Genomic DNA, 144,179 nt, shown 5'->3' with positions numbered 1-144,179 from the left:
GGTCATCGTATGTGCAATGTTCTGCTACCATCGATTGCTCCGGGCAACCCAAACAGTTACACCTCTATCAGGGAGTTTCCACTGATATACGCTGCTCCAAATTCACAGGGAACCCTGCAGTTTTTTTCTCAGGGGCTTAGTTTCAGGAGATGCTAATGGATAACACTTTATAATCACTGGGACAGCATGGTACAACAATTTACAGTACCAGCAACCACTGTCTGTAAGGAGTTTGTACTTCGTCCCTGTGACTGCATGGGTTTCCTCTGAGTGCTCTGGTATCCCCCCCACAGTCTAAAGATGTACCAGTTCATAGGTTAATTGATCATAAATGGTCCCGTGATGAGGCTAGGGTTGCTGGGAGACGTGCTTGAAGGGCTGGAATGGCCTTTTCCACGCTGTATCTCAATAAATAAGTAAATTGTTGGGTTTGCCTCAGAAGCTGAAGCCTGTCAAAGGAAGCTGTTGTCACTTTAAGCACTTAAAGTGGTTTCATTTACTTTGTAATTTGTAGGTAACCAGATCTGTTTTGTGTGCTGGAATGTGGACCTCCTGCTGAATGGATTAGAATCTGGAATGTGCCAGCAATCGATTAAAAATCTATTCGTCATCCGCTGAACAGACGCTGTTGACAGGACAGAATGAACATCCAGAATATCCAAAAGACTATAGGAGGAAAAAATGGGCCACTCTACAAATCGAGTCTGCTCCTTGTAACCTTATATTCTTTACCAATCAAGAACCTGCCTTTAAACCTGATGACTTGGCCTCCACAGCATTCTATTCATTCTCAGACCCGCAGAGTTTCCTGCAAATGGAAATATCCTCTTCACATCCACCCTATTCAGGCCTTTCAACATCTGGTAGGGTTCAATAGATGCCCCCTTGTCCTTCTGAATGCTATTGAGTATGGCCCAGAGCTAGCAAACACTCCTTGCACGATAAACCTTTTATTCTTGTGATCATTTTTGTGAACCTTTCCTGGACAATTTCCTTAGATATGGGGCCCAAAAGTGCCTTTGATAAACAGGTACATGGGGCTTAATGATGCCACACAGAATGCCAGGGCTGGGTGGTGCCACCGTTCTTGCACTTGGCATTGTGTGGTTTCCCGATGACATTCCTTTATAATTGTCACTGTATCCCAACAAACACTCAAGTTTCCCAGCGATCTATTCAGTCCCCAAGACATGGAGCACACAGGCAGGATGAGTATTTATCACCCATCTGTAATTATCCCTGAGTGGAGTGTCGTACCATTTCAGAGCCAGTCAGATACTAAGGGCCCTGTGTCACATATAGGGGCAAATCTCCTCCGGGATAGACCTCGGTAAACCAGATGAAGTTTTACAATACTCTGGCACTTCCATTATCATTAGTGCTCAATTCCAGAAGTTAAGTCCCACAATGAGATTTGAACCACAGCCATTGGAACAAGCCTTTGGATTCCCAGTCCTGTAACCTGACCTCTGCACCACCACCATACTCTTCTGGAATTGAACCAGTTTCAACTTTGGTGCCATTTTAACGCCCAGTTGACTGCAAATTCCTGTCTGTGAATTCAATAGAACCATGTCTCCACTTTACTTCTATTGTTTGGCTTCCCTATGACTGAGACCTTCAATTTAATTGTTACATCTAGACCTGACTCTTCTAGTTCACAACAAAAGTCAAACTGCTGGATGAACTCAGTGGGTCAGGCAGCATCTTGTGAGGCAGAAAGTTGGATCAAGACCTGCAGCAGAACGAGCGGTTCGCTTCTCGCATCAGATTCAACAGATATGTGTCTCCAGTCTTACAATTCACTTCTCTCTTTCCAATCAAGGTCATCAAGGCATTGGCTGTCTCAGTCCTGACTTGCATCAATCTAATTCGCCATCTCCTCATACATAGCAAATGAAAGCAGACAAGGCCTCAAGCCTGCTCCACCATTCTGTGAGATCTTGTCAGATCCTCTTACCTCAACATCATCTCCTGTATGAACTCCATATCCATTGATCCCCGTGACATCTCAACCTATCCATCACTCCTGGGAATATATTCAGATACTGAGCATCCACAGCTCTCTTGGGTGGACATATCCCACCATTCATTGCCTTCTGGATGAAGAAGTTTCTTCAAACCTCAGTCCTGAAAGTTTGACCCCTTATGTTGAGACAATACTCCTGGATTTGGACACACACCCCATCTGTGGGAAACATTTCCAAACTGTCAAGCTTCACAAGTATTTTCAGTCATCTTTCATTTCTCTAAGCTTGAGAGAGTCCAGGCCCAATCTGTTTTGGCTCTCCCCAAATAACAACCCATCTCAGGAGTCAAGCCACTGAACTAGAGACATAAACTGATTCCTGATTCACACATTCATGTGCTCATATCTTCTTTGTCTCTCCCCTTCCTCTCTACAGCATCTCCACCTTTCCTGCAGAGACATAGAGAGACAGAACACAGAAACTGGCCCTGCAACCCACTGAGGTCATGCTGACCATCAAAACACCCACTAAAACCAACCTTACGTTGGTCCCATTTTTATTTTCTATGCATTCTCACAAATCCCGTCAGATTCTCCCACCCAGGTACTCATTAGAGACAATTCACAGGGGCAAATTAACCTATCAATCTACAGTACATATCTTTGAATGTAGAAGATCACCCACAGGAAAAACCATCATGGCGCAGAGAGAACGTTCAAATGTCACTCTAAGGTCAGGACTGAACCTGGGCCTCTGCCACCGTGAGAAGATGGCTCTACCAGCTGTGCCACTTGCCATCCATAACCCTCTCCGGTGCCGGCTCTTCTGAATCCAGCCCCCTCCCCTACCCATTCAGCTCCAAAGTTAATCACTGCACTACTGACAGACATGCTGCAAACAGGAGAAAATCTGCAGATGCTGGAAATCTGAGCAACACCAGCTTTTACCACAGATGCCTTCAGGTCTGCTGAGATGTGGGATGGTGAGGGAGTGGGTAAACAGATTGTCCAGCAATCAGTGCAGAGATTAAGAAGTAAAGATACAAGTATGCCGTAGATCCCCTTGAGCCTGCTCCACCATTCCCCTACTCCCATACCTGACCTCCACATCACCCATTTCCCTCAGTGTCCAATATTTGGCAATCTCAGCCATGAATATATTCAGCATTCCCAGCCCTATCCGCTACAGAATTCCACAGATTAACAATCCTCTTCATCGTAGTCCGAAATAAATTCCTTATCTGGACGCAGTTCCCCAGTTCCAGATTCGCCAAGCTGGGAAGCAGTTTCAGTTTTCTAATCTCAGTGAGCACGGCCGAGTTTACTCACTCAACTCAGTCATCAATAGAGAACCACTCGTCACAGGAATCAGCTGGCAAAGGAGAAAGGAGTGAAGCAGGACGAGTACGAGAAGTTTGCGTGGGCAGATTACCACTGGAGTGTATAACTGAAGAACATAATTTCTTGGGGATCTTGGGAAGCAAGGTCAATACTTCACTGGAAGTGGCCACACAAGTAGATAGAGAAGCTTGACTTCATTGGCCAGAGCACTGAGTACAAGAGTCGGGTATAAAGGTTGAAACTTGAGTCTTGTGCACAGTTCTGGGCACCCCATTACCGCAAGGATATGGAGGCTTTGGAAGGGGTGGGGAAGAACTTCACCAGGATGCTGTCTGGATTAGAAGGTATGCATTATAAGGAGAGGTTGAACAAACTTGAGTTGCTTTCTCTGGAGCATTGGAGGCTGTGAGGAGATCTGATAGTTTATATAATTATGAAACTCATAGATAGGGTAGACAGCCAGAATCTTTTTTCCCATGGAAGAAATCCTAACAGACATGCACTTAAGGTGAAAGGGGTGAAGGTTAAAGGAGACACGTGGGCAAGTTGTTTTATACAGTGAGTAGCAGAAACTGGGAGGTGATGGAAAGAGATACAATCAGTTGTTATAAAAAGACGTGCATATTCATGGAATGGAGAGATAGGGATCATGTACATGCAGAAGAGATTTTGTTTAATTACATATCACGTTCAACACAGACATTATGGGCCAAAAGGCCTGAACCTGTGTTCTATTGTTATATGTTTGATGACCAGAGTGTTTGCCCATTCCAACAGACTGAATTGGAAAAACAACTTTAGTCTCAACAATAAATCTACTGTATGGACTTAGGTTTGGCTCCCACCATGGCAGCTGGGGAATTTAAAGTAATTTATACTTAAATGACTGGCCACTTGCCTTGTAACAAGTTAGGAATTTCTTCTCATTGAGGGTGGTGAACCTCTGGAATGTTTTAGTCTAGGAGCAGGGTTTTGTAATATTTAAAAGATGTTTATTTTCTGAAAGATTGGGAGAAATGAAGGTTATAGGAAACTGGCAAAGAAGAAGAGATTGAGGCCTGAGATATATCAGCCATGTTGAATGGTGGGATAGGACTGCCGGGCCAAATGGCCTACTCCTGTCCTATTTACTCTTATGTTCTCAGGTTCCAAATAGAGCTGGAGATTAAGACCATGCTGTCAGTGAGGTTACCTGCAAAGCAGTGGCATAGCTGGTAGAGCTGTTATCCCACAGCTCCTGTGACCTGTGTTCAATCTTGACCTTCAGTGCTGTCCACGTAGGGTTTGGTCACATGGAAGTCCCTCCACACGTCCCAAAAATGGGCAGGTTAATAGGTTAATTGGAAATTACTCCGAGTGTGTAAGCAAGTGGTAGAACCTGGAGAGTTGGTGGAAATGAGGGTGAATTTTTTTTTAAGGGATTAATATAAGATGTGTGGCAGATGAGCAGCAGGGATTCATGGGCCAAAGGACCTGTTTCTCTTCTGTATGACTCGATGACCGTGGAGCTACCACTGTCATAAAAGCTTGTAATGGTGTTCAGGAGAAGAAGCCTGCTGTACTTGTCTAATTCCAGACCCGCCAAGACAGTTGACCTTAGATTGCCTTCTTGGTTCAGCAGCAAGTAAGGGTGGACAATAAAGGCTGACACAGCCAGCAGCATTGACATCCAGTGGTTGAATCAATGCTAGGTGAGGTGCTGAGGGCATCGGCCTGGACCAGAAGCAGCAAGGAGCCCGAGTGGCTAGCTCACCAACTTGCAGTAGTACAGACAGAATGAAGAACGTGGTCCAGGCCACTGGATGCTCAATGAAATCACAGGATAGGAATTTTCTAGTCCAATGTTAGTTGCCATTATTAGCTTAAGGAGAGCAAGCTCTGACAATGATCTGCATTTGGAAAGGCAAGGTCAGATTAGGGGTAGTCAATATGGGCTGTACGTATGTGTTGGCAGTGGAGAAGGGTTGGAATCATGTCAAATGAATCCCAGTGGATTTCTTTGAAGAGGTGACCAACAGGATCAATGAGAGCAGAGGTTTATATAATCATGAGGGGTGCAAATAATATTACAGGCTAGGGGAGAAAAAAAAACAGAGGACGTGGGTTAAGGGTGAAGGGGAAAGGTTTAAAGGGAACATGCAGGGGGGCTTCTTCACACAGAGAGTGGTGGGAGTGTGGAATGAGCTGCCAGATGAAGTGGTAAATGCGGGCTCACTTTTAACATTTAAGAACAACTTGGACAGGTACATGGATGAGAGGTGTATGGAGGGGTATGGGCTGGGTGCAGGTCGGTGGGACTAGGCAGAAAAATGGTTTGGCACAGCCAAGAAGGGCCAAAAGGCCTGTTTCTGTGCTGTAACGTTCTATGGCTCTGAATAAAGTGGCTGGTCACAGTCATTTCAGAATCAGAATCAGGTTTATTATCACCAGCATGCGTCATGAAAGTTGTTAACTTAGCAGCAGCATTCAATGGATTACGTAATACAGAAGAAAACATTAATTACTTACAGTATATGTAATTGAATAGATTAAAAATCATGCAGAAACAGAAAAAATATACTGTATATTAAAAAAAAGTGAGATAGTGTTCACAGGTTCAATGTCCATTTAGGAATCAGATGGCCGAGGGGAAGAAGCTGTTCCTGAATCACTGAGTGTGTGCCTTCAGGCTTCTGTATCTCCTACCTGATGGTAACAGTGAGAAAAGGGCATGCCCTGGGTGCTGGGGGTCCTCAATAATGGACACTGCCTTTCTGAGACACCGCTCCCTAAAGATGCCCAGGGTACTACCCAAGATGGAGCCAACTGCAGCTTCTTTCAGTCCTGTGCAGTAGCTCCCCCCCACCACCAGTACCAGACAGTGATGCAGTGGTTTTTGTTGACATACCAAATCTCTTCAAACTCCTAATAAAGAATTTTCCTGAATAAACGAGTCTTAAACCAGAGGCTTAAGGTGAGAGACAAATGATTTAAAGGAGGCCTGAAGACCAAGTTTGTCCACACAGAAGGAGGCAGGTACATGGAATAAGCTGCCAGGGGAGGTGGTAGTGGCAGATACAATTGCAATGTTTTTAAAAAGACATTTGGACAGGATCGTGGACAGGAAATTGTTAAAGGGATATGGGCAAAATGCTGAGGAAGGCATCCTGGTGGACGAGTCAGGCCAAAGGCCTTTTTGCCAGGCCGTTTTACTCTGACTCGGTGACGGTAGAGCTGAGTCATGATATAGCGGCTCTCTGTGCACAGCAGGTAGCAATGTGACAAACACCCGGTGAAAGAGCAGCGCTGAAGCTCGCCCTCAGGACGAGCCTGGACATTTAAGAAACCTTTGGAGGGGTGCTCGACCTAAAGAGCGTCTCCAACTAAAGTGAGCTGTCCGTCAGCTGCTCGGTCAGACGCAGCAGAAATTTAAATGTCCCTTTCCACCCAGCCTCGCTGTCACCTGCTCCATCCCCGACTGCGAATCTCTCCATCTCCATTGCAGGAGAAGGGGAAGAGAGGGCGAAAGAAAGAATAAGAGGGCGAGGAGGAAGAGGGTGAGAATGAGAGAAAGCGAAAGAGGAGAACAAAACACATACAGTACATCCACATACAAACAATCACAGCCTCTTGGGACATCACAAGGTGCTGCAGAGAATAAAGCACTTCTTAACGCGCGGTCACTTCCGTCATGCAGAAACTGCAACAGTTAACTTATGCCAAGCAAGTTCCCACAAACAAGATCCGACGGACCACTTTTCTGACATCCCCGGGGGGCGGAGGGGGGATGAAATTCGTACCAGTCTGCGGTAACTTTCCAACGCCGCCTGGAGATGCGACCTCTCGCTTCCACAAGAGCGGGACAGGCATAGCGTGGAAGAGAGAGGTAAGGAAAAGGCGCTGGTGGGAACGGCCACTGCGACCGGTGATTTAAAACCTGAAGCTTTACAGTGGGCGGTAACTCCCAGGGTGTACGAACCAGTCACTCTCTCACTCAAATACTTTAAATGCCAGGCGCACTGACCTCTGCAGCTTCACACCCCACAAGCATCTGCTCTCGCCAGCTTTGCTCCCTTCCAGGTTCTCGTTCATCTCATTTCATGCGCGCCAGAAGCAGGTAAATCCAACAGCCCCGTCCCCTGCCACATGTCATCAGCGCTTTAAGCGGGAGCGTATACGAAACGCAGCCAGACGTTCAGCGAGGTTAAAGTAAACAGGAACAGGTAGAGAACAAACAGCGTTGCACAGCAACCATGAATCCAAGTAGGCGGTCAGAATGTTTCAAGGATTAGGTCTGAAAGGACATAATTATCGTACAACGGTAGTTGACAGTGTGTGTACCTGACAACTAAAACAGCAGTCTTTGTTCGTCCCTCGCCGGGGGTAATATTGCTGCTTAAACAGATTATCATTCAGCAGCATAATATTCCAGATAAATCCGGAGTCTGAGATTCCCACTGGGATTCAGGAGAAAACCCAGCGGAGCACATGGAATGAGTGAGGGACCCATCAAGATTTTGATGACCAGACATATTATCTTACCCTCAACATTTCAGAGGAACCCACTCCCTAGACTCTCTCTTCACTTTCTAATCCCCTTTCTTACAACACTTTCTTTTGAATCTTAAGTCTTTTCACCTTTTATGTTTTTTTGAAACTGTCCTGGGAGAAAACCAAAATGATCTTTCAGGATGAAGCAGCATAACCGCATTTGATGTTCACCATGTAGTCCCCTCTACTCTGGAGAAACCCTAACACACACCGAGTAATCAATCTGTACAGCACTTGTGTTCAGGATCCCGAGTTACCTCTGGCCTGCCACATTAATGCTCCATCCGACCCTCGTGTAATAAGGCCTGTTATAAAAAGACCGAGTTTGAGGAACAGCACCTTATCTTGTCTGGGCATGTTGCAGTCTTCCAGAATTAGCACTGACCTATAAGACCATAAGACATAGGAGCAGAATTAGGCCTATCGAGTCTGCTCCGCCATTCAATCATGGCTGATCCCTTTTTTTTAACCTCCTCCTCAACCCCTCTCCAATTTCAGATAACTGCTTTCCCTGGTCTCTATCGGAACTGTCCATTTCAAGTGCAAAACATCCATTGTGATAGTAGTTTAGTCTCTTCTCTCCCCATGAGCTCAGCCTGACCTGCAACGTTTTATATTCTCCTGTCTTTGCATTTTCACCCTCTAACTGCTCCCTCAATTCATTCTTTTGGCGATGCTCGCCTCTCCCTCATACAGGTATTTCCTTTGTCCTTTTATTTATTTAGAGATACAGCGCAAAATGGCAGATGGATCCATATAAGTGTGGTGAAAGCAACACACACAAAATGCTGGTGGAACACAGCAGGCCAGGCAGCATCTATAGGGAGAAGCACTGTCAACCTTTTGGGCCAAGACCCTTCGTCAGGACTAACCGAAAGGAAAGATAATAAGAGATTTGAAAGTAGAGGGGGGAGGGGAAAATGCAAAATGATAGGAGAAGACCGGAGGGGGTGGTATGAAGCTAAGAGCTGGAAAGGTGATTGGCGAAAGTGATACGGAGCTGGAGAAGGGAAAGGATCATGGGACGGGAGGCCTCGGGAGAAAGAAAGGGGGAGGGGAGCACCAGAGGGAGATGGAGAACAGGCAGGGTGACGGGCAGAGAGAGAAGTGTGAAGTGGTTCATTTTGATAGGTTTCAACTTGAAGACAGAATATAATATAAATGGTAAGACTCTTGGCAGTGTGGAGGATCTTGGGCCCGTGTTGATAGGACACTCAAAGCTGCTGTGCAGGTTGACAGTATTGTTAAGAAGGCGTATGGTGTGTTGGCCTTCATTGACCATGGGACTGAGTTGAAGAGCTGTGAGGTAACGTCACAGCTATACAAGACCCTGGTCGGACCCCACTTGGAATATTGTGTTCAGTTCTGGTCACCTCACTACAGGAAGGATGTATATACAAAGGCAGAGCGTTCCTATGAAACCTTTCTTAAGCCGAAATAGCGTAAAGCAAAGAACCATTAATTTATATGGGAAAAATTTTCGTAAATGCGAAAATCCTTTTTGGAATGCAAAAACAGATTACTAATGTAGGTCTTTTGTAAAAGTAAAGTGGCATAAAGCGAACATTCGTAAAGTGCACCTGTACTATAGAGAGAGTGCAGAGGAGATATACAAGGATGTTGCCTGGATTGGAGGGTGTACCTTATGAGAGTAGGTTGAGAGTTCTTGGCCTTTTCTCCTTGGAGCGATGGAGAATGAGAGGTGATCTGATAGAGGGGTATAAGATGATGAGGGGCATTGATCGTGTGGATAGCCAGAGGCTTTTTCCCGGGCTGAAATGTCTAACATAAGGGGTCAAAGTTTTAAGGTGCTGGGAATAGGTACCGAGGGGGTGTCAGGGGTAAGTTTTTCCACACAGTGTGGTGGGTGTGTGGTATGTACTGCCAGCAGCGGTGGTGGAAGCGGATACAATAGGGTCTTTTACGAGCCTCTCAGATAGGTACATGGAGCTTAGAAAGATAGAGGGCTACGCGTTAGGGAAATTCTGGGCAGTTTCTAGAGTAGGTTACACGGCTGGCACAATATTGTGGGCCAAAAAGCCTGTAATGTGCTGTGTAAACCTTCTTCCAGATTTAAAACAAAAATGAAGACAACAATCTGTCCTTGTTTGAGTCAAGGACCAGGGGGCAGTCAGAATTTTTTTTTAAAACAGGCCTTTCAGGAGGGAACTGGGAAAACAGCCAGAGGGTAATTAGGAACAATGACAAAAGATGTTAGGTTTATCTGGAATCAAAGGTCAAATATCTTTACTTATTTCACCTGATTACTTTCCCTGCTGATGAAGATGGAGTTTAATTTGACCAAGTGAAAGGATCTTAAAGATCACTAAGACCCTTTAACAGTGTTGAAGCAAAAAGGGATCTTGGGTTTCATGTCCACAGCTCTTTTAATAGGGTGATAAAGGAAATACATATATAGCATTCTTGCCTTTATTAGTCAAGGCATTAAGATTGAGAGTTAGAAAGTTGCAGTTTTATAAAACACTGGTTAGGCTGCATCCAGAAAATTGGATTCATTTCTGTGAAGGCTTTGGACAGGGTGCAGACGTGGTTTACCAGGATGTTGCTTGGATCAGAGGGCACGTGATGCACCATCAATAACTCTCGGAGATGAGAGACGAACGATAGGCTTTTATTAGCTGCAAGAGACCACGATTAGCAGCAAGAGACCACCACACAACATCCTGGAGACTGAGAGAGGAGCAGTGCCTCCAACCACCTTTATACAGGAGTCAGTGGGAGGAGCCTCAGGAGCAGTCAGCAGAGGGGCGTGTCCAGACAGGTATATGTAGTTCACCACAGCACATGCAACACTTGGACAAACTTGTGTTGTTTTCTTGAGTGTCAGAGACTGAGGTTTAAAAGATTGAGAGGTATAGACAGCTGGTAGTTTTTCCCTCAGGGTCAAAATATTAGAGGGCATGAACTTAAAGTGAGGGGAGTAGGTTTAAAAGAGATGTGCGGGAAGTTTTTTTTCTTATGGGTGCCTGGAATGCGCTTCTAGGGAGCTCTTAGAAGCAAATGCAACAGTGGTGTTTCAGAGGATCTTAGATAGGTGCATGACCGTTCACTCTAAGCTGCGTAGGTGGACGGCCACACGGTAGCTGACATACTCCCACGAACTTAGCCTTTGTTGCCGTACAGCTGGACTTTTCTTGGATATAACATTAATATAAAAGTGCCGTCTGGTTTTCAGGCCTTGTAATAATTTCCTACTCAGAGCAATGGCTGGTCTGCGCAGCTAGAGGGAACACTGGTGCAGAGAGTGGAGGGATATGGACATTGTGTGCAGAAGGGAGTAATTTAGTTGGGTGTTTAATTGCTGGTTAGTTCAGTATAATATTGATGAAGGGTCTGTTTAGGTGCTGTACTGATCCCCATTGGTCTTTCACTGTATTACTACTTTGAAGTCTTAAAGGACCAGCTACCTAACATTAACAGAATCATTTATTAATAACGGTGCAAAATCACGTATAATATCTGTAAACATACTTCTTCAATGTCTCACATCCCTTAACAGGATTACATAAGAACATAAGAAATAGGAGCAGGAGTAGGCCATCAGGCCCATCGAGCCTGTCCCACCATTCAATAAGATCATGGCTGATCTGTCCGTAAACTCAGCTCCATCCACCTGCCTTTTCCCCATAACCCTTAATTCCCCCACTATGTAAAAATCTATCTAACTGTTATCTGAAATATATTTAGTAAAGAAGCCTCAACTGCTTCCCTGGGAAGAGAATTCCACAGATTCACCAAACTCTGGGAAAAACCGTGTCTCCTCATCTCCGTCTTAAATCTTCTCCCCTGAATCTTGAGGCAATGTCCCCTAGTTCTAGTCTCACCTACCAATGGAAACAACTTTCCTACTTCTGTCTTAGCTATCCCTTTCAAAATTTTGTATGTTTTTATAAGCTCCCCTCTCATTCTTCTGAATTCCAGAGAGTATAGGCCCAGGCAACTCAATCTCTCCTAAGTTAACTCCTTCATCCCTGGAATCAACCTGGTGAACTTCCTCTGCACTGCCTCCAAATCCAGTATATCCTTCCTCAAGTCTGGAGACCAGAACTTCACACAGTACTCCAGGTGCAGCCTCACCAGTACCCTGTATAGTTGCAGCATGACCTCCCTGCTCTTGAATTCAATCAAGGCCAACATTCCGTTTACCTTCTTAATCACCTGTTGTACCTGCAAGCCAATCTCTTGCAATTCATGAATAAGCACTCCCAAGTCCCTCTGCACAACAGCTTGCTGCAATCTTTCACCATTTAAATAATAATCTGCTCTTCTATTATTCCTTCCAAAGCGGATGATCTCACATTTACCAACGTTGTGTTCCATCTACCAGACCTTGGTCCATTCACTTAACCTATCTATATCCTTGGCATAATTGCAAATGGCATAATTCTCCTCTTATATCTTATGGTCTAACAATCAACCTCTTAGGTGGTTAATGCACAGATGATTGTTTCAATAAGGGCTGATGTTGAATAGCAAGAAAAGCCAAAAGCAGAATATCAGAAACTTGAAATCTTCTGCAACTTTGAAATGCAGCCTACAATCAAAAAGATTTTACACGCTACTTGTCTCACAATGAAGAGGATATCACAAAAATTAATGGAATGGTGATGGTGGTATTATTAAGTTTTGCCAAAAATCAAACAAGTTACATTAGTTTTAAGAATACTGAATGACAGAATTTGATTCATCCAGATATCAAGAAACTGGAGAATAAAGGAATGTGCTTGTGACAGCAGGCAGAGATTGCATGCAGTACATCCATGGAAATAGATTCGTTGTTTGAGGCTGATATAAGTTATCACAAGGTTGATGAACTGGAGGGACCAATTACGAAGACTTGGGACATACCAAAAAAAAAACAAATAGGATTGCAAACAAAAAGGTTCCAAATAAAAAAACACTGAAAAGTTAAATGATAAATTAACAGCCTGAATGGCAAAATATGCAGAGTTGACAGAATAATTCTTCATGTATAAATAGCAGAGAGTTAGAGGTATGTAATCCTACTGTACAAAGACAGGCTACTTAACCCACCAAATCCACACCAACACCATTTCCACTGACCCAGCCTCAATCTTTTCCGGTGCCCATGAGCTCTCCCCAATTCTACCACTCCCCACAGTAGTGCAATGTACGGCAGCCATTTAATCTACCAACACGCACACTTGTGGGATGTGGGAGGGAAACGGAGAGGCCAGAGGGAAACCACACAGTCACAGGGAGAATACACAAAGTCCAAGGACAGACAACAGATTGAGGATTGAACGGGGGTCACAGGAGCTGGGGGTGGGGGGGTCTCATGTTTGCTAACCCAATACCGTCACAGAGGCAGCTACTCTCCCGGGCATGTTTGTCCTGTGGACATCAGACATACAGCTAATTTCAGCTTATCTTTTAAAAGTTATGCTTTGCATTGCTGATTATTTACCACAAGTCGCTCTGAATATGGAACAAAGGGGATCTTCGCCCAGTCTCTGCAGCGCCTTTTCTCTGTGGACATTTGCCATCCAGTGCCACCACCGCTGACTCCAGGATTCTTCAGGCAGCATGCTCCTTCTGGATACTCGAAAGGATCCAGTAGGAAAGATTACTACCACTCCTCAATTACCTCTGAGGAGTACATCTAGTTGCACTGGTAGGGTAGCACACTAGATCATTTCAGAATCAGTGACGAAGTAAGATGCCGAATTGGGAGTCACAGGTAACTCTGAACGGGACGAGAAGGCAGATGACCTTTCCTGGCTCCTGTGGTGAAGATTGAAACGTACATTTCTGCGGTGGTGTTTATCCAGTGTGTGTGGTCACATTGCTAACGTAAAAGAAACAGCAGCTGTTGAGGCACAGCAAAACCCCACAAAAGAGTGAGCAACTACCCTGTGCGATGTTACTAAAAAAACAAAATGCTGGAGCTGCTGAGAAGGTCAGGCAGCAGCTGTTCAGAGGTGGAGAGCTGAAGATCTCCCTCTCAAGACGCAGCTTCGCTGGTGAAGGGGCTTGGCACCTCACTCACTTTCGGTCTACACCGGACACTCAGCTCTCTCCTACGCTCCAAATGGCTGTTTGTATGTGATAGCAGGCACACCCCACTTCGACAGACCAGGTGAGCCTCGCGCCCAAGGAGGCACTATATACCTGTCCTACCATCCAGCAGGCTGGGCAGGTGAGATCCAACGGCCAGGAAGTCCGTTCTGCACCACTTTGTGGAGAGCGAAGGGTGTGTCAAGGCGCAGTAGTCATCATGGTCACCCACTGCAACCAAAGAGCCCAATTGGGATGGCAATCATGCCACTGGACCCAGACTTCTGAGGTCCAGGGAGTGGAACTGTCTTAGTGCAACAGCTCTTCCACTTTAAGGCCTCTCCCACACAGGTTTCCTATCATCAGGTACGATGGACAACCATGCACCGTCAGATTTGTACAGCACAGAAACAATGACACAAATCTTACGTCCTAAGATATCTCTCTGAGCTGGTCCCAATTCCTGCATCTGGCCCATATGCTTCTAAAGTCCTTACCTTCCCTACCCATCTACATGCCAAATGTTTTTTTTTTAATAAGTGTCATAACTTGTAGCCACCTCTACAGCTTCCTCTGGCAGCTCATTCCACATATGCATCACCCTCCAGGTGAAAGAGGTGCTCCCTCAGGTTCCTAATAAATCTTTCCCCTCTCACCTTTTAAGACTATAGCCTCTAGTTTTGGAATCCTCTACCACGGAAAAAAGTTTATACCCATTTTTCTTATCCATACCTTTCAAGATTTTATAAACTTCAGGGGTGGAGTTATCCCTCAGCCTATTATGCTCCAGGGACACAAGTCCCAACCCATTTCACCTTTCCACGTAACTCGAGCCCTCCAGCCCAGGTAATATCTGCATTAATCTTTTCTGAATTCTTTCCAGCTGAATGCTACTCTTACTATTATTGTGACCAGAATTGGACGCAATATCCCAAGTGCGATCTCATCAATAACTTGCAACAAGATATCCTGTACCTGTACTCAGGGTTCTGAGCAATGAGGGCCATGGTGTCAAACGACTTACTCACCTCCCTTTCGATCTCTGAGGGTCTAACCTGGACCCAACATATCAATGCAGCTATAAAAAAAGCCAAGGCAGCAGTTATATTTCGTTAGGAGTTTGAGGAGATTTGATTTGTCACTTAAAACACTCAAAAACACGTACAGATATACCATGGAGGGCACTGTGAAAGGCTGCGTTACTGTCTGATGTGGGGGACGGGGTGGCGAGTGTGCTACTGCGCAGGATCGCATGAAGCTACAGAAAGTTATAAAATTAGTCAGCTGCAAAATGGGTACTAGCTTCTGTAGTATTCAAAAAATCTTCCAAGGAGCGGTGCCTCAGTAAGGCAGCGTCCATTATTAAGGACCCCCACCACCCAGATCACGCCCTTTTCTCACTGATACCACCAGGAAGAAGGCACTGAATCAGAATCAGGTTTATTGTCACCGGCATGTGTCGAGAAATTTGTTCTCTTAGCAGCAGCAGTGCAATGCAATAAATTAGGTAATAAATAATAATAATAAATAAGTAAATCAATTAGTATATGTTAAAAATCGTGCAAAAACAGAAATGATATACTGTATATTAAAGTGTTCATGGGTTCATTGTCCATTTAGGAATCGGATGGCAGAGGGGAAGAAGCTGTTCCTGAATCGCTGAGTGTGTGCCTTCAGGCTTCTGTACCTCCTACCTGATGGTAACAGTGAGAAAAGGGCATACCCTAGGTGCTGGAGGTCCTTAATAATGGACACTGCCTTGAAGATGTCCTGGCTAGTAACTAAGATGGAGGCGACTGAATTTACACCCCTTGCAGCTTCTTTCGATCCTGTGCAGTAGCCCCCCGCCCCCCCCACATACCAGACAGTGATGCAGCCTGTCAGAATGCTCTCCGTGGTACATCTACAGAAGTTTTTGAGTATTTTTGTTGACACGCCAAATCTCTTCAAACTCCTAATGAAGTATAGTTGCTATCTTGCCTTCTTTTTAGCTGCATCGATATGTTGGGACTGGCTTAGGCGCTCAGAGATCTTGAGACCCAGGAACTTGAAACTGCTCACTCTCTCCACTTCTGATCCCTCTATGAGGATTGGTATACATTCCTTCATCTTACCCTTCCTGAAGTCCATAATCAGCTCTTTTGTCATACTGACGTTGAGTGCAGGTTGATGCTGCGGCACCACTCCACTAGTTGGCGTATCTCACTCCTGTACGCCCTCTCGTCACCACCTCAGATTCTACCAACAGTGATTCTATCATCAGCAAACTTATAGATGGTATTTGAGCAATGCTTAGCTATAGTGATGGGAATAGAGCAGAGCAGTGGGCTAAGCACACACCCGAGGTGCACCAGTGTTGATCGTCAGCAAGGAGATATAATCAATCTGCACAGAATGTGGTTTTCCAGTCAGGAAGTTGAAGATTCAATTGCAGAGGGAGGTACAGAAGTCCAGGTTCTGTAACATATCAATCAGGATTGTGGGTATGATGGTGTTAAATGCTGAGCTATGGTCAATGAACAGCACCCTGACATGGGGATTTCAGAAGTCTGAAAACACACTCTCAGTGATTCAAGAACAGCTTCTTCCCCTCTGCCATTCGATTTCTAAATGGACATTGAACCTTTGGATACTACTTAATTCTTTTTTTAATTTTTGCCTTATTTTTAATTTAACTACATAATATACATATATACTTACTGTAATTGACTTATTTTTCTCAATATTTGTCATTGTACTGCTCCCGTTAAAGTAACAAACTTCTCGACACATGGTGGTGATATTAAACCGGATTTTGATCTGTGTCACCATTTTTGGAGTACTGTGTCCCTGAACCCTTGTTCTGAAGAGCCTGCCTTCATTTTCCTCTCGGCTATCTACAGCAAGACCTAAACGCAATGACTTCCAATCCCAAAATGACGAGGACGGCCTGGACCAAGACTGAGATGCCTAATCTTAATAGCTTGTTCTGGCCTTATAATAGTGTCCTTATTAGGTATAAACCCTAATGGTACAGCAAAGCCTTTAGGTACCATTTCCCAGGAGTAATGACACAAACAGTAGTGGATTTTACTGAAATATTCATTTCACTGTAAAAAGAATTAAAACAATAGCAATTGGCACTCAACCTTTTTTGAATGCTTGTTTTATGTCAGACCTACCTGTATGATGTTGCCGTAAGTCAAATTGGTTATAATACATTTGATGGATAGGGTACACTGCATTACACAGGCTACATTATTCTGTTCTAACAATATGACTCACTGCAATTCAAGGTTTTTTTTTAATAAATAACTATTGTGTTATAACAGTACTGATATAATAGTTGCCCAAAATAGAAAGAGCTCAGATTTGTTACCCAGGGACATTTGAGTTAACACTCTGATGTCTGTCCTGCAGAGGTTGTTACAAGCCTGCTCCTGGCTGAAAGTGCCAATACTGAATACCAGCCAATGGAAATCAGCAATTAATCAGAAGCAGGGGAATAATATCGATTCTGCTCTGCCCAACGGTAAGCTGCGCCTCGACACTTTGCAGGAGTGTTATCAGACCACGAGACTGAGCAAGGAGATACCGGGACAGAGAAACGAAAGACCAAAGAGGCAGGTTTGAGAAATTAATTAAAGATGGAGTGGCAGAAAGGTTCAGGAAGGGAAAGGAAGCAGTTAAATTCAGGAATGATCAGGAGAGAATGGAGGCAAACCCATATCGAAGTGTCTGGGCTGGGTACTATTTTACTATTAAAAGCATTTTAAAAATAGAATTTTAAACTGATAATCAAAACGACTCTAGTTCCAATGACAGTCTCTTAAACAGAGTAAATTCTATACCCCTCAACCAGCTTGGAGCTGTTGTTTCAAGTGATGATTGATAGAAAGATTGATAAAGTTAACGGCTGGGATACTTGCTCTTGTTAGTTATCCTGGAGGACCTGTTGCTAACGAGCCTGTAAATGTTCTTCGAGAACAATGCCAGAGAAGCCAAAGGATGCCAGCTGCTAAAAAGTATTGGAACATGGCTGTGGGCCTCAGTACAGGAGGATAGTACTGTCCGGACAACTGACTTCTGCCAAGGCCAATGATTAGGAGTCAATTGGTGAGAACCATTACTATTATTAAAAGAACTTGGCTAACCATTCTTATCCAAATGAACACATCGTATCACCTCTACTGACATATTCCATGCTAACAGATCAAAGCTAATCTTACTTCACCCACACCAGAGTCAGAACAAATCACAGATTCAGGCCCTTCAGCCCAAAAAGTGCATACCAAACATGGCACCCATGCAGCTGGTCCCTATTTCTTGAGCTCAGTCCATACCCTGCTAAGGCACACCATTTTCCATGAACCCTAAGTGCCTCTTCAATGATATTATATTAACCAGGCCCTCTAGTCCCAGCTATATCCTCGTGATTTTTTTTCTGCACTTTCCAGTTTAATCCCATGTTTTCTGTATAAGGAAGGCCAAAACTGTTACAAGTGCAGCCTTACCAGTAACTTGTGCAACTGCAATATAATGTCTCAGCTCCTATACTCAATGCCTTAACTGAAGGCTCTCTCCAATGCCATTTTAAATTAACTATGCACTTGTACTCCTTTTTTCTCTCTGTTGCATTATACTCTCCAGTGTAGCACAAGCTCTACGCTCATTTAACTTTCTAAGATGCCACACTTCACATTTATCTGTATTGAAATCCATTTGCCATTCCTCAGTCTATTTCCCTAGCTGATCAAGGTCCTTTATAATCTGCAATAACCTTCACCATCTAGAACACCCATTTTCTGCACTCAAATCATTTATGTACCTATTGAATACCAAGGGTCCCAACACCAACCCTGCAGGACACCATTAGTCACTGGCTTCTGTTCCAAGAAGCAACCTTCAAACACTCCTCTGCTCCTTCCTTTGAGGCAATTTTGAACCCACGTAACTCGCTCTGCTTGGATTCCATGGGACCAAACGTTCCAGACTTGTCTTGCATGCGGGATCTGGAAGGCCTTGCTAAGCACCAAATAGACAGCATCTACTGCCCTACCCTTATCTACCTTTTTAGTTACTTCTTCAACTAAAATATTCACCAAGCATGATTTCTAGAGTCTAGATCCTGTCCCTTAGAATTCCGTCCAGTAAGCTCCCCACTTCTGATCTCAGGCAGACCAGACTAGTCTCCTGGCTTGTCCTTGCTACCCTTTTTAAACAAAACACCAGCAACCTTCCTGTCTTCAGGAACTTCATAACTGACAGTGGTGGTGATGAAGCAAATGTTTCAAAAAGGACCTCCACAATTCCCTCTCTCTAGCTTTCCTCAAAGTTTGAAATGCATTTGGTCAGGCTATCCACCTTGATGCACTGTAAGATTGCAAATATCTCCTCCCTGTTAATATGAATGCCCTCCACAACATCACTGATTGTTGCTCTCAAGTCTTGAGCAATCAACACCAAGCAGAAATGATGATCTGTGATGCACAGTGATCTTTGTGGATTACTGAACCCCATCAACTACAGGCAAAATCCAGTACAAACATGAGAAGGTCTGCAGATGCTGGAAATCTGAAGCAACACTCACAAAATGCTGGAGGAACTCAGGTCAGGCAGCATCTATGGAAAACAGCAAACAGTCAACATTTTGGACCGAGAACTTTCATCAGGACTGGATCCATTTCCGGAGCTGGACCTTCTCTAGGAGTCATCCAAGTTCTTAGTTTCATTTTGGAATTTGTAGTTCTGCGGAGTACACCAAGATGGAATTAAAACTACTTTAGTTCTGCAGTTTCAAATAGCTTGAAACTGTATTGGTCACATGGTAGGAAATGCTCTTAGTCCAATTACGAGGAACCCAAGCTCCTGGAACCATCCCAGCTTAGGGATCTCCACATCAATCTCATGAAAAGGATTACCTTTCTCCTTGGTGATATTGCCAATTCCCAATTAAACAACTGGAAAATGCCTTCACTAATTTGATGACTTGCATTCTTAATAAAATTTACTTCATGCATACAGAACTGGTCATCCTATACTGATCATGAATCACATTGAGAAATATTACAGAAACTTGATCTGGATGAATAAAAAAAAGGCCCGAAGTGGGAGAAAATTTATTTATTTCAGTAAATCAAATAATTTAAATTTACATGTCTGTTTATTGACAACATAATATTTCAGATCTGTACACACACAAAGAGGAACCACTTGGTCCCTAAACTTGTTCTGAGCACGTTGGTTATTAATGGCAGCTTTCTCTCTGAATACTTGTTCCTGATAAATATATTATCTATCCTGTTGGTCACTCATTCCATAACTTCCCCATTTACTATCTTGGGCCAACCCAAACTATTTGCAGCCTTGCTTTCCTAACCTGAATCTCCCTACCATTCCTGGAATACTGCACAGACCTTTATTATGGTTGAAACCATTCACACCAGGGTTACCTCCAGAATACACCAACACATCCCTTCCCCAACTGCATCCAAAAGTCTGCAGTTTGCAAAGTTCCCATCTATGCCCTACTCATTCCTGTCTGCATTGCTCGGACACTGGGATCAGAGAGCACTTACTGTACTCAACTTGTCCACTCAATTGACCCTTCCACCGACTGGGCATACGGCACTGCTAACAGATGACACAATGGTGACCCAATACGGTTCATCAAGTGTGAGTATTCTATAGTACTGCTCTTAGAGATAACAGAAGCATAATGTCCTTCTAACTGTTGAAGCAACTAACTTGTTCACACCTAAAGATTTTGTTCTACCCATCCCTCCTCCACAACTCAAAAACTAACTTTATTCTAGTTTTGACTAGGTGTCTGAAACCCGAAAAACCCGAAAAATTTTTTCTCTCTCCACAGATGCTGCTTGAACTGAGTGTTTCCAGCACTGTGATTTTATTTCTGGAGTTTGATTTTCATTCAATTCCATGGCTGGCCTCATACCCTTCTCCAATTAGCTATCTCATCCCCTAATTCCCAGATGTCTTTGGATGTTGACTTTGACTATAGTCGTAGAGCCCAACAGCACCAAACCAGGTATCTTCATGCTGACCATCTGTACTAATCCCATTCACCAGCAGATGGACGAAGGCCTTCTATGCCTCAGTGATTCAAGTGCTCATCCAGGTACTTAAACATTGCATATTTAATTAAATCTGCTTCCACCTCTTTTCTCAGGCAGAGTATTTCTGTCTTTTTGGGTAAAAGCTAGGTTCTTGCATCTCCTCCAACCCCTTCCCTTGGCCTAAGACCTTGGGTTTTAGATAACACATTGGGGAAAAGCAACACACACAAAATGCTGGAACTCAAGAGAAATCAATGGAAAAGAGTAAACAGTCCACAGTCGAAACATCTGTCTACTGTCTGACCGGAATGCCTCCAGCATTTTGTGTGTGTTGCTTTAGATTTCCTGCATCTGCAGACTTTCTCAATATTGGGCCAAAGTTTCTCACTATCCACCCTATCTCTGCCTCAACATTGCATACCTTGATCCATGGAAAACCAACCCAACCTATCCAGTATCTCAACTAAAACACTTTGTCAAAGGTACATTTCCAATTATCTCATCTGGTCCCTGAACTCCTCCATCCTGATCAAGAAAGCACAACAGCGCCTTTATTTCCCGAGGAGCATCAAGAAAGCTCACCTCTCTCCCACGACACTGACAGACATTTACCGCTGTACCATTGAGAGCATACTCAGCAGCTGCACCTCAGTGAGGGATGGCAATTGTCCTGTATTGGTCCACAAAGCACTCCATCAGGTGGTGAGAACTGCCCAGAGGATTATCGGCACCCAATTGCTCACCATTGAGAACATCTACCATAAACACTGCCTGGGCAGGGTGAAAAAGCATTATCAAGGATGCATCTCACCCTAACCATGGACTTTTTACTTTCCTCCCATCTGGTAGGCTTCACAGGAGCCTCCACTCCCACACCAGCAGGCTAAGGAAGAGCTTCTTCCCTGAGACTGTGACCCTGCTGAACCTCACATCACAGCATTAAGCAGTATTGCACCCATATTGGACTGTCTCAGTACTTTTATATCTGTATGCTGTAGCACTTACTTTTTATTCGCAGTTATTTTGTAAATAACACTATTCTTTTGCACTTCTGGTTAAATGCTAACTTCATTTCATTGGCTTTGTATCTGTACTCAGCACAATGACAATAAAGTTGAATCTAATCTTGACAAATCTCCTGTGCCCTCTTCAGAGCCATTATCAGCTTCCTTTAGTTCCCATATACTCATGACTGAGTACCCATCCACTACCTTCTGGGGTGAAGAATTGCAAAGACTCATAACCATCCCAATGAATTCCCCACTTCACCTGCAACTTTGATAGCCTCTTCTATATTAGTTCAGGGTTGTATCGCCAGAACAGCCTCTAACCACCTCTGTCAATCAATAAGGAATGCACATATGGGCCGCAGACAGGAAGTGCAGCCAAGACCAACATTAGATCAGTTTTCGTGCTGCAATACGAGGAGGTTCGAGGAAATGACTGCTCTGGTTTAAGCTGCTCTCTGCTGACTAACCAAGCTTATTTGCAAACTCCCTGGATCCTCAATGCTCTTTTCCAGCTAAGTTTTCTTATTAAGCCAGCAAACTTGGATAAACTGAACTCTCCCTTTTCATCTGTCTTAAAACTTGTAAACAACACTAATACATCAGCCCCCAAGTGGACTTTCACTTTCTTTGAGTAGATTAAGACCAGCTGTGCAACATTGGACTCAACAACAAGGCTTTACAAGTCAACATTATATCTCCCAAATACTCTGAAGCAGAAAAAGCATGAATTCTCAGAAAATCACTCCTAACAGGAATGTGGAGTTGCATCGTCAGAATAAAATGGAAGGGGAAGCCTGTGGTAACTGAGGGAAAAGTGTTACCTGAGTCACAGATGGAGATCAGCTGAATGAACGGAAGTGCAGGCCCAGAGTATCAGTCAGGCAGATAGTTCACCCTGTGCACAGCTTGAATTGCAAGCCTCTTCACCTCCATCTACATTCTCTGCTTAGCAGAACATCAAGGAGGCTCCAAAAAGATTTACGTGTTGCGTAAACAAAAATGGCACATGATTTCATTGGACTGGCATCAACTAGGCAACATTAGAAGACACGAGCGTCACTCCTGTTGGCATCAGCATTGTACGGAAGGTGCCTGGATATTTAATACTGTGCCCTGGATTGAGTTCTACATTTCTGCGCTGAACTAGCTCCAGAGTCTAGGTTTTGTGCTCACAATAAGGAACTAAATAATCCATAATGCAGCAGTGCAAGGTTATAAAAGGATAAAAATAGACTAATTCAGAAAGCAGGGATCAGGGTTTCAAAGCCGGTAGATTACGACATAGGGAGGTTGACAAGCGGTGAGCTCCAGAGCTATAAAGTGGATCAGAGACACAGCAAGGAGACTACATTGTAAGGAACTCACAAGAAGCTCGGCCAAAAGCAGCACTGCAATTTTGATACAGTTCAATCCAGTTCTATGCTGGGGGCACAGGGGAATCAACTTCCCACACCTCATATTGTGGACTTGCGGCAAGTCGAGTTAACCATTGAATCATACAGCAAGGTCTTTGGTCCACCACATCCATACTCACCACTGTTAGGTACTTAGCTATACTAATCCCATTTACCAGCACTTGCTTTTTTATTAAAAAAAAGAAAATTTTACCCATAAAAGGAGTTTTACGAAGTGAAGTTGACAGCTCCCCTTGACTCAAGCCCTACTTTGATACTAGTGTTGACCAGCCTCAAGTTACAAAGGCAGCTGTGAAAAAAGGGCCTGAAGGATCATTGGGGACCTGAGTCACCCCAACTACGGTCTATTCCAACTGCTGCCATCTGAGAAAAGGTACCACAGCATAAAAGCCAGGACCAATAGGCTCCGGGACAGCTTCTTCCACCAGGCCGTCAGATGATTAACTCACGCTGATAATGTTGTCAATATAGCGCCAAAATACCCCTACCCCAAAGAAATTGCAAAAAAAAGTTTTATGGTCATTTCCTGCACTTACAGACATACGGAACAATATATCAGAAGTTGGACGGAAACGGAGCATGGGAATGTAAAAAAAAATCTGACATTAAAAAAATGACATCAAAATGAAAAGAATCGGACCCATACCTATCTTATTTTGCTATATTTCACCGTTTCTAACAATGGTAGTGCCATAATTGTGATATAAAATGTGAATGGGAATACCCCGCAGAACTATGAACTATTATTTCATGACGTAACACTATAGATATACTACCAGCACATGGTAGAGATTGCTAGGGCACTTGTTGCGGCCGATCGAATGAGGTCATGGGAGATGCAGCTCAGTGCCATCTCAGCTTGCTTGCTGATATTCGCAGCCATTGGCCATCCAAATTATCTGAAGTCGGCTCGTCTCTATCTCCAGAAGATGCATGCATTGTTGGATGACAACCCTGAGGTCCATCAGAAGTTCCAGTCTGGGTTCCATGTAATCAGATGCAGCAGCCAAAACCGGGCTGGCTTTGGCTCCGAACTTGTTATAGAACAGACACTAATGCGCTCACTAAAAAGCCAAGGGGGCCTAACGCAAGGAAGTGGGATGTCAGAGCACCAGAGAGCAGCTTGGACCATGACTTCCACTGCGTCATCCTCTTACAACCTTGCCGTGCAAGAACAGACCGTGAATAGTTACACAACAGGTGAACAACATAAGGAGTTGTCTGCCTCCAGAGTGAGTAGAGATAAGGCTGACCTTGAAAAAGTTGCAGCAAAACTGGACTGTTTCTCACCATTTTTGGATGATAAATCATTGCGCAACATCATTACAGGGGTTTATGCAAATGAAGATGTTAATGTACATGACCTGCTCATAATAGGAAATGACATAGGAAGATGGAAGGACACTGTTTTCTCGTATTCGCACAGAAGTTCGAAGGTCAAGACACCAGCATCCAGCAGGGCAGTCAAAGTTGCTGAAGACCATACCATAGATCCAGTGTTGTTATTCCAGAGGTTCCTAGTTGTGTCACAGACAGATGATCTCCAGCTAGATGAAGTGATGAGCTATGAACTCTGTCCATATCCGATGACTTTGTCTGAAGCAAAGAATATCTTGCGCTAGCTGGATAAGCCACAACTGGTAGAATCGATAAAGCACTATATCATCTCCAAATCAGACAATGCTGTTGCACACAGTCCCAGTGACAGTTCGCTATGTTCTAGATGGGGGATCACTTCTGCACTGCTTAAAATGGATGGAGGGGTGCACCTGCAGTTCAATTGCAGATGACTATGCCTCATTCACTGTCAAACACTATACCAGAGCCACTGCAGTATTTGATGGTTATGGAAGTGCATAAAGCACTGTACTCATCAGCGAAGTAAAAATTTGAATCCGAACAAGGTGAACATTACAGGAGCAACAAAATTTGTTGGAGAAAAGGAGGACTTCTTGTCGAATGAGACAAAAAAGCAAGTAATTATCCAGATCATCATGGAATGTTTGCGACAGAGAGACTGCAAAGTGATTCAAGCTGAAGGAGATGCCGACATTGAGATTGCAGAAGCAGCCTTCACAACGTCTGCTTTCAAATCTACCACCCTCGTTGGAGAAGACACAGATCTCCTCGTACTCTTGCTCTACCATGTAGTGATAACAGACTGCACCGAACTCTGTTTCCGCTCGGACAAGGCAAAATCAAATTCCTATATCAAGGTTCTAAAGCAGATACTTGGAGAAGCAGCTTGTAATGATCTATAGTTTCTCCATGCCTTTATCGGATATGACTCAATGTCCAGAGCATTTGGGATCGGAAAGAAGTCGGGGTTCCAAAGAATCATCAAGAAAGAAAAGGGAATCAGAGACTGTTCGAAAGCATTCTGCTCACCAAAGCAAAGTCAGGATGTTGTGGAAACCAATGGCTGTAGGGCAATGGTGGCGTTGTTCAATGGAAATCAGAACGACTCCCTGGCATCTAGCAGATACAATATGCTCTGCAAGAAAGTTGCGAGAGCTAAGACTTTCGTCATGCCTGAAAGGCTGCCACCAACCACCTTGGCCTGAAAATTTCACTCCCTGCGGACTTACTACCAGGTTATGGAGTGGATGGGCTGCAGTGATGAAATGGAGCAGTCTGAGTGGGGATGGAGGGTAGAAGGGGAAAAACTCATTCCAGTGATGACAAAGGTAGCATATTATGTGTCATGATGTCAGTATTTAATACCAGAGTTGTCCCTTGATTACATCATTGATGATGTCATGACATCAGTGCAAATGCAGCTTTCATTTCAGGAAACACACACAAAATGCTTGTGGAATGCAGCAGGCCAGGCAGCATCTATAGGAAGAAGCACTGTCGATGTTTCGGGCCGAGACCCATCGTCAGGACTAACTGAAAGAAAAGATAGTACGAGATTTGAAAGTAGGAGGGGGAAATCTGAAATGAAAGAAGACAGGAGGGGGTGCGGTGAAGCTAAGAGCTGAAAAAGTGATTGGCAAACGGGACACAGAGCTGGAGAAGGAAAAGTAGTATCATGGGACGAGAGGCCTAGGGAGAAAAGAGGGAGGGGAGCACCAGAGGGAGATGAAGAACAGGCAAAAAGTGATGGGCAGAGAGAGAAAAAAAAGGGTGGGGGGAATAAATAAATTAGGGATGGGGTTAAGGGGAGAAGGGGCATTAACAGAAGTTAGAGAAATCAATGTTCATGCCATTAGGTTGGAGGCTACCCAGACGGTATATAAGGTGTTGTTCCTCCAACCTGAATGTGGCTTCATCTTGACAGTAGAGGAGGCCATGGATAGACATATCAGAATGGGAATGGGACGTGGAATTAAAGTGTGTGGCCACAGGGAGATCCTGCTTTCTCTGGTGGACAGGAACTACTGTTATTTGGAAAAGCATTGGTGAAAAGAGCATTCATTAAAAGAGCAGGTTTAAAAAACTTGCAATTTGCTGGTTATCAGTCAGACGTTTGATGTTTTTCTGCTGGTGGCCATCTTGTTTTTTGATGTCATTTTTGGAGGCTTTTGCATGTGTCAAAATTGTCCAACGTTTGATATGTTGTTCTCCACATCGAATAGTACAATAAATGATCATAAAACCTTTTTTGCAATATCCTGAGGTTAGTGGTATATTGACCCGCCTATGATTTGAGTGTATTTCTGTTACATTGACAGTTCTATTTATTATGATTATAAAGGTTGCACATTACACATTTAGTCAGACGTAACGTAAAGATTTTTACTCCTCAATGTATGTGAAGGATGTAAGAAATAAAGCCAATTCAATTCCTGGAGCAGTATCAGCAGAGGAACAGGACTCCTTAGCTCATCACGCGGGGCTGAATTATTTAAGATAACAATGCCCAAATTACATGAACCCCTTCCACTAATCAGAGTAGCAACAAGTGACAAAGAGTCAATAGGCTGAGTTTCTTTTACTGAAGCTTTGGCTCAGTTTGCAGAGTGGCACTCACAGCACCATGAACAATACATCACCAGAAAAAAAAAATCAGAATGAATGAATGCAGAAGGGCCAAGGTGGTGGAAAGAGAGGTCATGTTAACTCAAAGCTGGTCAAGCTCTGGAAATCCTGAGACGGAAGGTCAGCAGATTGAATGGAAACCAACACTGGCAGAGTAGAGCCTCAAACTCCATTTGCTTTAGTGCTAACAAATAGATGTCCTTAATAATACTCCACGTAAAGCCTCAGACTTGATAGTGCACAGCAACAGCTCACAAACTCCACTGCAATTCACTGCCAGCTTCTACTCCCATTGCTACACATAATAGTTAATTTAGTCATGGGAAAATTGAAAAGGGAGATCAATGTGGAAATATTTGGCAGCTCAAACATTGAACCTCCTAAGTAGTTAATTAGCAATAAAAACACAAAATTGAGTCACCTCCTTCAATATCATAGTTAAAATTTGCCTACCCAAATAGCATCATAATGCTGTACAGACTCCTTTACGCACAGTGTAGTTGGACCAATGCTGAGTATGTCCTAATTCGCCCAGGCTTCTGTGACAACAGTAGTCATGGTAATAAATCATTCTTGCTAATGAGAAAACAAATCATAATCAAAGGAAGTTTTCGAGAGCTAAACTCCCATTATCTAGGCTACTGAGGGCAAATCTGCTTTGGCTTTAAAGATTACATGCTTATATAAGTTAAATATGGCCCTTGTGGCTAAAGGGATCGGGGGTATGGAGAGAAAGCAGGTACAGGACTCTGAGTTGGATGATCAGCCATGATCATACTGAATGGTGCTGCAGGCTCAAAGGGCCAAATGGCCTACTCTTGCACCTATTTTCTATGTTTCTATGACAGAACACTTCATCACATTCACACCACCACCAGATTTAAAAAGTCTGGCAGTCACAGGGATTTTAACCAGGTATGGGAACCACCTTCACAGAATGCTTGGTAATTTCCCGGTCCTGGGAAGGCCGTTCACAGTAGTTTTGGATGACGCAAGTGCTCATTTAGGGTCAGAGACATGTAGTCTAACAGCACACACACACCTTTGGCCCATCACACCTATGCCAACCATTATCTATACTAATTCCGTGCAGCTGAAATTAGATAAAATATTTTCCTTTGGACTTCTAGCATGCGGCTATTGAACAGATTATGACAATACACATTACTATGCAGAAGTCTTAGGCACCTTGATTTCAATTTTGTTTTAGATGTATTTTATCTTCTGTACTAACATGTCAGTAGAAAAGAGCAAATTTTAGATTTCCAAAAATTAAAATGCTAGAGAAATTTTTGTATTTCTTTACAGAAAATAACATTAATAATAGACCGCTTTTCAAATAAAAGCTTGATTACTTTAATTATGCAGTGGGCTATATACCTAGAAAGATAACAAACAGGTGCTAATGATCAATGACAGAGCCAAGCTGGCTGAACTAAATTGATTAACTGAAATAGATGTAAAGGAAACAAACTGGGTGAAGGGCAACCAAACTAAAAAGGTGAGGGTGTGACAGTTTAATCTCCAAATCATCAATTCTTACACCATGGCAAGAGCAAGCATAGCAAGGCACAAGATGACATCTGGCATCAAGGTCTCTCAGGCCGAAATCTCGTGGCAGACAGGAGATTTCAAGCTCTTTTGAAGCAGTGCAAAGAAACAGGTAAGGTTGAGGACCAGAAGGACAATGGTCAGCCATGGAAACTGAGTGCAGCAGATGAGAGATACATCAAACTGACATCCCTTCAAGTTTGGAAGTTGTCCATCACGGCTATCAGCTCTAATCTCACAGAAACCACTAAGACACCCCTACACCCCTCTACAGTCTGGACAGAAGTCGTCATGGAAAAGCTGCTGCCAAGGTAATTTCTCTGAAGTGGAAGCAAAGCCAAGAGACTCACCTGGGCACAAAAGGCACAAGGACTGGTGTGCTGAACAATGGTAGCAAGTGCTCTGGACTGATGACTCAAAACTTGAAATCTTTAGCTCAACCAGGAGTCAGTTTGCCCATAGAAGAGTTGGAGAACTGTAACACCTGTTGAGCACCGGTCTTATCACGTGTGACTAGTCGCCACACTCTTGAGAAAATCAAATTACACTACGTGCTAATAGGCCATCAGAAGGTTCTGGATAACAGGAGGCAATGAATAGAAACCACACACTTCTGGAAATAAAAGTTTTGTTTATAAGAAAAAAACGTACAAAATATTTACCTGAGCAAGAACAAATCAAATTTCAAACGTTTTGTTCCAAATCTTAGATATCAAAAGTCAAATTTCTGTTTAGTTAGAATCAGTGATATTCATTAGAATAACCTTTGTTACTCTAATTAGATCTAGAGTTATTCCCTTTAAGTTTACAGACTAAACTTTCCTTTTCACTTATCTTAGTTAGTTAGAAAACCAAATATAATTCCAATTCTCAAGTATTATAATTAACTTCAGTTTCAGTTCCAGGCAGTACAAGTTTAAATTCAAAAATAACATATACGGTTTAACTCCTTTCACGACAATTCTCCAACATCACAACTCTTAAAAGCAAATCTCATTTAGTAACTTATCAAAGTCTTTACAAAAATAACCAGTTCTCGCAGAATATCAAATTCAAATTCTTCAAATGAAAATAAACGTCTACATCCAACTATTAAATCCTTTGCGTCATTACACATTTCATCCCCGCACTGGTTTTTCATATTGGGTGGCTTGCTATCTTGTTTTTTGGTTCAAAACTTATCATCCACAGAAAGTCAATTCACAAACTTGTACAAAAACTTGACCAAATGCTTTGGTATGATTTTGCAGAACTGATTCCCGACTACATGATAGGGATTTTGTACACTCGTCTCTGCCAGTATTTTCTCTTTATAGCTGTAGCTTCAATAAAATTTTTTATCACTAATGTCTCTCCTCCGGGGGTTTCACTCAAAGGTTTTCAAGTTAGTAGGGTAAAGACACTCACTAATTCCACTCTTGATGTCTTCAGCTCTTAATTGTTGCTGCGTTTCTCTCCTGTCTGCCCCGGCCTCGCATAGTGTATTTTTCAAGTTATCCTTTTTAAAAACAAATGGATAAAACCTTGTTTTCATCCCTCCATAAATAGAACTTTCTAACATTACATCTTTGTGTTTAATTAACCTGAGTTACAGAACACTATAAGGATGAATGTCTGCAGCCAAACAGTGAAGTATGGCTGAAGATCCCTGAAGGTTTGGGGTTGGATTTCTACAAATGGAGTTGGTGATCTGGTCAGAATTAATGGAATCCTCAAAGAAGGTTCTCATCCAACACACAATGCCACCAGGGAGGCATCTGATTGGTCACAACTTCATTCTGAAGCAGGACAATTACCCCAAACACATGGCCATGGTCATAACGAAATATCTTCAGCAGAAAGAACAAGGAGTTCCTCCCTGCAACAAATGGTAAGGCCTCCACAGAGCCCTGATCTCAACATCAGAGACTGTCTGGGATTACCAGGAGACAGAAGCAAATGAGACAGCCAAAATCTGCAGAAGAACTGTGATGAGTTCTCCAATCAACCAACTTCCTTATAAAACTGCACGACTAACAGAATTGATGCAGTTTTAAAGCAAAGGGTGGTCACACCAAATATAGATTTGATTTAGTTTTTTTCCCCCACTGTTTACTGCTCTATTAGTAAATTATTTCATATTTAGAAAGTTTTCATTTCATTATTCCTCTAAGCATCTTTGTTTTACAGAACTTTTTTTCAGCACATGCCTAAGACTTGGGCACAGCACTGTATTTACCTATCATTCTCCAGGAAGGAATTATAAACATAATTATACTGCTGAAAAATTCACAATAATTTAGGGCCATGATCAACAACAAATCCAAGTTCACTTCATGTCTTGTATCAGTCTGGGATAGTCTTGATTTTCCCCACAAGGTTACAAACCAGGAAGAACATTCACCTGACCCTACTAAAGTGCAGTTGGAGACATGGAACATAGACCAGTGCAGCACAGGAACAAGGCACTTCAGCCATGTCTTTCCAAACGAATTAAACTTGGGATTAGTCAGTCATACAACATGGAAACAAGCCCTTCAACCTATGGACTACCCTACCCTGATTTGTCTTCCCAAAATACCACACCTCACACCCATCCAATTTAAGCCTTATTTGCCATTCCATAGCCCACTCAGGTCAATGACATCACCTATTTTAAGGTGTCATCAGCAAATCATTGATAACATAGCAATGGGTGGGCCCTGCACCAAACCTTGGGGAGCACAATGGGTCACAGGCCTCCATCATCACTCTCTGCTTCCTATATTCAAGCCAATGGGTACCCAATTAAGTCAGCTCTCCCTGGTTCATGTGCAATTTAACTTTTCATAGCAGCCCATTTACTCTAGTCCACATAGAATGCCTATTGCCCTTGCCTCCTCTAATATTCTTGGTTACTGCTTCGAAAATACTCAAATACATGAGATATTATTTCCTACACACATCATGCTATCTCCAATCAACCCCATTTTTTTTTAAAAATGATATGCATCTTATCCCTCAAAGTCCACTCTAGCAACTTACTCGTCTGGAGCTCCCAGGCTTTTCTTTATAGGCCTTCTTTAATAGAAGCACATTAGCCACCTTCCAGTTTTCTGGCACTTCACCTGTTGCTAACAATGATACATCTCAAGCCATGCTCCCACAGTTCCTCTAGTTTCCTACTGTGTTTGGATATACCGGATCAAGCCCTGGATATTTACCTAGTTTCATGCACTAATACATCCAGTACCTCCACTGCTGTAATGCTATCTCAAAACATCCCTGTTAACCAAGTCAAGGTCCCAAGTCTTCACATCCTCCTCCATGGTAAATACAAGAGAAATATTCAGAGGACCTCCCTTCTACCCCTGCACATTCATGAGCCCAAGAGCCTCTTAATCGTCTCTATCACATCCGCCTCCATCATCACCCTGGCATCACATTCTAGGCACCACCATGTAAAAAAATATTGAACTTGCATCCTCTCACTTTAAACACATCTCTTTTACATCAATATTATATCTTGGGGAAAAAGGTACTAGGTGTTAACTCTACGCCTCTCTATTATGTCTCTTCTGAGACTCTGCTGCTCTAGAGAAAACCCAAGCCACTGGAGTCACAACCAAAAATCTCACCACCTGGTAGAGAAAGCTATCTTGTGTCCAAGGTATTGACTGCCTTCCCAAAGGTCCACAAGTATTGACATTTATGGCATTGTTCAAATGCATCTTTTACTGCCATTCTACGTTCAGCATTCAGTGGACATTGTGACCTCACTAAGGTTATTGAATTCCACTTTTGTGTATTTCAAATGAGACAACCCTATTCACTCTGCTGGCTTTTACTACCTGGTATACTGCCAGTTCTCAAATTATATTCTGAATAGCTTGTCAACAGTTCAACATATAACAGGCCTTCCAGCACGAACCACAGGCCAGAGATGGAGGGGATTGGAAACTCCAGAAGCTACTGGCTCCAAAGATTACTTGGAGTTCATGAGGCTTTACAGGAAATTGAGATGCATTGTCCCAGTTACAAGGCTGGTAGCAACTCAACAGCAGCCTGTGGTATCAGTATGAATTTAAGATTCAAAGACTGATGTATCAGAACAGTACAGCACAGGCAGTCCCTTCAGCCCATGTCTCTACCAACCATGACACCAATTTAAATTAATCCCATCTGCCTGCACATGGTCATATCTCTCCACTACCTCAGACTATTCTAGTTCAGTACACTTTTTGATACTAAGAGGAACAAAGGAAAAGGCTGAAGTTAAAGATCAGCTACTTGAGTTTTATATTCAATATTACCCAGTTAAAGAATAAGCATGATGCGATAATTGAATACAGAGGTGTCCTTCCCAGTTGATCAGCTTTGAGCATTGCTCCACTCGACATGAGAAAGGACTGCTTCAGAATAATTTTTATTTACATCCATTCCTTCTCAATCAAGATTCATCTTGCTAGTATGTATAAGCTGGAGGAACTCAGCAGGTCGGACAGCATCCATGGAAACGAGCAGTCAACATTTCGGGCTGAGACCCTTATCAGGACTGAAATGTTGACTCTCGTTTCCACGGATGCTGTCCGAACTGCTGAGTTCCTCCAGCTTGTTGTACGTGTTGCTTTGACCACAGCATCTGCAGTGCACTTTGTATTCATCTTGCTAGACCTGCAAAGTTATGTTTGACCACAGTAAAGTTCAAAGTACATTATCAAAACATGTATATACAATCTTGAGATTTGTCTCCTTAAAGGCAGTCACAGAACAAAAGAAACCCAAAAGAATCATTAAAAACTCTTAAACATCCAATGTGCAGAAAAAAAATAGCAAATCACGCAAACTGTGTTTAGAACTGAAGTTCACAGAAGTGAGTCCACAGCCATGAAGTCAGTAATCACTGCAGCCGGTCCAGGAGCCTGACAGTTGCAAGCCACAGCCTCAGTTCAGCACAGACAAGTAAACTTCGTGGAGTGGGTAGCTGAACAGCAGCCTGTCCCCCTCTTCAGTAGCTCCATCAAACATTTTCAATTACTGTTATAACTTTGCTGTGCCACAGGAACAGTTTGTTAACTGAAGTTACCTGGTGCCTCTCTGAGGTTGCAATCGACCACATTAGGTGAATGCTTTTTGACACTTTGTTCCTGCTCTCTTGCTGTGGTTACCTTATTTCAGGATTCAGCCTATTCAATTATTTTCAATTATACACTCAACTCCGGTAACATCTTTAGAAGGCACTTTTGTTTCATTCTTGCATCTCCTGGAAAAACTTTTAAATCCTTTAAAACTAAATCCAGAACAGCAGTGTTCTAAAATTCCATATTCCATAGAATGTTAAAAACAACAATGGTGTTCCAAGGTTCGAACACCAGAGAAATGTTTTAAAGGCTTGGGGGGTGTGGTGGAGGAGCGAAAAGGAAACGCAAGGTTATTTTCTTTAAAATATTCACGTGCAGAGAGTAATACGAATGAGTTATCAGCAGTGGTAATGGAAACAAGTAGTTCGGTGGAGCTTAAAACTTAGGTAAACATTAAGGAAATCGGGGAATATGGATGATACACAGGAAAATGACATTTAGCATTAAATTTGCATCAAGATTGGTACATCATAGACCAATTTACCTGTTCAGTTTAGTGCTCTACCATGACCTAACTTCATCTCTTCAGCACTTAATGGCCCCATTTAATCAGCATTTGGACTATGTGTACACCTATAGTCGTGGTGCTTTATGAACTCTGCCTGGTCATCAACCACTACGACATTGTTTTAGGGATTGAGGGGAGCAATCTTTAAAATTACGTTCTTTCCCAGGGAACTGGATTATTAGCAGCTGATAAAGACAAAGTACAGAAACAATCTTATAAAGGAGAATCGTGTTTATTCACTATACAAAGGAGAAAACAGCACTATAGCTGTAAATATTGATTTATAGTCAAATATGCATAATTCTGTCAATGACTACATACCTGTAACATACCAACCTGAAAGTAGCTGATCTGAACCAAACTATCCAGAAGAAACCTGAACTATGTACCCCACATCAGGTTAAAATGCAACAGCAGTAGTCATGGATTTGATGACTGGATGCCTGTCCAACCACCCACCCCTTTTGAAATGGCCATGAGTTACTACCACATTACTGGCTGTGGTAACCACTCCAAATAGAAATGTCAGGAAAAAAATGACCTGCAATAGAAACATGGTTGCAGAAATATACAATTGTGAGCTGTGCACCACCAAAACAGTCACAGATTCCTTGGAGTCCATTGTGCACAGACAGTTCCAGATGAATTCTTGATAGCCGTCTGTCATCTAATTGCCAAACTAAAGAGTTTCTGGGTGGAATAAAAATATATTCAGGTGCCTGGGGCAAATTCATTGACCCAAGTGTATCGATATAGTCAATTTTCCTTTAAAAAAATGATTTTATTCCTCTTCACTTTCATTATCTGTGTGCAAGTCCTCTCCAGAATCTTCACTAACTTCTTTATCAATTTGCATTTTTGAGTTGGCCGCACTCTCTTCTTCCTCATCTTCCTCCTCCTCCTCATCCCAGTTTACCTAATTTTAAAAATATTGGATAGAAGTTGTAAAATTTCAAGAAATACAGTTTGTAAACCCAACATTTTTATTTTTCCATGAATGACCTGTATTTTTGCACTTTTTCATCTTGATAAAAGTAACAACATTGGACACATATTGAAAAAGGTATGGCAAAATTGAAATCTTCCAATGAGTCAACTCCTCTTATCTGTTCCCCTCAAGCTCAAACTGTGAGGGTTCTGAATGCCGTAAGAGTACTAAATAGTCTCAGGGCAATCTATAGATTCACTTCATTGGTATCTCAACCTCCTTCTCAAAAAGTTACACTGCACCCAAGAATAAAATGACAGTGATCTTACAAACCTTTTCATATACCTGCCATGTTTGCTACTGAAATACACCCCAGTTATAAATTACTTTATTCCAAGTGATTCACGGTGCAACATAATTGTGGCCCTTTGGATTGCAAGCCATCGTGATGCAACTGTACCTATCAAACTGAAGAGTGGTATAAAACAAGGAAGCATCACTGCCCCACAATGCTACATCTCATCAACATGCTTCACGTAGCAGTGGAAATGATAGATCACTATAGAACAGAAACAGGCCCCTCAGCCTATCTAGTCTCTGCCCAGTCCTACCTACTGACCTGCACCTGGACCAAAGCTCTCCATAGCCCTCCCACCCACGAATTGATCCAACTTTCTCTTAAATGCTGAAATCAAACCCAGATCCATCACATCAGCTGGCAACTCGTTCCACTCACACCCTGAGTGGTTTCCCCCTTGTGTTCCCTTTAAACAGTTGATCTTTCACACTTAACTCATCATGTCTAGATCTAGTCTCATGAAATCTTCTGTGGGAAAAGGCTTGCTTGCATTTACCCTTTCTATACCCAATTTTGTATACCTCTATTAAGTTTCCCCTCATTCTCCTACATCCTAGGGAATAAATTGCTGACCTTTTCAAACTTTCCCTACAACTCAGGTCTGGCAAAATCCTTGTAAATCTTCTTTGTAGTCTTTCAAACTTTTCCCTTAAGAAGGTGATCAGAACTGCACACACAGCTCTAAATTAGCTCTCAACACCACCTTCAACTTCAACATAACACCTAACTCCTGTGCTCAATACTTTGATTTGTGTTAAAAGCTTTCTTTAATGACCCTATCTACTTGAGATAACATTTTCAAGGAATTATGAATCTGCACTCCTCAATCCCTCTGTTCTACCGCCCTCTTCAGTGCCCTATCTCTCACCATGCAAGTCCTACCCTGGTTTGGCCTCCCAATTTAATACCTCACTTGTCTGTATTAAATTCCATCTGCCATTTTTCAACCAGTCCAGATCCTTTGATCATCTTCCTTGCTACCCACTATGCACCCCCCCCCCTAAATTTTCATCTACTATGCATGATTTTTATTGAAGCTAAATCAGCAACTGCTTAAGATTTGAACCAAGAACAGGTACTGTTGACAGTATTCAGGACAAACAGCAGCTACAGAGAATGCATCAACCTGTCCTCAATATCTAGATATTCTGAATGGGCACCAATTCTTAGGGGCATTTCTAGTTTTCCATCTGAGGATTTTGGTGTGCAACGTGCTGTAATGGCTTCTCTGTAATGTTCACTGCTGAGGTAACTGTTTCTCTGTAGCAGCAATTTTTGGGTTGTGGCTGAAGATAATTGGACTGTGGTATGCATGTTAGCCAATCAGGATTTTGTTGCCATGTCGTGAACCTGGAAGGAGTTTTATCACAGGCTTTTGCCGGAGAGAGATGAGGAGAAAAGACTCGAATGGAGAGATGCGGTAGCCCGCCGGATGGGTGGACTTGGAGCGAGGGTCTGAAGGGCAGCGACAATCGGAGGTCAATAGCGAACGATCGGCTTATCTGTTAGCTCCAACTTTGTGCAACAGACTGTTTAATAAGATTGGGCTTTTTTTTTCTTCTTTTATTTCATTTCTCTACTAAGCATATAGTCAAAGTAAGAATTATAAAGCATAATCGCTTAATCGCATATTGTGTACTGTTTGTTATTTCGGGGTACTGATTTCTAACGGGACACATCACAAAGCATCCACCCAAATAAGGTTTAAGTTTGGCCAGGTCGCGGGTTTTCACCCACTATATTAAATCGCTAGCTGAAGGAAGAGTTACAAGTGTTATACTTGACTTGTGGGGCCTTAATGCAAGCTAAAGGCTAGCAACAGTTGTCTAAGGACAGAAATCCATCCTTAATCCAGCAACTGTTGTCTCTAACGATGAATTCAACTTGACGGGAGGTGGACATGGGAAGAGGAAATAAACCCATATGCAATTCCAATTTTGATTTTATGTATGTACCAAATGTAAACTATGCATACTAATAGAACAGTTGAGTAATATACACATGCACTGTGATACAGTTATGTGTCACAGAGTAAAGCACCATAATGACAAGGTTCCTTGCCTCACTCCATGCTTTTAAATAGCATGTGGCTCACATTACCCATTAGAACAGTAGGTATACTTCAGTGTGAAAAGCAGAACGGAAAATAATTAAAGCAAATTACATATATAGTTTTGACAGCAACAGTGAACTAAGAGCCTGAAAGTTGTCGCACACCTTGGTTGCAGCCAGAGCAACCCCATCAGATCACAATGAACTTCTTTGAAGTTTTAATAACCCAGTTAAACTTACATCAGATTCCTGGTCTTCCATCAACTCGACTTCTGAGTTTTCTTCTGAGTTTTCATCTTCCGATGATTCTGCCAGAAGGAAAGATATCAATGGAAGTAGACTGCAAGAGAACCTGTATTATCACATCTCCATGTAGTGCGAGGGAAACATCACATTAGCACGATGTGTTGGCTAGAGGAGTTTTGTGAAAAACACTTAAAGCTTTTGAGGGCAAAGACAACTGGAAGAAGTGTTTTTGGAGAATATTTTAAAGAACAATTACTATTCTTAGGTGTCTGAATGGAACTTCTAAACATGAAGACATAGAAGTCTACTTCAGCAACAGGAAAAGCAATGTTACAGGGGAAACACCAGCGAACAATGACAACATAGATCAGTAAAGCGCAGTACAGGCCGTTGAGTTGACCTTCTGTACCTACATTTCAACTTTTTTCTTACTTAGAGAAATACATTCACCAAGACCAGATTTAGTTATTTAAAAAACAGCAAGGCATTAATGAGTTTGAGCAAGCATGTCTACTTATTTCTGAGGAAGTACACAGCAATATAATGCTTTTGTGTTCTTTTATTCAATCTAACCTGCTACAAGGGAAGCAGGTAGAAAGCGCAAAGAAATTTGATCTTGCATCTCAGTAAATGACCTGCAAAGTTACTGTCCAACTTTAGGCCTGTCAAATGATGCATTTTCAGCCTTTCATTCCTTCCAATAAAATTACTTCAGACTAATCCTTAAGTATAAATAACAGAACACCATTATTCTACAGCAAACCATCTACCTACTCATTTGCAACCATTGGGCTTCCAGCAGTGGCTTTACTTCCACCACTATGGTCCTCTATATTTGAGGATTTATGGTCAGATCCTTCATCTATAGGGACAGAGCCCTGTCAACAAACTCCATTCTGTCACTGGCTTGGAATCAGGCAGTCAGCAACTTTCACTTTGTATATAACGATCCACCTTATATCTAGATTATCATCACCTTGTCTATCTCAGGCCATCCACAGTTAAACAAAACAATGTTAGGCCATAACCAGAGAGTCCTAGCTACCTTTTCGTTTAGCACATCCAGCACAAAGCTGCCTATGCCCACATCAAGTCCCTTATCCCCAAGCACCCGCTTTGTTAGACTGACCTCCCAATTTCCATTTTAAAATTCTCAACATAGTATCCTCCTTGAAACAAACAGCCCCACTCTGTAGGATATGTGCTCCTGCTCAAACTACCTTTGGAAGCCAGGCCTCGAGCCCTTTAAATCCCATATTTGAGTTCTTTCCTTAAACTACCCCAACTATCATATCTCTCACACACACACACACACACACACACACACAGAGAGAGAGAGTAAATGTCCACTGTTCATGCTTACCTTCTGCATAAACAACTTTTGCAGTTTGGTTCACAGAGCTTACATCCTGCATACGCTGGGCTGCTGCAATCTAAGTGATATCAAAACATTTGGAAATGTTGAAATTTAGTTTGGAAATTTACACTTTGACAATTACAAGAAATAACATTTAAGTAGTAAATGATAACCAAGAAGTGCAAAAAAAACAGCAAGATTTGTGTTATTTTCCACAGCCCTTTCCGAAAATGCTTTGATGCTATTCAAGTTCTTCTGAAATGTCATTATTCTAAAGCAGGAACTGCAGAAGCCAACTCGTATAGTGCGGTACCACAAACAGGCCTAAATAATCTGCCTTTGCTTTTGTACTATTAAGGATATTGAGCAGGAAAGGAGGGGGCCACCTTTAATGTTCTTCACAGTAATGCCACAAGATCATTACATCCATCTCTGAGAACAGACCAGTATCACATCTAAAGGAACATGCCTGCCAACAATTTCATTTTTGGCATCAACCTAGACTGTTTCCAAGTCTCTGCAATGGGATTTGAATAGATGAATCTATGGTTCAGGGGGCAAAACGTTCTAAATCAGCCAATCAAGAACGGCCAAACCACTAGTGAGTATTGATATTCGATAATTTCATTTGAAGTAATTTTAGCTCCTCAGTGGAATTCCAGCAGCACATCCTCCTACCATGCCATCCTCGCCAGAAGTTAGCACTACAATAACTGTGGAAGAATCAAGAACAATACTTCAAAACTCTTCAAGTGCAATATAGAGGGAGGTTGAGAAAAAGACACTCTAGAACATTTGACTTTCTTGCAAAATAGAATTTCAAATGGCTTCAAGTCTTTGCTGGACCTCAGCGTAATCCCACCAATACAACACGCCCTCTTATTTCACTGAAATACTGTCACACATCTACTCTGCCTAATTCTCTTACGCTAAAACCATTTATAATAACCAACCAGCACATCTGTGATGAGGAGGTAAATGGAGTATCTGGGGAAAACTCAAGTCACAGGGAGAACATGCAAGTATCACAGACAGCAGTGGAGGACCGGTCAGAACCTGGGTTACTATTCCGAACCAAAGGTTATTGCTAAATGTATGCATGAACCATAAACTACACCAAACCATGATTAAAGATGGCAGATATCTTAACCATAGCACTACCTTGCCTCCTGTGTGGAGCTGTAGGAAATCTGCTACTCAGATTGGCAGGTAAGCCACAAAAGAGGCTCATTAGACAAAGTATGTGGGAATGCATGTAGGAAAGGCAACAAGGAATAGTATGGGATCTTAAAGTACTACTATGAAATCCTGCCACGGGGAGACATAACATCCAAGAAAACAGCTCAATAATTCATCACCCAAGAGACAAGAATAAGTTACACCAGAACTTAAAAATATACAGTCAAGCTACTACAGGACAACAGAATGTTACAAAATGTTATCAGGATTCGAGCATTTTTCTCATGAAGATCAGCCGGACTGAAATTGTTTTCTCCAGGCAACAGGATTTAAGATCTAATAAAAAGTATTAAAAATTTTCAAGAATGTAAGTAGAATGGATAAGGATTTAATTTTCTTTCTTTGGAATAATCATCTGGAGTATCAGATTTAAAATGACTGACATGATTAGAGGGGAGTGAGGAATGGTAGTGGGCATCTGACAGAAAATTCTCAACACATTTTTAAAAAAGTACCTGAATGGGCACCTGGAAAAGGGGTTCCCAACCCGGGTTCTACAGACCCCTCGGTTAATGGTAGCGCTCCATGAAAAAAAAGATTGGGAAACCCTACCCTAAAACAAACTGCAAAGTAATGAGCAGCAAATTGAGATCAGGCTGAACACTATTAATCAGAGGGATGACCAAATCTCATCCCTTTAAATGCTTTATGAATCTAAACATCTTTCATTTCATAAGTCTATTGAATGTAATTAGAATCTCAAATCTTACCTGTGCGCTGAGAAGGAAAAGTTTGCCATGTAGACGAGAGAGCTTAGGCAGGTTTTTCACTCTATTCTCCATCAGCTGGTATAAAGCTCCAAGTTGTGGCACAAGATCAGGCAACTGCAGAGGGAAATCAAACAAAATCAAGCTAAGCGGTAACCATAGCACACTGAAGTTAAAGCATATTAATTAATGCAATTCAAAATTAAAAGTACAAGTAAATTTCTGAAGATTATTTAACCAAACCAATTAAGTAATGCCACAATTTCAGCCATATCTTCCAAAGATTCCTTCAAAATTGATTCAAAGGAACCAATTGATCCAATTGTAAGGCTTAACATGAGTGCTTGAAGTCTCTGGGCCTTTACTTGATGGTTCGGAAGGACAAGAGAGGAACTTACTGAATACTGGAAGGCTCTGGAATTCAAGGGCACAGCTTCTGGACAAAGGGACACTCATTTAGATATGAGAGGAGAAGCAATTTCTTCAGCAAGAAGGTGCTGAAAATGTGAAATATATCGTCTTGGAAGTCAATCCACAAATTGAACATTGAATGAACTCTCCAGATCTGACGAATGGTCATTAACTTTGTTTCTCTGCCTCAAATGCTGCCTGATCTGTAGATTATTTGCAGTTCTTTTTGTTTTTATTTTATTGAAGGTTTCCTGCACCTGTGGTCTTTCACATTTAGATCTCAAATTTATAAATACCCTTTGGCTAGCACACACTTCCTGCAGAACTCAAGATAGTCATGCATGAGTATACATCATGATGATAAGATTTTAAACTGTTTTCTTCTATTCAATCCAACCTGCCACTGGAAGAGCAAGCAGAAAGCGCGAGGAAATTGATCTTGCACCTTTCAGAAGTCAGAAAGCCCCAATCAATGCTCCATGACAGTCAATAGGTGCGTCACTGATTTGCCACCCATTTGTTCCCGAGCTATATGCAAAAGATTTTTTATATCTGCTAAAGTGAGCTTATACATTCCAAATTGCCTACCAACTCTATATTCACTTTTAGTATAAATCAAACTGTGCACCAGGATTGAGCTACAGAATGAACTGTGGGACTTGACAAATTTGGTCGAACAAGGGAGGGGTATCAAACAGCAAGAAAAGTTTAAGAATTGTGTGGCATACCTTTGCTGAGTCAGACAGTGGAAGTCTGCATTTGGTTTTAGCATTCAAGTAGTGACTCATGGGGAAGGAGCTATTTGTAAAGTACTATCAAGTGGATATTTCTAATGTATTTATTACTTTAGGAAGGTGTTACTTCTATAATGCAAAGTCCTTCTATGAAGCTATAGAGTCTGGAGTGAAACAAGGTCCTTGATGTAAATAATATTCATTAACTGTGTAACTAAAGCACTTAATTAATGTTTCAAATTATCCATAGCTGAAAAGAAATTACAAAGAGGAATTCCTGGAACACTGGAATCAGTTCTGGGGAAGGTGAGATGACTCAACGCAAGCAACCCCAGATTTAATGACCCAGCAGGGTGAACACCAGTGCTGTCGGGAAGCAAATGTTAGGAAGGTTTAAACCTGGATGGCAGGGGACAGATAGCTAAATAGGATGACAAAAGAGAGAGGTGGAAATGTAAGAAATAGAATGGCACAGACATCCAGGATGAGAGTCAATAAGGTAATTGTACAATCTTAAGTGAACAAGTCTAAACTTCAGATTTTGCACAAAATACTCAGAATAGGATAAATGAACAAATGGTACAAATAAAGGTGAACAGTTACGAAAGCACAGTCATTACAGAGACAGGTTTCTAGCTTTGAACCCATTGCAATTAACACTTTCAAGCATGTGACCAAAGGATAGACACATTGGAAAGGTGGTTAAATAACACTGTTTTCAAGAGATGAAAAAGTTACAAAGGTTAATCCAAGTTCAGAACATTTGAACTGAAATTAAAAATTAGCAAGTAAGATGCAAGATGTTGTGCACACTGTGAGGGAAAAACGAGTAGGCAGTGCAAACTAAGGAGCTCAATTATTACGGAAGATTTTAATTTCTAATTAGATTAAATCAAACAAGTTGGACTGCTATGATAACAAATTCAGAGTGCATTTGTGGACTCTGAATACATCATGGAGCATACCAGGGAACAGGCCATCTTGGAACTGACAATGTGATTTCCGACAAGTAGGGAATACAACATGAGAAACTTAAATAAAGAAAATTCTCATGGAATGAGGATCAAGCTGATCAAAGTGACAAAAATGCAGGAAGCTAGCAGAGACAGATGAGGAAATTCACAAGACTCAGTAAAAATGTACTACAGTGAAGGTACCTAAAGGACAGACTTACCGAAGACAGAAAGGAGGCGTGTTGGATGAAGACCGCCTTTAGCCACTGGACCATTAAAACAGCACTATGAGTAAAAGGGAGAAGTCATTACATCTTAGCAAAATCCACAATCACAAGTAATGACCAAGATCCATTTGCACTGAAATGAGATGCACTGGCCTCCAATTTGTCAAATACAGGAGAGGTCACAGAATATGCAATTGGCCACACAAAAGGAATACAATTCTAACAATCCAGTCTGAAAATTAAAGCAATTCTTCTCTCAAGGCATCAGATTAGATTACAACCTGTCTGAAGATGTTGGCACTTGGCTGGCAGTTGGATAACCAGAAACAGCATTCTGTCATGATTGTTAAAGATTATAGCCCTGACAAAATCTACATTTACTAGTAATAGTGGATCTTCATATTCCCTGCAGCTTGATCAAATGGTAGCAACTTGATAAGGTCAATTTTAGAACAGACTACTTCAAACTGGAGTATTTTTTTAATCTGCTTGCATCTATCACCATCGATAGCAGATGGCACTCTTGATACCGTGTTATAAAGGTAACGGCACCAAGAACACTCCCATTCCTCAACATAAGGAACTAAGGGTGCATACAGCCACTTCAGAACTGAGCTGCATGCTCGCTGCTAGCAAAATGCCAGTGCTCACGGGCTGTACCGCCAATTAGCAAGCATGCATACATTAGAGAAAACACAGAAGCAGCCGATTGTATGAAAAAATGTGCAAAATTAAAACCTCACCCGTGAGGATGAGCTTGCAATCGTTTGGTGATCTGGAGGGGAAGAAAATAAAATATTATAAAGCTGACAGCGCATAATCAATTACAACTCCAGAGAAAGAGATGCTTGAATCTAATCAGTTATGACCACCTACATGCAACGGTGCAGACTAACAGGGGCAGGACAAGGCGGCAACTCAGCGGGTCTTCTTTTGACATGAGGCAATTTCAGTCACTGGCGACCATGCTGACTCAGTATTCCCTTTCCCCTCATTAAATTAACCCAGCATTCGCTCAATTACCCCAGATTTTAACACTTACCTACATGCTTGGGTCAATTTACAGTGGCCAAATCTACCAATCAATACACCTTTTGGACATGAGGCAACACCAAATTTCAAACCTACAGTGCTGATCACTGAAGGTGGTCAGGCAGCAAGATTGTGCACAGAACCAGGCAATTATGCCTGCAGCAAGCTTCTACAACCTATGTATAAATATCATACGTTACCCCACATTCTCAGAACCCACACCCCCAATATTCTACCACCTACCTAGACACTAGGGTAATTCAGTGGCCAAACAGCCTTTGGATATAGGAGGAAACCAGAGTATTCAATGGAATGCTAACAATCTAGGGAAGAACGTGCAAACTATGCAGAAAACATCCAAGGTTGTGATTCAACATGAATCTCTGACACTACTGGACAGTGGCTCCTCTGTGCTGCCTTGTGCAGCTGAACTATTGTGTGCCACCTTTCAAAACAGAGAGAAAAGAAGAAACATTAGCCCTGCTCCAAGGAGCAGTCAGTGCCACCAACCCCTACACTTTGCTAACTTGTATTGAGCTCAATACGATCCCAAAATGTATAGAAAGGAATACTGAATACAGACAGCTTTACCAGTGCAGGAGCTAAAAAGGAAGAATACCCATTTAATAAATGAATATAATCAGAATTGAAATGCTCAGTGGAATTTCTAACTATTGCAATAAAGTCTCATATTGATTTCCCACAATTCAATATATCAATTATCAGAATTACAAACACAGCATTAACAATATTTAATGCTAACATGGTCATATAGTTTTTACTGAAGCAAGGTGAAAACACCAACTTAAGTCAAGAACTTCAAACTGAATCATACATAACTCCCCAAGCAATCAAGTGTGATCTTAATCAAAAAACAATGAATTATCCCCGTTGAGACATCCCCCACACCCAAATGTTATGACCACAAAGCTATCCAAAACTTGAAATCTCTAAACCATCAGTATTAATGGAAAGTCTGTCACCATTAAGCGTAATACTGCACTTGCAAACTTGTTTTGTGTCTCATGATTAGTTGTGTTGAATTTTGTATGATTATGCTGTCAAGTTCCTTAAAATACCATTTCCACAATAATGTTGGTCTTAAATCCAACAAATTGTCATATAATTCTAAGCACATCTTACCTCCTGAAGCAGTGGAACTATTGCAGTAACAGGTAACCTGGCAATAGTGGGCTTTATCAAGGAATCCTTATTAATCTGGAGCACTTTCTGGACAAAGATAAAGAAAATAAAATTAAAATGGCGTGTAATTTGCCATTATGCCATCATCTAAATTTCTCAAAACAAGTGCAAGAAATTACTTTGAAATGGAGTCAGCTGAAAACACCAAGGTGATTGCAAGTGTGTTAGCCCCTACCATCAAAAATCTTGAAGTGCCGAAGCAGGCAGACAAGGCCTTGAATGTGGGAATTCGAGTGCAATACAAAACAATACTCTCTCTGCAAAGGAGCCTAAATGTCCATAAAACGCTCAAGTCCTCAAATCCACATAGAGTTGGGGAGGATCACAGATTCAGAAATTAACATTATTGCATTGAACACTACTGCCTCCAACTACTTTCATCCCTTTGTAACTGAGGACCTTGACACTTCAGGTTTCTCTGTACCACATGGGTGAAAATGGTGTGAGAGAAGGGAGGTGGTTGTGAAAGTGACAAAGGAGGAAGTTGGGAGATGAATGCAAAGTGCATCTATTCCTCATTGTTACTGTATTGTTAATGAATAGTGAGAATGTCCTCACTATTCTTTTCTCATTTGTTTTCCATTTAATAGTCGTCTCCAATGGTAATCAAAGTTTGCAACCCAAAACTTTTAGTTGTTTCTCCATGGAAACTGCCTGACCTGTTAAGCATTTTCCTGCAGTTTTAGAGATGACAGTAATGCTAGGAATACTAATTCTCTCCTGGCACAATGAATCAGTTCATCCAGAGAAGTATTCCTCTAATTTTTGTGCGCTGAACAAAGAATGTGGTCTTAATAATGCTGCATCATTTCAAATCCCCATCTGATAAACATTCAACTGCAGATTCTGAATGATTCATCTCAGTTGCATATACTTGTGCTGTAATTTTCTCAATTAAAATATTGATTCCAGCAACATTTTCATATTATGTGCATTCACACACATTTGGGAATTACTTGGCTGATTTCTGTATCCTATATCCCAATTTGACTAAAATGGTATTGGTGCCACCTGGTGGCACAATGTCACTGCTTTTAAAATCTGGACACTTAAGGAAGACTGCTAGTGTAATTGAACAGAACTTGAACATTCATTGTACAGAAATTTTATGGATTTAAAAACAAACAGCTGAATAAGGAGCATTGTATCAATTTGAAACAATTGATAAAGGGTAATCACATATTTCAGACTATCAAATTGTTCTTTTTAGGGCTTTAAAGTTAAATGCCTGGTGAACCAGCACAAAGTGAAAGAAACAACTGGGAAATCAACAAGGAAGGTGCCGTCCTGTTGCTATACCAGCAGTGAGGGCCTCAAGAATGTTCTGGAATCTAAAACAAGTGATAGCCACATTGATGAGACACCAGCAGCCACCTCTCCTTAAATTTTCAATAAATGTGCCACTAGATGCTATATTTTGTATTTAAAAACTAGCTTCTGGAGAAATAAAATAGGCCTGGCAGCGGGGTGGGGATGGGGGAAGAAATGACATTTCAGATTGTGACCCTGCACCAGGATTGGGGGGGGGGGGAAGGGAGGCAGAGAGCGATAGCTGCCAGGTGATAGGATATTGTGGGGTGGTGGCCACTGAACCAGATAGGCATGGAGTTGAAGATGCACAAAGTGGAGACTACTGCTGAGGGTCATAGCAAAAACACAGGGTGGTAGACAGATAGGCAATTCCATGGACGTGAAAAGGAATACGGATAGTAGTTTGCCTCCCAGGTGCCAGGGTCCAAGATGTTTCTGGATGCATCCACAATATCCTAAAAAAGGTAATCAGCCAGAAGTTGTAGTACATATTAGTATCAACGACACAGGAAGTAAAAGGGAGGAGGTCTTGAAAAAAAAATACAAGAAGTTAGGAAGGAAGCTGAGGAGCAGGACCTCAAAAGGTAGTAATCTCAGGATTGCTGCCTGTACCACACCACAGTGAGGATAGGAATAGAATAAGATGACAGATAAATGTGCGGCTGAAGAATTGGAGCGGAGGGCAGGGTCTCAGATTTCTGGATAATTGGAAACTCTTCTGGGGTAGGTCAGACGTGTACAAAAGGGATGAGTTGCACTTGAATCCAAGGGGAACCAATATTCTTACCAGCAGATTTACTAGAGCTGTTGCCAGTGGCTAAAACTAGTATGGCAGTGGGATGGGAACTAGTATGATAGAGCTGAGGATGAGCCAGCAGGTTTACAAGTAAATAATGGGTGTAACATGAATGTCAGGAAGGACAAGCCAGTGATTGGGCACAAATGCAGACAGAGCAGTTAAATTGTACCACAGAGGCGAAGTTCAAAAGCACAAAGAATGCAGCAGGACTGAAAGTGCTGTATTTAAAAGTGTAGCATTTGCAATAAAGTGGACGATTGTGGCACAATTAGAGATTGGTTGGTATGACATCATAGACATCACTGAACTGTGGCTGAAAGGCGGCCATTGTTGGGAGCTTAACATTAAAGTAGTGGTCGCCAACCCATCGATCACGATTGACTGGTCGATCTTTGAGACTTTCCCAGTAGATCCCGAAAAAAAAAGAAGAAAAATACACAAATACTGTTGAGAGACTGTTTCCGGGTTACAGGGTTTTAGTTCCATTCTTTCTGCCCAGTGCACATGCGTGTAGCTCCCCTGCACTACAGTTTACTTCAGTGGTCCCCAACCACCAGGCCGCGAGGAAACAATGAGACAGCTGCACCTTTCCTCATTCTGCCAGCCCACTGTTGAACTTGAACCCACACAAGGTCATCAGTCGCCTAACTGCAGTGATACCCTCGCGCGGCCGGTGGGAAGTGCCGTTGCTACTGGCCTGGAGCGTGGATAGATGGGTGCTGCTTCTAAACCTGTTTACCACACTGAATGTTCATGGGGAACCCAGTGCTAAAATACTCGCAGACGACCTAATTCGGGGCCAGGGTTTCATAAGTATCAGAGCAGCTACTGCACTGTGATCCACTGAAACAAACTTTTGTCGGCCGATAGATTCTACAAGGGGGGGCGGGGGTAGGCGCAGGCCTGTCGCTCTCCTCTCTTGCTCGGTCGGTCGGTCGCACTCTCTGGACTGTGACTGCCACGGCCCCGGCACGGGGACCTCAAGCCCTGACCTTGTCCTCTCGCCCCACCCGCACCTGCCCAAGGTGTCTGGCGGCGGGCAGGTGGGAGGCTGTCTAATGAGGCCATGAAGCCCTCAAGACTGTACCTTGAGTCCAAGCACCCCGCACTTAAAGACAAACCCACTGAGTCTTTTCAGCAGAAAAACGTGAGCAGCGCAGGACAGAAGCTAAGTGTCGAGAGCCGCGAAAACTAAATTGTGGAATAGACTGGACATAAGGAACCCTCTTCAAATATTGCTGTATTCCCGTCGTGTTTATCACCCCCCATCCAGTCCTCAAGAATATTGTCAATATTAAACTGGTCCGTGGTGCAAAAAAAGGGCAGTTATCACTGGTGTTTACACATTATTTCTACTTCTGGGTTGTAGGGTTTCACTTCCGGTCTTTTCTGCCCTGGTGCATATGCGTGTAACTAATCGATCTCGCCTTTCACTAAGGCCAAGGTAGAGGATCTTGGGCTTTAAAAGGTTGGTGACCACTACATTAAAGGATATACTTTGTATCAAAAGGACAGGCAGTTATAGGCTGTAGTGTAGCTCTGTTGACAAAAGATGGAATTACATCATTAGAAAAAGGTGACATAGGGTCAAGAGAATGCTGAATCTTAGTGTGTGGTTTTTATCTTGCAAGAGTAAAAGAACCCACTATAGGAATCATACATAAGCCTCTAAATAGTGGCCAAGATGTGTTCAGATTGCGAAGAGATCTGGAAAAGGCATGTAATAAGGGTAATAGGGTAATGACACAATTGTGATGGGGGACTTCAATATGCAAGGGGATTGGGAAAATCATGTTGGGTGTTAAATTGCAAGAGAGGTAATTTGTTGAATGCCTATGAGATAGCCTTTTAGAGCAGCTTGCGCTTGAGCCTACTCGAGGAAAGGTCATCTTAGATTGAGTATGTGAAATAGCCCAGATTTTATTGGAGAGCTTAATGTAAACGAACTGAGGAGGAAGTGATCATAATGACCGAATTCATACAATAACTGGAAAGGGAGAAACACAACCCATGTGTATCAGTATCGCAACGGAATAAAGGGAACAAGAGGCATGAGAGAGGCGCTCCAATCCAGGTGGACTGGAGGTGGATACTGGTAGGGATGACGAGAGAGCAGAGATGGCTGCAGATTCTGGGAATAGTCCACGAGGCGCAGGATAGATATGTCCCACAGAGAAAGAAATTCTCGAAAGAAAGGGGTAGGTAACCATGGCTGGCAAAGGAAGTCAACGACTGCATAAAAGCCAAGGAAAGGGCATACAAGGTAAAGTGAGTGGGAAGTTGGATCATTCGGAAGCTTTTAAAATCCAACAAAAGGCAACTAAAAACCTGTAAGGTTAAAGATGAGATAGGAGGGTAGACTAGTCAATACCAAAATATTTTTTCAATTATATAAAGAGTAAAAGAGTGGTGAGAGTTGATATTGAACCACTGGAAAATAATGCTGGTGAGTTAATAATGAGGACAAAGAAATGGCAGATGAACTTAATGGATACTTTGTATGTCTTCACTGTGGAAGACATTAGCAGTGTGTCAGAGGTCCGTGAGTGTCAAGGAGCAGGAGTGAGTGCCATTCCTATTACAAAGGAAGAAGTGCTGGGCAAACTCAACAGGACTTAAGGTGGGTAGTCACTTGGACCAGATTGATTGTAAACGTCACTCCACTCTTTAAGGGAGGAAGGCAAAAGAAAGGAAACTATGGGCCAAATTATAGGCCAGTAAGCCTAACCCAGTAGTCAGGATGAAGTCTACATTATTAAGTCTATAATAAGGATGAAGTTTCAAAGTAGTTGGAGTCTAATGATAAAAAAAAGTCAAACCCAGCGTGGTTTCTGTGAAGCAACATCTTGCCTATCAAATCTGTTAAAGCTCTTCGAGGAAGTAGCAAGTAGGGTGGACAAAGGAGAGTCGATGGATGTTATTTACTTGGATTTTCAGAAGGCATTTGATAAGGTGCCATACAAGGCTAATTAACAAGATAAAACCCTATGGTGTTACAGGAAAGAAACTGGCATGGACAACAGAATGGCTGACAGAAATGAGGAAGCAAATGGGAAGAAGAGTGCCTTTTGTTGGTTGGTTGGTGCCGGAGACCAGTGGTGTTCCGCAGGGGTCAGTATTGGAACCGCTACCTTTCACATTGTTTGTCAGTGATTTAGACCATGGAATTGATGGCTTTGTGACAAAGTCTATGGATGATACAAAGGTAGGTGGTGGGGTAGAGAGTGCTGAGGAATCAATGTGAGTGTAGCAGTGCTTAAAACAAATTGGAAGCAAAGTGGAATACAATGTTGGGAAATGTATGGTAATGCGTTTGGTAAATGAAGAAATAGAGTGCACTATTATCTAAATGGGGAGAAGGTTCAAACATCAGAGGTGCAGAGCGACTCAGGAATCCTCATGAAAGACTCCTAGGTTAATTTATAGGTTGAGTCTGCGGTAAAGGCAGCAAATGTAATATTGGCATTTATTTCAAGGGGAATAGAATATAAAAGCAAGGAGATAGTGCTGAGCTTTCACAAGATACTAATCAGGCTGCACTTGTCAACAGTTTTGGACCCTGTATCTCAGAAAGGATGCGCTGTCATTGGAGACAGTCCAGAGGAGGTTCAGAGGATGATTTCAGGAATGAAGGGGTTAACATATGAGGAGCATTTGGCAGCTTTGGGCCTGTACTCACTAGAATTTAGAAAAATGCAGGGGATCTCACTGAAACCTACTACATGTTGAAAGGACTAGATAGGGTGGATGTGGAGAGGATGTTTCCTGTTGTGAGGGTATCCAGAACCAGAGGACACAGCCTCAAAACTGAGGCGCCACCTTTTAGAACAGACGTAAAGAGAATTTTTTTTAAGCCACAGAGTAGCAAATCTGTGGAATGCTCTGCCATAGATGATATTAGAGGCCAAGTTCATGGGTATATCTAAGGCGGAAGTTGATCACTTCCTGATCAGTCAGGGCATCAAACGAAATGGCAAAAAAACATCTGGGATCTGGGATCAGCCATGATGGAATGGCGGAGCAGACTCAAAAGGCTGAATGGCCTAATTCTGCTCCCAAGTCTTAAAGGGAAGGATGAAAAACAGAGGAAGTGATGTTTACATGAAATGGGAAAATTCAGCATGCATACCAATGGAACATGAGGCATTCTTCTATTTGTGTTGGGTCTCACCATGACAGTGGAGAGACTTGCCAATGTGGGTAAGGGAAAGGGAGTTGAAACAGCATAAAACTTGGGATAAAGTATGCTATTTTGTGCTTTGCACGTTGGAATGAGTAGCCAAAGCTGGGGGAGGTGCACATGACTGTGAAGGGATATTTGGAATCCTGAATGGTGATGAGAGAGATGTATTAGAACTGTTGCAGGTTCTGTGCTAGAGATGAATGTGCCAGCGTCTAAAGAGATGGTGGGAAGGCGTGAATGGACTAACTTTCACCTTGCCCTAACATGGTCCCACAGAAGGTGAAAAGGATTGGTGAGTGATTGGTGACAGTGGGTTAGTACCACAGCAATGATGCTAGATGATTTACCGGATTGAAAAGTGTGGGCTAGAGCAACTTTGGGGGGGGAAGGAAGAGTAGGCATTTATGAAATGTGAAATGCTCAAATCATATTAGAAGGGAAACATTTCCTGAAAAAAAAAGTGCAGCTATTGCAGATGCTCTAGGATGGAGGTAATTGTTCTAAGCAGATGAGGTGGAGACAAGAGACAGGGTGGGATAAGCTGTAGTCTAGGTAGCTGTGAGAATCAACAGGTTTATAGTACTTATCAGTCCAAAGCTTGTCTTCCAAGATAGAGATAGAGAGATCCAGAAAAGGTAGAGAAACGTCCAAGTGAATTTATGGGCAGGGTGGATGCTAGTAGATGAAGCTAGCTGCAATTGGTACGCTGGAAATTTTTTTAAAAATCGAAGAAACTGATGGTACAGCAGTGAAATCTTACATTTATAATTGATGAATCATTGCTTTCTAGTCCCTGTACAAGCAACACCGCATAGTTGTCGGACTGTGGAAAATGTCCTTTACTCTTCTTTGCCTGGATATCCATAACAGACAGTCGCTCCTCAATACTGCACTGGAAAAGAAAAGTACAGGTAACAGTTGAGTAGTCATTTCAAATGAATTTACAGGTAGGGTCACAATCATTTTCAGGCCTGTCCATGGATGACACTAAAAACTTGTGGACACTACAATGTCTGGGTCACTAAATCTATACAAGTGTACCCCCCCCCCCCCAACCTTTACAAAGGTAGAACGTTCCTATGAAAGCCAAAATGACATAAAGCAAAGAAACATTAATTTATATGGGAAAAATTTTCATAAAAGCGAAAATCCTCTTTCTAATACGAAAATAGGTTACTAATGTAGGTCTTTTGTAAAAGCCAAGCAGCGTAAAGCGAACATTCGTAAAGCAGGGGACACCTGTACCTGCTCCAGTTATTCTTCCCAGGATTTGTAGATCGACAAATTGTTAAACCACAGCTAGCAAACATTTAAGAACAGAGGAAGATCAAAGGAGATTGTAAGGTTGTGTTTTTCTTGAGATGGATACCTTGAGTTCACTGCCCAGGTGGTGATGCAGACAGAACAAAAGATAATTATGAGGGTCTTAGACAGGCACACAAATATGCAGAGAATGGAGAAATACGGAAATTATGTAGATATAAAGAATTAGTTTAGTTTGACAATTAATTATTTGTTAAATTATTTTGGTACAACATAATTGCACTAAGGGCTAGTTCCTCTACTGTTATGTTCTAACTGAAAATTGGCAAAATTTATGCTTACAAAAAAAAATGTCAATATCTGAATTACCAGTTACATTTCATGCTGGGAGTTCAAAATTCAAGATCTGATCCAGAATTAAATTTAATCCTAATGACAATGAACAAACCAAATCCAATTTTCTGACACTTAACCAGAACAATGTAATGGAAAGTTGACTGCTCTAATTCTGTTTTCATCAGAACTCCTGCCCCATCTCCGAGCCTCTCCCCTTAATCTTTTGCAGTTAGATGCTTGGAAGCTCCTTAGCCGAGATACAGAATGCACACGGCAACTCAGTAAAGAAGTCATATATAAGTCATTCTTACAGTTTTAGAAAATCATTTTAAATTTATAACAAGCCATCTTAGGGCTTAATCTTTTTTCAGACCAGATATATCACAGACTCACAAATATCATGTCACATAGACTTGTCTAAATATTACATACGGACTTGAACATGCAAGCTGGAGAAAGGGTTTTAAAAAGGATTTAGATTAAAACTCATTTGCAACTGCACTACAGTGTAACCTTAATTATCCAAGTGACTTCTATTGCTCAGAACGACAAACAGAGCAAATACCTGCTATTCCCCTCCAGATACTGACTTGGTAATATGTTACCCAAGTCCAAATCCTGGAAGCCCTTTCACTACCTATAGCATCCAGTGCTTTCAATGGCAAGACAGGGGTTTATGAAGAGTTTACCAGTACAAGAGCAGGTGATGGATGGGCAATGAATGCTAAAGCTATTTGGAACCCAAGAATGAACAAACTTATTTGGACCACCTGAACATTGTATTTCACCTGCCACTTTTTTCACCCATTCTTCCAAGATTAAAATTCCAAAGTAACAATGAACTGTTAGTACAACCATTTTAAACTCAGGGATCAAATATTTATTCATTACCTCATTTTCCATGTTTTTCCTTTTAGCTTCAGTCTTTCTCGATTCCATCAATGTGGACTTTATACTTGCATCATGGCCTGGAATACCAGGCACTAACACTTTAGATTTAGCTGTTACAATCGGTGTTTTGATCTGCAGGAAGTAAAGAATAGTTAACCACAAACTTGACAAAACATTTTACAGTATGAGTTACTTGGGCTTTACTTAACTTCTTTCCAGGTAAAATATGAGACACTCGTATTTTCCATAAAGATCTCTCACAGATATTTAGGTGTATACGTTCCTATATCACCCCTTATCTGAAATGTTATAGATCTCGTGTTTTTAAAAATATTTGTAATATTTGCATCTATATAATAAAAGTTTGGCCATTTACATTACATATTCCTTGAATGTAGTTTTTTTAAATAATTTGAAGTTTGAAACATTGTACCATCAGAAAGTTAAGACATCATAACTTCTTATGCCCGAATGGACAGTGAGTGGGCATTTGGCATTGCCATCATTCCAGACACTGAATTTGTGTGCTACTGGTGAGCAATTTTTGTCTTACACTTGTTCCTGTACTTCACAGTAAAAATTCTGTACCATTAATATAATGAAAATAAGTGTGTGCGGGGCAACAAAAGCAGTAACGGAAGAATACCTGAATCAGCTATTGAACAACAAATAGCAGGCTTTCAATCTCCACCTATGATGCTGTATTTTGATTGAAAGGTTACAGTACACTATCTATATTTCACTTTTTTAAAAAACGTGCAAGATTGAATTTATTTGCAGACAAATGTAATGAAAACTGAAAAAAATCAACATTTATCTTTAATGAAATGATGGTACTAGACATGTTACACTCAAGGATTTTAGATGGATGAGAGATTCAGATTATGAAAAATATGTTTTGCAATCACTGAAACATGACATTTACATATAAAAGATAAATGTAACTCTGAACACTAGAACTACATCAAGTAGAGGTTACATCATTGTGAGGAAGAACATCAGAAGTGGTTGAGGGATCTGGAAGCAGATGCTCTTAGGATGAGGAGGCACTGTGCTGGATGACTTCTAACTTTCTTCCAATATCATCTAGGTCAGTGTTAGGGTTCTTATCATACCTATCTTTTTGATTTTAAAAAGATCTGGTTTCTTGTTTTGAATGCATGCTGCTCTAGTCCTTCAACTTCTCTGCTGCTTCATGATCAGAAGACACCGTCACCACAGATCTTTAAAAATTTAATGCAGTACCATTAGATTTCTGCAACCAGCCTGCAGAATATTCACAATTACCTTTAATTTTCAATCTTCACTTGTTTCATAGTGAGCATACAGTTAAGTGGCATATGTAAACTGACGCTGTCGAATCCATTCATCCTATATACAATCAAGACCTTCATTTTTCACTTTATACGGTGCTTTTCTATTTCTCAACATCTGTTCATTACTTTCAGCACAGTTTTAAAACAGCTTGTTCTTTTTTTCAGATTGTATATGATTGTCACTCCGATGCAATACTCCTCTGTCATATGCTTTACACTTACAATGCTCTCAAGTTTTTACAACAACTGGATATTGAGGTAAAATAAACAAATGCCTCCTCTTTCTTTTCACTATTCCTCATGGAGATAACTATAGGCTGCTTTGCCGTTTTCAACAATATATTCTCAGCACAGAACACAGAATAAGCACAAAGCACATGGTAATCACAGTAATGCATAAAAGTCTGGCCATGATGACTGCTAAAAACAAAATGGCACCCACTCAAGAACTGTGCAGTGTGCAGGAATCGGTGCATTGCCTGGGAACCTTCCCAGTGCCTTGTGGAATATCGCATTCATGGCATTTTTAGATTTGGGAGGTTTTCAGATTTAGGATTTTCAGATGCAGATGCTCAACTTGTGTTGGAAAAGTTCTAACTCATTCCCTCAAAACAATTGGAGATTAAACCTAACTTCAAGATTTCCAGCTGGAATCACAGTCCTAACATGTATGCTTTTAAAAGATCAGATAAACCAGGAAAGAAGAATTTTCCACATTTTTAAAAGGCAAAGTACAATGAAAATACATTACTGTGCAGAAAGCACATCACCAAAAAGCAAGGTGGGAAAAAATCTTTTCTTCTGTGGGGTGGGGACAGCTTTCAAACAATGCACTTTGTACCCAATAATCTTCAAAATTAAACAAATTTAAAAATTAAAAATTCATCCTCATTTGTAATTGCTCAAGAAATTAATAAAATTTTTACAAAGACAACTGAAATTGTCTTAACTTACTTTGCTGACAGAATCCTCCACTGAAAGTGACACGGTCATCTGAGTATCTCTCACCAGACAAATATGAGATTCCTTGGTATTCAATGTCTGAAATTAAAAATGGCAAACAATAGCTGACTTTGTAAAGGCTGTTAGACAAGGGATTACCAACACAAACAACTAACAGAGTAGGTGGTTTAAATGGTTTGGCACAGTTGAGATGGGCCAAAGGGCCTGTACCCTTTTCAGTAACTTATCTGATTTGGGGTATATCAAATCAGAGAGGGTAAAAGCATTTAGTCTTTTTCCCAGGATTGGGAAATGAAGATAGAAAGCATAGGTTTAAGGCAATAAGGAAAAGATGTAATGGGTACTTAGTGATAACTTTATTATACACATAATACAGCATGCATCTGGAATGAGCTGCCAGAAAAAATGTTTCTGGCAGGTATAACAGCTTTTAAAAGACAGCTGGACAGATATGTGGATTGGAAAAGTTTAGAAGGTTAAGGGCCAAACAGAGGCAAATGGGCCAAGGTTAAATGGGCATCTTGATCAGCATGGATCAGCTGAGCCGAAGGGCTTACTTCCATGCTGTGAGTATGACCCAAGAATTTCATACCTGGAATATACAGTCATACTAGAAACAGGTAAAAATAGATGTATTTCTATGTATTTCTGGGTAGCTTGAGTCTTCATTCACAGTCTCAAAACATAGTAACACCTACTATTTGGGCACTGGGTACGACTTGTCCATAGAATCGCAGATGATGATGAAGCAGATCAACTGATTGGTGTCGCGACATTTCACAATCTCACACTTGATGTCAGCAAGACTGAATAATTAATTATGGACTTTGGGAAGGGCAAGTTGAGAGAACACACACCAGTCCTCAGTGAAAGGACAGCTGGGACTGCACTCAGACTGCTCCACAGGCACAAGCCACCCAAAACCTCCATCAAGGCAGCAGGATTCACCACTAAGGACCTTTCACTATCCTGGACATACCTTCAGGAAGTACAGGAGACTGAATTCCCATACTCAACAATTCAGAAACAGCTTCTTCCCCTCCAGATTCCTGAATAGTTTATGAACACTAACATGTTATTCCTTTGCACTAATTTTATAATTTATAATAATTTTATGTCTTTGTACTGTACTACTCCAGCAATGCAACAATTTTCATGTCACTTAAGTGCCAATTTGATTGTTTACCCAACAGGAAAAAAATTTGGGAGCAACAAGTCAATTAAGACTTAGAGTAAAGAGAATATACATGTAATCGGATTCTTGCACCCTTTCTAATTTAGTTGCCCAGACTGGTAAAATGATCATCAAAAAGATTCCCCGATCGTACTTACCAATCTCTCTATGATAGGATGGAGCAGATTGTTATATGCTATCAACACTGACTGACTATCTGAACAGAAGGTGGCTGCCAGGATTGGAACAGGTTTCACTTCATTTCCTTTCCCCGACGTCGCAATCTGCAAAGTGCACGTTGGCAAAAGGGGCTTTTTACAGTGGCTGCAAAATAAACCACCATCAGATGAATATTAAAAGAAAGATTAATTTCAAGATTGCTTTATGCAATTTTTTGTACACAAGTGTAGCAGAGAACAAAGTAATTGTTACTCAGAATCCAACATATAAAAACACTAGGATAAAGAATACAAAATATATAAATACATCCAAGGTAACTTATATACATAACTGATTACATGAACATAAAGTGACGCCAGGTACATGAGTGTCTGCACTCAAGGTGAATAAAAGGAAATGATAAATTACAAGTGATAGTACACAAAATATTGGAGGAACTCAGCAGACCAGGCTGTCTGCCCTGCAGAGTTCCTCTAGCATCTGCAAATCTTCTCTGGGGTGGGTTAGTGGGTGCATATGTTGATCAGCCTTATTGCTCAAGGAAACTAACTGTTTTTGGGTCCGCTGGTCCTTGCATTGATGCTACAGTCTCCTCCCTGATGAGATGTGACAAACCATCCATGAGCAGAGTGGATGGGATTGCTCATATTGCTGGCCCTTTTCCAGCACCTTTCTAAATACACGTCCTTGATGGTAGGTAGGCTGATGCCAGTGACGTGTTGGGCAGTTCTGACTACCTCCTGTAAAGCATTTCTGACCACCTGTGTTGAGGATGATGGGGAGGGAGGAACAGTTGTTCAACATGCTCTGCGGGACTATACTATTGAATGCAGAACTGAAATCTAGAAACAGCATTCTGACACAAGTTTGCTAGTTTTCAAGGTGTCAGGGTCATGTGCATGACAGATGCTATGGCATCAGCCACAGCAGTTCTTTTGGTAACCATACTGATTTCATCTGAACTATTCTATAGCAGACCGCTCAATTTGTAATTGCAATGTGCAGAAGGACCTTTTGCTAGTTTCCCCTTCCCCACCCCAACAAGAATGCTAAATATGGTCTCGAGGAATGTTTGTGCCAGACAGAGGCCCCCGCTCTCTGCTGAAGATAAACTATCAACAATAAAGAAAACCGCAATGGCCCTTCCTTTCTCTCAGTCAATTACAATGTATGGAGACAAACTCAGTTTCAGTGTTAAGGATAGCATTTTGATCAACAAGGGAATGGAAAGCTGTATAAAAGAAACAAAATTATGAAAGGGATAGATAAAGATAGAGGCAGGAAAGCCACTTCCACTGGTAGGTGAGACTAGAACTAGGGGACATAGCCTCAAGATTTGGGGGAGTGGATCCAGGACTGAGATGAGGAGGAACTGATTTTCCCAGAGTGGTGAATCTGTAGAATTCTCTGCCCAATGAAGCAGGAGGCTACCTCAGTAAATATACTTAAGACAAGGCTGGATAGATTTTTGCATAGTAGAATTAAGGGTTATGGGGAGAAAGGCAGGTAGGTGGAGATGAGTCCATGGTCAGATCAGCCATGATCTTATTGAATGGCAGAGCACACTTGACAGGCCAGATGGCCTACTCCTGCTCCTATTTCATATGTTCTAAGAGCAAATCCATTCTTACCCATTTAAGATGTGTTCAAACAAGTGCATCTGTCCATCCTGGCATACAACTGCTAACTTCACTGGCTAAAGAACAAGAATACAATTACTCTCAGATTTGTGTAATTCAATGACAATGTACAAAGGGTTGGGAGCAAGAAGTGTCTATTTTGAAGCTACTGGTGGACTTTAAAGTTTATACAGTGACTCTTTTGACTGAACTAGAAATCTTCTGAATTTTATTAGTAGAAACCAAATATGCCCAACCTCTCAAGGTCACCTGGAAAACATTACATTGATGTTTACAGCCATAATTTTCACTATTCACGCCAAAATATCTTTAGTAGTTTTTGATAGAAAACAATGTTACCCTCCCACCCCAATATACTTCACTAACTTTACAGAAGTATATTTCTACACAACAATAAATCATTCAGATGGTTATGGTAGTGAGCTCTACCCACAAAGATCCAATTATTTCATACCCATTTTGATATAGTACTTATGAAGCCATTCTGAACAACAGTGGAATTGGTGTGAGCTGTTGTCTAGACACATCTTATAATGACAAAGACATTCCCACAGCAGTACACCAGAGTAAAAAAAACTATCTGAGTCAAAGATCAATACATATTTCCAAGTAAGGGGTGTTTAGCTTGTAAGAAAAACTTGCAGGCAATAACATAGCCTATCTCCTAAGTAGAAGGATCTCATGTTTTAGAGAAAAAGCCTTAGTAGTTTCCTGGAATTTATCTTGTGGAAGGAAAATAACTGTCTTCAGGGTCTTGACCCAAACACCAAGTGTCCATTTCTTCTGCAAATACTCCTTCAGCATATTTGTTTTATGCACATGTAGTGGAGGAAGTAAACAGGGTGCTAATTCAAGGGACTACTCTTTGGATGCCGATTCATTGATGGCTTTACACTCAGCTACACAAATGGAAAGCATTCTAATAAACTACAAATTGCATTGCAGTCCAAAGAATGGTTTTAGTGATTCCAGTATGGAAAAAGGGGGTAAAAAGGGCTCTTGTGGAAAAGTTCAACCAGCTATCTTGTTTTTTTTTTAAATGTTAACTGCCATGAAATTGCCAAAAATCTGGAAGCAGCAATTTAAATGTTGGGAACACATTTTTCAACATGTATTATCTCCACTAGTTATTAATTCCTTCAGAGGAAAAGGAATAGTATTGTAATAAAATGAGATATAGAAATGAACAATGTGCCCTCTAAAGTATTTCTTATTCTGAAATTTAGACTATGTATTGTAAAATCTAAGGAATATCCAATACATGATGATGATTTTCCACTAACATTACAAATTAAAACCAATGCTCATCTGAGGTTCTCCACGTACATCTTCTCTGTCACCTGAAGTAGCCAGATCCACATACACAGGCTCATCTGTTAGTATGAAGGACAGCACTGCATTCTTATCCTTCCCATCTTGTCGCATTTGCCTGTTGAGAAAAAGCAAAGTTCCATTGAGCTGAGCTTCAAGAAGTCATTGTCATAGGACAGGGAGTGAGGTTAGCATGGAATTAGCTCTTCTAATGGTATTAGAGCAAAACTTTCAAGCAAGATATTAAGCAAGATATTTTATTACAGAATAACTAGAATGGTCTGCAAATTAAATGAAGTTCAGAAATTCATGAAGTAGAAATTAACAAATCAGAGAAGGGATTTAAAATAAGTGTTTAAGATCTTTATAACACCGAAGCAAAGTTAATGGCTCGAAATACATAAAATGACATTGGAGTCCACAGTTCAGGTCAGACCTGGTGTGGCAGCAGACAGCTTCTACTCATGCAAGGTTAAAGAATTTAAGATTTTCTAAACAATCAGCCACCATTCAATATTTTGTTCTGGAACTACATCACAGCTTCCGAATGGATTTGATCGAATTTCACTAATTTGAGCAAGTTCTTTTTGGAAGAGTTAACAAAAACTACTGATGAAGGCAGGATAGTAGACATTATCTTCCTGGACTTTAAGGCATTTAACAAGGTTCTGCATTATGGTTAAAGCATATAGGATTGAAGGCAAGCTGACCAGCTGGATCCAGAGCTCATGGCAAATCACAGGAATTAGTTTGCCAAAGATGCAGAGATTGGTTTTGTAGATAGCAAAGGTTGTCCGAAGCTACAATAGGATAGATGAAAAATTGGATGGAGCACTAATAGATGGAAAATATTCCCAGCAAGTGGGAGGTGATGCATTTTAGTAAATAAAGTAGGGTTGGGACATACTCAGTTCAGCAGAGCAGCTTAATAAAAACTTAAATTCCTAATTCCTAAAAGAAGCAACAGTACATAGTGGTGAAAAAGACACGTGGATTTTTCAACTTCATATCATTAGGGGGTTTTGTTGCAACTTAACAAAGTACTGATTAACTCACACTTGGGAGTACTGTGTGCAGTTAGTAGCATGCTTTGAATTATTGTGATAGGCTTCTAAAAGATTTCTTAAATTTGGAATTTTGGACTTTTCTTGCCCTGCAAATCTAATAGGCAAGCTGGATGGTGATGTTCTGGCACTCACACTCTACTTCAAGGCAAGCGGCCCTAGCTCCTTGCATGCTTTCCATCGGTGCTGGGTTGAGCGTTGAGCTAACTCAGTCTAGCAAAAACAAAAACAGACAAATGCCAAAGAAACAACAAGGTTGCTGCCCAATGTGCCGCAGGGTACAGAAAGGAACTATCCACTATTATAGTGGTCGCTAACCCGTTGATCATGATCGACTGGTCGATCTTTGAGACTTTCCCAGTAGATTCCGAAGAAAAAGAAAAATAAATACACAAATACTGTTGAGAGATTGTTTCTGGGTTGCGGGGTTTTAGTTCCGTTCTTTCTGCCCAGTGCATGTGTGTAGCTCTCATGCCACACACTACAGTGTGCTTCAGTGGTCCCCAACCACTGGGCTGTGAGGAAACGATATGATTTAGTGATATGAAACGATATGAGTCAGCTGCACCTTTCCTCATTCTGTCACGCCCACTTCTGAACTTGAACGCACACAAGGTCATCAGTTGTCTAAACGCAGTGATACTCTCACACCAGGGATCAGTGGTTGGCCTCGTGCAGCTGGCGGGAAGTGCCATTGCTACTGGCCTGGAGCTTGGACAGATGGGCACTACTTCTATACCTGTTTAGCACACCGAATGTTCGTGGGGAACTCAGTGCTAAAATATTCACAGATGACCTAATTTAGGCTCAGGGTTCTATAAGTAGCAGAGCAGCTACCTAGTTGTGATCTACTGAAAGTTATCCCTCCAGCCAAACTTTTGTCGGCTGATAAATCCTACTGGGGGGTGGGGGGCACGGGCGCACACCCTGTCGCACTTCTCAATCGGTCGCCCTCTCTGGACTGTGACTCCTGCTGCCCTGACACGGAGACCTCTGGCCCTTACCTTGTTCTCACTCCACCCACAACCAGCCACATCTGGCCAAGGCCTCTGGCAGCAGGCGGGCGAGACGTTGGAGTTCGGGCCCGGAGGCTGTCTAATGAGGCAATGAAACCCTCAAATCTGCTTCAGTACCTCGAGTCCAAGCACCTTGCACTTAAAGACAAACCCATTGAGTTTTTTAAGCAAAACAAAACATGAGCAAGGAGGACAGAAGCAAGTGCTGAGAACCACGTAAACTAAATTGTGGAATAGACTGGACAAAAGGAACCTGCTTTGAGCATCACTGTATTCCAGTCATGTTTAACACCCCACACCAGGTCGGCCAGTCCGTAAGAATATTGTTAATATTAAACTGGTCGATGGTGCAAAAAACAGGGGTGGTGACCTTTGGTGTACATACATTATTTCTACTTCTGGGTTGCAAGGTTTTACTTCCAGTCTTTTCTGCCTGGTGCGCATGTGTGTGACTAACCGATTTAGTGGGGTCAATTTTGCCTTTCACTAAGGCCGAGGTAGGGGATCTTGGGCTTAAAAAGATTGGTGACCACTACACTATTAGCAACTAGACATTAGTACATAAACTTAGCTAAAAATTAAGCAGTTTAAGATCTAATGATTTGACCTTTTGCTATCTTTTGCTCATATAATAGACAATTAGGTTTCAATGTAGACTCCACAAACAGCACTTCAATATGTATAACGCAAAACTAGAAGTTCAAAGAAACCACATCAATCTGCAGTTAACAGATTTTTAAAAAAAATTATCTAGTTAACATAAATGTCTCACCAAACATTAAGCAGTCGATCATGCACAGCTCCAGAGAGGAAATATAGGCCAGTTATTCCATCAGATGGCTGGCTATCATTAGATGGTTGTACTGTTGCAAATGTAAGTGACGATATTGCTGTTGCGTGACCTGTAAATTTCTGTACGGAGATCACAAGAAAAGTAACTACACTTTTGTTTAAAAAAATTAGCCATGAGTAATCATAATAAATTCATGGAAAATTATCCACAACCACTTCTACACCCTTTCAATTACATTGCTAAACTCACCTTCTATCTCATCTTCCCCAACTCCAATACCCTGTAAGCAGTAATAGTTGAGCAAGCACTTTAAGCCTAGTCAGAAGTTCAGAATCTCACTGTTTGAAACTAAATTGTAATGTCATGACCCAACAAGATATTCATGTTCCAACTAGACATTTACATTCCTAAATCAGGGGCTTTTCCTCCACTCCAAAAGTTCCAACAAATAATGAACCATTAGAAAATTAACTGATGTTTAACAGAAAGGCTGATCATGAAGGAATAAGTGAAAGTCCAATGACAAGGACATTTGGCCCAAGGCCTCATATCGATGTTTACATCATGGGCTGTATGCCCCATCATAAATTCCTGGAGCTTTTAAGGAACAAATTCTCTCCTTCCCTCCACCCAATGTTCTCTCTTCAAATCTACAGAATACAAAAACCAACTATTTTGCTATCTGAAGAATTCTCAACTTGCTTTTCAAATAGACAATGACCAAGTTTCCTTATTGAGTTCAGGCTACTCTTATGCAGACAATTAACAGGAGACAAGAGAGAATGAGAATTCTATACTGTGGCAATATCAAAACAAACATACTTCATCGATAACCACAAAGCGCAAGAGTCATCATTTTAATGCTCTGGAATCTGGTTCAAATTAAACATAGATGACAAAACACCAAAATAAATCTAGAAGTTGGTCAGCTTGCTCAGACAGCCAAGGTGGTGTCGTCATATTTATCAGCAATATAGCGAAACCATAATAAATCATCACAGCAAGATCTTCTGGAATTATGTTTTGGTGAAAATGTATCCAGGTTTTAAAAAGTATTCATTACATTATAATGCCTTTCCATTTGGTTAGTTAGAGCTGAAATACTTTATTGCAAGCCTAAAGAAAACAAAAATAACATTTGCAGCCAAAAATATGGATTTGTAAATAGAAGTAATATGCCTAGGCATTCATTCCACTTTAAATATACTGCATATTTTTAACACTCTTAATAAAGCCTTTTTTTTCTAAATACACCAGATCATAGCCTAATGAACTTCCTACTTAATATTTTCCCCCCAAATCCAGAATGTGCAACTTAATATGATCTGCACAATAAGCTCTTGAGGGCAGTCTTGAATACTCACCCTATATACTTCTTTGGTCTCCAGGTTCCATAACGTGATGCCGCGGCCTGCTGATAGCAACATCTTTCCATCAGGGCTCAAACAAAGGTGAGTAACGCTACCTTTCTCGGCTTTCCATTTGCTGTTTGGGGAGTTGTGGTGGGTTAAAAAAAAATCCAAATTATTGGAGCAGTACTAAAATGACACAAATCTACACAGCTCAGTATTCTTGATATATATTGATACCATTGACAGAAGAGGGAAAAGCCAAAAGGTCCTGAAGAGAATTGAGAGTGCTAGGGAGCAAGCTGAAAAGCAGGACCTCCAGGGTAATAATTTCTGAATTGTTGCCTGTGCCATGCACCAATGAGGGAAGAAACATAGGATGATTTGGCAGGGGCTGGGGGGTAGGGCTTCAGGTTTTGAGGATCATTGGGACCTCTTCTGGGGGAGGTATGGCTCGTACAAAAGGGACGGGTTGCACCTGAATCAGGTGGGCAGTTTTGTTAGAGCTTATGAGGAGGGTGTAAGCCAATTCAGCAAGGGGGTGGAAACTGCAGTGAAGGGAGTAAGGGTAGGACAAAATTGCAACCAGCAGGACAAGTACCAGTGCATTAGGGATGCAGAATCAAAAAGGGTAGCAAATACAGCACTCAAACTGTTGTATCATAGAGTATAAGAAATAAGGTGGATGCAGTATTACAGATTATCAGATATGGTGTTGTAGCCTATTAGTGGGATCAGGGGAAGGGCAAATATTGTTGAGGAAACAGGTAGGCTGCAGAAGGATTTATAGACAGATTAGAAGGGGCAAGAATACAATGTTGGAAGATGCATGGCCATGCACTTCAGTAGTAGAAATAAATGAGCAGACTATTTATTTCCTATACAAGGAGAAAATCCAAAAATCTAAAATGCAAAGCGACTTAGGAGTCTTTGTGCAGAACACCCTAAAAGTTAACTTGCCAGTAGAGTCAGTGGAGAGGAAGACAAGTGCAATGTTAGCATTTATTTCAAGAGGTCTAGAATACAAGAGCAGGGATGTGATGCTGAGGCTTTATAAGGCACTGGTGAGGTCTCACCTTGAATACTATGAACAGTTTTGGGTTCCTCATCTAAGAAAAGATGTGTTGGCATTGGAGAGGGTCCAGATGATGTTCACAAGGATGATTCCAAGACAAAAGGGTTATCACATGAGGAAATGTTTAACGGCTCTGGGTCTGTACTCGGAATTTAGAAGGATGGGGAGGGGGGAATCTCATTGAAGCCTTCCGAATGTTGAAAGGCCTAGACAGTAGATGTGGAAAGATATTTTCAGGGGGGGGGGGGGAGAGGAGGGTCTAGGACAGAGGGCAGAGCCTCAGGATAGGAGGGAGTCCATGTAAAACAAATAGGGAGAAATTCCTTTAGCCTAAGGGTGGTGAATTTGTGGAATTTGTTACCACAGGCAGCCGTACAGGCCAGGTCGCTGTGTGTACATAAGGCACAGCTTTGTTAAGTTCTGATTGGACATGGCATCAAAGGTTACAGGGAGAAGACTGGGGTGTAGGGCTGAGGAGGGAGAAAAGGCATCAGCCATGATTGAACGGCAGAGAAGATTCAATCAGCCAAATAGCCTCTTTTCGCAAGACTGTCTAAACCTGGCAGTTGATCAGTAAAAAGGCAATTTCACACAACTTAAGGGGAAGGAATAGGAAAGCAGTAAACCTGCCATTATAGTCAGGCAATGTTCTAGGTTTAAAACTCTCCACATAATTATGAATTGCCACCTTTCTCTTATAATCTGTTTACAAAACCATCTACAATTTAGATTTGATGCAAGTATTCCTAATGTATTATAATTTTAAGAAAAAGTTTGAATATAGTCATCTGTATTAATTTGGAACATATAGGCCAAGAATCATCCAATATCTAATGCTTTGAGAGAGGTGCCTTAGACAGCAGAACACGACTTGGGTTACAAAACAACCTTTACCAAAACATGTTTTAGTTCAGCATTATGTTTAAATAATAGATCCTACATGCCAGATTTTACAATGCTGTTTAGTGCACTGTTGAAAGAACTTATTGTGCATACATCCTCTCCATTGAGAACACAAATTTATAATTGGAGAATTTGTTCATAAACATTTTTCTTGTTCTTTCCTTGGACAGGGTACCTCCCAAAATGGAAAACATCAAGAATTCAAATATTGGCCTAAAACCAACAATTCCATCCCAAATTAAAACTCAGCAAAAGCTCATAATTAAATGTATCACTTGTAAGGCAGTAAACCAAGGCCTACTTGAAGGTCCTTAATAGGCTACAAGAAAAATTTCCTTTCATGGTATCGTTATCTCACCAAATGTACCAATATGTAATACCTCCCTCCCCCATTTCCACAGAAGAGTGAGTGTGAATGTGACAGGTGCAAGTACTCTAGCAATATGAAGACGGGTATATTTTGGACACATACACAAACAAGCATAAGACATGTCACTTCAGATGCAAAGTTCCTGGTATTTTTCCATTTCAAGTTAAATCTGGATGACTAATGAACACCAAACCCTAGGAATTAGTTTGCTTGCTCAGACAGCCAAGGAGGTATCGTCATATTCATCAGAAATACAGCGAAACCATAAGACATCATCACAGCAAAGCCTTCTGAAAACATGCTTTGGTATCAAGAGCCAATGTCGCCCAATTTTAAAAAGTACTAAATTCAACTACAAGATCAAAAAAAAAACCCATTAGCTCACCCAGCAGCATAATTTCAATAACAAATGCTGCATCAAGTTGAATACCAAGCTAGTGCCTACTTATTAAAAAACAAAATCCAATTAAGGATTGACAATGCGAAGTGCACACTCAAGGACTTACCAAGTACTATATAGCAAGCTAGTGTTGGGCAAATTCAAGACAGTCTCAAAAGGAGAATATTGCCTTCCAGCAACTGTGGCCCATTGTCCAGCTCCAAAATATATCAAAACTAAATCCCACTGATAACACAATAGAGAAAGTCACGTGGTATATGAACAACAAATTTTGTCTTTTATGCTAATATAAAAATTGTCATGAGGTAATCATCCCAGCGAAGCTTAACGAACGGTCAAATATATTATTCAATCGCAAGAACTCTTTTTATGTATAGACTATCCCCATGTAAACAGACTCAAAACATGCCAAAATAGCAAAATTCACAGGAATATTTTAGATCCAACTTCAGAAAGGGAAAATATAAACTAGCATGGTCCTGCAGTAACAGATTTATCAAATCTAGTCCTCCAATTTTAATTCCAACATCAGTGGCACAAAATATGCACATGTTCAGTTGGTGGAGCATTTTACTCCAACTACTTCTGCAATACACATCCAATATTGTAAAAGTTCCTACTCCAGCATTTCCCTCTATCCCACAGCTAGTGGATTAGAAGGAGAGAACTCTTGCCTGTTGCTGTGGCCTGGTTTACTGCATATCCATTCATTTGGTTTACTGCTGGGAGCTGTTCACCCCTCTCCCCAACATCTGTCATAATATCGATTAGATCTTAAAGCTTGAGTGGAATCAGAATCAATGATATCACAGGTGTAGGAGCCATCCACCTGTTTTCTATCTGCACTGCATCCTGTATTGTGTTTTTACTACGGTAACTAGTCACACAGGGTGGGGGGGGGGGGGGGGGAATGTGATAAGAACAAAGGGAATAAGTTACGTCTTCATGCTTTGTTCTATGCAGTTTGTAGCAGCTAGGGACTAGTGGACATCGTATCTACTGCTGATTACCCAATAATGCTTAGCTTACACTTGGGTACGCTTAAGTTTAATCGCTTCCAGGTTGTGTATTTGCTAATTGCTGATAATGGGTCGAATATAGGATTTAACGTTTGGAGCAATCACTGGAGCTGGGGGCACACGATATAAGTGTAACAAATCTGTAGGGTCGCAGGCAGAGGCATTCATTTTAGTTTGGCGCTACATTCTGTCAGCGAAAAGTTTGACAGTTATACCAAATGAACATGGTTCATGCTGCGAATTTGGGTTTGAAACAGTTTTGAATGATCAGCACTGCCTGTCTACTTAGGGAGTGTAAGCTGTATCTTGGTATTTGTTTGAGAGTTCAGCCACTTGGTTCTGTTGAAATGCTGTATTGAATTTGCCATTGTTTTGTTTGGTTTGTGAACTTGGAAAACGACATGAGTCAAGCTGGAAGCAGTGACCAAGAAAAATTAAACAAACATGCAATATTGAAGGACAGACTGCTGGAGGAAATCAAATTTATAAAGCCACAGGACAGGTTGTGACGACATACAAAGCTCTAGACAATGTGCCTTACCATGCATACAACACGATCTATTGCTAGCGGCGCGACATATGCGTCTGGACACCTCACCTGCACGCATTAGAAAGGAGGTTGCTTTAGCTGAGTTATACACAAGACAACAGGTGTTGAGGGATGAACACACATTTGCAGAAACCAGGAAGAAAAAGCAAAAACAGCTTTGAAGAGAGGACCATTGAAAGGAGACGATACTCAGCTGATTAACTACTACACAGTTAATTGGTACTCCAGTTTTGCACTTAGATAGCTTTGGCGGCAGCAATTCAAGGCAGATTTTCCTGAATGCAGTCAAGAAGAACAAGCTAGTTTGCCAGGAGATCACAATTCAGGATCTACCACTTACCAAAAGAGGATATTTGTATAAATGTTGTGACTTCATGTCTCCCGTGGTTGTAATTATTCTAGCACAATAATTAGGGGGCCTAGAATGTAGGAGCCATGTATCTATTCTTTATCTGTATTGTATTCTGTATTGCGCATTTATTATGATTATTATTGCAACCTAGTCATGAGTGGTAAAAGCAAAGGGACTAAGTTATGTCTTCGTGCTTTGTTCTAGGCAGTTTGCAGCAGCTGTGGAGGTCGTATCTTCTGCTGGCCGCTCAACTGCGCTTAGCTTATACTTGGGTACTCTTAAGTTTCATTGCTTCAGGTTGTATGTTTGCAAATTGCTAATAAAGGATTTGACTTTTGGAGCTGGGGGAACATCATGTGAGCACAACAAACCTGTAGAGCTGCAAGCTGCTGCAATTGTTTTGGTTTTACAACAACTGGCATATATCAAAATTTGTTGTTTGTGGTACCGTTAAGTTGTAATACATAACAAAAACGGAATTACACATATACTATATAAAAAATTAGTGATAAAAGAAAGAGGAAGAAATTAAAAGTGTATAGTACATGACTTCATTGTCCATGCTGAAACCTGATAGTGGAGGGGTCAGTGTTGTTCCTGAAAGGTTGAGTGTGTCTTCAGGCTCCTGTATCGCCTCCTTGATGATAGCAATTAGAAGAGGACATGTCCTGGGTAACGGGGATCCTTAACGACTGATGCTGCTTTTTTGAGGCTTTGCCTTTTAAAGATGTCCTTGATGCTGTGGAAGGTAATGCCCATGGAGTTGGCTAAGTTTACAATTTTCTAAAGTTTTTTCCAAAACTGTGCAGTAGCCCCTCCATTCTAGACAGTGATGCAACCACTTAGAATGCTCTCCACAGTACATCTGTAGAAATTTGCAAGAGTCTTTGGTGTCATACCAAATCTCCTCAAACTCCCAATGAAATATAGGGGCTGTTGTGCCTTCTTCGTAATTGCATCAATATGAAGGGCCCAGGATATATCTTCAGATATGTTGACACCCAGGAACTTGAAACTGCTCACCCTTTCCACTGCTGATCCCTCGATGAGGACTGCTGTGTGTTCACTCGACTTCCCCTTCCTGAAATCCACAATCAATTCCTTGGTCTTACTGACGTTGAGTGCAAGGTTGATGTAGAGACACCACTCAACAAGCTGATCTATCTCACTGCTGTATGCCTCCTCGTCACCATCTGAAATTCTGCCAACAATAGTTGTGTCATCGGCAAACTTAGAAATGGGTTTGAACGGTGCCCAGCCACACAGTCAGATTGAACAATTGACCTCACACAGTACTGCACAACCAGAGAAAACAGTCAGCAACTAATGGCTAATTAAAGAGCCAAAATCTTAGCTGGCCTGTAACAAAACATCTGATTTTGAACAGAATTCAGTTGCAGTATCAAAAAACAAAATGGGGCTTCATTCTAATTCCTCTATATAGATTCAAATAGTTATTTCTGAAGAACCCCACTCCTAAAGCTTCTCCAAATAGCATCAAAAGATTCAAACAGTAGTCAGCATTTATTTTTGCCCCATGACTTTATAAAAATGAGCACCACACAATTCCAATAACCACAGCCACATTTTGCTTCAGTTTTAAGCCTTGAATTCAGTGCTGTGGAAATAAGTTTATCCACTTACACTTCGTGGCAGGGCCCAATTCTGTTTAATGTTTACCCAGGAATGTTACTGGGATGTCAGTTTTAATCTATTTATCATCACCTAAACATTGGAACACTCTGTTTTACCTCTTAGTTTATATCCCAAGTTGGATGTAACAGATAAAAATTACCAAGAAAAACAACCCAAATATATTTAATATAGTTGACAAGTTATTCATTTTGCATCTGAAAGTTATTTTTCATGGCAAGAGCTGCAACAAAGCAAGGGAAATTGTATCTTGTCTGCATTGAGAATTAAAGTAATACATAGGAATACAACAAAAGACAAGTGCTTGAAATAGCATTAGCCTTAGTTTATAATCTTCTGTGCTCATTCATATCTGCTCTTTTGACTTCCAATAAATGGCTAAGGATTTAACAGCCCGTGGAATGCTCCATTTTCAAAAAGAAATATTTTGGCAAGACTTCAACAATGGAATATAGGGCAAACAAGGATCTGGGTGCCAAAGATCCATGCCCAAAATCTAATTCTGTAAGGCCAGGATTTTACTCAAATTCAAACAAGTCAGGGGGAAATTGGAAGTTTAATACCTTTCCTACCTAAATAAACAGTTTACTGAAACTAAGCATTTGCTATATGAAATAAACTTACTTGTTCAACCACTTTTGTCATTCAGTAATTTTATAACTTTTAACTGAAGATACATAGGATTCATTGTGTATTTAAGATTCTTACCAAGTGGTAATTTGGTATGCTAACTTAATGTCATTTAAGAGGGCAATTAACAAACAACACTGATGCATCACTGGATCAGATAGGTCAGATGAAAGACTCCCTTTACGGCAATAGTAAACCAGAGTTTTGTTTCATAGAGGAATCCAAAGTTGTTATGGATACTACTACTGGTATGACATACAAAATGCTGGCAGAACCCAGCAAGTTACACAGCAGTTATGGAGGATACTAATTATTATGATTTGCTAACCTTAATCAGGACTGGAAATGAAGTGCAGAATGAGTACACTCTGGCAGGTGAAACTAGGTGCTTTTGGGGGTGGGAGCAGATGAAGACATTGGGAGGTGATAAGTGGAAAACATAGAAGGCTGAAGCAGAAATGATAGCTCAGTGGATCATAAGAAAAACACAAGTGGAGGGGCACAAGAGGGAGATGATAGCCAGGTGAGATGGGTAAAGGCAAGCCAGAATGGGGGAAAAAAAAGATGGAAAGAGAAATGACTGGAAATTGGAAAAATTAATGTTCATGCCCATCAGGTTGGAGGCTGTCCAGATGGAATAGGTGGTGTGGCTTCTCCCATCCGTGTGGCAAGATTGTGACAGAATGGAAAATCAAATTGAAATGGTGGCCACCAGGAAATCCTGCCTTTTGTGGTGGATGGAGCAAAGGCGCTCAATGAACTGATCCCCCAAATTCACGTCCAGTCTCACCAATGTAGAGAAGACTACACCAGAAGCAATGGATACAGTAGGTGACCCTGACAATCTTGCAGGTAACATGTCACCTCATCTGGAAGAACTGAGGAAGGTGGTACAGAGGCCGAAGTAACACTTAGCCCTGCAAGTGGGACAAGAGGGAAAGCAGGTGGGGAGGGATGAATGAACAAGGGAGTTACATTGAGAGTAACACCTGTGGAAAACGGAGAGTGCGGTGGTGGTGTCTGAGAGTTTTTGGGGTGGGGGGAGAGGAGAGAGAAAATGTGCTTAATGGTAGGATGCCACTGAAGATGGCAGAAGTTATGGAAATGTGCCGAACATGGAGGCTAATGGGGTGGTAGGCACTCTGCATCCAGCCCCTCATTGTCGAGCGCAGATCACATGCTGCATCACAATAGTGAGAATGCTTCATACACCCAGACTACTAACGTTTCTACCTACCACAATATTCAAATCCATCCAGTTCAAAACTCTATCACATTTATTTCTACCGCTTCAGCCAAAACAAGAATATGAAGGTTACGACTAGATGGCATCAATTTGGCCTTGATATGCTTGTAGTGTGTGGATAAATGAAACTGAGCCAAAGTGCTTCCTGAATCAATTCTTGAAACAGCACAGTCAGTTGCTCTGTAAACAGCACAGATGGCCTCCAGTGCAGTTAAGTGGAGTCTGCACATTATCTGTGATCAAGTGAGATTCCTGTGCTCCAGTTTCCACCCATATCCAGGTAAATTGGCCACTTCCCACTAGAGGTACAACTACCTGTAATGCAGGGGTTCCCAACCTTTTTTTTATGCTATGGACCAATACCATTTAGCAAGGGACCCCAGGTTGGGAACCCCTACTGTTAGGTGAGTGGTTGAATCTTGGAAGATAGTAATGTGGCGAGTATACAATGGAGTTAATTATGAATTAGTTAAAATAGAGGATTTTATTATTCATGTGATCTCATTGGAGCAATGGGCTTGTCTTCTTGTTGTACCCATCTATAACTCCACCACCCCAATATCAGAAGTAGCTTAGAGTACAATGAAGGGACAGGAAAATGAAATTCTGTGTTACTGTCCAGCAATCAATTCAACATCAAAAATCAGATCGCATTCTTGAACAACAGACCAATAAGTCTGTGTGGTAGAAACTAGTCTGGAGAATGAAATACAGATTAATTTTAGTACACATGTATTTTATCCCATTTCTTATGTGTAGTTCCATGTTAGTCAATGGAAAAAGAAATCAGAACAGGCAACCATAGTTTACCCATATTTAGCAAAAGCGATGGAAGAAATTTCTATCCCTTTGTCTTCAGCAGAAAAAGCAACTATTCCCCTCTTACTACTTAAGTCAAATACATGAAATTCTTCATTCTGGTATGCTATTACATCAGATTTTAAACTAATACAATGCCATGTTACAGAAGTCTACACTTCTTCATTATAATGCTTGTGTTATTAGTGTATTTCACTGCAGAATAGCAAAAGCTAAAAATACAGGAAGAGGTACATTTCCCTAAGTGATAGATTCCAGGTAGTTTGAATTTGTCAAAGCAATTAGAGCTTGAAGTTCAACTTCACAAGCACGGCACTACATTAGCAAAGGGTGCTCAGCAGTCTGAGCATTCTGGCGTTGCACAACAATCCTCCAACTATCTCTCAACCATGGTGGCAGCAAAATCCCCACTTTGTGAGCATGCTAAAGTACAGGGCAACCAATAGATGACACTACCTGCAGTGATTGATTACTGTACCATCCTAGGACCTACTGACCTCAATAGACACGTGATGGAAAAGAGGAGGAAAAAGTGTATGGAAAGAAGAGGGAAGATGAGCAAGATTGCACTGACCATTTCACTTTTCCTGTTGGCACACTCCATTCCACTATATGCTTGTCATCTGAGCAGCTGTAGAGACAATCATTTTCTTGATGCCATCGTACACAATTTACTTTGCTGTCGTGTCCACCACTCTGAAAGCATAAAAGTAGACTATGGTTTTAGTTCAAATATGAGTTTCATGAATGTCCCTCCAATGAGTTGGAGAATTCAACACAGATAACACTAGGGAATAACTTCAAAGTGGAATAACTTGCAAGTAATCAGTGCAAGACAGATGGGCTGGTAGAAATGGTAGACAATAACATACAAAACTACCAAGTGGTTCATCATGGTAGGAAGAACAAAGAATCTAAAATAAAAAGCACAAATCTAATAGGTATGAAGGGACAGACAGATTTGTTTGTTGTATATATCAGTATTTGCAGTTGCAAGCAGAGATGTAAAAAATGGTTAAGCAGTGGTTGGGTTTCTTAATGTTTAAAAGCACAATAAAAAAAATTCAAGTCTTTCAGTGGGAAAAACATCTAGAAAAAGCAAATGTTACAAGGGAAAGAAAGGGGAAAGGAACAACTCTTGACCTTGCCTTAACAGATTATAATGGGGTGAATGATCTTGTATGCCATTCCTTTCTCCAATTCAGTACAAATAGTTAGCTAAGAAGACTAAAACCCTGGTTAACAAGACAGTGGTTCTCAATAATTACAAGGCAGTATTGATTAATGTTTTTAATAACAGCAAAAACAACTCAAGTTGATTTGCTCTATACTACCTTGGCAGGAGTTTCAGATGAGGCACAAATTTAAAAGAAGAATGAGAAGGGGTTGAGTAAAAGAGATTCCAAGACAGGGGCCAAACAAATGTGCCAAAGTCAAAGGAGTAAACAAAGAAAGATCATACAGCAGGGTGGAGAGTTCAAAAGAATTGCATGAAAATAACAGACTAGTAAGACGGGCAAAGAAATTAAGTCTAGAGAAAAGCAGTTTTTGCGTTTGTGAAGGCAGGACAAAGCAGGGAATACACAATAAATAGCGTACTATACAAAGTAAAGCTTGACTTTAGAGCGCAAATCCACAGGTTCTAGATGGAAGTGTGGGTAGATAGGGTACATAAGTTCACATGGAACATATGCAACACCAGTCTGGTCACAAGTGAACATGAGGAAATCGGCAGATGCTAAAAATTCAAACAACACACACAAAATGCTGGTGGAACACAGCAGGTCAGGCAGCATCTATAAGGAAAAGCACTGTCCTTTCGAAGGGTCTCAGCCCAAAACGTCGACTGTGCTTCTCCTTATAGATGCTGCCTGGCCTGCTGTGTTCCACCAGCATTTTGTGTGTGTTGTCAGGTCATAAGTGAAGCTGGTAGACATTGCCTTGCAGCACCAGACACCAGAATTTAAATCTGACCTTAGGTGCTGAATGTGGAGTTTCCACATTCGCTGACAGCATGCATTTTCTCCTGTGATATGGTTTCCTCCTACATGAATAAGACATGCAGGCTGGTAGGTTAATTGGTTACTAAATTTCCCCTAGCACGTAGGTGAATGGTAGAATCTGGGAAGCTAATGAAAATATGGGGACAATAAAAAAAGTTTTGTGCAGTTTGGTGTAAATGGAAGGTCAAAGGTCAGTGGTGATCCAGTGTACTGTACACGTCCGAGTCAATAATATAGAAAGATGAAGGATTATAATTACGAGATTAAGTAGTTTGGGTTTATTAAGTAGTGAGAACAAAGGGAGATTCAATTGATGTCAAGAATAATCTATTTTCTTTGGCAAAAGATGTTATAAATCGCGCCCCTTGTTTCAGCAGTAGAAAAGTGTAGACAAAACAGATAACATTACTATAAAATCTGGAAAGGGTAAGAGAGGAAGACCACATCACAACTAAAGTATATCTAAATTATATCTTATAAGACAGCAGGCAAGTGGTAAGAGTAACCCAAAAATATCTTTTACTTCAAACTGGACAAGAGAGACCAAGTGCCCTAAAGTGCTATCAACTGCTGGAATCTCCTAAATAAAAGTAACATTTCCTACAATATTTCCAAATCATTTGGCTGGGTAGAAGAAATATTAGAAGATTGCCCCTGGCTCCAATCCAATGCATTTTTGACATTATCTGCAGAACACCAAATTTCTATTTTTCAAACTCAGATTAGACTCCTGGACAAGGATGAAAAACTGCACAGGGGTATTTACAAAACTGCATTGAAAGAAAATGTGAGCACATTTGTACAGCAGCACATGATTTCATAATGATAACAGCACGGGAACAAACTCTGCAACCTAGCAACCAAGCTACATCCACCTGCTGAGTTTAACCCATATTGATTGAAACCTATATGAACTTGTCCAGAGATGGCTTTTAAACCTCAACCACTATCTCTGGCAGCTCATTCCAAATATGCATCATTCATAGTGTGAGGCTGTTGCCCGATGTCCCTTTTCTAAAATTCTAACCTTAGATCTTAAATATACTCCCTCTAGAGTTTAGCAATCCCTCCTTGGGAAAAAGACTACATGATTTCACTTATACTCTGACAGCACTCCCCTGAATCTCCTGCATTCCAGGGAACGAAATCCCAGTTGATGCAAACTCTCCTTGTAATGTTGCCAAATCTTTTATGCACATGTATTCAGGCCTTTGAAAACATTAGAAACACTTTCGGGGGCAAGAGATCATGCACTTTCACAACTACCTTGAACTGCAGTATAAAACGTAAAGATGCCATTAACGGTGCTGAATGCACATCCATATCCTTCATTTCTTAGCCTTTTTTGTAGGATATTCATAGTTTTCTATAAAATTAAATAAACAGCTTTCATAAATGCAACATTAAAATCTTACCAACTTCCTCTGTAGTTCTCCTCTAACTAAACTGTATAACAAGATGCTTCCGACTGCTGTGCCAATAGCCAATAGATCCACTTCATTGTTGGCTTCCACTTTTTCTGATCTCCTTTTTTTCTTCTGAGGAACCTCCTGGAAAGAGGAGAAAAAACCCCATTTCACTCAATTATGTCATTAACATCATTGGGAAAAAATCATTAGTTAATAGAAATATTACACTGCATTACCTAGAGTCTGGGTCAAGGTCAATAACATGTATTTTTGATTGATACGCCTACGTTGATTAATAGCAAACAGAAGTTTATACCATTCTCTTAATTTGTGGTCCTTTGGCTACAAATAGGGAGACAGCACCTCGATTAACCAAGCAAACAGATACACCCAAGTCAATCCACGAGGAAAAAGTCAAAATTACACAGCACTTGGTGAACTCACACCTGGGATACAGTGAACAGCTTGATCTTCTTACCCATGGATACACTTGCCAAAGGGACAACAGAGGTTCACTAGTTCGAGGGATAACAAGTATAAACTGTGTAGACCAGACCTACATTTTCTAAAGTTTAGAAGACTGAAAGGAGGTCTCACTGAAATTTTCAAAATTCTTACATGGCTTGGCAGGCCAAACAAACAGAAGACAATTTCCTGGCAGAGAAGTCTAAAATCAATGCACACTATCTCAGAATAAGTCCAATGAGATAAGGAGAAATTTCAGTGATGAAACTTTTGGATCCTCTATGAGAGAAGGGTTTGGAGGCCTGGTCGCCAAGTAGGGTTCATTAGATTTATCAATATGGAAACCAGGAATTTTGGGATAGTGCAGGAAATTAGCAGAAATATTGAAGATCTGCCAAGATATTTACTTTTAACTAAAAGAACAGATCAATTCAAATGCTACAAAGAAGATTTTAAATTCAATTTTGGAAAGTCAATGCTTTTATAAAACATAAAATAATTAAAAGGTTATAAATCCCCGATGTTTGATTGAGAAAAAAATGTAACCATTTGGAGACAGTGATAGGGGTGGGAGAAGGGATATGCAGAGTAGGAAGTAAACAGGAATCACAAGGTAAATGCTAGAAATCATTCTTTAACAAAACAAGCTGTCATTATTTCAATATGTACTTCCTGTCATATTATTAGAAACTACAAGGAAAGCATCAAAAGAAAATTTAACTTGAGTCTTGATGAAGGGTCTCAGCCTCCTCCTGATCTTCTGAGCTCCTCCAGCATTTTGTGTTGCTTTGATTTCCAGTATCTGCAGATATTTTTGTGCTTGTTGACTCAAATTTGTTTTGAATGAATCTAATTGGTAAGACTTAAGAAATGACAATTCCCATGGAATGAGAAAAATATAGTACTCATGAATGTACCAACAAAAATCTAAATCCTTGAGCCCAGAAAGTGAATATGCAGAATTTTTTAAAAAACACCATGAAAAGCTATCAACACAAGTTCACTGTAAAATGGCAGTTCCAATGTGCAATCTTAATAGATAAGTACATTTTGAATAACCCTTCAGCCACAGTGATATTCATGCCCAACTGTGAAAGGATCACAAAGAATTAACAAAATCAATGAAAATCCTGCAGTTGATTCAGCATCATGACTACTGTCCGATGTTAATATTGAGCTAACTGATAGTTTATAAAGTCAAGAAAAATGTCCTGCTTTTAAAAAAAATGTCACTATACTTCAACAATACATGAGAAATACACCTTCCTAGAGTCCACAGGTGTAGAAGGCTAATGGGTTATTCAATTAAGCGAAAGGTCCAAAAGAAACTGGGTGACTTCCTCTAAGGGAAATTGTGAAAAAATATTAATATTTAAAAAGTAAAGTAATGCTATAAATTGGATTTGACAATATTGCAATTAAATATCTAATCTTTGCAGAAATTGATGATGACTTCAAGACCACAAAGTGATACTACACCAAACCAAAAGCTTGGCCCAAAGTTTCAAAAGCCATTTTAAAGGAGAAAAGGGATTGACTGAGAAATTAAATGTGGAGTTTGTAGCCCAGGCAGCTATAAGTACCCACATTCAGCAAACTTTGCTACTCAGCGACAGATGAACCATGATTTCTAACTGGTTGCCTCACTGCCTGGGATGATGGGGCCAATGCACAGGATCAGAAAAAGCTGCAAATTCATGGACACCAGCCTTCCCAGCACTAGACACATCTTCCACAGGTAATAACTCAAAAAGGCTGCCTCCATCATGATTGACTCCATCACCCAGGACATAATCGCTTCCTTATTATTCCCAGAGGTGGTGGTACAGGAGCCTAAAGAGACTCACTCAACACTTTAGAAACAGCTTCTCCCCGTCCGCTTTCAGATTTCTGAATGGACAGTGAACCAACCCATGAACACTACCTTATAATGTTTACTCTTTCTGCGTTACTTAATGTTTTATTTCATATTTTATAGTATCATTTATTTTATTAAAAGATACAGTGCAGAGAAAGCTCTTCCAGACCAACAAGCTGCACTATCCAGCAACTAACTCGCCTATTTAAGAATTTTCAATGACCAATTAAGCTACTAATAGGTATGTCTTTGGAATGTGGGAAGAAATCAGAGCACCCAGCGGAAACCCACTCTTTCATGCGAATGTACAAACTCCTTACAGACAGTGCTGGATGCCCTGAACTGTAAAATCATCGCACTAACTGCTACATTACCATGGCGCCCCAATGCACTGCACTCACTGTACTACTGTCGATCAACAAACTTTGTGAACCCTCACAAGGCGGAAGGTCCCAATGGGAGTACCTGGTAAGGCTCTGAAAACCTGTGCCAAACAACTAGTGGGAGTATTCACATTTTCAACCTCTCACTGCTACGGGCACAAGTTCCCACTTGCTTCAAAAAGGCAACAATTATGCCAGTGCCTAAAAATAATAATGTGGGCTGCCTTTATGACTATCGCCCAGTAGCACTCACATCGACAGTGATGAAATGCTTTGAGAAGTTGGTCATGACTAGACTGAACTCCTGCCTTAGCAAGGACATGGACCCAATGCAATTTGTCTATCGCCACAATAGGCCAATGGCAGAAGCAATCTCAATGGCTCTCCACAGTGCTTTAAACCACCTGGACAACACAAGCACCTACGTCAGGATGCTGTTCGACTACAGCTCAGCATTTAATACGATCATCCCCACAATCCTGATTGAGAAGTTGCAGAGTCTGAGCCTCTGTACCTCCCTCTGCAACTGGATCCTCGACTTCCTAACCAGAAGACCACAATCTATGTGAATTAGTGATAAAATATCTTCCTTGCTGACGAACAACACTGGCGCATCTCAGGGGTGTGTGCTTACCCCACTGCCCTACTCAATATACACATGACCATGTGGCTAGGCATAGCTCAAATACCATCTGTAAGTTTGCTGACAATATAACCATTGTTGGTAGAATCTCAAGTGGTGACAAGGGGGCGTACAAGAGTGAGATATGACAACTTGTGGACTGGTGCCGTAGCAACAACCTGGCACTCAACGTCAGTAAAATGAAAGAGCTGATTGTGGTCTTCTGGAAGGGTAGGACAAAGGAACACATACCAATCCTCAGAGGGATCAGAAGTGGAGAGTGAGCAGCTTCAAGTTGCTAGGTGTCAAGATCTCTGAGGATCCAACCTGGTCCTAACATATCGATGTAGTTATACAGAAGGCTTTACTTCATTAGGAGTTTGAAGAGATTTGGCATGTCAACAAATACACTCAAAAACTTCTATAGTTGCACTGTGGAGAGCAGTCTGACAGGCTGCATCACTGTCTGGTATGGAAGGGTTACTGCACAGGACCAAAAAAAGCTGCAGAAGGTTGTAAATGTAGTCAGCTCCATCTTGGCTACTAGCCTACGAAGTACCCAGGACATCTTCAGGGAGCAGAGTCTCAAAAAGGCAGCGTCCATTATTAAGGACCGCCTGCACCCAGGGCATGCCCTTATCCCACTGTTACCATCAGGTAGGATAGTGGTTGCCAAGCCATCGATCGCGATCGACTGGTCGATCTTTGAGACATTCCAAGTAGATCCCGAAAAAAAAAGAAAAATAAATACACAAATACTGTTGAAAGATTGTTTCTGGGTTGCAGGGTTTTAGTTTCATTCTTTCTGCCCAGTGCGCATGTGTGTAGCTCCCCCTCCACGCACTACACAGTGCACTTCAGTGGTCCCCAACCACCGGGCCGCGAGGAAACGATATGATTTGGCAATATGAAACAATATGGGTCAGCTGCACCTTTCCTCATTCCATGTTACACCCACTGTTGAACTTGTATGCAAGCGAAGTCATCAGTCGCCCAAACACAGTGATACCCTCACACCAGCTTGGCCTTGGGTAACCGGTGAGAAGTCCCGATGCTACTGGACTGGAGCGCAGACAGATGGACGCCACCTCGAAACCTTTTTACCACACCAAATGTTCATGGGGAACCTAGTGCTAAAATATTGGCAGACGACCTAATTCAGGCTCAGGGTTTCATTAAGTAGCAGAGCAGCTACTTCGGTGCGATCTATTGAAAGTCATCCCTCGATCCAAACTTCTGTCGGCCGATAGATCCTACCAGCGGGGGGGGGGGGGGGGGGGGGCGCGCGGGCGCATGTCCTAACGCACTCCTCGCTCGGTCAGTCGCTCTCTCTGGACTGTGACCACTGCTGCCTCCAGCCCTTACTTTATCCTCCCATCCCACCCACGACCAGTCGCACCTGGCGGCGGGCAGGCGGAGACTGGAGTTTGGGCCCGGAGGCTGTCTAATGAGGCAATGAAGCCCTCAGAACTGTTTCGGCAGAGACCAAGCACCCTGCACTTAAAGACAAACCCACTGAGTTTTTTCAGCGGAAAAAACATGAGCAAGCAGGACAGAAGCTAAGTGCTGAGAGCCATGTAAACTAAATTGTGGAATAGACTGGACATAAGGAACCTGCTTCGAGTATCGCTGTATTCCGGTCGCGCCCCCCCCCCCCCCCCCCCCCCCCCAAATCAGCAAGAATACTGTCAATATTAAACTGGTCCGCGGTGCAAAAAAGGATGGTGACCCCTGGTGTACATACATTATTTCTACTTTTCTGCCTGATGTGCATGCGTGTGACTAACTGATTTAATAGGTCAATCTTGCCTTTCACTAAGGCTGAGATAGGGGATATTGGACTTAAAAAGGTTGGTGACCATTAAGGTAGGAGGTACAGCAGCCTGAAGGCATACACTCAGCAATTCAGGAACAGCTCTTTCCCCTCTGCCATCCGATTCCTAAATGAACACCACCTCACTTTTTAATATACAGCATTTGTTTTCATACTTTTTTAAAATCTATTCAATATACACAATTGAGTTACTTGTTTATTTTATTTATTATTATTTTTTCTCTCTGCTAGATTATCTATTGCATTGAACTGCAGCTGTTAACAAATTTCATGTCACATGACAGTGATAATTAACCTGATTCTGATATAAACCCAATTCTAATAAATTTTACTCCAGTAGCACTAATATATGTATTCAAAGCCAACCCAAATCTAAGTTTTTTATGCTAGAAAAGTTCCTGTGATCACGCAGGAATTCCATTAATAACTCACCTCACAAAGCAAATATCTAATGCAAGAACGACCCTGATAAACTAGCCGAAAACATCTGAAGCCACTCTTTCAAAGCAAGTGTTACCAACTTCCTCCACCCCACCAACCTTCCCACCACCCAAAATAATCAACTAACCGCCTTTTCAAGTCAGTCAAGAGGAAACAATTAACTCATTTATATATTACTTTAATGCAAAATCAACAGCACATTTAGAAAATCTCCAGATTCCTACTCTAATATCTAAATTGTGAGACTGCTCATCTGACTAGACCTATAAGTGACTGCAATTCCCAATAAAATATTGGACCTCTACTGTCTTTGGTCCTAAGTACAAGCTCCCTCCCCTATTTAGCGATTTCATTACCAGCCTGGGCCTAGCAGATTAAACCATATTGCTAATTTCTGCCTACCAAGCCTGCAATCCCACATCCTTCATTCGCAAAACTTCCATTTTCTACCAAATATTATCCCACTCTGTAATGTGTATATGCCCATGAAGTGATCAGAAATTCTGGATACTTCCACAGCCTTGCTCAAAAGTGCCCAATTTGGATTTCACTTCAGCCATGTAGCTCATCATCTCATCACAGCCTAAATGAAAGCACAGAGACTTGACAATACCTTTCTTTGACATAAGGCTACATTTCAAAAGTGCAGCAGCAGTGAGTTGTTTCTTAAAAAAATTGAAGCCAATGAACAATATGGAGGTGGGGGGTTAGCCATGCCTAACACAAATAGATATGGTTGTTTTCTGAAGATTACCCAGACCTTAGGAGTGATTTAAGATGTTGCTCTACAACCAATAATTTTTCGGTGCTTCAATAGCCTTCAATGGTTCCTTCCATCACAAGAGGGAATATTTGTACAATGTTCAAATTGTTTTGTAGGAGACAAAGCAGTCCAAGTCAGCCTGCAGACACTACTTAGCATAGGCAGATGTATCCCAAAGTTACTTCTACCGAAGTGCTAGGAAGGCAGTGACAATCCCCAAAGAGAGACTTTAGTCGCTTATCTATCATTACGCATTAGCACTACCTTTGCCAAATCCTCAACTATCAACACATTAGGGTTCAGAAACTCAAATTAAACTACCTTATAAAGTATCCGTACAGATTAGACAGTAGGACTCCCGTGCCACATAACCCACCTGTTGACTACAAAAACCCTTTCCATCATTTCAACCATTACAGAACAGCTTGGATTAATGCAGCTCCAACACTCAAATTTGAGACCAGGCAGATGGAATGGAAAACTGTACGAAGAGATACATTGTAAGGTCAAATAAGTGTAGGGCATAGGAAATGGGTACAACTTCATAGATCCCCAAATGTAGCCTATCAGGAAAATGGGAGGGTGAGATGAAACTGACATTTAGGTTGCTTAATTTCATCAGTTATAGTGCAGGTATGTCATGTTGCAATCGCCAACTTTTTTTAAAAAAAGCTACAACACTACTATTGCATCCAGTTCTGACTTCCTCACTGAGGCAAGGATGTGTTGGTGCTACAGAAAAGATACATCACAATGGTTGCCTGGATTAGAGCATTTCAGGTTATAAAAACAGGTCACAGCAGCTGGTCTATTTTCCCTGGAAATGAAGTCAACCAATAGAGGTAGGTAAAAATTTAAGAGTGGAGACAGATACATCACAGGGATCTATTTTCCATGGTGATGGTGTCTAAAACAAAAGGGAATAACTTATTAGGTATGTGTTTCTGAGGGGAAGTGTTTTCTAAAATGGCTGAATTCTGGAATGCACTGAAGTGATGGATCTCGTAGTATTTAAGAAGCTCGTAGATACTCCTTGAATTGCTGGCATAAGTAGTTATGGACCAGTTGCAGTTAAGTGGGATTTGTTTAGGAAAGTACAATGGTCAACATATTTTTTTGGTTGCAGGGCCTGTTTCCATGCCGTATGAATACCAAATCCAGAAAAAGTTGTAAAAAAAAGAGGAAATTTCAATACTCACACCTTCAGTACAATTTTTCAGGCTCATCTAACATTTTTGATGTAATAATATGCTAAATAATTATCAAATCTTTGTTTTGCAATTCTTTATGCCAAAATGGCACAAGTATTTTCAGATACACAAACTGTCCAAAAGACTGAAATGCAAAGAAAGCAGATACCAGAACAACAAAGATTTCAGTCAAATGTAGCTTTGCTAATTTCAAAATAGAATATACAGAGATGCATAAAGGCTCCCCAGTATGGAAGCTAACTAAAGGTGACCAATACAAAACCAAATTATTGGAAATCTGAAATAAAAACAAACTGCCTGAAATATTCAGCAGGATCAGTCACCACCTGTGGAGACAGAAACAGAATTAATGCTTTTAGTTCAATAACCCATCACTAGAAATGGTAGGATTGGAGTTGTCAGGGTCAAGCAGGAGCTAGAATTTAAGCAAATCTTCAAGATTACCACTGAACTCCCTGCCATCCAGGTCTCATCACATATGAAGCATTAACAGCATTAAACTGTTAACTTTACAACTTGTATCATATTTGCACCTTATTATTTGTGGAAACATTACTGTGAGAGTTATGCACCTTTATCCAGAGAAACATGTCGTTTGACAGTGGACATGTGTATGGCTGAATTACAAACTTGAATTTGAAAATGAAAATTCACATGCACTTTGAAAGGTGAACAGTCTGTGAAGAAATTTTGATAATTGAAGTGTCAGATGACAAATAGTTAAGATAGCTCTATGATCATTCTAAATGACACCAAATCATAATGGGATTACAAATTTTGACGACCATCCTGGAACCAGCTCAGGGTTAAACATACTTTTATTCATCATTTCTTTGAAGCTATTCAACATACTAAAGTTATAGATAATGGAAATGAAAAGTGAAGTTCAGGTATTTCTGAAAGATTAACTATCACTGGACTGAAACTTTATTTTAAATAGTGTGAAAACAGAAGTAATGCACCCCAACGTGAACACATTCTTCTGACTGAAGATCCAGAAAGTTCTCACCTCCAAATGAATGGCGTGAACAAATTTTTAATACTTAACTGCTTCGCATCGCCCAGCAAATAACTCTGATGGCCAACAGATGAATTAAATGGTCTACGTGCTATTTGAATAAACTACAATTCATCCTCTTCCCTAACATCCCACTACAGACCCTGTAGTGTTCAACATAAATATAAGCCACGTATGAGCTCCATTCAACAGGTTTAGATGATTGAACACTTTGTAGTAGCAGAAAAGAATCTGAGGGCTGTTTGAGTCTGAAGGCCTGCTGCGCGATCGCCTCCAGTAAATCAGTTTCCACAATTTCAAATCGGTTTTGAAAATTCGGCTTTAACAACGAGAGCACACTTTATAACGGCGGTAGCTCACTGAAATTGGGAGTTTAGAAACTCGGGTGAATTTCTCACCGATGGAAAAAAAAAAGAGATGTAGCTGTAAAAATTCAGTTTATTTTACGAAAAAAGTACAACGGGGCCCTAATCCGGAAGCCCCCTCCAACCAGGGACCACGAGGAAGCGGGGGGAGGAGACAGATTTGCAGACCCTGGGCCAGAGCCACATGTACGGCCGGGACGGGGAAGGCCGCGGCCTACTATTTTTTCACTGGCTGCCCAGGGAAAAGCGGTGTGGCGACCGTTCCGTTCCATCCCGGGCCGAATGGCCAGACCCCTCACCCACCACCACTAGGCCGCGCCGAAGCCCGACACTCACCTGGCGGAGGCGCCGCGGGACAGCCCATGACAGGCAACTGCAAGTGGCGCTAAGGTGCGACGAAGGCACATATTCGTGCTTCAGACCGCCGCCCTGCGTGTCCCACACCCGTATACGGCCATCACCCGCCACTGAAGCAAGGCACTGCGCCGAACCAGGTGAAAAGACGCAGCACCAGCCTCCGACACTCTCCACTTCGCCATCAGCTGCCGCCATGCCGCCTCGACACGTGTTATCCAGCGCGCAGGCGCACGGCCTCTGGGATGGGAGGCGGAGCCACGCCTGTCAATCAAAGCTGCAATGCCCCCGGCCCTGTTCTCTGTGTTTCACTGACGGGGCAAAATGGGACAGCAGTACTCTGCTAAAATGAAGGACATAATTCTATGACATCCCTGCCAGACTAGAACCTTAGCAGTAGTGAGCGAAACAACTGAAGGAACAAACCCAAATTATTTACTCTTTACCAGCCTGTGGCACTGCACTGCATTTCTTTTCAGAATCAAATTCAAAAGTACAAGTTAAAAATAAATTTATTATCAAAGTACATATGTGTCACCATATACATCCCCGAGTAAACCCAGGTAATACAATAGAATCAATGAAAAGACTGCACCCAACAGGATGGAAAAGCAACCACGTGCAAAAGAAAGCCAACTGCGCAGACACAAGAGAAAACAGATATTAACAACAATAAATAAAAAATAAGCAATAAATATTGAGAACATGAGGTGAAGACTCCTTGAAAGTCAATCCATAGCTTCTAGGAACAGCTCAGTGATGGGGCAAGTGAAGTTGAGTGAAGTAATCCTCTTTGGTTCAAGAGCCTGATGGTTGAGAAGTAATAACTGTTCCTGAACCTGGTGGTGTGAGTCCTGAGGCTCATGTGCCTTCATCCTGATTGCAACAGCGAGAACAGAGCATGGCCTGGGTGGTCAGGGTCCTTGATAGATGCAGCTTTTCTGTGACAATGCTCCATGTAAATGTGCTTAATGGTTGGCAGGGCTCTACCAGTGATGGACTGGGCCATATCCTCTCCATTCAAGGGCATCGGTGTTTCCATACCAGTCTGTCATGCAACTAGTCAATATATTGTTCACCACACATCTACGGAAGTCTGTCAAAGTTTTAGATGTCGAGCCAAATCTTCGGAAACTCCTGTGGCAGTAGAGGAGCTACCATACTTTATTCATAATTGCACTTAAGTGCTGGGCCCGGGTCTCAAGACTCGGGGCAGTAGGTTTAGGACGGAGATGAGGAGGAGCTGCTTTTCCCAGAGGGTGGTGAATCTGTGGAATTTCTGCCCAATGAAACAGTGGAGGCTACCTCAGTAAATATACTTAAGACAAGGTGGAATAGATTATTGCACAGTCTGGGAATTAAAGGGTATGGGGAAAAGGCAGGTAAGTGGAGATCAGTCCATGGTCAGATCAGCCATGATCTTATTGAATGAAGGAGCAGGCTCGATGGACTAGATGGCCTACTCCTGCTCCTAGTTCTTATGTCCTTACGTGTCTCAGTATGAGTGTAAACAGAGTAGAGCAGTTGGCTAAGCGCACATCCCTGAGGTGCTCCTTTGTAGTCTCTGTGACTGTAACACTGTATTCTGCATTTGTTTAGTTTTTATACCACCTTGCTGTATTAACAGTATGTATGTCATAATTTATCAAGGTGGTATACACACACAAGCTTCTTGTGTCTTAATATATGTGAATGTACAGTCATTGTTAGTAATGTGTGGGTGATACTAAAATAGGTGGTGTTGTAGACAGTGTAGAAGGTTAGGAAACTTTTCAGGGGGATCTCTGTCAGCTCGGTATGTGGGCTGAGAATTGTCAAATGGTTTTCAATCCAGATAAATGAGAGATATTGCATTTTGGGAGGTCAAACCAGGGTAGGGACCTGGTTTGTGTTATAGAGCAGAGGGACTTGGAAGTACAAGTGCACAGTTCACTGAAAGCAGTGGCACAGTCAGATAAGTTAGTGAAGAATGCATTTGGCCTTCATCAGTCAGGTCACTGAGTTTAGGAGTTGGGATGTTACGTAGCAGTTATATAAGATACTGGTGAGGTGCAGAGAGTTTTGGTTTTAAGAAAGATGTTATTAAACTAGTAGGAGTGCAGACAATATTAACCAGGATGTTGCATAGACTTGGGGGCCTGAGTTACAAGGAGAGGTTGAGTACTCTAGGATTTTTCCCCCTGGAACATCGGAAATTGAGGGGTCCCTTGGTATGAGATCACGGGGAACATTGACAGGGTGAAAGCACATAGTTTTTTTCCCGTGGGAGAAGAGGTGCCAGAACCAAGAGGGCGCAGATTTAAGATCAGAGGCAAGGGATTTTAAAGAGGCATTAGGGTGAGCTTCTTTGTACAAAGGGTGGTGCATTTTTGGAATGAGGTGCCAGTGTGTCCACCTGGTAAGCTTCTCACATGGAGGGGCTTAGAAGAAATTGTTTGTTTCAGAAGTCTCGTGTCAGACATGTGAATGCTATGGCCTGCCCAATGATCCAACGCCCAGCTGAGGATGACTTGCACCTATTTCAGTTCTGAGCAGTGAAAGAGAACTGGTTGCTCCGCACTAGCTACTTCGTGGTCTTGGTGGAGTGACACAGTTCCAATGGCCTGGGTTTAATCCTGATCTCAACTAGAGGACATGATTTGAGAGTTAGGGGGCAGAAGTTTAAGGGAAACACGAGGGGATATTTCTTTACTCAAAGAGTGATAGCTGTGTGGAATGAGCTTCCTGTAGAAGTAGTAGAGGCCAGTTCAGTTGTGTCATTTAAGGTAAAATTGGATAGGTATATGGACAGGAAAGGAGTGGAGGGTTATGGGCTGAGTGCGGGTAGGTGGAACTAGGTGAGATTAAGGGTTCGGCACGGACTAGGAGGGCCAAGATGGCCTGTTTCCGTGCTGTGATTGTTATATGGTTATATGGTTACTGTCAGTGTGGAGTTTGCAGGTTCTCCCTGTGACAGTCTGATGGCAATGTGGGAGTGCTGAAGACAGTGAGGGTGGATGGAATGTGTGTGTGTGTGTGTGTGTGGAGACGGTGGGTAGTAATGTTTGTGGAGGGGAGATGGGATGGTTAATGAGAATGTGGGGTAATGGGGTAGGGGAGAGTTTCTGGAAGTAGTCCTTAATAGGTTGTGCAGATAATAAAGTGGGTTTCCTGTAGACAGATGCTCGATAGTTGAAAGACTCACGTTCATAACACCCACAAACGTTAAGATCTGTTTTACTGACATTTTAAAAATCCCGACTTTAAGACTATCCGGAGAGAACCGGAAACAGGGCCGGAGCTGCAGAAATGAGGGACGTGCCCCCGCCCTGTTGCTCCCCAGTTCTCGGCGGGCCTGTCTCTGAGCCGAGGCGGGCGGGGCCATGCGACGCGGAGTGGTGGTTTTAAAGAGGCAGATTTGCAGCGATCGCGTGTTTGCAGGCGAGTGGGTTTCCAGCGGGAGCGGGAGTAGCAGATGTCGGAGGGATTTTTCTTTGAGCGGGAGAAAGATGAGCCTCTTACAGCGATCTTTCTGCATTCATCGGAAAGTGTGCAGACCAGCTAAGCGCTTTAGGCTTTGGTGCGGGGCTCCGGACGGCGTCTGCTCCCTTTTGCCGGGCGTTTGCAAAGGGTTAGCGAGACCGGGCTCCAGCGGCGCCGGCCCGGGTGATGGACGTGACCGTGAGAGAGACGACGGCGACCGGGAATTGGGAACAGGGCATTCTTGGCCTTTAGGAAGGTCACCGTGGTCCTGGCGGCCGTGGGGAAGTGGTTTCAATGTCCGAAGACAATTTTTGTCCCTCCTGGAGAGGGTTAGCAAACTGATCCCGGAACAGATGTTGTCTAGGGAGTTGTTGGAACTGCGCGAGCAACGGCCGATGAGCCAGGAACAGGCTGGGAATGATATTCTGAGACATTGCAGATTGTCATGGGTGAAAACTGAAGCGCCAGCGCGATCCACCGCTAAGGAAGTGCCGTTTAAAACAGAGGACTTGGTGCTGGCCGAGTTTCGCAGGAAGCATCGCTTGGAATTGCAGAAGATGTTCCGACTGGTGGCAGCTGGGGAACTGCACAGTAAGTGGGGGATGCTCGCCCACCAGGAGATCCTGGGACATCTCCCGGGCCAGGTCTTCAGGACATCAACTGGTTCTGAGTTTGTCCTCAGGAGACCAAGCTTGGAGGAATTTGTGCTGCTCATGAAGCGAGGTCCAACCATTGCCTATCCAAAAGTATGGTAAATCTTGATCGGTGATTTAAAAAGATTTGATATTACTCCATGGTGTTTAAAGTCAAAACTAATGAAACCAGAATATCTCTCTACAGGGGATTGGAACATCAAGAAAGGGCTTTCATAAACATGAGTGATTCTGCTGATGTTGGAAATCCCCAGAGTGACACACGCAGAATTCTAAAGGAACTCAGCAGATCAAGCAGCATCTGTAGAAAGGAATAGAGAGTTTTGGGTTGAGACTGTTCATCGGTCCTGAAATGTTCCACTCTTTATTCCTTTCCATAGACGCTGCCTGAATTGCTGAGTTCCTCCAGCACTTTGTGATTTTCATGCTTGTTGTGTCTTTCAATGAGTAGAGCTAATTTGATTGTGGCTTCCTATCCAATTTTCTGTCTGTATTCTCCAACAGTCCATAAATTCTTCTTCATCAATCATTTTTCAGAGGATGCTCCCAGAGAACATTAAAAAAATAGCCATTTATATTTTATTACAGGCATATATAGCCAGGGTATAAGCCACGAAAATTAGGACATTTTGCTGTAGTAGCACAGTGCATTACAAACATAGTAACCATAACTTTGATAAACCTAAATCAACAAATTATACACAACTTGCCCAACAAAATAAATCGTATTATTGCAAGTAGAGGGAAATATAGTCTGAAATAGAATTAGTTTTTTTTTCAGCTCTGTTCAGGCACCTGGTGGCTGCAGAGAAAAGGCTGCTGCTGAACTTTGAGATGCTGGTCTTCAGACTCCTGTACCTCCTGCCTGTTAGCAGCAAAGATAAGCGGGCTTAGCCCAGATGAAGGGAGACCTTAATGTCTGGACAGTTACAATAGAGGTTAAAACCACAGAATTGTAATAAGTGACCATTATTCATATGGGGGGGGGGATAGAAAGTTCAGAAGACCCACTGTGATTAATTAATTTCAAAAGAGTTAGTTTTTCAGCATGGAAATGAGCCCTTTCATGCAATTGAAAGTGTCTATCTGAATTAGTCCCATTTGCCTGCGTTTTGGCCCATATTCTGAGGGGGGGGGAAGAAAGTCCTTTAATTTCTAAAATATGCACGGGTTAACCATATAACAACCACAGCACGGAAACAGGCCATCCCGGCCCTCCTAGTCCGTGCCGAACTCTTAATCTCACCTAGTCCCACCTACCCGCACCCAGCCCATAACCCTCCACTCCTTTCCTGTCCATATACCTATCCAATTTTACCTTAAATGACACAACTGAACTGGCCTCTACTACTTCTACAGGAAGCTCATTCCACACAGCTATCACTCTCTGAGTAAAGAAATACCCCCTCGTGTTTCCCTTAAACTTCTGCCCCCTAACTCTCAAATCATGTCCTCTCGTTTGAAGCTCCCCTACTCTCAATGGAAACAGCCTATTCACATCAACTCTATCTATCCCTCTCAAAATTTTAAATACCTCGATCAAATCCCCCCTCAACCTTCTACGCTCCAATGAATAGAGACCTAACTTGTTCAACCTTTCTCTGTAACTTAAGTGCTGAAACCCAGGTAACATCCTAGTAAATCGTCTCTGCACTCTCTAATTTATTGATTCGGTGACCAGAACTGCACACAATATTCCAAATTTGGCTTTACCAATGCCTTGTACAATTTTAACATTACATCCCAACTTCTGTACTCAATACTTTGATTTATAAAGGCCAGTGTTCCAAAAGCCTTCTTCACCACCCTATCTACATGAGACTCCACCTTCAGGGAACTATGCACTGTTATTCCTAGATCTGTCTGTTCCTCTGCATTCCTCAATGCCCTACCATTTACCCTGTATGTTCTATTTGGATTATTCCTGCCAAAATGTAGAACCTCACACTTCTTAGCATTAAACTCCCATCTGCCAACATTCAGCCCGTTCTTCTAACCGGCATAAATCTCCCTGCAAGCTTTGAAAACCCACCTCATTATCCACAACACCTCCTACCTTAGTATCATCGACATACTTACTAATCCAATTTACCACCCCATCATCCAGATCATTTATGTATATTACAAACAACATTGGGCCCAAAATAGATCCCTGAGGCACCCCACTAGTCACCGGCCTCCATCCCGATAAACAATTATCCACCACTACACTCTGGCATCTCCTATCTAGCCACTGTTGAATCCATTTTATTACTCCAGCATTAATACCTAATGACTGAACCTTCTTAACTAACCTTCCATGTGGAACTTTGTCAAAGGCTTTGCTGAAGTCCATATAGACTACATCCACTGCCTTACCCTTGTCAACATTCCTCGTAACTCCTTCAAAAAATTCAATAAGGTTTGTCAAACATGACCTTCCACGCACAAATCCATGCTGGCTACTCCTAATCAGATCCTGTTTATCCAGATAATTGTTAATACTATCTCTAAGAATACTTTCCATTAATTTACCCACCACTGATGTCAAACTGGCAGGTCTAAGTGTTATTACATTAATGTTCTTTACAAAGTTCCTTTTGTAAAACCAGGAGGTATAGTCAGTAATTTCTGAATGGAGGATTAAATATTCTACATCGCAATAACAGCATTTTGCTGGAGGATGAAATAGTGTACATTTAGTTAACCTTTACTGACTTGGGAAATGGAGTGAGCCACACATGGGAGAAGATCTGAATGGAGAGGAAGCAAATGAGTCATAAAAACTGAGATGGGTACAAGAAAGGAGACAAATTAACCTCTAACCACATCAGATTTGTGGAAAAGAACTTCGTGGCATAAAAGAGCAATCCCGAAGAATATAAGCAGGAGAAGCCCATTGAGTTACTAAGCAGAGGTTCCCAATGTGGGATCCACAGACCTCTCAGTTAATGGCTGTGGCCCATGGCATTAGCAAGGCTGGGAATCCCTGACCCTAGAGACTGCTCCACTATTCAGTCACTTAATGGCTATTTTAGTCTGGACTTGGGAAGCAAATGTAGGCCCCTGGTAGACAGATCATTTGTAATAGGGAATAGGAAAATGGCAGAGGAACTAACTTTAAAAGAAATGGATGAACCCAGAATGTAATAGAAAATCAAGACAGCATTTTACTCCATGTCCCCCATGTATCCTTTTCCGTATTGATTCTTCCTCAATCATTTTTGAAATATTAATTGATAGAATCAAAGAAGAATCATAGAACTGTACAGATGGAATTAGGTCCTTTCAGACCACCTCATCCATGGTGACTGAGACACCCACCTATGCTAATCCCAATTGTCTACAACTGTGTCATTGCTATCGAAAGTCCAAAAACCTTTTAAACTTTATCATATTTGCCACCATCTTCTTTTCTGGCAACTCATTCCAAATATCCACAATAAATTTAGCTTTCTGATATCCTTTAAATTTCTCTCTTCACAACTTTATGGCCTGTAGTTTCTGGACACTTTTGCCCTGGGGAAAGAAAAGATCCTGACCATCTATCTATGCACCTCATAATTTTACAAACCTCCATAAGATTACCCTTCCTATGATCCAGTGAGAATAAACCCAGCCTATCCATAAGACCATAAGATATAGGAGCAGAATTTGGCCCATCGAGTCTGCTCCAGCATTTTATCATGGCTGATCCAATTTTCCTCCCAGCCTCAATCTCCTGGTTTCTCCCTGTATCCCTTCCTGCCCTGATCAATCAAGAATCTTTTAACCTCTGCCTTAAATATACTATTGAGAGCATACTGACTGGCTGTGTCAACGCCTGGTATGGAAACTGCACCATCCGTATCTCTGGGCACTGCAGAGAGTGGTACAGATAGCCCAGCACATCGGTGGATGTGAACTTCCCTCCATTGAGGACATTTATAGCAGCTGGGGTGGAAATAAGGCCTGGAAGATCATCGGGGACACCAGTCATCTCAACCATAAACTGTTTCAGCTGCTTCCGTCTACGGGACAGCTTCTTTCTACAAGCCACTGGACTTTCAAATTCACATGTCTGTACATTGCAACAGAGTTATAACGCAAAGATTTTTACTCCCTCCCTTGTGGGATGGATGTAAGATTTAAATAAATTCAAATTCTAATTACACAGCTGCCAGTGGCAAAGAATTCCACAGATTCACCATTCTCCAGTTAAAGAAATTCCTCTTCATCTCTGTTCTAAAAGGACACCCCTCTATTCTGAGGCTATGTCTTCTGGTCTTAGACACTCTCATCAAAGGAAACATCCTCTCCACATCCACTCGAGGCCTTTCACCATTTGACAGGTTTCAATGAAGTCACCCCTCATTCTTCTTGTACTTACAGGCCTCTGATCCCATCAAGGTTCATTTTAGCATTTTCCTTACAATTGACATTAGCTTATGTGGCCTGTATTTCCCTGTTTTCACTTCTGTACTTCAACAGCAAGGGTGTGTTTGCTGTTTTCCACTCTGCAATGACCATTACAAAATCTAGTGGACATTGGAAGATTACAAGCAATGCATCATGCCTATACATTTACATTTATCTAGTTGTCACTGCCAAAGTTAATATGAAATAATGATCTCCTCTTTCCAGTGGATCCATTGCTAATTAATTTAGTTGTGTCCATAACTGATTTTACAGAAAATAGTTTCAAGTGCATTCAGTGAACATATCCAGTTTAAGACTCCAGTGCAGCAGCTGATTGTATTGTGGATGACATAATGCAATAATTGTACGTTAATGATACCAATTTACAGTGGGAAGGAATATGTTTATTTATTTTGATGGTTCTTTATCTTCCTCTCTAGGAAATATATACCTTTCTCCAGATCAGATTACAAAATTCACTATTTCTAAGTATTTCTATAACATTTTCCCTCTCCCTCTTCAAGGATGCTACAACCATGTTGACGATGATGGATGTTGGTAATGGGGACTGTGTCTTAGAGTCTGGTTCGGGGTCTGGAGCAATGACACTTTTCCTCTCTCGAGCAGGTAAGGTCTGATGTAGAATCTATGATAGAAAATGCTATTTACATATCTTTGCTGTAAAGATCTTTACATTAGAATGCTCTATAATTAAATGCATGTAATCAGCAAGGATTCTAGCATTCAGCGGCATAAATAAGATGATGTATTTCAAATCAATCCATTAAATTTAAAGTCTTTTTCCATTATCTCCAAGATGACAACTGGTACTTGGTTCCATTTCCCTGTGGTAAACAAGATTGATTTACTGTGTATGCAACTAATTATATGCAGAAAACTTTTGAAATGAAATACTAATCCTTCTATGAGCAAAGTATTATTTTTGTAGCCCTATATTGTTCTTTGGGAAGCACAAACTCAAAAGAAAATCAATTTTAATATAAACAAAGAACTGATCTTAGATTCTGTTCATTGAAAGAAACTTTTTTTTCTTCAAAATACAATAAATTAGTTGATGCATGGTAACAATTACTATGAAGGCAAACAGAATCTATGCAATCAATTTAATTAATATGACTTATTTTGTGAACTTCTGTGTCAAAATGTGGTTTATGACAAATTATTAAGTAGATGTGAAACTAATAGACGGCTACGTTGAGTTACAAACACAAGAAAACCTGTAGATGCTGGAAATCAAAAGCAGCACACACAAAATGCTGGAGGAACTCAGCATGTCAGGCAGCATCTATGATAAAGAGTAAGCAGTCAACGTTTTGGGCGAAGGCCCTTCATCAGATGCTGATTTCCTCCATCATTTTGTGTGTGTTGCTATGTTGAGTTGGTTGTATCAATGCAGTTAGAATATGTCAAAAAAAAAGCCACGGGTAAGAACAGATGGAAAAAAAGACGATAGAATCGTTTAATTACACATGGATGTAGAGTGAAATCATGCTGCCCTTTCATTGTGTAATGTACTGATATTTAATTCTCCAATATTTGGTTGTGCCAAAATCCTGAAGAGCATCTTGAGATATCTAATGAAGATGTTGTATACTTTGTCTAAAATTGTTGAGGTTTGGTTCTGCATCTTCACTGCATTGTGATTAAAGTGAGAAGACAATGAGGAAAACACTATGGAGGTTAAAGTCACATATACTCAATAATCCAGAAGTAATGGAGAGATTAAGGGGAGAAATTGAAGAATACCTAGACCTTAATGACACGGGGGAAACATAACCAGTGATCTTATGGGATGCATTAAAAGCTGTACTGAGAGGAAAAATTATTTCCGTAACCACTCACATGAAAAAATTCAATGCACAAAAATTAGCAGGCCTTCAAGGAAAATTAAAACAACTTCAAGTTGTAGATAGCAATAAAATTAATTCTAATTTAAAACAGGAAATTAAGAAATTGCAAAATGAAATTGATGATATTTATACATTGGAAACTCAAAGAAATTTTCTTTACTTGAGACAAAAGAATTATGAAGTAGGAGGTAAATCAGCTAGATTATTAGCATATAAGTTACATAAACAACAAGCAGATAATACAATTTACAAAATAAAGAATCCAAAGACAAAGCTGGTGGAGAGCACAGTAAGGAAAATTCAAGAGAGTTTTGAAACATATTATCAAGAACTGTGCTCTCAACCCCGGGCCTCAAATGAGCCCTATATAGACACTTTACTGAATTCTTTAGATCTAGCCAAGCTCACAGATTAACAAAACAAATGCCTATTAGAACCAGTAACTGTCAAAGAACTGAACATGGCCATCTCTACATTAAAGACCAGAAAGTCTCCAGGTTCTGATGGGTTTACTTCAGAGTGATACAAATCGCTGAAGTCACAGTTAGTCCCATTGCTACTTAACACCTTTAATTGGATATTACAGAGAGGAGAAATTCCACCTTCCTGGAGAGAAGCAATTATTTCAGTTATTCCTAAAGAGGGTAAAGATAAACTAGAATGTGGCAATTACCGGCCAGTCAGCGTTCTTAATTTGGATTACAAATTATTTACATCTATATTAGTGCGCAGACTGGAAAAGTTTTTACCTGGCCTCATCCACTTAGACCAGACTGGATTTATTCAACAAAGACAAACTCAGGACAACACAAGGAGAACTTTACACATACCAGAACAGGTTACTAAGAGTGGGACAGAGACAATGATAGTGAGGCTAGACACTGAGAAAGCTTTTGATTCAGTTAGTTGGGCATTCCTATATAGAGTGTTAGGAAGATTTGGCTTTCAAGAAAAGTTTATTAAAGTAATCCAGACTCTATATGACAGTCCCACAGCTTGAATTACGATAAATGGGGACCTCTCTGACTCCTTTATTTTAGAGAGAGGAACTAGACAGGGATGCCCAATTTCTCTCCTTTTTGCGCTATACATTGAACCGCTTGCCCAACTAATAAGACAGAGCGAAATTGTAAAATGTATTAAGGTGGCAGGGATTGAACAGAAAGTGACGTTATTCGCAGATGACATTTTAGTCTATCTGAGTGAACCAGAAAAATCATTTATAGGATTGTTTACACTGTTGGATGAGTTCAGGAAAGTATCAGGTTATAAAATAAATGTAAAGAAAACACAGGTTATGTCCCTAAATTATACAGTATCCAAAAAACTGCAGGATACATATGATCTTGAGTGGGAAGCTAAATCATTAAAATATTTAGGAATAACCCTGCCAAAGGATCTTTCAACGTTATCACAGGTAAATTATGGGCCATTAATTTCAAAGATAAAAGCAGATATACACAGATGGAATTTTATACCCTTTTTAAGTTTAAATTCAAGGATTAATATTATAAAAATGAATATTCTCCCTCGGTTACTCTATCTTTTCTGGACTTTACCTGTCGAGGTGGACGATAATCAATTCAGGGAATGGGACAAATGGATTTTCCGCTTTATCTGGCAAGGAAAGAAACCTAGGATTCGATTTAACACCTAACAATTAGGGAAGGAAGGAGGAGGTATGACACTTCCTTGCTTGAGAAATTATTTTTATGCTTCACAGGTAACCCCTCTGTTATACTTGTGTAATAAGGAATATAAGGCTAGATGGAAGGAAATAGAATTTGGATTGATTGACAGTTTTCCTCTGCAGGCCTCAATAGCAGACAAAGATTGATAGCCCAATTGGAAAAGTCTAAAAACAGCTGGATAAATCTTACATTAAAAGTATGGCAGAAGGCGGCTAACTCATGTGGAATTAATAACATGTTAAAACTTTTTAGATGGTGTGCATATGTTACCGAATTTCTTCCCAACAGAGTAGATAAAAGATTTGAACTACGGATAAAGAAAGGTCTTACAACCTATCTCTCATTTACACAGAAAGAGTATTACAAAGTTTCCAATCCTTACAGGACAAACATGGCCTAGAACATAATGACTTTTTTAAGTACCTTCAAATATGACATTATGTTAACCAAAGTTGTAGATAAACAGATTTATCAACAGTAGAATTAGAATTTTTCAAGATTCTGAATTCGGCTTACAGTTCAATGCCAAGTAAATCAGCTTCTCAATTATACAATGTACTCTTACATGCTAAAAATGAAAACACGTTGTATATTAAAGAGAAGTGGGAGAAAGAAGTGAGGTTGGTACTTTCAGAGGAAGTTTGGGGGAAAATATGCAGCTTTAGTTAGTTAGCTTTAGTTAGTCTTCGACTAACTCTTTGATTTGGAGAGAACATTGTTGGAAAAATATTATAAGATACTTCAAGACCCCATATCAGGAAAAATACGTGACGTGACATGTTGGAGAAGGTGTGGCTCCAAGGAGGCAAATCATTTCCATATTTTCTGGGATTTCCCTAAATTAAGTTTATATCAGAAAGGTATTCATAGAACTTTAGGTCAGGTATTTAAGACCCGGATACCTCTAAACTTTGAGACGCTCTATTTGGGACATGTACTGTTTTTGGATCAGAAGACATAAAGTTGCTACAGGTCCTCTTGGTGGCAAGTAAGAAATCAATCACCAGAAAGTGGCTAAATCCAATATCACCTACATTAGAAGATTGGCATGAAATTATTTCAGAAATATTTAAAATGTGAAAGATGACCTACTCTTTGAGAATTCAAAAAGAAAAACTTAATCAAATTTGGAATAAATGGATTGAATTTATAACCCCAAAGCGAACAGGCTTTGGATGACTCTCCTAATGATTTATACAGCTTTTCTCATCAACACTGTAATATTGCTAATGTAAGCACCCTTGGTTCGATTGTTTACTGTTTTTTTTAAATAGGGAATTAACACAAGTAAAGGAAAGGATTTGGGAAAGGGGAAAACATGAAAAAATTGAGTAAATAAGTACATAGGGATTAAATAATTATGTTTTGGGGTAGGAGCAAACATGAATGAGTTAGGATATAAAATCCTACAATGGTAGTTACATAGGGTTACATATAATATTTTGGACCAGAAGTAACGGTTCAGAAGAGATACATGGAAATTATTATTACTATTATTACTATTCTTCTTAACAATTATTGTCATTGCTTAGTCTAATAGGGTGGAATTACAATTGCACATAATTATCTTTTTAAATGCCTTATTAATTTGTATATTATCTCAATGTGTACTTAACAATGTATAAAAATTATATATTAAAATTAAATTAATTTTTTTAAAAGATAAAAGTGAGAAGATAATTATGTGCACAAAGTTTTCACGCATAATTCATATTGTTTTCTGCCTCTCACAGTGTGGTCTTCTGGACACGTATATAGTTTTGAAGTGAGAAAAGATCACCATAACCGTGCTAAAGGAAATTATCAGTGCTGGCGGAATGCCTATGGAATGGCTCAGGAAAAAGAGTGGCCAAATAATGTTGACTTCATTAATAAAGACATTGTTTTTGCTGCTGATGATATCCAGGGAAAGATATTCGATGCTGTGAGTCACTTATCAGTATTACTAATACTTTCCTGTGGTGTTATGGATTCAAATGCATGCATCCCTTTGGTCTGTCTTCATTCCAACACCAATGGTTTGCAAGCTATGGAACACAGTGATATCTAATTCTCAAGCATCCAACTTCAGCTCTACATGTTGCATTAGATGGCAGATATTGCTGCTCCCTTGCTGGTCTGCCTCCTAACCCTTAATTGCTGGAATTCTCTCTCTAAGTCTCTGTGCCCCTTGTAGCTTCCCTCTATTCAAGTATTTGATTTATCTTAATATGTGTTTCAGTATCAATTCCTCAGCACACTTTGGCTGTACTATTATGTTAAAAATGACCTATAAATCATAAGATGTTGATGCAACTCCTACAGGTGAGCTGACTTAGTGTGCTGTTGTGTGTGTGGCTGAATATTGGAAGAGGCTTATGAATAGTACACTGAGGATTAATGTTACAGCTTTAACAAGGAGAAACTGGAAAAGGAAACATAATGGATTTGGTTGCTATCTTAGTTTGGAAAAATGCACAGGAGGTTTAAAACATGGTGGGTTTAGAGTTATAGAGTCCTATATTCCAAGCTGCCATTATGAACTACCTGGGGTTCCCAACCTTTTTTATGCCATTAAGCAAGGGGTCTGTAGACCCCAGGTTGGGAAGCTCTAAGATTAATTTGGTCTATAGCCTTCTATGCTACAGTGCTTTAATTGCTCATCTAAATAGTAAATGTTGTGATTATACCTTCCTCCAGCATGTTACATTTTCAACAACTGTCTGTATGAAAAAAAAATCAAGTTCCCTTTAAGTCTCCAACCCTTTAACTTGAATATTTGCTCTGGGAGCACCTCTAAATGTTTATCATATGTTGGATTAGGGTTCAGTTCATTGTTTTTTTTATTGTGTTTTTCCCTGTAATTCTAGCATTCTTTATGCTTATTTATGTTTGTTAAATAATCTGTTTGTGGACTTCTATTGTAGCTTTATTTGGTTCTATATTTTTGTAGTTTCTTTGTCTAAGAAGCTAAGGTCTGATTCATTCAGTACCTTCTAAACAGATTTCTGATCTAAACCACTCCAAATGTGTTTGCAAAATAAGGAAAGTGACCCTTATTTATAGCCAGTTATTAACATAGTTAAATTAGTGGCTCTCTCATTAAATCAGAGGCAAGTCATTACTAATCTGTTGTAAAATTATTTAATAATTTTTAAAATATCTGCTTATCTCTACCTGTGCTTCTGGTTCCATTACCCTTCCTTTAGTTTCCTCCTGTTAATCTTGTCAAGCTCTAACTTTCTTTAACGTGACACCTAAACTGTACATTATGAATGTCTTGAATGATATTATTATACTTGTATTCTATCGGAGTGAAAATACTATTTGCTTCTCTTATGCTATTACTTAGAGTCACAGAGCACTACAGCACAGAAACAGGCCCTTCAGCCCATCTATTTATGACCCAATCTATTATGATATAATTTCCAAGGAATTATGGATCAGTATTCCCTTTGTTCTACCACATTCCTCAGTGCCCAACTATTCATTGTGTAAGTGCTACCCTGGTTTGTCTTCCCAAAGTGCAATACCTCACACTGCATTAAATTCCATCTGCCATTTTTCTTGCTTGTCCAGATCATAGCCTTCCTTGCTGTCCCCCAACCTTGGTGTCATCTGCAAATTTGTTGATCCAATTTACCACGTCATCAGCCAAATCATTGATATCGATGATAAGCAACAATAGGCCCAGCACTGATTCCTGCAACATACCATTAGTCAAAGGCCTTCAGTCAGAGAGACAACCATCTTCTACCATTCTCTGGCATGTCCCACTAAGCTGTTGTTGAATCCAGTTGGCCACTTTTTCTTGAATGCCAAACTACTGAACCTTATGCACCAGCCTCCCATGGGGGACTTTGTCATTGGCCTTGCTAATCTCCTGGTAGACAATGTCCACTGCCTTCCTTCATCAACTTTCCTGGTAACCTTCCCAATAACCTTTAAGATTGGTTAGATATAACAACATACACAAAGCCATGTTGATTTGCCCTAATCAGGCCTTGTCTATCCAAATACTTATCCTGTATATTCTGTCCGTTAGAATATTTCCAGTAATGTACCCACTAATGACATTAGGATCACCAGTCTATAATTTCCCTCCTTACTCTTAGAGCCTTTCTTGAACAGTGGAACAATATCTCATGTGTGGTTAATGACATTTTATATACCTTGGCCAGGCAACTTACAGATCTGCTTCTGGGAAATTCTGTATTCTCTGCCCTACAATCCCATTTCATCTTCTTTCCATTTAATTTGCAACCATATTATTTCATAGCTTTGCACATTCAATTGAGTCCTCATCTTCCCATTTTGCTTTCTCGATGAAATGCATTTTAAATGATTTTCCTGTCTTTTGCAGGTTGGTTTGGATATGATAAACCCCCAAGTAGCTTTACCTGTCATCTACACTCACCTCAAGCAAGGTGGAGTTTGTGCAGTGTATCTCACAAAGTAAGTTCATACACTGTAATGTCTGTCCATTTTATTGCCATTGTTCCTGTGAGAAATAAATAATTCACATTTCTGTCATGTCTTTTGTAATCTCAAAATGCCCAGAGTATTCTACAGACTGTGAAGCATTTTCAAAATGCAGCCATTGTTAAAATGTAGACAGGCAATTAGTACATGACATGGGCACACAACTATGACATGCTAATAGCCAGATACTGTAAGCTAATTTTTGCAATTTAGGTTGAGTGATAATAATTAGCCAGGAAACCTGATGAGGACTTGTGTCTTAACTTTGAAAGAGTTTCATGGACTCTTTTGATATGTCTGAATGGAGTGCGATATTTATCTTTTTCATACTTTCTTCTATGAAACTATTCTGTCTGTTGCTTCCATTCAGGCTCTCAAAGTATCAATCTCATTTCCTCTACTTCTGTTCCTGAAACCTCCCTCACATGTTCGTCAATCTCTCCTGATGATTCTACTGTACATGTACACCAGGGGTAGTTTTAGTGGCCAGTTAAATTATCAACAAGCATGTATTTGTGAGGAAACCACAGCACCCAGAGAAAGCCCAAGTGGTCCTGGGAAAAACTCCACACCAATGGCACTGAGATCAGGGTTAACCCTGTGTCACTAGTTCTGCACCAACATAGAACCCTTGTTTTACAGTCCCATTCCAAAGATGGCACCAGTATGTGTCAGCTCAGATGCTGTGTTGATCTTGAGTGTGCAATTCAAACCCATAACCTTTAATCCTGCTAAAATAAGTAAAAAAACAAAGATTCATGATCGTGAAAGCTCTCTGCTGCTTCTCGAGGGGAAGACAGGTGCAGTTATATTTAACTTTTAAGTTACCCCTATAAGTTGTCATCAAAGATAATCTCAGCATTATTATTAATTTGGATAAACTTATTACGGAAAAGTAACCTATTATTACAGCTGACCACATCTGCATTACTGAAAAGGAAAGATAAAAAGTGTAGTAAGATTAATTATGTTACATAGTTGGTAATCATGAACCAATTGCCATTATGGCTAACAGCTGAACCAGAATTAGAATCAGATTTAATATCACCGACATTTGTCATAAAATTTGCTAACTTTATGATAGCTGTACAAAAAATACATGATAAATAAATACTGAGGAAAAAAAAACTATTAAATAGTTAAGTTAAAATAAGTAGTGAAAAATAACAGAAATAAAAAATTAGTGAGGTAGTGTTCATGGTTTCAATGTCCATTTAGAAATGAAATGGCAGAGGGGAAGAATCTGTTCCTGAATTGCTGAGTGTGTGCCTTCAGGCTTCTGTACTTCTTTCCCTATGGTAACAGCATGAAGAGGGCATGTCCTGGGTGGTAGGACGTCGTCCTCACTTCATTGACTCTGAAATATGTTGGAATGCCCTGAAGTCATTCGTTCTCTTTCACAGGGCTAACAAACTTCCAGACTGTCATTTCTTGAAACAACCTGGATTACAAAATAATCATTCACAGTAGGGTGGAACTTGTACTTTGACCCATGACCATTAGATTGGCTTGGTGCCCTATATGCTTCATGTCTTCATTCACAACTGGTCAGGCTGTGGAATACTGACTGACACCAGGGTTTGTATATTTATTCTGTAACAAAAAGGCAAATAAATTGTACCAGGAGTGGCTATCAGATTTTGTGGAAGACCTGTTCATACAGAACCATGTCTTTATTAATGCTTTGTTCCATCTTATGGGAAAATTTCCTGTTTCCTCTCAGAAGCTCTTCTTATTTAGAAATCACAGCTATAGATCCATGTACATACACTCAAGCAAAATAATTTCTGCGATTGGCATTAAGGACCCTGGTCTCTGGTTACACTGATCAGTAATAATGAGTCATGCAGGAATGCGCTGTTTACTTTTACAATTTCCCTCTGGAATTCCATCTAATCTATACTCCCTTCCCCTATCAGAAAATTTTTCATTTCTTGACTTAGACACAAGAGACTGCCGATGCTGGAATATGTAGAAACGCAAAGCTCTGCAGGTCAGGTAACATCCGTGGAGAGGAATGGACAGTTGATACTTCAGGCCGAGACCTTTCATCATCCATTTTTCTCCATAGGTGTTACCTGACCCACCTGAGTTCCTCCAGTGCCTTTGGCATTGCTCCGTCTTCCTTGCCCATGTCACACCATGATTCATACTCTCCTATGTTTCCTCTTTTGGTTAACCCCAAGTACACCCTATCCTTGTTATATGCGGGGGATACGTTCCTCGCAGTCGACGAATAGTATGAAATGCATAATGTGAATAATTATTTAAATGAAGAAAATGGAGAGGGCTTCCTAAATATGCTTTATCTGTAATTTATTCACATTTTCATACCAATATGACACAAAAGCAGTACCACAAGGCATTATGTTTCATCAATTTAAGGTAATATTCAACATAATAAATCATAGAAATTTAACATACTAGGGTGTACAGTACTCACCAACAGTGTGTTTGCTCCGGGAGATAAAGTGGTTGTTGTGGTGTCGGGCAGCTTTACATAGATGAGGTGGATGGTTGTGGGTTGTCAGGATCACATCAAGCACAGCAAGGGGTGAAGGAAGACTCACAGAACTCTTAGAACTGCCGGCAGCAGGAGATGACACCGGTTTGAAGAAAGTGGTGAGGGTTGTTTGCTTGCCAGGATTTTGTTTTTTGGCATAAATTTGCTTGTGGTGAAGAAGGGTTGACTACAGGGAATGACTGAAATGCTGACTCCGTTCTAAACTTGGGTCCATGTCCATCGCCATTTGTGCCAAGTGTTCCAACTTCCACCATTTCCTCACTGTTGGTAAACTCCCAGGATTTTCAAAGTTGTCTGTTGTTTGCAGCATCTTAGAGATAGTTCGCTGTAAAAAATACGCCTTGAATGTAGATCACACCTTAGTTGAGTGGTTGAATCAGTGATGTTGTGTTAGGCGGCAGAAAATGCACTGTTAAGATGAATGCTGTCCAAATGTTTAGGATGGGCTGATGCATTGTCAAGCAACAAAAGATAGGGTGTAGTACCTTGCCCCATACACTTAAATTGGTAAGGCATAGAAAGCTACAAACCAAGTGCTGGTAAATGGCAAACACGAGGAAATCTGCAGATGCTGGAAATTCAAGCAACACGCACAAAATGCTGCCTGGCCTGCTGCGTTTCACCAGCACTTTGTGTAAATGGGTTTAGTTTGGATAGGTACTTGAGTGTCATTATGGATATAGGGAGCTTATGAGCCTGCTTCTATGTTATATGACTTGAACTGTATTTTTCTACAAAGGTACCAGACAAGTGAACGTTATTATTGCAGTTAAAATGTTTGACATTTACTGAGGTTCCAAAGTTCTCTGACTTCCTACTTTTAGTATTACCCAAGTGATTGATCTGCTAGAAGGGATTCGCACTTCCCGCTTGTCCCTCTCATGTGAGAAGATTCTTGAAGTCATTCACAGGGACTGGTTGGTTGCTCCTGCTTTGCGGAAGGATGGCAGCAGAGCTCCACGGGTAGAACCACAATGGAACATGAGTGCTCTTGAGCATGAAGAAGGAGAAGATGCAGGCAAGTTGAAGGATGATGGTAAAGTATTTAATTATGTTGTAAATATATTTTAAACTTAAATGTTGATTAATCCACTATTGTAAGGATTGGAAAGTATAGCTTGTTCAGTGTTTTCAAATTAAAAATTCTTTCCTCACTACGTCTGTGAGAATTGTTAAATTTACGAGTTGCTATTACACACAAGGTACAAGCAATTACTGTAGGTGGCATGGTTGAAGCACCAAGAACTGTTTTATTCATGGAAATTAAATGATTCAAACATCTCTCTGAACATGTGGAATTGGACCTCATATATAAAAAAAAACAAGGGATGTCAATCTGATGAACAAAAAGCTATTCAGAGGGGAGAATCCCAATTTTAATTGCCACTCATAGCTAAGGCTGGAGAAATAACTAATGTATACTCAACTGGTTCAGTGTTTTCATGGTTGGGGGATGTTTTTAAAATGCTTTAAAGTCATTATTTATTCTGATAGTTCTGCTCTGAAGTTTATGCACAGACTTTTATACTTGTACCCTGTTCATGAATTATACATTCACATTTTAAGGATGAACTACACTGCAATTTGTGTATTTATTTCTTGGAGGTGCCAGAGAGTAGCCTCTAAGTGCAGACATGAGTAAGACAGAATGGGTGTGAGTAAAATGAGTATTATATATCTCTTTTAAAGAACCAGCACATGGTAAATGGATTGATTGATGTCTTCTGTGCAGTATGAGTTTGTGTTTTCAAGAAAGGAAGACAATGTATTGAAATATATCAAAAAGAGGTCAAAATGATTTTTAGGATGGTTTCAATAAAGGCAGTGAAGAGATAACCTTGTTTTGCTTTAAATGCAGATGAAGAGGATGGTACTAAACCTTTTTGCACAGTGCCTTATGTTGCTAGACCTCATCACGGACAAGTTTCTCACACAGGTGAGTCCAATTTATAATCAGAATCAGGTTTATTATCACCGGCATGTGTCGTTTAATTTGTTAACTTAGTAGCAGCAGTTCAGTGCAATACATGATATATAAGAAAAAACAAAATAAAAAATAATAATAAGTGAATCAATTAAAGTATATGTATATTGAATAGATTAAAAATAGTGTAAAAACAGAATTTTAATTAACAAGAGTGGGGTAGTGTTCACTGGTTCAATGTTCATTTAGGAATCGGATGGCAGAGGGGAAGAAACTGTTCCTGAATCACGGAGTGTGTGCCTTCAGGCTTCTGTACCTCCTACCTGATGTTAATAATGGGAAAAGGGCATGTCCTGAGTGCTGGAGCCCTTAATAATGGACACTGCCTTGAAGGTGTCCTGGATACTTTGTAAGCTAGTACCCAGGATGGATTCAACTAAATTTACAACCATCTGCAGCTTCTACTGGTCCTGTGCAGTAGCCCCACTCCCCCCAATACCAGACAGTGATGCAGTCTGTCAGAATGCTCTCCATGGTACATCTATAGAAGTTTTTGAGTATTTTTGTTGACATACCAAATCTTTTCAGACTCCTAATGAAGTATAGCCACTGTCTTGCCTTCTTTATAACTGCATCAATATGTTGGGACAGGATTAGATCCTCAGAGATTTTGACACCCGGGAACTTGAAACTGCTCACTCTCTCCACTTCTGATCCCTCTATGTGTTCCTTCATCTTGTTCTTCCAGAAGTCCACAATTAGCTCTTTCGTCTTACTGACATTGAGTGCCAGGTTATTGCTGCAGAACTACTCCACTGGTTAGCATATCTTGCTCCTGTACACCTTCTTGTCACCACCTAAGATTCTACCAACAATGATGATTCTATCATCAGCAAATTTATAGATGGTATTTGAGCTATGCCTAGCCTCACAGTCATGTGTATAGAGAGAGTAGAGCAGTGGGCTAAGCACACACCCCTGAGGTGCACCAGTGTTGATTGTCAACAAGGAGGAGATGTTATCACCAATCCACACAGATTGTAGTCTTCTGGTTAAGAAGTTGAGGGAGATACAGAGGCCCAAGTTCTGCAACTTCTCAATCAGGATTGTGGGAATGATGGTATTAAATGCTGAGCTATAGTTGATGAACAGCACCCTGACAAAGGTGTTTGTGTTGTCCAGGTGGTCTAAAGCCGTGTGAAGAACCATTGAGTTTGCGTCTGCCATTGACCTATTGGGGCGATGGCAAATTGCATTGGGTCCAGGTCATTGCTGAGGCAGGAGTTCAGTCTAGTCATGACCAACCTCTACCGGTCAGTAGTCATTAAGGCAGCTCAAATTCTTAGGCAGTAGTATAATTGTTGCCTTTTTGAAGCAAGTGGGAACTTCCACCTGTAGCAGTGAGAGGTTGAAAATGTCCTTGAATACTCCCGCCAGTTGGTTGGCACAGGTTTTCAGAGCCTTACCAGGTACTCCATCAGGACCTTCTGCCTAGAGAGGGATCACCCTCTTTAAAGACAGCCTAACGTCGGCCTCCGAGACAGAAATCACAGGGTCATCAGGTGCAGCAGAGGTCTTCACAGCTGTAGTTATATTCTCCCTTTCAAAGCAGGCATAGAAGGCGTTGAGTTCATCTGGTAGTGAAGCATCACTGCCACTCACAATATTGGGTTTCGTTTTATAGGAAGTAATGTCTGATAAACCCTGCCAGAGTTGTTGTACATCCGATGTCATCTCCAACTTCGTTCAAAATTGTCATTTTTCCCTTGAAATAGCCCTCCACAAATCATACCTGGTTTTCTGGTACAGGCCTGGGTCGCCAGGCTTGAATGCCACAGATCTGGCCTTCAGCAGATGACATACTTCCTGGTTCATCCACAGCTTCTGGTTTGGGAATGTACAGTAAGTCTTTCTAGGCACACTCATCCACACAGGTTTTAATGAAGTCGGTAACAACTGAAGCATAATCATCCAGATTCAAAGATGAATCCCTGAATACAGTCCAGTCCACCAATTCAAAGCGGTCGCATTGGTGCTCCTGTGCTTCCCTTGTCCATACCTTCTTGGTCCGCACTACTGGTGCTGCAGTCTTCAGTTTCTGCTTATACTCGGGGAGTAGAAATACAGCCAGGTGATCAGACTTTCTGAAGTGAGGGTGTGGAGTAGCACAGTAGGCATTCTTGATGCTGGTGTAGCAATGGTCCAGTGTGTTGTTTCCTCTAGTATTGCAAGCGATCTGTTGATGGTAGTTGCTTAGTGACTTTTTCAGACTGGCCTGGTTAAAATCTCCCAAAACGATGGTGAAAGCATTAGGATGTACTGTTTTGTGCATGTTGATCCCATTGCTTAGATCATCTAAAGCCTGATTGACATTGGCTTGAGGTGGAATATATACTGCTACCAAAATGACCCCAGAGAACTCCTGTGGTAGGTTAAAAGGACGGCACTTAACTACTAGATATTCCAGGTTGTTGAGCAGAATTGGGTCAGCACTGATATATTTGTGTAACAAGAAGAGTTGATCATGAGGCATACTCCTCCACCTCTGCTTCTGAGAGTCTCTATCGATCTATCCTGACGGTGTATAGTAAACCTGTCGATCTGAATTTCTGCATCCTGTATGGAAGGGGTTAACCAGAATTTCGTGAAACAAAGGGCACACGTAGTCCTGATGTCCCTCTGATTCAGCACCCTGGCTCTGAGATCATCGATTTTATTCCCCAAAGACTGCACGTTTGCCAGCAAGATCATTGGTATTGGGGGTTTTAAATCCCATTTCCTTAAATTCACTTTTATCCCTGATCTACAGCCATGCTTCCTGCATGGGATCTTACATAGATGCTTCTGTCCACAATCAGTATTGTTTCATTAGTTTTAAGCAGTGATAGTTCGTTTAAATGCATTAAGACATCTTTGTTGATTGTACTGACCTTGGAAGCAGTTGTGCTTTTTAGCTGTATCAGGCTGAAACGGGAATATTTAATCGTATCCGTTGAGAATACAGCTGCTACTCGAGTCGCTCCTGGGCAACCCAGAAGTAAATAAGACCATAGCTCATAAGACATAGGAGCAGAATTAAGCCAATTATCCCATCGAGCCTGCTCCATCATTCGATCATAACTGTTTTATTATCTCTCTCAACTCAATCTTCCTGCCTTCTACTCTTAATGTCTGATGCCCTTCCTAATCAAGAACTTATCAATCTCCACTTTAAATATACCCAATGACCTGGCCTCCACAGCAGTTTGTGGTATTGAATTTCACCACCCGCTAGCTAAAGAAATTCCTCATCTCTTTTCCTTGTAATCTGTGCCCTTTGGTCCTAGATTCTTCCACTATAGGAGACATTCTTTCCATATTCACTCTATCTAAGCCTTTCAATGTTTGATAGGTTTCAGTGATATTCTATTACCATGCTCCCCACCATCCTACTAAACTTCTGCGAGTACAGGCCCAAAGCCATTAAATGTTCTTCATAAGTTAATCCTTTCATTCCAGGGAGCACTCTTGTGAACCTTCTCTGGACGTTCTCCAATGCTAGCACATCTTTTCTTAGATATGGAGCCCAAAACTACAAACATTTGTACTTGCAATACTCCAAATGCAGACCAATGCAGCCTGATAAAGCTTCAGCATTACGTCCTTGCTTTTATGTTCTAGCCCTCTTGAAAAGAATGCCAATATTGCATTTGTTTTCCTTACTACCAACTGAACCTGCAAGTTAACCTTTAAGAAATCCTGTACAAGTTGCTTTGCACTTCTGATTTTTGAATTTGCTCCCGTTTACAAAATAGTCTATGCCTTTATTCTTTCTGCCAAAATGCATGACCACACACTTCCCTTTGTTATATTCCATATGCCACTTTTTTTCTCATTCTCCCAATCTGTCCAAATTCTTCTGCAGATTCTTCGCTTTATCAATGCTACCTGCCTCTCCACCTATCTTTGTATTGTCTACAAACCTCACAATGCCAGCATTTATATTGTTCATATTGACACATATAATGTGAAAAAATTGGTCCCAACACTGACCCCTGCAGAGCACCACTCGTCATCAATAGCTTACTGAAAAAGACCCCCCTTCTTCCCACTCTACCTCCTGCCAGTCAGCCAATCTTCTGTTCACGCTCGTATCTTTCCCGTAATACCATGGGCTCTTAATCTTGATTAGCAGCCTCCTGTGTGGGACCTTGTCAAATGCCTTCTGAAAATCCAAGTTAACATCCACTGACTCCTTTGTTTATCCTGTCTTATTTCCTCAAAGAATTAAAGCGATTTGTTAGGCAAGATTTCCCCTTTCCTCATATTTGACTTGATATTTGATATTTGACTTTGGCCTAGTTTGCCTACAAATACCTGGAAACCTCATCCTTAATAGTAGACTTCAACATCTTGTGATAGCTGAAGTCAGCCTAACTGGCTTATAAATTCCTGTCTTTTGCTTCCCTCCCTTCATGAAGGGTGGAGTGACACTTGCAATTTTCCAGTCTTTCACTAGTAATACTTTCACATTATCTTCAGCCACCTCTTTCAGAACACTAAGGTATAGTCCATCTGGTCCAGGTGACATCAGACCTTTCAGCTTCCCAAGAACCTTGATAATAGTGACTGTGATCACTTTTTACCTGATAAGTAAAATTTTTGGCATACTGCTGCGTCTTCCAGTGAAGACTGATGCAAAATGAGTTCATCCACTATTTTTGTCTCCCATTGCTACCTCTCTAACTTCATTTTCCAGCAGTCCAATATCCACTCTCTTTTTATATACCTGAAAAAAATATTATGGTGTCCTCTTTGAAATTAATGGCTAGATGACCTTCATATTTTATCTTTTCTCTCATTGCTTTTATAGTTGGCTCCTGTTGGTTTTTAAGTGCTTCGTAATCATTTATCTTCCCACATTGCTCTTTTGCTGATTTTCACATCCCTTGTCAGCCATGGTTACCTCATCCTCCCTTCAGGATTCTTCTTCTTTGGGATGAACCGACCCTGTACTTTCTGATTTACTCCCAGAAACTCCAGTCATTGCTGCTTTGTCATCATCCCTGCTAACTTCTCCTTACAATCAAATTTGGTTAGCTCCTCTCTCATGCCTCTGTAGTTCCCTTTACTGCACTGTAGTACTGACATATTTGATTTTAGCTTCTCCCTCTCAAACTGCAGGGTGAATTTTATATTATGATCATTGTCTCCTAAAGGTTCCTTTACCTTGAGGTCCCTAATCAAATCTGGTTTATTCTACATAGTCCTTCTGTTGGGATCCAGCTGATTTTCCCCAATCTATCTGTAAAGTGGAACTCCCCCATGACTGTTGTAACATACACTGTTTATATGCATCTTCTATTTTCTGTTGTAATTTATACCTCACATCCTGGCCACTGTTCAGATGCCTGTAGGCATTTTTGCCTACAGTACCACTGCTCACTGAATAATTTTTTTTTGTTGTTTTTCCACACCATTCTCTAAATCTAGAGACAGTTGTGTATGAAAACCCCAGAACAGCAATTTCTAAGATACACAAATCATTCCATCTGGCATCATCAACAATCATTCCAGAGTCAGTCACTTAGATTACACTTCTTTCCCATTCTGATATTTGGACTTAACAATAACTGAACCTCTTGATCATGTTTGTATGCTCTTATGCATTGAGTTGCTGCCACATGATTGGCTGATTAGATTTTTTCATTAACAAGCAGGTGTGCAGGTGTACCTAATAAAGTGGCGACTGAGTATAAATCCCATCAGGATCTTTTTATCCTTGCAATTTCTTAACTCTTCTCAGAAGGATTCAACAATTTCTTAACCTGTCACTTATTTCTAAGGATTTGATTTCATTTTTTGCCAACAGAGCCACCACTGCCCCTTCTGCCTGCCTGCCTGCCTGCCCTTTTGAATTCCAGCTGTGATCTTCTTTCAGTCACGACTCAGTGATGCTTATCTGACAATTTATAACTACACTAGAAGATTATCTACTTTATTCCATACACTGCATGTATTCAAATTTAACACCTTTAGTCCTGTATTCATTACCCTTTTCAATTTTGTCTCCATGTTACTGGAAGTTAATTTCTTATCCTTTCCTAAACTTTGTCCTTTTTTTTTATTGTGGAGACTTCTGTAACATCTCCTGCACTTTCCCTCCCTTTTACTTTATCCTTACTTTTCTAAACTGTTGAACTCAATCCCCTACTATTTAGTTTAAATCCCTATCCACAGCCCTCGTTATATAGTTTTCCAGTGCCCTACTTCCAACATGCTTTGGGAGAAGCCTGTCCCATTGGAACAGCTCCATTCTTCCACAATACCAGTGCCATTGTCCCATGATTTCAAACCCACTTCTCCCACGCCAGTCTTTGAGCCATACATTTAGTTCTCTAATTTTATTAATCCTGTGCCAATTTGCATGTGGCTCAGGTAACAATCCAGAGATTGTTACCTTTTTGTTCTGCATTTTAACTTAGTCCTTAGCTGCTCAAATTCTGTCAGCAGAAGCACTTTCCTTGTTTTAACTATGTCCACAAGGACCATGACAACTGGATCTTTCTCTTACCACTCCAAATTCCTTTGCATGTCAGTTGAGCTGTCCCAAGCCCGGGCACCAGACAGATGGCACAGCCTTTGATGCTTGTGAAAGAGTAGTGTGTATATACCCCTGACTATACTATCCCCAATTATAACAATTCTGCATCCCCCCCCCCCCCGAATGACTCCCTGAACCAGTTCAGTAGCTCATCCTTCTTACGGCCCCCACCCTCAGCCTCACAGAGAGCAACAATTCATTGTTTTATTTCCTGAATATATTTTGTTCTCAACTTGATATCATATATTTGGTGCACGTGACCAATCCTCCTCCAGCCTCCAGCATTAAAGCAGGCTCTCTGGTCATTTGTTCAGATGGTATTTATGGAAATTTGCAGTTTACAACTTTACTACTAGAACAGTGATTGCACTTCTGCCCGTTGGTTCAAAAGAAACACTGGAACAAACACAAAGTGAGCAGGGTGCTAACTAAGTTACAAGTTGTGTCTTTTTTCTTAATCAATCTACAAACTATGGGAAACAAGTTCTAATATTTGCATGGCTCCTTCAATTTTATTGCACAGTTCAGCATTTTTAAATTAAATTACAGGATATGAGCATCACAAAGCCAAGCTTTTTTGCCTGTTCGTGATTGGTCATAAGAGGGTGGCAAGAACCCTTGCCTACTAGTGCATTTACGTAGTAATTGAGTCGGCTACAGTCCTATTGAAGAGCTAGTGATGGATGAGGAAAAGCAGGAAAAACTCAACACTGTTGGAGAGTGGGTGGGGTTGTCAGCTTCCAGCAACATTCTCCTTGCTGAGTAGGTATTAGTATTATAGAATAGTGAGCAAATGATTCATTAATCAGGTAGGGTTACACTGTTCAGACAATGTTCACTGTTTTTCCTCCATATATGTTCTGTTTCCAGCAGTTATTTTTGTTTCAGGTTTACTGCAGCTGGACCTTATTTTTTTTTAAATCGAAGTATGTAAATATCACCATATACTCTCTTGAGATTCATTTTCTTGCAGGCTTTCAGAGTAAGATAAAGTGATATTTTAATCTAGGGAATGATAAATTTTGAGGGCTTAAAAGAGGGAGGTATTAAAGGCATTAAAAATCAGAAAACAGTCTAACAGCAAAAAGCAACACAAGGCCTGATGATAAGTATCTGTACCCTGACTTGTTGGATAACACCCAGTTCTATATTCTATCATTATGCATAAAGTTGTTATATTTGTAATAAGCAATTCTCAGTTTTCTATGTTTTCTCCTAAAATAGCTTTCCTTGTCAAGCTGAGGAAACTTAAACCTGCCCTTCAGTGAAACCAGGACCCATGGAATGAAGAGTTTAAAAACATCTGAATTTGCTGGATATATTGTAAAGTTCTAATCTGTACATAAAATTATATTTTTTTTGGTATTTTCTCTTGCTTATATTGTGTTTTTACAAATATTTTACAGGCAGGAAGGGCAAGATAGAAAATTACTTAAACATAGGATTCCTAGAATAAATTCATGTCCACAAAAAGAAACATGTTTGCTGGTGGACAGGTAGTAAATTACTTTAAATAGTAACCATTGAACAAAAAGGAAAAATGTAAATTTGATTAGTATGAGACCAAATCAAACCTACCTGTTTCAATCTAATAATCACTGTGCAGCACTAGAATATTTTAACCACATCTGCAATGATAGTCATGAAAAATGTTTGTAAAGCACATTTCATTTCTTTAAGAATTTCATACAGGGTCATATCTTAATTTATATCAGCAGAGTATGTTAATATATTCACACTGTAAAATAACATCAGTGATGCAATTCAGTGTGAGCTTGTAAAGAAATGATCCCTTTGATGATGGTTATTAACAGGGAAGTGTCAGTTCTTCACTTTTTCATTTCCGGTATGTTTGCAATAGAAGGAATCTGATGATGTTAAAAGTAGGATATCCATCCTCTCTTCTGCATATTACTGTGACATGAATCCAACATTATTTGCAATGCAACCTTACTCCTCATTTCCATTAAACCAGTCCATGGATGGGTCATATACACCAGGGTTGTAATTTCTTCCCCCATTTTGTTTGGTTTGATTGTCTAAAAGAGGGGGAAAATGTTGAAAATATAGTTGTGCATATATTATACAAAACAAATCACAAAAGAATGAACTGACAAGATGCATGGGGACTGAACCAAACAGATAATTGGCAAATCATAAACACAACATTATGTGGGCTACAGATGGGGATAGTTGATAAAATTACACAATATAATTCAAGACTCTGCTTGTTATGGTCCATGTAATGTAATAATTCATTTGCTTATTATAACAAAGAGAAAAGGGTCCAGCTTTGACAATGATTTAACCCTTCACTAAACAAGCAGCCTTCAGATGTGAAATTCATTGTGAATACCCATTTATGACAATAAATATCATTCTTTTTGCCTCCAGTCACCTTTATTGCCCACGTACATATTTTCAACTGTACATTTCAATATTTGATGTAAATGAAACAAGTCTTGGTAATAATATTTGTACTGGTAGGACAACGGATTTCGCTGTTACAGGATTAAAGATTTTTTTTGCTATATCAAGTCTGACTAACTGATATGCTAAGCAATAATAGAACAATACTGTATCTGTACAGGCTCTTTGGTGCTGAGCATGATACCCAAAAGCCTCCTGACTGCTACTATTGTATTCCTTTACTACCTACCATTACTATTCCAAGCACCGATCACTCAGTATAAAAACAAATGTTTCCCCTTTCATTGTAAAGCCCTGGCCTTTAGTGTTTGACATTTCTGGAGAAAAAAGATTCTGTCTGCATCAGATTTTATGGAGTTCTATCAGGTCTCCCCTCAACCACTAATGCTCTAGAGCAGGGGTTCCCAACTTTTATTATGCCATGGATCCCAGGTTGGGAACCCCTGCTCTAGAGAAAACAATCCAGAGTTTGTCCAACATGTCCTTGGAGCTAAGACCCGTCTGATCCGGGCAGTATACTAATAAACCTCTTCTATGCCCTTTCCAAAGCTTCCATATTCTTGCTGAAATGCAGCTTAACTAAAGTTTTGTACAACTGCAACATGATTTCTTGCCCCTCACACTTAGTTCTTTGACCAATGAAGGCATGTCTTCTTTTTCACTACTTACATTGCCATTTTCAGCGAGGTTTGGACTCGGACCATAAGATCACTCTGCCATTAACTATTTAAAATGCAACACTGCTTCTTTGGCTGTATTAAGCTCAACCTGTCACTTCTCTACTATGGACAAGCTAGAAAACTTTTCAGCTTACATTATTACATTATGGACAACATTTTAATTAACATGAATTATGAATTGAAATAACAAAGGTGATTACAAAAAATGGTGCGTCATAGGAAAACTTCATGCTGATTTTCATGATCAGAGCCCAAAATCCACAATGTACACCCAAATGTAGTCAGGAAGCAAAATCTTTGTTGAACAATGTGATTGCTCATTTAACAGCACAAGAAACAGGAGCAGAAAAGGGACCACAGGCCCACTTTGCCATTCAATCCTTCTCATTAACACCATTTCCATGTTCTCCCCATCCCCCTTGATGGATGAACAGCATAAAGGCTTATAATTTAGAGTAATTTTCTGTCTTTACGTTCTACCGCTACTGCAAAACAACAAATTTCTCACCATTAAAATCAGTGATAATAAATCTGATTCTGAGTCTCCCTCATTACAGAATGACAAAAGGATTTCAATTGCATTAAAGAAAATCTTAAGTGACATCAGCTTTGAACCAAATCATAAGGATAAAGAATTAAACTTGTCAGAAAATAGTAAAATAAAATCAAATATTTCAAGGTGCTGGAAATCTAAAATAAAAATTAAAAATGCTGAAAATATTTGACAGGTCAGGCAGCATTTGTGAAGAGATAAAGTTAACATTTCAGGTCAATCACCTTTCATCAGAACTGGATGACTTGTTATGTTTTGTAATTTCTGCTTTTGCTGTCAGTCAGAATTCTACAATCAGTACTCCTCACACAACTTTTGAAAAAGTGTGAATACTGCACAGCAGCATCCATTTCTGCTAGTTATGATTTTTTCTTACAAGTACATGTTTTAGTTATACATTTACATATAACAGCCATGTGATTACTAATATAGAATCACTTTTAACATTGATAAATACATTTGTTGAAAACCTGATGAAAATTTTCACAAACGTATATCAATGGTGCCAGGGCCACCCCAATTATGCTATCATTTTGTGGGTTGCTGATGAACATAGAATTCCCCTTGCACTCTGTATATTTCAAATAATAGAAGGCATATTCCCTTGTTAAAAAGTTATAGTGTGACACTAAACAGAAATGGGCCACTTACAACCCCTCCCAAGTTCCTAGAACCAAAGAGCATCCACTTACAATATTATTTTCTGTTTCTCTAATAACTCCCCTAAGATTCTATCATTAGGCACTTTGCAGTGGCCAATTAACTTAACAATCTGCATATCTTCAGGATGTGGGAGGAAATCATAGCACCTGATGGAAAATCAACATGATTATGGGGAACATGTGTACGTGCTCACAGACAGAATCCCAGGTCAGGATTGAAGTGGTCTATTGAAACCGCAAGGCAGCAGCTCTACTAGCTTTGCCATTATGCTGCCTCAATTGTGACACCCATCACGGAGCGACATAAACGAGCAAGCTCATCCATAAACTATCAATAGAAATGCTCCTATTTTAGAAAAAAATGGGTTTCAAGTAAAAAAAAATGCATTTGTACAGGACATAGATAAGCCTAGCCAATGTACCTTACACATTTATTTTGGATATTGGAGCCAAGTTAAACTTAATGTTGAATTACTGTTATGTTTCCAGGGATGAGACGAGATTAGATTGTGTCTTAATCAGGACAGCAACAATATTAAATGAAATATGTAAAGATCTGGATGGATAAATAAAATAAATATAATACATAAAAACACTAAAGTATTGATAATAAATCAGCATAAACTTTGGTCCCCAAACATACGAAAGTAGAATATATTTTTTAGAGAGGTCATTCAAAACAAAATTATACATTGCAATTGAAAGAGAGAGTACTGTGACCTTTACAGTACAGTGCTATAAAGTAGCTAACCCAGCTTTTCAGCAGTGAAATCTTAATTGTGCATCTGTTAATCTACATTCAAGCACTCCAGCTTTCTCATGGATAGTTTCCCATCTTCCATTTTCTGGAGTCTCAAAGCTTTGCTGTCCATATCCTAACTTTCTAAGTCCCATCCACCTACTATCCTGTACCTTCATACAATAAAATAATATAGCTGGTGGCTTAACTTAAATTTTAATCACTACTCCATGGTCTTACACCTATCCATCTCTGTAAATTGTACCAGCACTCCAATTCCGGTTTCTTATGAATTACTGATTTTAATTACACATTTGGAGAATAAATTTGGTTATCAAGGCTAAGTTCATAATTACCAAGTATCTTGGTAAGACAAATTCTGCTCTTGGTCAAGCTTTTGGTACTCTGTTCTACCTATCTGGATCTGATACCCCTCTGAAGGGCCTTGGTATATTTGAGTAAATTACCAGCATTATACAATTGTTTTTATGCTGCTAAATGCCAAGTGTTAAAGGCTCCATAATTCATTTTGCACTATATTGTTCCCATGATTCCACCACCATATGTACTTTAAGTTTGACATGTTATAGGATTCTTACCCATTGTTGTATAGCAAATAGCAGACTTCAGATTATCTGGTTGTTGCTTAGGATTGCTCTGATGAAAATCTTTCTTCCTTATAATTAGACTTTCACAAGAGGAAGATGATGATATATGCATGCTGAGATAATCGTCTTTCTGGGTGCAGAGTGAACAATAAATGGGTGTACAACTTGGACCCCGAGGTATTTTGACTTCATTTTGTGTGTATCTTCTGATGGCACCACTATGATGTAATGGCCTTATTCGTTGCCAGATATAATGAGACGGAGCAATTGCCATTACCTGTAATAATAAAATTGTGTGACAGATATGATGGTGGCCCAGAAATATACAAATCTAGAATTACTCCTATTTTTCTATAATGTATATTAGATTTATTATTGGTTCTGATAACTGTAAGATTCTGAAAAATGCACCTGGCAATAGGAGGCAACTATTGCTGCAAACTCCTAGCCATCTGATAAAATCACTGCATATAAATAGTAATCTCTAAATCACATAAAAATACTATACTCCTAGGAATCTTCAGTACACCTGGTTCTCATTATTATTGCTTAATCCAACAATAAATAAAGGGAAAAGATCAAAGGAATAGACAAACATTTTCTTAATTTGAGGCGACACTTCACCTGTGAATCAGCTGGTGTGATATACTGCATCTGGTGCTCCTGGTGCAGCCTATTGGTGAGACCAGACGCAGACTGGGAGATTGTTTTGCTGAACACCTATGCTCTGTCTGCCAGAGAAAGCAAGATCTCCCAGTGGCCATAATTTTAATTCCACGTTCCATTCCCATTGTGAGATGTCAATCCATGGCCTCCTCTACTGTCAAGATGAAGCCACACTCAGATTGCAGGAACAACACCTTATATTCCATCTGGGCAGCCTCCAACCTGATGGCATGGACATTGATTTCTCTAACTTACGTTAATGCCCCCCTCCCCTCCTTATCCCATCCCTCATTTATTTATTTCCCTTTTTTCTCATTTCTCTCTCTCCCTCTTACAATCACTCCTTGTCTGCTCTCCATCTTCCTCTGGTGTTCCCCTCCCCCTTTCTTTCTCCCTAGGCCTCCCATCCCATGATCCTTTCCCTTCTCCAGCTCCGTATCCCTTTTGCCAATCAACTTTTCAGCTCTTAGCTCTATCCCTTCCTCTCCTGTCTTCTATCATTTTGGATTTCCCCCTTCTCCTCCCACTTTCAAATCTCTTACTATCTCTTCTTTCAGTTAGTCCTGATAAAGGGTCTCGATCCGAAACATTGACTGCGCTTCTTCCTATGGATGCTGCCTGGCCTGCTGTGTTCCACCAGCATTTTGTGTGTGTGTGTTGCTTAATTGTCTTGTTTTCTTTCTTTTGATTTGTCAACTGGGTCAATAAGTACCAATTCATCTTGAAATGAAATGTTATGGATTCAAACCCCAAACATAATCCATTTTAGTAATCTCATGTCTTTGTAAGAAGAAACAGAGGCAATTCAGATGAACCTAGAAATATTTTGACACTGTTTGAACAATTTATCCATTTCTAGCCAGTGTTAACCACAGGCATACCAACAGATTACACCTCACTGATATCTGAGATGAAGTAACTGGTGTCAAACTAATTAAAAATAATTAATTGAGATAACACAGAAATATAATATCCTTTTTGCACATGTAGCTTTTTTTGGGTGTATAAGACTTTGCTTAGATCACATTTGGAGTATTATCTGCAGTTCTGGCCAGCACATCACAAGAGTAATAATGGAAGCTTTGGAGATGATACAGATGTTTATCAGGATACTGCATATATTATAAAGTAATAGCTATGCAGAGGGCTTGGACGAACTTTGATTGTTTTCTCTGGTGTGCTGAAGGCTGAAGTGTGAGCTGATAAAAGAATATAAAATTATGAGAGGGTGATCGCTTGGGCTCCCCCCCCCCCCATGTGGAAATGCCAAATACTAGAGGGTGCAGCTTTAAAGTGAGAAGGGAACATTTAAAGGAGATTTATGAGACTTTTTTTTACACAGTAAGTGTTAAGTGACTGTAAAACACTGCTAGAGGAAGCAGTGGAAGCCAATATGGTAGCAATGTTTAAGAGGCATTTAATTCATGCTTAAATTTACAGAAGATCCGTTGTTCAATTTCTGAATCTAGCCAAGACTTTCAAACATTGTGGGGACCATTTTTGAACTATTTTCAAAATTTTTGATTTGCTGTTAAAGTACAGATGTTAGCTAATAACATATTTCACTATATGATAAAGATTTTTTTCCCTTTTTTCTTTCTTTACCAAACAGCTTCGATCTTGGTATCAGGCTTAGATTCTTTTTTTGTATAATAAAATTATCACATTGCAATATTACAATTTAATTTAATTTACATGAATATAGGGTAATGAGATTGCAAGTATGATTCATATATAGCGCATTTGGTATTTTTTCTTGACTTATATATCTTCTACTCTGTATTCTTCTATGTAGAAATTAATAAAAAGATTGAAAAAGTAAAGTATTGAAACATTGAAAAAGAGGCATTTAAGCAGATAAATGAACAGGCAAGACCATCTGCAGGCAGATGTACAACTTAATCATGGTCAGCAGAGGCATCATGGATCGAAGAGGCTGTTCTATGTGCTGTACTGTTCCATTGATCTATTGTGATAGAACATAATATACGGATAGAACTTCTATCCATGTTCTGTGTGCAATTGTACAAAGACACGAGCAGTAAAACTCCATTAATCCTGACACTCAGACTTCAATGGTACCAGTCTGGTTAATTTCCAAAATATTGAAATATTACTCCACTGATGCTCCAAAACACTTTGAATTCCCTTTTATTAGTTGTTATGCAGTAGGATAATAAAACTTTCTGGTGAACCTGGTACTTTTCAAGCAGGCATGGGAATTAACCCCCAGTGTGTTAACAGGAGCACAACAAATATCACTTGGTCAACCAGATGCTACAACATCAAATTACTAAATAGCTCAACGTAGTTAATCAAAGTTTTACTGTAACTTCTCAGTGAAGGAGCAAGCACTTTTTTAATATTGCAGTGGAACACTGATGTCAGATACAAAGGAATAGCATGGGCTTCAGTTAGGAAAACACAAACTAATAGATTGTAGTAGAGATTCTTGTCTACACCTACAATATGGGAATCTGTTAGAAAAGACATCAGTATATTCAAATCAGAGGTAACAATGAGCTAGATTTCTAAACTTCATTTAGGTGAGGCAAGTGTCTGTTTTTGATGCCATGATGTTTAATCTAATGTTAGGGAAGCGGAGTTCCCACTCCTGTATCCAGCACTGCATCTGGGAGCAGTTGCAGTTGAGATACACTGCTTGGGATATAATGAAGGTTAATATGATATTCATATGCAATCCTAGAAGTTGCTTTGTACTTAACTGCAAACCAACACAGAGAAAATCTATCATTTCCTAGCCACTCTGGATGAAATGCATAGGCACAGCCCACACAGAGTTGTTTAGCACCACTTATGCAATGTACAATTTGTAAGTTGAGTTCTTTTTTGCCTGTCTATCAATTTTTCCTCTAGACTTTTGACTTTAGAGCATCATACTCTGAACATCAGGTAACTTAAGAGAAAAGTGGTATCTCACCACTGAATATTCAAGCTATACTTTTCCAATATAGCTGGTAAATGTATATAATGTCTAACTAATTTGAGAAAAGAAAGTATAACCAGTTTCTTAACTAAACAATATAGCTGTGGTAACTATTAAATTATGAAGTTTTCATTGACTTTGCTTGTAATTCCTTAAGAATTCTGAAGGTTTCGGAGGAATAAAATTAAATTGCTCCAGGTAATTAATACATTTTATAGAGTAGGGAGAATTATTTTCTGATTGGAGTCTAAAGGGACATTTCCTGAAAATCAGTTAGGCAATTCAGAGGTGATATTAATGCTTCAGATGAAGTTGTAACTCCTTCAGAGTTGTCAGTTGATGAATGAAAATTCAACACTGCTAGGTTTTTGATCAACAGGTGCTTTATATAATATGTAATCAGGTTGGACAAATGGAGTTTGGAGATTAACCTTGTACCAACAAAATGACAGAGGAGACTAAATATTCTAAGTGTTTCTGGGCCATTTGAGATGAAAGACATTGTGTGCGGAAACCATCAGCAGAAAGAATAGCAAATTAGGTCTGATTATATGTCTATTCTGAAGGGCAATATTTATATTCAAGTGATACTGCTGTTATATACTGTATAGCTTCCCTTACCTCTTCACAGCACCGTTTGCTTACAGCTGCCCTGTAATTGATTTTTGCCCAAAGTTGATCTCTCTGCTTTAAAAAATCTGGGAATAATTTCTTCCACTTCTTTCCAAGAGCCCATGGAAAGATTTCATACTTGTATTCTTCTTCATCCTCTTCCACAGTATTGGCTAAATATCTAATAAACAGGGTAGAAACATTTTCAAATATTTTTCATGTGTATATATTTACTCCCCCGCTATTGGTTGTGTTTCAGTTGTTTGCTACGCTCTCCCCATCAGTGGAAGCGCAGAACAGATTGTGTGTAATCTTTTCCACAGTCAAAATTACTATCACAACATGGTATAGATGTAATGGTCACTAAAATATTATTTTAAAATAACTTTCACCTCAAAGACATTTTTAAAACATTGTATGTTAAGGAATGGATAATGAAATCAAAGACAGACAGACATACTTTATTGATCCTGAGGGAAATCGGGTTTCGTTACAGCTGCACCAACCCAGAATATTGAAGAAATATAGCAATATAAAACCATAAATAATTAAATAATAAGTTAATCATGCCAGAAGAGTTTCTGCAAGTAAAATATAAAGCAGATATGTTCACCATTAAGGAAATGCTGTCATTTTCCATGTACCTTCCTCAATTATATCGCATTCAAAATTTCCAAAATAAGAGTTGGAACCTTTTCTTCACCTTTGGTGATGAATTCTTCTCATTCTGTTTCAATTTACATTTATTCAAGAATTTTATTTCAAGTGTTCTGCTGTCACTTCACATACCTTTGTAGAAACAAGGTTCTTTGCATTTCTCCTACATTTTAAGTCCACTTTGCACCTAATTCTGTAATTTTAAAGGTCAGATTTGTTCCTTCTTGTGGGTGTTAAATGAGTTCTCTGATGAACTCATTCCAATTCCTGGCTAGTAATGGGTAATGGCCTTGTGTTTTATGGTACGTACTACCTTGCTTTTGCAGCATCGAAAAACCCATGCAAGACATTGCTGTGGCTGATTTAGTGGGCCTCCTGCACTTCTTCCATCCACCATTTGTTCTTTTGGTTCTTCTCTGCTCGACCTTTGCCTTCAGCTGTCATTATTGTATAGGATGGAAACAGGCCTTTTGGTCAAAATTGTCTATGCCAACTAAGTCATCTATCTGAGCGTGTCTTATTTACCCTGTCTCTGAACCCTATCTATGTAGCTCTCTAAATGGTTTTTAAATGTTACAATTGTATCTGCTGTGGTAAACCATGTATACCTGCCTGGACATGTCCCTCTGCTGACGGCTCCTGTGGCTCCTCCCACAGACCCCTGGATAAAGGTGATTGTGTCACTGCTCCTCCCACAGTCCAAGGCAGTCATCCAGCATGGACGTGGTCCATTTTACTGCTAATAAAAGCCTTTCAGTGTTTACTCTACTTCCAGTCTTTTGGAGTTATTGATAGTGCATCACTCGCCTCCGCAGCTTTCTTTGGCAGCTCATTCAATATGCCACCATCATCTGTGTGGAAAAATTGCCCATCAGATCTCTTTTCAGTGTGAACTCCTGGCAGCCCCTATCTCTTCCTCACTGCGGGCGAAGAGCTCCTTTTTATTCGGCACTAGGACATACCATCTTTAATTACCAACAAAGTTAACTTAAGACTACAAATTAATTAGAATATGATGCACCCCACAATGAAGTGTGGGGTGACAATGAAGTGTGGCCACTCAGCACAACAACAGCAGAATGACAAGGCAATATTTGTGTGTGTGTGTGTGTGTGTGTATTAAAATCTGCGTATAAGGAGTATGTTTACTGAGTGCTCTCCGTCACACTAATGCTTTTCAGTTCAAGACTGCACTACCCTGAGAAAAAGACTAACCATTCATCTTATCTACGCCCCTCATAATTTTATAAAAGATCATTCTTTTATGGGGAAAAAAGTCCTAGCCTATTCAGCCTCTCCTTATACTTCAAGCCCTCTTTTCTGCACGCTTTTCATCCTTCCTATAGCTGGTGCACACAGCGTACAATACTCCAAATACAGTCTCACCAATGACTTGTACAGTTATAAAATGATATCCCAACTCTTGTGCTCAATGCCGTCTGATGAAAGCAAGTGGGACAAATGTCTCCTTCACTTCCCTGTTTATCCGTGTCATCACCTTCAGAGAACTATGTATCTGTAACCTCTAGTTCTCTCTGTCTATAAACAGTAACTCTTATCTCAGTTGCATTCATACAATACTTTTATTTTCTTTCATGGTGTTATTGTGATTTTAAGCTATTGTTTGCAATTGTTATTTATGTCTTTTGTTAATGGTATTACAGCTCAAGGGCGTTCCAGAGTTCAGTTCAAGCACCATTCAGTGCATCCTCCCCACGGAATGTGTGGGTTTTCTTTGGGTCCTCCGGTTGCCTCCCACAGTCCAAAGACATACTGGGTAGGTTAATTAGCCATTGTAAATTGTCCCATGATTTGGTTAAAGTTAGTCCAGTTTGTCAGGGGCTGCTGGGGTGCTATGGCTCGATGGGCCTACTCTGTGCTGTATCACTAAATAAATAAAGGAACAAATGAATGAACGAATGAATGAATACATACATACATACATACATACATAAATAAATAAATAAATAAATAGATTTTTAAAAAGTGAGATGATGTGTTAGCCAGGATCCTAAACTAACAGCTTCGGATCATTATCTGTAGATTTTTGGGTTTATCTGTCTTCAGGGCTACCAATGATGCATGACACAAGTAGATACAAAATGATTCCTCATTTAAAAAGTGCACTGGAAAATGTTAAAACTATATCCAAATTGATGACACCAATAGAATTGATCCACTTAAGGGTTAAGCAGAGGTACGTGGGGGAAAAGAGTCTAAGAACATATTGATAAATGCTGAAGACAAGAGGAAGCTGGAGGGGCATACACCATATTACTTATTCCAGTGCGTACATTCAAAGTAACACCTAAAAGAAGTTAAAAATGTTTTCAACCCATTAATACATTTATATCAATAGTACTATGTAAATGTTAAATTTACTTTCATTTAATTGATTCTGGAAAAGTGACAGAGCTTTAGTGTTAAAAGAATTATAAAACTTAACCTAATTATATACTGCTCATAAGAAAATACGAATTCACAATGTGATTAAACATTGGAGAATGACACATCAATTATTTTCCATAGAACATGAAGCAGTAATTCAAAAAAGAAACCCCAAAATCTTGCCTTTAGACAGTTTCTTTAACTTAGTAAGGTATTTTTGTTTATTTCACTGGAGATTCAAAATAATATCCTGACAATGAGTTACATGAGAAAGGGCAGAAAGCAGTTGAAAATGAAAATGAGACCAGTGAATTTAGAAATGTAAGGAAAGTCAGACAAGAGATCTGAAATGGAAAAACACAAATATCTTGGAGGGCTACAGGTTGAAGAATATTACAGAGATGGTTAGAAATTAGCACACTGAGGAATTTAAGAATAAGGATGAAAGTATCTGCAGTAAGTTTCTTTTCCCGAAGAGGACAAACTGGAAAATCTGATGTTAATGAATGAAAAGATTCTGAAAGGAATGGACAACATAGATAACAAAAGGTTCATTTTTCTTAAGGAGAAGAAGCAGTATTTCATTTAAGAATAGAGATTAGAGAATTTTCTTTAGTCAGATCATTGCTGATCTTTGGAATTCTCTACTCCATAGAGATTTTGGATTCCATGAAAGCCAGAGGCTTGGCATTTCCACCATTTAATGGAATATTCAGAAACTTGCTGATGGGAGTCCAGCCATCAAGAAACTTGACACTAAAGACGGAGCAGCTTGCAACTTCCCAAAATACTTACTCCCACCATCACTGGCACACTGTAGTTACAGTACTGACCATCTACAAGATGCACTGCAACAGCCAGGCAAGGGTTCTAGAATAAAATCTTTAAAATGTTCAAACTTTACCACTAGAAACGCAAGGTCATCAATCACATGGGAATAATTATATGTTTTCTTCCAAGTCACAAGCCATCCTAATTTCAAAATTTTATCATCTGTTGAAAGAGAAAAGGGGTTAACTTTTCAGATTGAAGACCCTGTGACATCAACTCTGGTTCTCCTCCTCAGACATTGTCTGATTCTTTGAGCCTTTTCTGTTTTCCAGCATCTGCAGTTGCTTTTTTTTGATCTTCAAAACTTCATTATTGGTGTAAGATCTTAGAACCCTTTACCTAACAGCATTGGGGGAAGACCTGTGCTTCAGGAAGCCTTGCCAACTATGCACAGTATGCCTGACACACTTGCCTCGATGAAAATCTAATTTACTGAACATGAAGAAATATGCTTCTGAAATGTGATACAAAATATCCAAATATTCTCTCTTCTAACATTTTAATTTTCTTCCTTTGTTCAAAATTATGCTATTCATAGTAGTAGTTCTGTTAATCAGCGTTCCAATATGTAACATTATTTGCCAGAGAACCATGCAAAAGTAGGCAAATTAACCATTCATCTCTTTTCATTTGTGGGATAGCACAGGCATTTTGAAGTGATGTGTGTCTTATTATATGTTAAATTAAACCTCAATATTAGATTAATCTTTAAATTTTCATTGCAATAAACAGACATTTAAATATCAAAAATGTCTAGAGCAGCAATACTTACAAAGCAACAAAGAAATTCATTCTGGTTTGTTCACTTATTTCAAAACCAGCTCTCTTGAAATATACAAAGGTCATAGCTAAAAGGTACTGAAAAAATAAGTGAAAGGATTAGTAGAATTAATTTGCACTGAAGCAGAAGCAAATTATCTTCCTAGAGGCAACTTGCTTTTTACTGAGACCAATGGCAAAGGATTACAATTCTGTATAGATACACAATTTCACAAAACACATGCAAATGAGGGTATTTTGTTCATCTAAAGTAACCATTATATTAGTCCATTTCTGTAGCTAATTCCTTATAAAATGAAACTAATATTTACACCTCTGGCTGTTCTGCCTGGAAAGCCAATCCACATGTTGAGAAACTATTCAATGGATATATTCTGTAATCAGCCCTAAGTTTATCTTTCATTGCTTGATCTAAAAACTGTTTCTATTGTTAAAGTTTGAGCCAGTTTTGTAAATTGCGTACCTTGTCAGAGACCTTACAGCAGCAGTCCATCCACAGAAAGTCTTGGATTAAGTCATCATCTGTGAAGTAGCAAGAATAAAACTGAAATTTAATGTTGTGGACAGAATTTGATTGCAATGAACACATTAAAGGATAAAGATTTTAAAATATTTTGGATAAAATTTGGTCAAGCCAGTTAGTCTCCATTCCCATCAACTAACTGCTTAACAGGGCCAGAAACAATTACAATACATAATACAGAAAATCTGAATGTTAACTCTTGGTGGTTGAAGAATTCTGATAGGCAGATAAGTGTTATTTTTGCTTATTTATACCGACGTGTTAATTCTACTTACAGAGCAGCAAAATGACTTAATGACCAGTTTGTATTAAACTAGTCATTAAGTTACTTGGACAAATATTAGTGTAATAATGGATCTATTTGAAGACCAAGTCCAATTATAGATACCTGAGCACAAAATTCTAAATGGACAGTATGAAGAAACAGTGGGATGACTATTGTTATGTTGAAAGATTAAATCACGGACCCTTCTGCAAGTTTTAAGTCACCTGGCCAATATTTATGCCTTAATGAACATGATTTTGCTGTTTATGATTGTTCAGTGTATAAAATTAGCTGCTGGCTTACCTAAGTTACAATACTCCATCAATTAAAATGTAGCTTGGAAAATAGATAGGTTAGAAAATGTGCTATACAAATGCAACATTCAACATGTGATAAGTATTATGCACATGTATCACAAAGAGGTCAGGATAAAATAAAAAGGGATAGATTTTCCCTTAGGCTTGATTAATACAATTTGCTGAAAGTCAGCCAAAGCATTTCAAAAGGCAGAGGGAGCCAGAGTGATAAGGCTGAGGATGGAATTGTTGGTTTACAAGCACAGGCAGTGTGTAATGAGACTGCTAGCAAGGGCAGGCTGATGTATGAGCAAAATTGCAGTCAACGGGATGAGTTGCAATGTAAAAGGGTTCAAAATCAAAAAGTGTGCTGAATATAGACTGAAGATATTATATTTGAATGCACACTGTATACAAAATAAGGTAGATGAACTTGTAGCACAGTTAGAGATAGGAAGGTATGATATTACACACATCGAGTCTTCTTGCTAGAACAGCAAAGAAGATTTTTCCTTTGACGGGGGGGAAATGGTTCTGAACTGCTTGATCTCAGTTGAGTTTTCCTCTTTTGGCACAAAACATCCTTCAGCCACTTGCCAGCAAGGTGGTATCTGGCCCTTCCTCCAGATAACTCTCATCAGCCTCCACATCCTCTCGAGAAGCTTTGGGCACTTCTTGTAGACTTTATATGTGATCCCATTGGGCCCGGGTGCTGAACCTGCCCTTGCCTCCTTGACTGCTTCTCTTACTTCTTTCAGAGTTAGCTCTTTCTCATCTAGTGGTTTCTGAGGCTGTTGCACTGGCTCAATCCTGCTGTTCTCCCCCAGTGGCACCCTAACATGAGGCACAAGACCTGACTGACCATTAGTAGAGCAGGCGCTTCTAATAACACAGGAAGAACTATAGATTGGCAGGCGATGAACACTCATCATCACATGACTGAAACTTGGCAAACTCATCCAACCTTACCAACCACACAGACATCATTGGGGATGTATAAAATTAGCAATCAGGCTGCCCAGCTGTTCCCATTGACTCACAGCATGGAACAAATTCATGCAACTTAATAGTTGATAAGTCAAGTACACCTTCTCATCTTCCTCTGCAGACCTACAGAAAACAGGTTGTGCAATAATACAGCACTGGCTGGAATCAAACGGTGAAAAAGAGCCAACCAGTGAACCTGCTAACTCTAAGGAATCCCCTTGAGGTGCTTAAAGTGTCCTCAGCTTCATATGTGAGGTCAAGAATTGTCTTTGGGGATTATGAGACCTTATGTGATTGGTCAATTGTGCTAATTAGAGGGGAATAAAGAAAGCTTGCCAAACACCAGTTCAATCCTGACTAACATTCAGATTCCAGTCTGAATCCTTGTTAATGTAATTTTCACTGTTGTGATCGTCTTCATCTTCACCTCGCCATTCCTTTGCATGCCATTACTATCATTCCATCCATGTGAGCTCGCTGCTGTCATCAACATCTAATAAGCGTTCCCAGTTTGTGTTAATTTAGCCCCTTTAATGATGGATAAATACGTAAATTTCAGACTGGGTTATTAACCCATTTCTTTGCAAGGTGGAAGAACGGGAAGAGAGCTTGCAAGAAGAAATTATCAAAATTCAGAATGAAGAAGCAAAAATGCTTTTCAAAAATATTTGCTTTGTGTTATGTGGCAACACTGTCATATGAAGCTTCCAGATCTTTGGAGAAGAGCAAACCTGCTCTTCATTACATTTCCATCTTCCTACCTTGTTGAAACAGGCTTCAGAGCAGTGAACCACATGCTCACAAAAAACAAAAACCACTTGGACATCATTACACTTGGGGTCTTAAGGCTTTTGCTGTCATAACTTAAACCAGATAATTCAACTCTTGCTAAAAACCATCAAGCTCAAGGATCATACTGATATCAAAGCTGCTGAACAGCGCACAGGTACTGTGTAAACCAAGTTAAAAGACAAATAAAAATTTAAAGCAGAATAATTTATCACTTGTTAGCATATGGTCGACATGTTATTACACTATGAGGGCGCCAGAAAGTACATTGTGCCTTAGGGAGGCATGTGCTTTAGGGGAGCATTGGGCTAAACAAGGTTGGGAAACACTGCTCTAGACGGTCTTTCTCATATCTGACCACAGCTTCTGAATTTTCTTTCCACTTTTTGTGCTGATTGGCCATTCGGCATTTTCCTGCATTAAACTGGTTCCCCAGTCACATTCAAAAGTGCTCTAATGCAAAGAAGTCCAAAGATTTCTATGCTCTAAAGCAGGAACTCCCAACCTGGGGTCCATGGACCCCATGCTTAATGTATTGGTCCTTGGCATAAAAAAGGGTTGGGAACTCCAGCTCTAAAACAAAGAAATCCAAAGATTTACAACCATCTGTGTGAAGAAATGTTTTCTTATATCAATCTTGAGACTTAATTCAAGATACTCAAGCCAAAGGAAATAGCTTCTTAGAACCTACCCTGTCAGGGTCCCAAGTACATCATATCTCAAGATTATTTCTCATTCTTCCTGAGTATCCAGCCTATTCTGCTCAACTGTCTTTTCAAAGGCCAATTTTTCATACTTACTTAATAGCTGGAATACGTTGCACTTACTCTCTCTCTAAAGCAAGTAGAGAGCCAAATATTATCCAGAATGCCACAGATGAGGCATTTTTTATTCCCCAATGATTTAAAGTTATATTTTTCACAAGCAGTTGATTAGGACTTACCGGCAATGGAACCTAAAGGATTAGGTTCCCAAATTAAATAAACAAAAATAAGGTTAAAATTGGAGTACATTTGTACCATTTACCAATTACACACAAACCAGAAGGTCTGCCTTATTGCTTAATTTCTGGTAACATTTGAGGCATCAAGCTGCATATGGAATCTTTACCCACATGTGCTTCCTCTTTTCCTGCAATACATACCAAATAATTTGAAGAAAGTTGCCATTTCTTGGCGCTGAATAATCAGACAAGGTCCTCTAGTATGTTTGGGCTTTGAAATTAAATGAGTATTCTTTCCCTGTATCTTCTGAGCTTTCAGCACACATGCTTGCTTCAGCTTTGTGCCTTTCCTTCGTTGGTTTGACCTTGTTCCTACAGATTTCATGTGGATGGTAATTGAAGGTGGAGTCTGGCAGCAGGGTTGGCTGTTGCTTATAATTTTCTAAAAGTGACAGCATAAAGTAATATTAGGAATCAATAATCTTCAAAGGATTGCCCATGGTGTATGAGAGCAATTACTAGTATCATTGGACTATTAATTCAGAGATGTAAATTAATGATTCAGAGATACAACATAAAATCCTACTACAAAAACTGGGGATTAGATTTAAATTCAGAATAAACAAGTAACATCAATGACTGGTGATACAGATATTTCTGCTATGAGGAAAAGTTTACTACTGTCTATCCTATCTACGCCATTCATAGATTTGTACTCCTCCATCAGGTTTCCTGTCAGCCAAAAGTTTCTCAACAGAATTGAGACACATCTCAAGCAACATCCTGGTGAATTTCAGAGCTGTCACATCCCTTCTAAATGTAGTGACTAAAATTGTATACTATATATATATATTTACAGTTCATTTATCAGCAGCCATTGCATTTATTTTCTGTATTTTTCCATGATGCTTTGTTAATTGAAGTACAGGAAGCCCTAATTTCTGATATGTACTTTTTTTTCCCATATCGTAGTCTCACTAATGTTTCACAAAGCTGAATCCTAACTTCCTACTCTTATACTGTATGCCCTAACGAACACTAGCATCCCATATGATTTCTTTACCATCCTATCTGTGTTGTCCCTTTCTATGACCTTACGACTCCTTTACAAGTTTCTCCTGTTCCTCAATACTCCCTAGGGCTCTACCATTTATTGTGGATTGTACATTTACATAATTTATTATTATATTGTAATTTTTCCTTTACTGTGCCTATTTGTCTTGTTTACTAATTATTGTTCTGTCTTGCACTGTTTTGTTCACGTTATGTAGTCCCATGTAGGTCTGAAGTCTAATGTATTTTTGTGCTTTTTTCAGGTAGTCTAGTGTAGTTTTGTGTTGTTTCATGTAGTACCAGGGTCCTGGAGGAACTCTGTTTTGTTTTTACTATGTACTATACCAGCAGTTATGGTTGAAATTACAATAAAAAGCACCTTGTCTTGACTTGAATGTCTTATTCTTACTTGATGTTCCAAAATTTCACACATCTCAAGCTGAAATTTCATCTGACAATGCTTTGCCCAACTTAGCGGTTGATCAATATTTCTCTAGCTTGATACTATCCTCCTCACTAACCACCATTTTTCATCTTAAAGGTTTAAGTAGTCAATGGTTGAACCCCCAACATAGACCTTTAGTCACATCCAGGTATACTGTCTATTTGACCATTGTTCCCCCATCTTCTGTGCTCAGTAATTTCCCCACAATTCCTTGAGCTCCATCTGTGGCTACCAGGAATTCATCAGCAGCTTTATCAAAATCCTTTATAGATTCATAAAGTTGTACAGCATAGAAAGAGGCCCTTTGGCATGTCTACACTAACCATTATGCTTATCTATACTAATATCACTGGCTTGCAGTAATTCCAAGTCCCACTATGCCTTGTTCATTCAAGTACCCCTTCAGATGCCTCTTAATGTTGTTACTGTTCCTGCCTCCTAATGTTGTTCCTGTTCCTGCCTCCAACACCTTTCTGGCAGCTATTCCATATACCAACAACTCTGTGTGAAAAGCTTACCTCTCAGATCCCTTTTAAACTAATTCCCATTCAACTTAAGTCTATGTCCTATCACTTTAGAGACATAAGAAACACTTTGAATGCTGGAAATCTGGATCAACTCAGTCAGCCAGGTAGCAAGGAAAATGAACAGCTAATTTTTTAGACTGAGGCCCTTCATCAGGACTGGAAAGTTCAAAGTACATTTATTATCAGAGTCTGAAAACGATATAGAACCTTGAGATTTTGTCTCCTTGCAGTCAGCTACAAAACAAAGAAACCCAATAGAACCCATTAAAAAAGACTTTCAAACATCCAATGTGCCAAAAAAAAGAACAAACTGTACAAATAATAACAAATGAGCAAATGTCATTCTGAACTAAAGTTCACAAAAGTGAGTTCACATCCAGTCCAGAAGCCCATTAATTGCAGGTCACAGCCTCAGTTCAGCGCAGAGATGAGTAAACCTCACTGAGCAGTGAGCTAAAAACTGGCCTGTCCCTCAGCTCTGGCCTCAACACCCTGAGCTTTTCAATCTGGCCCCGAACTTAGATCACCTACACCTGAATTTGACCCTTGTTCTTTGACCCAGGCCCTACTGCTTCAATATGGTCTTGGGCCCAGGCTCAATAACCTCAATTTGGCCCGTATCCAACCTTTCCAATCTGGCCTGTCACTTAAATTGGTCAAACATCGGCTTGTTCCTCGGCCTCGGCCCATGCCAATTCTTCTCACCTTGCCTCATCTCAAATTGGCTCCAAGCCCACTCCAGCAATGGCCAACCATTGGTCGTTCCTTGCTCTTGGGCCCGTACACACCATGCCACAATCATCCCGCTCCTTCGAGACTTCAGGTCACACTGCAAAAATGCCAGGTTGTACAGGCATTTCAGAAGTTCAGCTCCAAAAAGGGAAGTTATAGCGGTGATTTTTTCCAGAAAAAATGTGATTTTATAGAGCTGCCAGCAATACATTACTGTGTCTCTCCAGTGCCATCTTAAACCAGAAGGAAAAAGAAGCCGGAATGAAACAGTAGAGTGATGGGGAAGAGCAGAAACTGACAGCTGATAGGTGGATCCAAGTGAGGTGGAAGGCAAGAGGGTGGGGGTGGGGTAGTGAATAATGTGAGAAGCTGGGAAGTGATAGGTATGGAAGGCAAAGGGCTGAAGAAATAAAAATCTGATAAGAGAGTACAGCAGACTGTAGAATAAAGCAAGGGAGGTGAGGAACCTGAGTGGTGAAAGTGAAGGCGATGTGCAGGTCGTGAGGGCAGCGGAAGGGATAAAGTAAAACAATGGGGTAGGGAACAGGAGGAATAGTTATAGCAAGTTAGAGAAATCAATGTTCACATCGACAGGTTGGAGACCACCAAGGTGGTATATGTGCTATTGCTTCTCTAAGCAACACATACACAAAGTGCTAGAGGAACTCAGCAGGGCAGGCACCTATGGGAAAAAAGTAAGTCTATGTTTCGGGAGGACTGGCAAACATTTTTTTTCTCCAGTCCTGCTGAAGAGTCACGACCCGAAACGTCATCTGCATCCTTCTCCATAGATGCTGCCCAGCCTGCTGAGTACCTCCAGCAGTTTGTGTTGCTTGGATTTGCATCTTGCATCTGCAGATTTTCTCTTGCTTATTATTGCTTCGCCAAAATAAGTCTGGCTTCAATGGAGGAGGCTACGGCAGACATGTCAGAATGGGAATGGGAAGTAGAATTTAAAAAGTTGGTCACTAGGAAATACTGGCTGATGTAGCATACAGAGTGAAGGGGGTGCTCAATGTGCCCAGTCTGCATTGGATCTCACTGATGTACAGGAGGCCACACCAGAAGCAAAGGATACAATAAATTAAACTGATGGACTTGTATGCGAAATGCTGCCTCACCTGGAAGTACTGCTTAGGTCCCTGAACAGTGGTGACGGAGGATGTGTGTGCATGGTGGTTAAGCAACAAGTCACATTCCTTATTGATATTCACCAACCTGACAGCATCAACACTGATTTCCCTAACTCTTTGTAACCACTCCCGTTTCCCTTATCGCTCTGTAACCCTAGTACACTTTTCCCCACCCTCATGACCTGCCCGTCATTTTCACCCCTCTGGTTCTCTACCTCCTTCCACGATCTACAGTCCTCTCCTAACAGATTCCTTCATCAGCCCTTGGGCTTCCCAGTTCTCAGATTATTCCCCTTCCCCACCCCACCATCCCCCCTCTCAGCTGGTTTCACCTATCACCTGGAACCTCCTTCTCCTCCCTACCTCCTAGCATTTAAAGGATATTTCCCCCTTCTTTCCAGTATGTCCCGATGAAGGGTCTTGGCCTGCAATGTTGATTGTTCATTTCCTTATATAAACGCTGTCTGACATGATGAGTTACTCCAGCATTTTGTGTGTGCTGATCTCTATCATTTTAGATACCCTTACCATGGAAAACAGCCTCTGGTTGTCTAACCCACATACGCTCCTCACAATTTAATGGACCTGTATCATGTTGCCTCTCAGTGTCTCCAATCTTGCAAAAACAGGGCCAGCCTATCTATTTCCCCTTTCTAACCAATTCAGGCAACATCCTTGTGAATCTTTTTTGTACCTTCTCTAGCTTAGTCATATTTTTCCTGTACTTCAGCATCCAGAACTGCACACAGCTCCTCTTCTGGAGCCCCTACAAAAAATATCACCCATGTTACTTATTACTACTTCACAAACTCATCTCATACAAAGTTCAACTGGGTTCATCAGGGATGGCCTACTCTTCACCAATATCTATAATGTTGGGTTTCTTTCTTTCCGTTAGCAAAGTTTACTCTGCATTTCACAGCTTTTATGCTTGCTTGCATTTCCTCTCTAACAGCCTTCATCGCATTCCAATATAGTATCATCCAAGTTTTCCAGAGAGCGAACTAGACCATCTTAGAGTTGCTCATACATTTATAACATCCTCTGACTTCATCCAGAGGTCTTACTTTTGTCTTTTCCATTTCTCCCTCTCTCACCCACCTTAGAAGTCAAAACTTACTTTGCCTCCTTCTGACAAAGGTTCTTTTTGGTAAAACATTGAACCTCCTTCTTTTTCTACAGATGCTGCCTGGCCTGCTGAATATTTTTCTATGAGCTCCGTCAAATATAATGTAATGCTTTTGGCTAAATATGAAAACAAATGAATACAGCACATTTTGTCTTGTAATCCTAGATTAATCACACATATGGGATCACATGGGTGCTCTGAAAGATGGGTAATAGAATGTGCTATAAAGTTAAATGCGAAATGAATTAAGCAACTATACTGATCTCTGGGAAACCACTGAAAATATTGTTATGGAATATAACTGAAACCATGATAAGCAACAGCAGAAAGCACCTATTGTATATCACACTAAATGTCGTTGTAGTGAATTTAATCTCGTTTCCAAAAATTTGCTAGCCCAGCAAGGTATAAACAAATAATAGCAGCTCCTTCCAAATACCCAGATTAGGGAACCTTCACAATTGCAAAACTGGTCCAACAGTCCCATGAATAGTGCAGACTTAAACCTTTATCAATGTTCTCATCAGTGGCTCTACTTCATTAGGTGTTTGAGAATTGGCATGTCAGCAAAGACTTTTGCAAATTTCTAGATGTTGGACAATGGAGAACATTCTGCCTGGTTACATCATAGCCTGGTATGAAGGATGCAATGCACAAGATCACATTAGTCTGCACAGGGCTGTAGACTCAGCAGCTTCATCACACGCACAATTCTTCCCACCACTGAGAATGGCTTGAAGAGGGGATGCCTTAAGGCGGCAACATTCATCACTGACAGGCCCTCTTTTTGTTACTACCATAGAGGAGTTACAGGGACCTGATTACTAATTTTGTAGATATCATATAAATTGGACAGGTACGTAGATAGAGGTTCCTTTAGAATCAGAATCAAGTTTAATATCACTGGCATAGGTCATGAGATTTGTTGTCTTTGCAGCAGCAATACATTGATAATACAGAGAAAAGCAACGGAATTACAGTAAGTATATATGTATGTGTGTGTATATATATATATAGTTAAATAAATAGTGCAAAAATAAAAAATAAGTTAATGTTCATCAGTTCAATGTCCATTTAGAATTAGAAAGCAGGTGGCACAGGGGAAGAAGCTGTTCCTGAATTGTTGAGTGTACCATAGCCGAGAGTGGTAGTGGGAATAAGCTCCTGCGACCTATTTCATGCTCCCAATGCTCAAATGAGGACCAGGTCCAGCTCCCGGCCTTCCTGTGTGGCTTAGCGATGAATCGCAGCAGAATCATTTCTGCTGACAGGACAAAGGCAGGTTACTGGTGCCTTAAGCCAGTCGTTTCAGCAGATGGGGCTCATCAGTCGTAGTTGGCAGCTCATCCAGAAGGAAAACTCTGATCCCAAACTTTCACTGTCTTGTGGATATGCCTACTCATGGGGAAGGCTTCAGGCATAAACCCTAAGGGAAAACTCAGAGCTGGAGTCCCCAAGGCATTCTTACGTTAAGTTCAACACTGACTGGCAACTCCTACGATGTCACTGGTGGCAAACTGTATCGGTCTCCACCAGTCCAATGGATTCATTAACTTGAGTGGAGAGGGGGAACTTGCTATATAGACAACGGCTTGCTTTCCATATCCTACTACCCTGGCTTGCATATCACATGGACAGCTGGGATGCAACATCCAAGGTCTACCCGACCAACGGTTGGGCTTCTAACATGGACAGTAAAGCTTCAGAGGGATATTAAAGTAAACAGAGGCAAATGGAGGTAGTTCACATATGAAATTTGGTCACTACTGATAAGTTCAGAATCAGATTCATTATCACTGATTTATATGTTGTGAAATGTGTTGTCTTGCAGAACAGTGAAGACAAATTTACTATAAATGATAAAAATCAATAGTACAAAAAAAGGGAATAATGAGGTAGCATTTACCAATTGTTGAACAGTCTGATAGCGACAGGGTGATGCTGTTTCTGAATTGTTGAGTGTGGGTCTTCAGACTCCTGTACGTCCTCCCCAATATTAGTAACAAGAGGAGGACAAAGGACCTACTTCCATCTTGTATAACTCCATGAATCCAACAATCCACCTGTCTGTTCTCTATGGCAACATATGTTTGAAATAGTCTGTGATTCCCATACTGGTCACATCACAATTCACAAAACTGGAATGGAAATAGGTCATCCTTAATTCTGAGAGACTGCCTAAGTAGTTAAATTACTGGACTAGCATTTTGGGTCATTGATCCAGTGGCATAAGAAGATTAAACCTGGCACCAGAGGCTTTTGTGGACCTGGGTGACTTTGAGTTCATCCACGGGACAGCTCGAATCTTTGTCGGGGAGCAGAACATTGAGACAGTCAGAGGCCTTTGAACTCAAGCAATTGTTCTCTCTCTTGATGGTGAGAGTGAGTTTGCTGATTCTCGAGCGAGAGGAACTATAAATTTGTATCATCAAAACAGCAACCTGTTGGCCTCCCCTCTGGCTATGGCAGGAACAATATCTCTCTCTCCCCCTCATTAGTGAGAGAGAGGGCCTGTTGAGATGTCAATGTATTAGAATGGAAAGTAGTTTTTGATGGTAGATAGATCATAGCCTCTGGGGGCTTGCTATTGCTTTGGGGGCTGGTAGAGAGGGGTTGATGGTCTCTGCTGGAACAAGTGGGGAGGGAGGGGGAGGATTAATGCTTTGCTGCTGCTTGTGCATGGGGAGGGAGGGGGTATTTGTAGTTCTAACATTTTTGTCATTCGTTCTTCAGGTTTTTTCCTCTCTGTTTCGTGGATCTCTGCAAAAAGCAAGATTTCAGGCTGTATACTGTATATATTCTTCAACATTATATTGAACCATTGAAATTTCAGCAAGGGGATTTCAAAATTTTAGATAAACCGGAATTTTTAAGAATAGCTGGAGCATTGCTAGAGTTTCACAAGTCACCATAAAACTGCCGATCATCTTAAAAACTCATCTGGTTCCAAGAAAGAAAGCTGCCATCCTGACCCAGTCCAGAATATAGAATCAACTTGTAGTTAACGCTTAACTGATTCCTCAGTTTAGGGCAATTAAGAATGTACAGTCCATGGTAGTATTGCTAGCAACCAAAGCTTTTTGGGAACAAAATCGTAAGACTTTGTGAAAGCAGATTATTTTTCTTATTGGTGTATGAAACTTACTGTATACAAATTTGGTGTTAAAGGTCCCACAGCTCATAAATAAAAAAAAAGTTATTCAGCAAGCAAGGCTGCTGTTATCACAATTCTAGTAGCCAATGTTCAATGTCAACCTCAGGTGCCCTCTGTGTGGAGTATGCACGTTCTCACACTGGCTACACACATTTTCTCTAATCCCAACGATGGGCCCGCTAGGTAGGTTAATAGGCTACTGTCAGTTATCCTCAGGGTAAATAGGCATGGAGCTCATGAGCACATGGAAGAGAATAGGATGCAGTGATCTGTGGGGGCATGGTTTTACTCTAAGAGCAGGAATGCACTTGATGGGGCAAACTGTACCCGTTGCCAAGGCGTTGGGAATGAATAATGGGATACACATAAAAAAGCCACACGTTATGGGGGTGGAGAAACGACGATATCAACGGAGGGTTACTTCTCCCCATCCCAACCTCCAACAAACACCGCGCCGTCAACAAGCGGCTACCACCACCAACTATGCCGTCCGATCACCAGCACTGCCTACCGGTTGACACCTCACACCACCGGCCATGTACAATGCAGTCATGATGACAGGTAGTGCAATAAGGGAGGGTGCAGACTCACGGAGCCAAGAGGCCTTGGCCGCAATCCCGCCTCCCTCCGTTCCCACCTATGCCTGCTCGAGCGAGAGCGGGGGAGGAGCAGCACGCATGCCCAGTCACGGCCGCCGGGCGGAAACGGGCCGGCTCGCGGAAAATAAAAAACTGCGCAGTCGCATTGACATGCCAACCAGGCGCGGTAGCCCGCCCGGGGGGTGGGAACACACTACACGTGCACGCACGCGGCGCGTTAACACATATTGCGCACGCGCAACGAGAGCGGCCGCCGGCCCGCGCTTCCTTTCCCTCGCTGCTGATTGGACGTTCACTTGCCTATCAGACGCGTCCATTTCGATGACTAGGGAGGCATAACTGGGGGCATCTGTAGAGAGAGGTACAGAGACGCTTCGGTGGGTTTTGTACGCACGGGCATTGGATCTGCCAACTCCGCACATTTTAAAAAAATTGTTAAGTACATGTATGCAGAGGTGCAATCAAAAACGTATTGCAGTAGCATCGCAGGTTCAAAGTTCAAAACAAATTTATTATAAAAGTACGTGCACCCAGGGCATGCCCTTTTCTCATTGTTACCATCAGGTAGGAGATACAGAAGACTGAAGGCACACACTCAGCGATTCAGGAACAGCTTCTTTCCCTCTGCCATCTGATTCCTAAATGACATTGAGTCTTTGGACACTACCTCACCTTTTTTAAATATACAGTATTTAGAATTTTGCACGTTTTTAATCCATTCAATATACGTAATTGATTTGCTTGTTTTATTATTTCTTTCTCTGCTAAATTATGTATTACATTGAACTGCTGCTGTTAAGTTAACAAATTTCACGTCACATGCCTGTGAGAATAAACTTGATTCTGATTCTGATATGTGTCACCTTTACTGCATTGAGATTCATTTTCTTGCAATCATTCACAATGGGTACAAAGAAACACAATAGAATCGTTGAAAACTTGCACACAAAGATGAACAACCAATGTGCAAAAATAATTAAACTGTGCAAATCCAAACAACGGAATCTGAAATTTCCTCACTTGCAAACCCCAGTCAGCTTGGGTTGCCAACAAAATCTCCACAATCTCCATCAGCACAGGTGCACCAACAAGGCTGTGTGCTTATTTCCCTGCTCTACTTATGACTGTGGATAAGCACAGTGCCAATGCCATATTCAAGTTTGCTGATGTAGGCTGAATTAAAAGTGGTGGTGAATTAACATATAGGAAGGAGACTGAAAATCTGGCTGAATGGTGCCACAACAACAACCTCTCTGTCAATCAAGGAGCTGATTATTGACTTCAGAAGAGGGAAACGAGAGGCCCATGTGCCTGTCCTCATTGGAGGATCAGAGGTGGAGAGCATCAGCGTTCTGTATTTAATATTTCAGTAATACTTGAGCAATCTTGTGAATATATTGGTTGATTAAGCATTCTTGTTCATTTAATTTACTGCAGGTTATATGTAAAAACACAAGAATGGCATATGCCATATTGCTACCATGTGATAAGTACATGCCTTACTTAAACTAAACATGAAGTAAGACTCACATTTCAGACTCCTCTGTTTTCCTTTGAATTGGTTTAATGCTTTGAGTTACAAAACATAACACTGGCAACGACTTTTTTAAAAAACGGACCCGAGTTGGCTATTAACCCTGCTGAAGCACAGCGAGACATTTGAACTAAAACAAACCACAGTTAGGAATGGCGAACAAAAATCACAGCCCAACATGGGCAGAGACAGTCGAGTCAAAATAAGGATAAAAAATGTTAGAATTCACAGGTTCACAAGCAGTGACAACCGGGTGATAATAATCAATAAAAAAAAGAGCAGAAATGGCAGCCTACATCACAAAGATTGGCACTTTTGATTCCACAAGAGACAACAAGAGAGCTCATGTATACTGAACTAACAACTGTATTTTGAAGCCAATGAGAAATGAGTACCAATTTTGTTGAGTACATTGGATTTAAAGGTTGCTTCAAAGTTTGATTGCTCCAACCAAACCAGCAGAAATGAGCTTTGCTGACAATGTGAAAGTAATGCAGGAACATTTAGAGCCAAAGCCATTATGATTTACAGAACATTTTAGGTTTCATAAACGGAATCAAAAGGAAGGGGAGTCAGTGTACGTGGTTGAAGAAGTTGTCTGAGCATTGTCAGTTCAGTAATGTGGTTAATGATGCACCGAGAGATCACCTAGTTTGTGGAATCTTACAAGAAATCTTTAAAAACGGTTTCT

The 144,179-nt window shown here is 40.6% G+C and overlaps 4 protein-coding genes and 3 non-coding genes across 13 annotated transcripts in view; 1 reads left to right on the top strand and 6 right to left on the bottom strand.

The window, feature by feature from the left end:
- LOC132401061 (TOG array regulator of axonemal microtubules protein 2-like) overlaps positions 1-7,492 on the bottom strand; it is an 86,736-nt gene extending 79,244 nt beyond the window's left edge. For all 4 annotated transcript variants that reach the window (XM_059982835.1, XM_059982836.1, XM_059982837.1 and 1 more), the window contains exon 1: positions 7,314-7,492. The gene's annotated coding sequence lies outside the window, so the exon portion shown is untranslated. The remainder of the gene's footprint in view (positions 1-7,313) is intronic.
- A 27,226-nt stretch (positions 7,493-34,718) lies between these two features.
- wdr43 (WD repeat domain 43) lies at positions 34,719-87,501 on the bottom strand. Its single transcript, XM_059982842.1, has 18 exons — positions 87,263-87,501; positions 77,973-78,107; positions 75,129-75,250; positions 65,553-65,673; positions 64,168-64,307; positions 61,331-61,433; positions 59,996-60,060; positions 58,343-58,508; positions 57,002-57,088; positions 54,732-54,863; positions 53,002-53,133; positions 45,889-45,975; positions 44,457-44,488; positions 43,708-43,771; positions 41,392-41,505; positions 39,449-39,518; positions 38,080-38,147; positions 34,719-35,417 (listed from the first exon to the last, which is right to left on the bottom strand). Exons 1-18 carry the CDS (start codon positions 87,476-87,478, stop codon positions 35,283-35,285), a joined length of 1,989 nt encoding a protein of 662 aa, XP_059838825.1. The 5' UTR covers positions 87,479-87,501; the 3' UTR covers positions 34,719-35,282.
- On the bottom strand, positions 38,633-38,763 carry LOC132401428 (small nucleolar RNA SNORA31). Its single transcript, XR_009514583.1, has one exon. It is a non-coding gene; the product is annotated as a small nucleolar RNA SNORA31 (small nucleolar RNA).
- LOC132401430 (small nucleolar RNA SNORD53/SNORD92) lies at positions 65,119-65,192 on the bottom strand. Its single transcript, XR_009514585.1, has one exon. It is a non-coding gene; the product is annotated as a small nucleolar RNA SNORD53/SNORD92 (small nucleolar RNA).
- Positions 68,096-68,169, bottom strand: LOC132401429 (small nucleolar RNA SNORD53/SNORD92). The gene has a single exon (XR_009514584.1). It is a non-coding gene; the product is annotated as a small nucleolar RNA SNORD53/SNORD92 (small nucleolar RNA).
- Positions 87,502-90,548: 3,047 nt separating the features above from the next.
- On the top strand, positions 90,549-117,220 carry trmt61b (tRNA methyltransferase 61B). 2 transcript variants are annotated; one of them, XM_059982829.1, is made up of 7 exons: positions 90,549-91,488; positions 96,297-96,399; positions 101,068-101,258; positions 103,677-103,768; positions 107,144-107,355; positions 108,178-108,255; positions 116,051-117,220. In XM_059982829.1, exons 1-7 carry the CDS (start codon positions 90,643-90,645, stop codon positions 116,092-116,094), a joined length of 1,566 nt encoding a protein of 521 aa, XP_059838812.1. In that variant the 5' UTR covers positions 90,549-90,642; the 3' UTR covers positions 116,095-117,220. The 2 variants fall into 2 exon arrangements, with proteins under 2 accessions (XP_059838812.1, XP_059838813.1); XM_059982830.1 differs by having other exon boundaries at positions 90,551-91,488; positions 107,144-107,337.
- spdya (speedy/RINGO cell cycle regulator family member A) lies at positions 116,112-142,023 on the bottom strand. Of its 3 annotated transcripts, none has more exons than XM_059982832.1 (8): positions 141,867-142,001; positions 140,108-140,339; positions 133,384-133,624; positions 129,843-129,901; positions 129,372-129,457; positions 124,733-124,904; positions 120,490-120,775; positions 116,112-116,865 (listed from the first exon to the last, which is right to left on the bottom strand). In XM_059982832.1, the coding sequence occupies exons 3-8, from the start codon at positions 133,565-133,567 to the stop codon at positions 116,777-116,779; spliced, it is 876 nt and encodes a 291-aa protein (XP_059838815.1). In that variant the 5' UTR covers positions 133,568-133,624; positions 140,108-140,339; positions 141,867-142,001; the 3' UTR covers positions 116,112-116,776. The 3 variants fall into 3 exon arrangements, with proteins under 3 accessions (XP_059838815.1, XP_059838817.1, XP_059838814.1); XM_059982834.1 differs by having other exon boundaries at positions 140,108-140,275; positions 141,867-141,997; XM_059982831.1 differs by lacking the exon at positions 140,108-140,339 and having other exon boundaries at positions 141,867-142,023.
- Between the last annotated feature and the right edge of the window lie 2,156 nt (positions 142,024-144,179).

Source organism: Hypanus sabinus, chromosome 10, assembly GCF_030144855.1.
Source record: "Hypanus sabinus isolate sHypSab1 chromosome 10, sHypSab1.hap1, whole genome shotgun sequence".
NCBI lineage: Eukaryota > Metazoa > Chordata > Chondrichthyes > Myliobatiformes > Dasyatidae > Hypanus > Hypanus sabinus.
Note: the sequence above shows the minus strand (reverse complement) of the source record. Positions and strands in the feature narration are given on the sequence as shown.

Excerpts from the sequence above, each read along its gene's own strand:
- trmt61b (XM_059982829.1), top strand. The coding sequence starts at position 90,643 with ATGCGACGCGGAGTGGTGGTTTTAAAGAGGCAGATTTGCAGCGATCGC. Across the intron at positions 91,489-96,296 it reads CAACCATTGCCTATCCAAAA|GATGCTACAACCATGTTGAC; the intron begins GTATGGTAAATC and ends TCCCTCTTCAAG. Across the intron at positions 103,769-107,143 it reads TGTGCAGTGTATCTCACAAA|TATTACCCAAGTGATTGATC; the intron begins GTAAGTTCATAC and ends TCCTACTTTTAG.
- wdr43 (XM_059982842.1), bottom strand. The coding sequence starts at position 87,478 with ATGGCGGCAGCTGATGGCGAAGTGGAGAGTGTCGGAGGCTGGTGCTGC. Across the intron at positions 53,134-54,731 it reads GGAAAAACATGGAAAATGAG|TGCAGTATTGAGGAGCGACT; the intron begins GTAATGAATAAA and ends TTTCTTTTCCAG. Across the intron at positions 43,772-44,456 it reads TTGCAAGCTCATCCTCACGG|TGCTGTTTTAATGGTCCAGT; the intron begins GTGAGGTTTTAA and ends TTTTACTCATAG.
- spdya (XM_059982831.1), bottom strand. The coding sequence starts at position 141,908 with ATGACTGCATTGTACATGGCCGGTGGTGTGAGGTGTCAACCG. Across the intron at positions 129,902-133,383 it reads AACTTTCTTCAAATTATTTG|ATGATGACTTAATCCAAGAC; the intron begins GTATGTATTGCA and ends GCTACTTCACAG. Across the intron at positions 124,905-129,371 it reads ATGAATTTCTTTGTTGCTTT|ATATTTAGCCAATACTGTGG; the intron begins GTAAGTATTGCT and ends CCTGTTTATTAG.